General features: G+C 47.3%; 8 protein-coding genes, 1 long non-coding RNA gene and 1 other non-coding gene across 22 annotated transcripts; 4 read left to right on the top strand and 6 right to left on the bottom strand.

Annotated features, from left to right (window-relative positions):
- Positions 1–953: 953 nt before the first annotated feature.
- On the top strand, positions 954–8,558 carry LOC148118977 (cytochrome P450 2D4). Its single transcript, XM_087899117.1, has 10 exons — positions 954–1,213; positions 3,327–3,565; positions 4,691–4,862; positions 5,099–5,251; positions 5,322–5,482; positions 5,838–6,014; positions 6,169–6,310; positions 6,509–6,696; positions 7,108–7,249; positions 7,345–8,558. The coding sequence occupies exons 2-10, from the start codon at positions 3,377–3,379 to the stop codon at positions 7,521–7,523; spliced, it is 1,503 nt and encodes a 500-aa protein (XP_087755243.1). The 5' UTR covers positions 954–1,213; positions 3,327–3,376; the 3' UTR covers positions 7,524–8,558.
- A 1,559-nt stretch (positions 8,559–10,117) lies between these two features.
- On the bottom strand, positions 10,118–10,223 carry LOC125407511 (U6 spliceosomal RNA). The gene has a single exon (XR_007234236.3). It is a non-coding gene; the product is annotated as a U6 spliceosomal RNA (small nuclear RNA).
- A 2,255-nt stretch (positions 10,224–12,478) lies between these two features.
- On the top strand, positions 12,479–16,723 carry Ndufa6 (NADH:ubiquinone oxidoreductase subunit A6). Its single transcript, XM_048445041.2, has 3 exons — positions 12,479–12,645; positions 15,335–15,450; positions 16,504–16,723. The coding sequence occupies exons 1-3, from the start codon at positions 12,507–12,509 to the stop codon at positions 16,633–16,635; spliced, it is 387 nt and encodes a 128-aa protein (XP_048300998.1). The 5' UTR covers positions 12,479–12,506; the 3' UTR covers positions 16,636–16,723.
- A 1,133-nt stretch (positions 16,724–17,856) lies between these two features.
- Smdt1 (single-pass membrane protein with aspartate rich tail 1) lies at positions 17,857–22,138 on the bottom strand. The gene is made up of 3 exons (XM_048445042.2): positions 21,866–22,138; positions 20,247–20,387; positions 17,857–18,087 (listed from the first exon to the last, which is right to left on the bottom strand). Exons 1-2 carry the CDS (start codon positions 22,049–22,051, stop codon positions 20,250–20,252), a joined length of 324 nt encoding a protein of 107 aa, XP_048300999.1. The 5' UTR covers positions 22,052–22,138; the 3' UTR covers positions 17,857–18,087; positions 20,247–20,249.
- A 216-nt stretch (positions 22,139–22,354) lies between these two features.
- Pheta2 (PH domain containing endocytic trafficking adaptor 2) lies at positions 22,355–28,411 on the bottom strand. 2 transcript variants are annotated; one of them, XM_048445039.3, is made up of 3 exons: positions 26,320–28,411; positions 25,051–25,200; positions 22,355–24,927 (listed from the first exon to the last, which is right to left on the bottom strand). In XM_048445039.3, exon 3 carries the CDS (start codon positions 24,718–24,720, stop codon positions 23,941–23,943), a length of 780 nt encoding a protein of 259 aa, XP_048300996.3. In that variant the 5' UTR covers positions 24,721–24,927; positions 25,051–25,200; positions 26,320–28,411; the 3' UTR covers positions 22,355–23,940. The 2 variants fall into 2 exon arrangements, with proteins under 2 accessions (XP_048300996.3, XP_048300994.3); XM_048445037.3 differs by lacking the exon at positions 25,051–25,200.
- A 118-nt stretch (positions 28,412–28,529) lies between these two features.
- Naga (alpha-N-acetylgalactosaminidase) lies at positions 28,530–38,462 on the top strand. The gene is given in 11 exon segments (XM_048445036.3): positions 28,530–28,748; positions 29,190–29,271; positions 30,056–30,191; positions 31,202–31,373; positions 32,727–32,904; positions 33,167–33,261; positions 33,874–34,035; positions 35,117–35,314; positions 37,207–37,350; positions 37,809–37,919; positions 37,921–38,462. Coding segments are annotated over 10 exon segments (1,248 nt in total). The 5' UTR covers positions 28,530–28,748; positions 29,190–29,255; the 3' UTR covers positions 37,957–38,462.
- A 13,331-nt stretch (positions 38,463–51,793) lies between these two features.
- LOC148118976 (uncharacterized) lies at positions 51,794–56,635 on the top strand. Of its 2 annotated transcripts, none has more exons than XR_015735657.1 (3): positions 51,794–53,166; positions 53,731–55,602; positions 55,887–56,635. It is a non-coding gene; the product is annotated as an uncharacterized LOC148118976 (long non-coding RNA). The 2 variants fall into 2 exon arrangements; XR_015735658.1 differs by having other exon boundaries at positions 51,807–53,166; positions 53,731–53,960.
- Positions 56,636–58,431: 1,796 nt separating this feature from the next.
- Wbp2nl (WBP2 N-terminal like) lies at positions 58,432–88,017 on the bottom strand. 3 transcript variants are annotated; one of them, XM_048445045.3, is made up of 6 exons: positions 87,935–88,017; positions 67,463–67,571; positions 67,064–67,205; positions 66,809–66,901; positions 64,953–65,057; positions 58,592–60,875 (listed from the first exon to the last, which is right to left on the bottom strand). In XM_048445045.3, exons 1-6 carry the CDS (start codon positions 87,994–87,996, stop codon positions 60,478–60,480), a joined length of 909 nt encoding a protein of 302 aa, XP_048301002.3. In that variant the 5' UTR covers positions 87,997–88,017; the 3' UTR covers positions 58,592–60,477. The 3 variants fall into 3 exon arrangements, with proteins under 3 accessions (XP_087755228.1, XP_048301002.3, XP_048301003.3); XM_048445046.3 differs by lacking the exon at positions 87,935–88,017 and adding an exon at positions 87,398–87,909; XM_087899102.1 differs by lacking the exons at positions 67,064–67,205; positions 87,935–88,017 and adding an exon at positions 87,398–87,916 and having other exon boundaries at positions 58,432–60,875.
- A 2,609-nt stretch (positions 88,018–90,626) lies between these two features.
- Septin3 (septin 3) lies at positions 90,627–116,664 on the bottom strand. Of its 8 annotated transcripts, XM_085678474.2 has the most exons (12): positions 112,465–113,903; positions 106,136–106,146; positions 104,868–105,059; positions 102,360–102,488; positions 101,822–101,903; positions 101,401–101,538; positions 99,691–99,808; positions 98,953–99,048; positions 96,302–96,401; positions 94,670–94,721; positions 94,289–94,382; positions 90,627–91,972 (listed from the first exon to the last, which is right to left on the bottom strand). In XM_085678474.2, exons 1-12 carry the CDS (start codon positions 113,886–113,888, stop codon positions 91,907–91,909), a joined length of 2,502 nt encoding a protein of 833 aa, XP_085534600.2. In that variant the 5' UTR covers positions 113,889–113,903; the 3' UTR covers positions 90,627–91,906. The 8 variants fall into 8 exon arrangements, with proteins under 8 accessions (XP_085534600.2, XP_085534599.2, XP_085534598.2 ...); XM_085678473.2 differs by lacking the exons at positions 106,136–106,146; positions 112,465–113,903 and adding an exon at positions 109,882–110,013 and having other exon boundaries at positions 90,627–93,291; XM_085678472.2 differs by lacking the exons at positions 106,136–106,146; positions 112,465–113,903 and adding an exon at positions 109,446–109,620 and having other exon boundaries at positions 90,627–93,291; positions 96,302–96,398.
- Positions 116,665–131,132: 14,468 nt separating this feature from the next.
- Positions 131,133–136,172, bottom strand: Smim45 (small integral membrane protein 45). 2 transcript variants are annotated; one of them, XM_048445056.3, is made up of 2 exons: positions 135,845–136,172; positions 131,133–132,203 (listed from the first exon to the last, which is right to left on the bottom strand). In XM_048445056.3, the coding sequence occupies exon 2, from the start codon at positions 132,187–132,189 to the stop codon at positions 131,983–131,985; it is 207 nt and encodes a 68-aa protein (XP_048301013.2). In that variant the 5' UTR covers positions 132,190–132,203; positions 135,845–136,172; the 3' UTR covers positions 131,133–131,982. The 2 variants fall into 2 exon arrangements, with proteins under 2 accessions (XP_048301013.2, XP_085534595.1); XM_085678469.2 differs by lacking the exon at positions 135,845–136,172 and adding an exon at positions 132,956–133,546.
- Positions 136,173–139,764: the final 3,592 nt, after the last annotated feature.

Below are 139,764 nucleotides of genomic sequence, written 5' to 3'. Positions count from 1 at the left end.
TGTTTCTGCCACAATACACACTCCAGGACAGCTGGTCAGTGAGCATCCAGACGGGAACCAACCCCTTAAACTTATAAAAGCCTTGTTTGAGTATCAATTACCTTTCTGTAGTATACAACGTCTTGGTCCCTCTAACAGTACACTATCATTGCCACAGATTGCACATTTATACTTTAAGCACAGATTTGTAATTATTGTTTTATGCATTGGTGTTTGCAGCCATACAGGAATAACATACAGGAAAAAAAAAAGGAATTACAGCTCCGAAGCACATTGATACTTTTGTTTCCAGGTTTATTACCCTGCCCTGTGTTCATTTCTTCTGGGACTTTGAGTTAACTGCTGGCATCATTTCATTACAGCTGGAGAACTCCCTCTACCGTGCCTTGTAATGCAAGCCCACTGATACCGATTCCCTTCAGCTTTTATCTGGAAATGTCTTGTTTCTACTTAATTCAGAAGGATAATTTTTCTTGACAAAACTGGATGACATTCTTCAGGGTTTGCATGTGTTTTCCTGTATCTCCTGGTCTCCATAGTCTCTGACGGGAAATTAACTGTTAATCTCATTATGGTGTCCCCAAAAACCATCTGTGGCCCACTGTAAACCCGGACCCCTCTGGGAGCACAAGCTGTTAGTCCTAAGTGATCTCTGGATGCTTGGAGAGACTGTAAGACTCTGACATTAGACCTGTCAGGGCTAAGGTCTCTTTCTCAGAGCTCCTCCTCATTTGGGATCCCCTACCCAAGAAGGCATCCTCGAACTCCTCCCCTCCTTCTAAGAGGTCCTCCCACACCTCCCTGGAGTGGCTCCTCCTCCTCAGAGCATGTCCCCCGCCTCCCCCCGAATGGCTCCTCCTCCTCTGAGCATCCCCCGCCCCCTCACCTCCCCGAGTGTCCCCTCCTCCTCAGAGAACCACCCCTTCCTCCCGGGAGTGGTTCCTCCTCCTCAGAGTAGTCCCACCTCCCTGGATTGGATTCTGGACCCTGGAAAGTCACCTCCTACTTAGAGCATCCTGCTTCCTACCCCTGTGCCTTTCTCTTCAGAGTTGCTGCTCCTCATAGCACCCCTCCTCCTCCTCAGAACTCTTGTTCCTCGGAGCTCCACCTCCAGTTCCTCCGGGACTCCAGAAACCACTTGCCTCTCTGCCAGATTTCAGAACTGCTACTGTCAAGGCTGGGCTTGTGATTCTGCCCCTACACTGCAGAAGAGGTGAGAGACAGACCCCCCACTAAGCTCCTGAACCGGGTGACCTTGGCCCTGGAGCATGGCAGGCCCTCCCCTTTGGGCATGGTGCTTTTCCCTGTTAGAGAGGGCTGAGGGGGGAACCCCAGGGCCTCTTGTTTCTTGAGGGTGGATGGAGTAAGCTGTTTTCAGTTGTCCCAGGCTAAGGCTAAGATGCCAGAACAACCCTGGGTTTGATGAAGAGCAGGTTCCTGAGGTTTACCCAAAAGACACAAGGCCCTGGAACAGGGAATAGCCAGGCTTCAGGGCTGAGGACCTTGCTCTGAAGTGAGCAGGGTGAAGACCCTACCCTGGCCCTTCGCATAACTTTCCCTTTGGAGTGTATTCTGGTTCTTGTGAACACAGGAAGTACCTAAGCAAACCAGACTTCTCTCCAAAGACCCTGCTTCTTGTCCTTTGGGGTTCACTGAAGGTCAGGAAGGGAAGAAGGAGCTGGTGAGTGGGCCCTTGCCAGCCCTGCTTGTACCATTTGCCCCTGCAATGTTGTTGTCAGTGACTGGCCATCTTAGAGGACCCATTAACATTTAATTAGGAAACACTAAAAGAAATCTACACTGAGCCAAAATCCCAGCAGTCAGGTGGCAGGAGCAGGAAAAACTCTGAGTTCCAGGACAGCCTGGTCTACATGTCAGACCAGAACTACATAGTGAGATCCTCTCTCAAAACAAACAAGAAAAAGGAAACAGAAGCAAGAAATTCTACACTAAGCATACAAGGAATTTACAGGAAACGACCATGGACCACCAACTAGAATGCACAATTAATATCCTGTTGTACTTTAACATTATTATCTCCTGGTCTGAGGATGAAAGGGATTGGAGATTTTGGGGTTTTTTTTGTGGGGCTGTTCCCACGGCATCTGGAAAGAGTTGCACTGGGGCTCCGAGGAGGATATAAAAGCAGCTGCCCACCATTTAGCTTGATCCTAAAGACAGACATGGAGTGTACAAATAATGCTTCAAAGAACAGAACGTTTTGGGATAATTCTTAGGGAACAAAATGTTTCACGAGGGACTGAATGGAATGTTTTCCAAAGCCTCAGCTGACCGTGATGGCAGTGACTGCAGTGGCCATTGGCCTGTGCTCTGTTAAGCCTTTATACTGTTCTCTCGCCCGGAGTGAACCTGCTGGTTACATGCGTGACTTCTAAGCTCTAGGGCGCAGCTGGCAAGTCCTTGCTGGTGATGAATTAGAGGTTATGGCTTTGAGAGCACTGGGTCCAATCCTTCTTTGCTCAGCTACAAACCCCTCACCCTATCCAGCTGTCTGAGAGGGAGAGAAGAGACGTACCCTGTGAAATTTGTCTCCACTGTCAGAAATGCTGTTCAAAGGACAGGCTGTCTTTTTACACATAGAGGATACAGTTTGGGGGATGTGACAGATACTGTCCTGACATTTATTCTGCTGCCTATGTCCTGAACGTAGATGGGCCTTTGAGAAGGCAGCACTCAGGGGTGCTCAATGGAAGACTGTAGTCCTACTGTGGGGAGAAGAGGACCTGTTCGGCGGTTTGCTGGAAAAGGCCTTGGACCCCCACAAGAATACTCAGAAACAGACTAGTGAAATGGAAGTGCTCCAGTTTCTAGGACACCACACAAGCTCTGTCTCTCTGTCTGCCCCGTCAGAGTTCTCCCTTAAGCAGTCTCTTTCCGGGGGGACTGTAATAAAGTGCTGCACCGTAGAAGGAGGCCCATACCCCTCTCCTCCAGCAGAGCTGCCTCTTCAGGAAAGATACTCACCCCACTCCTGAGCCTGTGCCCTGCTGGGTCTTGTCACTGCCTGTCCTGCTCCGTAACATCGGGCAACACTCTGGGGTTTTTAAAGGAGGATCCCAGGATCATACTGCCTAGAGTCAGGCTTGACAGATCACACAGGAGGTCCCAGTCTGTCATTTTGGAGCAGGTGCCTTCCCAGAGTCTCGCTGGTCACATTTGTGAAAGTTGAAAAACAACACTTTGGCCAGGAAAAGACCTGCATCTGCTGTGTGCTTTGCAAAGGGCAGGATTGGCTCCTTTCTAAAACACCAGCCCAGGCCAAGGGAGTGCCGAGGGTGTGAATACACTGTTTTTCCTGGTCCTAGGTGGCCAGAGTGAGGACGAAGAAGTGGTTCCAGAGACCATAGGGGCAGGCATGTGGTTGCTGACTGGGGCTGAGCTGTGGTCTGTGGCCATATTCTTGGCCATCTTCCTGCTTCTGGTGGACCTAATGCACCGGCGCCACCGCTGGACTGCCCGCTATCCACCAGGCCCTATGTCATTGCCTGTGCTTGGAAACCTGCTGCAGGTGGACTTCCAGAATATGCCAGCGGGCTTCCAAAAGGTAAGGGAATTGTTGGAGGTCAGGAGAGGTCATCAGAACACAGGGGTGGTAGTGGAACTACATGCTGCGCAGGAGCTGGTGCCCAGGACAAAGCAAGTGAAGAGGCTTCCTTCCCTTGTGGAGAATGAGGACACACGAACTTCCCAAAGTCAATGCCAGGAGGTGGGATGGGACCTGAGAGTCAGTCTGAGATCTAGTTAACATGACGGAATACAGTGGGTAGTGATGGTGCTGGGGCTGCATCCCAATTCCAACATGCCTGAAATTGGGAGACTAAGGCAGGTGGGTTATAAATTCCAGGCCACCTTAATGAAACTACCTAAGAAACCAAAACTTGAGAGCCAGGTGAGGCATGCCTCTAATCGCAGTACTTGGGAGGCAGGGGCAGACATATTTATTTGCATTCTAAGCAAGCCTGGTCTATCATATTGAGTTCCAGACTAGCCCATAATACAAAATGGGACTATTTCAAAACAAACTCTAAAATCTTTAAAAGAATAAAAACCCAATACATGGTACAAATCTTTAATCCCAGCACTCAGATAAGGGAAAGGCCTGCACATCTCTGTGAGTTCAACAACCAGCATGGTCTACATAGCCAGTTCCTACACAGCACTGGCTACATACTGAGACCTTGGCTCAAACATGCACATACATGCACACAAACACTCCCAAAACTATGAACACGCAATATAATAAAAAGGAAAATCAAGTTATATAGGTCTCACTTTCCTTTCATTCCACCAGAGGGAAATGTTTTGAGAATGTGGGAGAGGCCATGATCCTGACCAAGTGTTTCTGTCAGGAAATCAAAGTTGAGAGAGGTGCATCTACTGTTTCCATCATTTTGCTAGTTCAGATTCTCAGACTCCCTACTAACATCCCTGAGTCTTAGTTTCTGCATCTAGACATGGGGATGCTAGTGGATCAGTTGGCAAATACATGACACTAGCAAGATCCATGGTGAAGTGACTGATAAAGAGTTGTAGGTGACTCCTTAGACAAGTAATACCAGATTTCATCCTTCTATGAGAATCACTACTGGACCGCCCTGCCATATTCTATCAGTACAGCTAAGCACAGGGATCCAGGCTTGCCAGTAATGCACTAACTCCTTGCCTACAGCTGCGATGCCGCTTTGGGGACCTGTTCAGCCTACAGCTGGCCTTTGAGTCAGTGGTTGTCCTAAATGGACTGACAGCCCTGCGCGAGGCACTGGTGAGACACAGCGAGGACACTGCTGACCGGCCACTACTGCATACAAATGACCACGTGGGCTTTGGACCACGTTCTCAAGGCAAATGCAGAAAAAGACAAACGTGGTGGGAAAATGGAAACTAGAGAGGGTTCGGGGAGTAGAGACAGTTTGGGACCAACTGTCTGGGAGGGACAGGCAAGAGAAAAGACAGCAAAAGCAGACAGCTACAGGATGGACAGAGGATCTTACAGTAGTGATAAAGACTACAGCGGTGATTAAGTTGGACAGGACCAGAAAAGAGGATGAGGTTTTTAAGCCTAACTGTGGTCCTCCAGGTGTTGTCCTAGCACAGTATGGGTCTTCCTGGCGTCAGCAGAGGCGCTTCTCTGTGTCCACCTTTCGTCACTTTGGCCTGGGCAAGAAGTCACTGGAGCAGTGGGTGACCGAGGAGGCCAGATGCCTCTGTGCTGCCTTCACCAACTATAATGGTAGGTGATGGATTGGCGGGTACAGGTGGGAATAGACAGCAAACACCCTGACCGGCATTTCCACTCACAGGACGCCCTTTCAGCCCCAACACTCTATTGGACAAAGCAGTGTGCAATGTGATCGCATCCCTCCTCTACGCATGCCGATTTGAGTATGATGATCCACGCTTCATCAGGCTTCTGAGTTTATTGAGAGATACTATTGACGAGGAGTCGGGCTTCCTGCCCATGGTACCCAGATAACTACATACAGTGGGGCCTCTCAGGAAGATGATCAACATGCAGGAGTGACAGAGAGAGGGCATTTGGGAGGAGCTGTACAAACTTCAATGGGAGGGGAGAGGATAGACTGGGGCCGAGTGCTTAGAAATGGTGAAGTACCTGTGGAAGGCACACAAGTCTGCAATTTTTCACAGTATGATAGCCCTTCTGGAAGCTCAGGGCAAACAGGAAGTTTAGAGACTCACACTTGGAGGGACTATGTTACTAGTCTATCGTGGAGGAGGCTGGGAACCAAGACTCTTCTAGGAGACCACAGCACAGGGAGCACCCAGGTCCCTCTATCGGTCCTCTCTGTTGCTTACAGTTCCTGAATGTGTTCCCGGTGCTACTGAACATCCCAGGGCTGCCTGACAAGGTCTTCTCTGGAAAAAAGGCCTTCATGGCCCTGCAGGATGAGCTGCTAACTGAGCACAAGATGACCCGAGACCCTACCCAGCCACCCCGAGATCTGACTGATGCCTACCTGGCAGAGGTGGAGAAGGTGATTGGCAGCTGCAAGAGATGGGGCCGGGGCTATGGGCTGATGTCCTGTGTATCACCAAGTGACTCAGCACCTGGGTTGCCTGGGGACGACAATGGGAGGCCACTGAGAGTCTTCCTCTCCCCACTGAGTCTACCATTTCTGCCTGGCTCAGGCCAAAGGAAAACCTGAGAGCAGCTTCAATGATGAGAACCTGCGTATGGTGGTGGCTGATCTGTTCATGGCAGGGATGGTGACCACTTCGATCACACTGTCCTGGGCCCTGCTGCTCATGATCCTGCACCCGGATGTACAGAGTGAGTCTGGCTGGGGCTGGGAAGAAAGAAGAAAGAGGGGTGAGCTACACCCCGTAAGCTTACCTGGGATACTTGACCCAGACTCCAGCAAGGGTGACAGCCATCTTTTTCCTATGGACCCAGCCCTTAACACATAGGTAGTAGAGGGACAAGGGGCATGCCTGGGGATCCTTAACTAGGGGGATGCTGTTTCTCCAGGCCATGTCCAAAAGGAAATTGATGAAGTCATAGGGCAGGCGCGGTGTCCAGAGATGGCAGACCAGGCCCACATGCCCTACACCAATGCTGTCATTCATGAGGTGCAGCGATTTGGTGACATCCTCCCACTTGGTGTGCCCCACAAGACATCTCGTGACATTGAACTGCAGGGCTTCCTTATCCCTAAGGTAGGCCTGGGGCCCTCCAATGTCCAGTTATTGTTACCAGTCAGCTAGCGGCCTGAGTTGCCCAGTTGAGAAGGACTGGAATCAAGGCAATCTATTCTCAACTGCACAGTACCAACCTCCTCTGGTGAGTATGAGAAGTGGAACAGTAACAAGAAGTGTAGAGCAGAACCCCAGCTAGAAAATAGAGCAAGCAAAAATTAGCTAGGGTGGTTGTAGCAGTCACTACCTACAAGTACAGGTGACAGTGTGTATACCTATGTCACTTGTCACTTATCCCTGTCTTAGTATCAAAGCTAAGACGCTTCTAGAACTGAGGTTACATGAAAGAATTAAGTATGTGAGGTAGAGACTGTACATGTGGTCGTAGTGTCCCCATCCCGGTCCATGTTCACACCATGTGCCTCCTGCCAGGGCACGACCCTCATCACCAACCTGTCTTCAGTGCTGAAGGATGAGACTGTCTGGGAGAAGCCCCTCCACTTCCATCCTGAGCATTTCTTGGATGCCCAGGGCCACTTTGTGAAACATGAGGCCTTCATGCCATTCTCAGCAGGTCCTGTGGGTTAACTGGCTTCCCTCCCCCTTCCTAGAATGTCCTAAATTGTGAGTCTAGGCCCCTGTCTGACTGAATCCCTCTCCCACCTACAGGCCGCAGAGCTTGCCTTGGGGAGCCCCTGGCCCGCATGGAGCTCTTCCTCTTCTTCACCTGCCTCCTGCAGCGCTTTAACTTCTCCGTGCCTGCTGGACAGCCCCGACCCAGCAACCGTGGGGTCTTTGGTGCTCTGACAACCCCATCCCCATACCAGCTCTGTGCTTTTCCCCGCTAAGAGGAAGGACGAACTCTCACTGCCCTGTTGGGGTCCTAACATGCAATAAATCGTCTTACTCTGAACTAAACTGTCCCCATGAGATCTCCAGGCTGGAATAGGATCTCGGTAGGCTCCCCTGGATATTCACAACTCCCTACTTATTCTTACATGACCATTTGACCCCAAGGAAAGGACTGGTCTTTTGTACTCAGAAAATGATACCTACCCCTGCCTCTTCCCCCAGCCCTCACTTTTCTCACCCACATTGATAATGTTTGTACATAGATGCCAACACCTGGAAGGAGAGCCAGAAAGGACTGCTGATAGGTGACAGTGTCAGTTACACAGAAGGGAAGGGCAGGATTCGTCCTAGAAGCCCCCATTCAGTCCCACTTCCACCCGCCACACAGCTGAGGCTAACTATCACCACTACTGCCTGACTTCCATGACATTCCAGAGCTGCAGAGAAGTCAGGGGCTGGAAATGATATGCCAGGTTAAGTGCCCAAGGTTACTCATAGGGTACCAGCTGCTTCCTTCAAACACTTTATGGGTGTCCAGAATGGGTTACCTCCCTAGCTTCTTAGTCACCACTATGACCCATCAGGGTTACTGGTGCCCAGGCCCCTGCACAGTGAGAAGGTGAGACAAAGCTTGGCAGAACCAGCAAGCTCGGTGTTGGTACATGCTCCCAGACCTTAGTAGATCCCCAGACCTTAGCACAACCTTCTCCATGATGGAATTACCATTCATGCCATAAAACTCAGCACACTGACAGCACCTCTTGCCATAATGAAAGCAAACACCCAATCCATCACAGTTCATAGTTCTGGGAAAGTCTCTAAATGCACTAACCTTGCTTTTTGGCTTCTGTAGTTTTGCTTCTGGCTAACTCTTCTTGTTAACTGATATGTGTCAATCCAGGATATTCTTTTTTAAAAAAAGAAAAGAAAAGAAAAACGAAGAAAAAAGACAGAAAGCTCACTCTTAGAAAGACTCAGGACTGCACTGGAATCAGTGTCTAGACAGTTAATAAAGACTTTCTATTGTTTTAGACCTTTGTCTGAGCAGTCTTCTCTGGTGGGTACCCCACAACATTTCTAGAGGTTCTTCCAAGATCCCCAGAGACTAAAGCTTGAGACACTTTGGGCGGGGAGGGGGGGCCAGGGGGGTCTCAGATCCTCAGAGTAGAGAAGTGTGCAGAGATCAAGGAACTCCTAGGGTGTACAGAACCTGAAGACTTTTCAGGACCCTATGACTCCCTTAGATCAACTGCTGCCTAAAGTTTGAGGAGTTTGATACCTTCACCCCAAAAGGGAAAGAAATTCTGATGTCAGCTGGTCTCTTACCTGCAGTGGTAAGTCTGGGTAAGAAGCCTTCTGTTTAAAGTACAAAGGGGCGCTGCTGATCCAGCGTCTGGGATCCATGTGAGATATCACCAGACTCCCCTGGTCTGCTCAGGTGTATGAATGTGTGATGACCACCACCCTTGGTTGTCTTTACTGTGGGTCTCTCTGTCCATCTCTATTTCTATCACTTCTGTTGACTGGAGAAACATCTAAATGGCAGGATCCTGCCCCAGTCCTCTCTCCGTGGTCCACAACTTCCTGTACGCTCACAGGCACCTTCTGCTGCTGTTGCTATGGCAATGCTGGCAGCAATGGTGGCTGCCCATGAGGCCCACCTCAATTTAGGTTCCTGGCCTCGCCAAGCACAACAAGCTGCCCCCATTCCCGTATTGGTGGGAGTGAGAATCATGCACTCCACTGTGGTTGAAACTTCAGCCCTAGTTATGGGGAATAAAAACTTCTTAAAAACTCATTACTCATGGAGGCATAGACTTGGGCCATCTAAAAATTCTGCTTCCAGTCTGGAAGTCCAGTTAGATTCTTTAACCGAGGTTGTTCTTCAGAATAAAGAGGGACTGAACCTCCTCTTTATGAGACAAGGAGGTCTCTATATAACACTAAAAAAGCCAACAGAAAAAAAAAACTTGTCACTTCTATGCCAGTCAATCAGAGACAATTAGAAAGATTTAGCCATGATCAAAAATAACCTTTAAAAAAAAACAAGAGAAAGACATCAAATTCTAATAACTGATACACCAGTCTGTTCTGGACCTCTAGCTAATTATTATATTTAAGTTAGACCAGTCATTGGTTGGTCACTCAAACAAATTCTGCACCATGTTACCCCATCACATCTTGCAGGCAGGACAAATCATAGGTTGAAGGTTTTGTGGCTGTGGTTGGTGTCACAATCCCTCCACTAGAAGCCTTGCCTGGGTATAGAAAATGGCCAGTTCAGGCTCCCTATCTCCCATTACTAGGAGTCTTTCCTAGAATAACCCTCATGGAATCCTGGGAGTTACAACTACATAGTTTTCTATGTTACCATTGAAATGCCCCCCAATATCAGTACTCTCTCCCTCCACCCCGCAACCTGTTCCCTCCTGTTCATATCCTCACCTACCCTGAGTTTACCCTTGTAATCTCTTCTATGCCCCCATCCCAGTGAGAACCATGTGTCCCCTTGAGCCTTCATTTTTATTTAGTTTCTCTGGGTCTGTGTATTATAGTATGATTATCTTTATAATTTCTGGGGTCACTTATATAAAATATTAAATACTTAAGAAATTTGTATGTCATCCTTGCACAGCAACCAAGTCAATCTTCTCTGTTCATTCCCATTTTACTTTGTGTGCTGCAGAAGCAAGAACAAGTCTTGATAAATTTTAAAGATTTCTCTATCTATCTATCTATCTATCTCTCGTGTGTGTGCGCGCATGTATGTGTGTGTCACATGTGTTCAGATGCTCAATGGGGACCAGAAAAGGGTACTGGATTCCCTGCTGCTAGAGTTGAGTTATGGTAGATCGTGAACCCATGTACATGGGATTATATAGAGAGTTTCAGGTTGCCAGGTTAAAATATAAAGGAAGGGAGAGAAAAAAGAAGGAAAGAAAAAATATGAAAAAGAATATTAAATGGAAAAATATTCACTATCCCTTGACAGGACAAAGACTGAGTGATATAGGGTCAAAGCTACACCAGCTGAGTCACACAGCAAGATCATCCCCTCATCTATTCAATTCTGTGCCTTGCCGCCCACCCCCTTCCCCAATACTTTCAAAGTCCCTATCAACTGAGCTTTCAGAAAAAGGCAGTGGCCACCCCCTTGTTGGGCCAGCCTGCAGTGGAGATAACCACCTTTACGATAATGATGAGACAGACCAGAGGACTGCTGTCGTTACTGTAGGAGCTTCTCCTTTCTATGTCATTAGCTTAGGCTGCACGGGCTACTTCATTCATGGTGGGAAAGTTCATTGTTATCATTGGGGAAATACTGCAAATTCTATCTTTTGTTTCCAGGCATTTATTTCTTTGCCCAGATCAATAAAGCAGAAAAAGAGAGGATTGAGTAGCATTTCCAAAATTGTTAGGTCCTTTGCTATTTGACTTGCTCTTTAATATAGTATACTTTGCATAACTCACATGTTGTCATATTTCACATGTACTATAAGATGTATTAATGTGAATACTTAAGGGATAAAAAATTTAAGTTAAATAAATGAGGGTATTTTATGCTTTAAAAAAAAAAAGAAAAAGGCAGTGGCTTCTCATCAGGAATCAGGCAGGGAGGTGATCTAATGTGACAAGTGACTGAGATTCTGTACTGCTTTCCTCACCTGAAAAGTAAGAATGCTAACAATACTATGCTATGAGATTAAGCTACATTAAACACTTAGGGAACCATTTGTTACAGTAGCGGTTTCTGTTTTCTTTACACTTGATGTCCAGTGATAACCTTATGAGACATGCCAGCAAAGCCAGAGATACTCAGAACTGATGATTTAAGGATCCTTCCAGCGTTCACGGTTTGGAATGGAAAATTCCTTGTATAAAAGGAGTTCATTAGGCTAAGGTGTATTAGCACCCAAGGAGGTTGAGGCAGGGGAATCAGGAGTGTAAGCCAACCAGGGCTACATAGTGAGCTCCTGCTTCAAGAAACGCAGCCACAGGAGCTCAAGTGATGGCTCAGCAGTTAGGCACACTGGCTGTTCTTCCAGAGGATCTGGGTTCAATTCCCAGCTCCACAAAGTATCTCACAATGGTAAATTCCAGGGGTAAACATCGCCTTCTTCTGGTCTCCGCAGGCACCAAAAACATACGTGCTGCACAGACAGACATACAAGCATGTAAAACCCTCGTACAATAAAATTTTTTAAAAAAAGGCAACCACAGCCAGGTGCAGTGGGCACACACCTGCAGAGGCAAAGAAGTCACTACAAGTTCTGAGGCCAACTGGTCTACACAGAGAGTTCCTATCAGACAAAAATGAAAAGCAATGACAAGTGAGTTAAATATATATAAATGGAGATTATTACTATAATCTGCCTCCCGAAGCAAAGACAAGTTAAAATAAAGAGGTAAACAGATAGATAGATAGATAGATAGATAGATAGATAGATAGATAGATAGATAGATAGATAGATAGGAAGAAAGAAAGAAAGAAAGAAAGAAAGGAAGAAATGGAGTTATTACTATTATCTGCCTCCCAGAAAAACGTCAAAAAAATTCAAGCCAGATGGCGCTCTGTCATCTACACCATGTCTGGAAGAAACGGTTTTTCGGACACACACAATACGTTCAGCAGTATATACCGTCACTGCGGAAAGACCGCCACGGTGGCACCATCATCTACCTCAGAGGCCGTCTCCTCAGAACCTGCTACCCGCAGGGCTGATGGAACAAACTTGTGGGCGAGCCTGGGCGTCGCGCTTCAGACCGCTGACGGAAACCTGGACGCTGCGCCCCCTGCTGGCTCCGGGAGACCCTCGGCGCCACATCGACCGCCCCAAGCGCCGCTCCCCGTTCCAAAAGCCCGGCTTCCGGGGAGGCTTCCAGCCAATCCACCTCCCTCTCGCACCGCAGAAGGGGCGGCGACGCCTCACCTAGCACAGCGCGTGCGCGAGCCCAGGGGGCGGGGCTTCCTCGGCAAGATGGCGGCCAGCGGTTTGCGGCAGGCTGGTGCTGCGGCCAGCACCTCGGTGAAGCCAATTTTCAGTCGCGACCTGAACGAGGCCAAGCGGAGAGTGCGCGAGCTCTACCGCGCTTGGTATCGGGAGGTGCCGAACACTGGTGAGAGGCAGGGGTGCGTCCAGGGCCCTGAGACATCTGCCCAAGGTCTCACGGCCGAGCTGAGGTCACCGACTAGGGCAGAAACGACTCCTGGATTTCGGGGGAAGAGGGTCATGCGAGGCAGACGTGCCCCACACCGGGACAGAGCTTCCGAGCGACCTAGCCGCTTTGGTGGCTTTTGTCCCTGTATTTCTTACCAAGCCCCTGGGAGGGGAGAGCAGGGACTGTGGGTGACTCTTGATTGTAGCTGAGGACACCGAGAGACAAATTGACGGGGCCGTGGTCCAGAGCTAGCCCCGGGAATTTCTGGATCCCAGGGTCAGCTTACAGTTCCAGACATGTTCCAGATGCCCATTGGATTTTGTAACCAAACTGGCGAAGGACTTGCAGTTAGCCATTCCCCATTCTGGAAAACAAACTGGACCATAGGAGGGAAACGTCTTGGCCAAGGCCATTCAGTAGCTTCCTGGAGTCTTGAAAGCCTCCAGGTTTAATGGCTTCTCAGGTCTCCCTAGCTTTGCTAACTCAGCTTGCTCTGGTATTTTGAAATCTCATCCCTACTGCTACAGAACACCTCTTTTTCCTGAGATAACGGCGAATCGAATCTGCTCACCCGCTGTTGGTCCTGAATGCGGAGTGTTATCTTGGTGTCGCCCTCAGTGCTGTCAGTGTGCTGAATTTTAAAAGGGGCGAGAGTTCAGATGTCAGGGACATCTTTTGTTGAGTAGACGTGTATTTAACATGGACCACCACAGCTGATCTGAGGGGGAAGGCATTTTCTAGTGAGTGACGGACAGCACCATGGCACACCTCAGAGCTACTGAGAGGCAGCAACACTTTCCTCGGGTTCTGCCCTTTATTAGCAGTGTATGACCTTGGGTAAGATTTTCCATTTGTACTGTTCACTCATCTGTGAAATAGGCATAATACTGTCTTCTTCAGGGAATTACTATATTAAATAGGTTACTATAGTCACTGACATAAACCTCGGAGAAGGCACAAATGGGGGCGGAATTCCCCACAGTTCTTAGAACAGACTGGAGTGAAAGAGCCAAACCTACCTGAGACTCATGTTTATTTGAGAGCACTTTGGTCTCTCTAGGTCTGGTGCTTCACAAAAGTGAGATTCTAAATTCCAGGGTCTGTGCCAGTGTGCATTTGTTTAGTGTCCTGGTCATCTTACAGCCCCATTTTTTTGTTTTTTTCCAAAATCCCTCAGCTACTCTCTGAGAGCCTAAATTTGTTTACCATTTCCAAGATCACTGAATGTGAGTGTAATGAAAGACTCAAACTTGATTTAAACACCGCTGTCCCTAATTAATGGTTTTCAGAGATTATTATGACATCTTTTGGGGGGTACCTTTTTGTGGTGTTTTTGTTTTTTGTGACTTTTTGTTGTTTTGTTTTTCTGGGACAGGGTCTCACTTTGTGCCCTTGATTGGCCTGGAACTTGCTGGACTAGACAGGCCCTAAACTCAGAGAGACCCATCTGCCTCTGTGTGCCACCACACTGGGCTTGTTTTTGTTTTTATTTTTGTTAGGATTTCCCTCAGACCTTTGATCCACCAGCCTAAGTTCCCAATGCTGGGATTGCAGGCATGTGCCACTCTTGCTAGCTAGTTGCAGAATGGCCAAAGCACAAGGTATCCTCACTAACCGAATATACCGATCTCCTTAACTGTAATGTCTGTAAACCCTTGATATTTTGTCTCTTAGCCTTGTATGCCTCATCAGCCTGCCCTTCCATCTAACAATTTACAGTCCTTTTGTATGCTTGATGACATCAGCGGAGCTGCTAAAGGCCGCATGTCAGGGGATGAAAGTGGCTAAAACCTGATTTTCTTTCTTTTGAAACAATATCTTTCTGTCTATCTGTGGTACCATACAGGCCTAGGCTAACCTCCAACTTACAGGCTGGGTTTACAGGCATGTTACCACTCAGTAAGTCCAGTTTACAACCTGTTTTCCACAGGACACCCTTGGAGCGCATTAAGTTCAGTCACTGAGTTTGTGCCGCTGTTTTAGGCACTGATGTAGTGGATTGCTGAATATTGTGACTTTTAAAATATATTTTATTATTTTTAAATTTATATGTATTATTTATATATATATAGTTATATTTGTATACACATACATACATATATACACTGAACCACCTCTTCAGGCCACCACCACCCCTTTTAAGGGAAGAAAGGTTTATTTTGCCATTTCAGTCCATCATATTGGAGGGGAATGGTAAAGTGGCTCATGACTCCATGATGGCAGCAACGTATAACAGCTGAATATCAATCTCAATTAAGACCTAGAGATGTAAAGCTCAAGCCTTTCCTTCCAAAGAGAAAAGCCTTCCATCCCTACACAAACCCTTAGCAGTACTTTCAACTCTCAAATTCATGTAGTTACACTACATTATCTTATAGAAATGTCAACTCTTGACATGTGAAAGGACCTAGATTCTATCCTCACTCACTCCCACATGCACAGAAATCACATGGGCACACCTGTACTCCCAGCTTCTCTGGAGGTCAAGTCAAGAGCATTGAGCTCCAGGCAATTTAGCATGACCTGTGTCCAGGCTGAGGGATGGGCTATGTGGGAGCCTCTTCTTCACTGGATATCCACTGATACAGGCATCTTAAAAACATGTTTAAATGGTCTAATTTGTACAGCCATCATGTTTTCTCTTTAGTGCAGTTATTCCAGTTGGACATCACTGTGAAACAGGGACGGGATAAAGTCCGAGAAATGTTCATGAAGAATGCTCACGTCACAGACCCCAGAGTAGTTGATCTCCTGGTCATTAAGGTAACTAACCCTCTCTGATGAACTTAAAAGATCCGCCAGCTTGTCTTGTGCTTCTGAGTCTTCAAATGAATACTACCTCCATTAAAAACCAGCTGCTGCTGGGTGGGGGTGCACGCCTTTAATCCCTGCACTCAGGAGGCAGAGGTAGGCAGATCTCTGTGAGTTTGAGGCCAGCCAGGGCTACACAGAGAAATCCTGTTTCAAATTCCCCTCCCCACCCAAAAGAAAGGGGGGGCCAGGGAGACAGCTCTTGACTTAGCAGCTATTGCTGTTTCCTAGTTCAACCATTTATTTTTAAAGCCAGGGTCTTACTGTGTAGACCTGGCTTGGCCCTGAGATCTGTCTGCCTCTCCCTCCCAAGTGCCAGAATTAAAGGCATGGAGGCCTCCACTTTTGAAACACTATGTAGCCTGGGTTGGAATCAGATAGCCTCTTTCCGCAGCCCCTAAATAAGCTTGTGAGAAGTCCACCGGGGCCTTGCGTTTTGTGACTTTTTAACAATGAGAAGCAGGGCAGAGGCAGGTGGATCTCTGTGAGTTCGAGGCCAGCCTAGTCTACAAGAGCTAGTTCCAGGACAGGCTCAAAAGCTACAGAGAAACCCTGTCTCGAAAAACTAAAATAAAAAAAAAGAGGGGGGGAGAAGATGCCACCCCTGGAAGTCGCTGTCTCACCTGTATGCCAACCACCAGAAGAGAAAAGCAGGATGGCTTCGGGGATGGTACAAATGAGGTCAAACTGTGGACCTTGTGTTTCCCAGGCCAGTCATGGTCCATCAGCAGTAGCTTATGGCAAACCAGGAAATACCACAGAACTGTTACATAGAAACATGACGTTAAACCAATCGTGTTGTTCAGTCCTGGGAACCTACCTGTTAGTTACTTCTCTTTGAAAAGCTGCGGGTCATTGAGTCCCACCACCCTCCAAATGCAGAAACTTGCCTTAGAAGATTTACTTACCCAGGGTCATTAGTCCATACCAAACAGAGTACTAAACTTGAGTGTTGTTCTCTTCATTTGATGGCTTGAACTGACTACCTTCCATTCACGTGCACAGGGGAAAATGGAGCTCCAGGAAACCATCAAAGTGTGGAAACAGCGGACACACATTATGCGGTTTTTCCATGAAACAGAAACACCAAGGCCAAAGGACTTCCTGTCCAAGTTCTATATTGGCCATGACCCATAAGGTGCATGTTAATATTTAACTATTTTAGAGTATAAATAAACTCATTATTTGATGGTTGTTTTGTGATAAACTTGCACTAGTAAACCCATTTCCTGTGGTCTCTCACTTCTTGCCTAAGCATGTGTGTCTTTGGTGTACACGCCATGTTTATTCCCTTTCCCTGGAGTATGGTGCTTGCTGTCAGCTGTATAGGATTCTTGCATGAGGAAGCAGGGAAGGATAAGGCTTCTCATCTGTCCAGACTCTGTCCCAGTAGCTGTGAAGCTGAGTGAGTCTGTCACTGTAGTTGTGCTTACTATGCATGCACTTAGTTATTGTAGTTGTACTTCTAAGATTGGGATCTTAGTGTTAAGGCTCTTCCTATAAGAGGAACAGAGCCCACACTGGGGGCAGAAGTAGGACTGACAAGATGATCTATTTTCCCCTGGAAAATGGCTGCTCAAGGCCTAGACCTTCTACTTAGAAGCACTGATCTTTAAAATGAAATTAGCTTCCTATTCATTGTGCAGGCGCACAACAGTTCAATGCAAACAAAGAACAGACTCGTCCTGCACTTTATTCAAACAGGATCTCACGTAGCCAAGGATAGCCCCATACTCACTCTATAGCCACAGATGACCTTGAACTACCAATGTTTTTCTGCCTCCTTCCCTGAACAGTCCTGAATGCTGGCAAAAGGTACTCAGTCTTTAGACGTACTTACTGAATGACCCCATAGCACCAGGGATTCTCCCACACACACCCCCACGAGCCCAAGTTTTACAAAACATTCTAACTATTAAGAAGTATCAAAACTCCGTTTGGCAAGTGGCAACCCCTCTAGGCTTAAGGCTATAGTTAGCTTAAGTGGCTTTGAGGGAAGATTTATAAAGTAAAAAAAAAATTTTAAGTCTCAGGATGGGGGTTAGTGGGGTGGAAAGATGGCTCATTGGTTAAGAGCACTTGCTGGTTTTGCAGAAGACCAGAGTTGGTTCCCAGCACCCACTTGAGACAACTCATAATCATTTTTAACTCCAGTTCCAGGAGGATCATATGCCTTTGGCCTCCAGGGGCACCCATAAACAGATAAGCAGTTAAAAATAACTAAAGGAAAAAAGTTCTCGGTCCCCTCAATGATGTCTGTGGTTGTGTAACAGCCTGGATGTCCTGGCTTTTAATAAGATGCTTCTTGAACACAGAAGAGACGACAAAGCCTGCTGGGAGTGAGAAATGGGAGCAGCCTTTCGGTCACACATGGCTCGTATTTATTATGTCACTCATAGTTTCCAGTGCTCTGTGGACAACACATTTGAGGGAACCTCCCCAAAACATAGGATTCTGGGCTGTTGTCACAAACCATGAGGAGGTGAGGCTGAGGGCTGGCTTTCTCTGACCCTTCTGCCAATAGGGAAGGAGCTGAGCGTGTGACCACTTGTCTATTAGTACTTTCTCCTTTCTGCACTTCTCCATGTCCTGTAAGAAAGGCAAGCATCAGTCACTTAAAATAAATAAACCACACACAGTCTCATGTAACCCAGAGTAGTCTCAAACTCGCTGTAGCCAAGGATAATCTTGAACTTGTTCCTGCCTCTACCTCTCCAGTGCTGGGATTACTGGTGTGTGCCACTAGAAATACCCGAAGCATTTCTCTTCTGCTTTCTGAGATAAGGGCTCCTATTGCCCAGGCTTTCCTTGAGCTCTGCCTCTACTTCCTGGGTACTAGGATCACAAAAGCTTGTGATGCCACACCAGGCTTTAATAATAGTCACTTTCAAATAGGAGGTAAAGGGAGATGTAGCAAAGACAAGGAAGAATGGGTAGAGTTATGACAGAGTGGTAAAACAGTGGGCTAATACTTGGAGACTAGCTAATACTTGGAGACAGATAAGAATGCAGGTAACTTAAGAAGTGACTCAGCCGATCAGAGCCCATACTGATCTGGCAGAAGACCAGAGTTCAGTTCCATAAAAAATGGCTCTAAGCTACCTGTAACTCCAGCTCCAAGAGATCTAACAGTCTCTGGCCTCCATGAGTACCGTATTCATACACATAGAGGCAAATAAGTAAATGTTAGAAGAAGAATAAAATGATGACTCCTCAGAGAGCCCACCCTGGGATGACCACAGAAGACATGGCCCTCTCAAGGTTACTTCTTCCTGTAGCTGGGAATACAGAAGATAAAAATGGCGTAGGAGGTATGACCAGATCACGATAAGAAAGGCAGGCAGAGAGGCAGGAGTGTCTTTGCCTGTGACAGTCTATAGCCATGCAGCATACATTATAGCACAGGAAATCAACACAGGAAAGCTGAATGGGAAGAGCACCGGGAGCCCTGCAACAAGGGTTTGTAAGCAGGATACTGGCTAGGCTGGTGCAATAACAGGGTACACATCTTTAATCCTAGCATTCAGAAGGCAGAGGCAGGCCGATCTCTGAATTTGAAGCTATCCTGCTCTATATAGTGAGTGCTAGGACAGCCAGAACTACATAGTGAGCTAACTCAAAAACCTGACAGCAGTGAGGATTTGCTAGTTGCCTTTTAAAACTGCTTATATTTATATGTGTATTTAGCATGTGTGGGTGTTGGATCCCGTGGAGCTGGAGTTACAGGTGATTGTGAGCTGCCCAAGTGGGTACTGGGAATAGAACCCAGTTCCTCTGCCAGGCTATCAGCTGAGGTATATCCCCACCCCTTTGTCAGTGTCTAAATTTCAGTCAGAAGCTGTTGGCCTCACTAGGTTGGTTAAGAATCCTAGATACCAGGACCTAACTTTGCCATTAGCCTCAGACACCAATTTCACAGCTGTCCTGATTCATCTGTAAAAATTCAAGATTCCGGGGCTGGAGAGACGGCTCAGTGGTTAAGAACACGGGCAGCTCTTCCAGAGGACCCAGGTTCAATTCCCAGCACCCACATGGCAGCTCACAGTTGTCTATAACTATATTTCCAGGAGATCTGACACCCTCACACAGACATATACACAGGCAAAACACCAATGCACATAAAATAAAGACATTATTTTAAAAGGGCCAGGTGGTGGTAGCACACGCCTTTAATTCCAGCACTCAGGAGGCAGAGGCAGGCGGATCTCTGTGAGTTCAAGGCCAGCCTGGTCTACAAGAGCTAGTTCCAGGACAGGCACCAAAAGCTACAGAGAAACCCTGTCTCGAAAAATTAAAAAAAAAAACATTCAAAATTCCCTGGACACTTCTCAGGACTGAGCGCCCCTCCCCTTCCCCATATTCCCTTTTTACTTGTCTCTTACTTCTACTTTCCCTTTACCCTCCTCAGGATTCGCTGGTTTACCCCTCTACTTCTGAGGCAGAGGCTACATGACTTGTATAAAGTGTAAAGCATATTAAATCATCAAGAAAATGTCAGTTGACTGAATGAAGGTACATCAAGGGCAACTGAAAGGCTAGGATCTTAACCTATTGACAGAGATTAACAGTGACTCTCTCAGTCAAATTACCCCATCCAACGTAAGAGAAAGACAGACGTCTCAAGTGGGTGAACTCATTGAGCCTTCTGTCTTGAGCGTAGCTATGCTGCTACAGGCCAAACTGCATCATGACCAGAAGCTCCACCCTACTTCTTGTTCCTGTCCAATTAGGAAAAAGGCAAGTCTTACCTGTTAATCGTCATCGTCATCATCCTCTGGAACAAAAATGTCATGCTCCTCAAGTAGAGCAGCAAAGTTCTTGCTAATGAGTGTCCCAACATAGAGAAAGGGGATCACAATGGAGAACACACGGAGAAGACCAAAGGACATCTGCGGAGAGAGAAGTGCTGTGAGCCCTGGAGACCAATGGCCGCACCTCATGCCCTGGTCCTCAGGGGCATTTCCTCCAGTGACCCCAGATCCGGACACCAACTGAGTTTTAAAGTCTTTGGAAAAATTCAGAGCAACAAAGAGACAGTGAGTTTGGTGGCCATCAAAATGGATGCCAGAAAGAAAAGCATAAAGCTAAACTAAATTTAGGAAAATAAGCAACTAAAAATTAGACACCACCTGCTAATTCCTTGCATAAACCACAAACAACTGGGTGAGAGATTAGCATGGCTAGTCTGTGGTCAGCTCGACACACATCAAAGTGAGTTTCAGGGGCTCGAAGGATGGCTCAGCACTTAAGAACTGGCTCCTCTTCCAGAGGACCTGGGTTTGGTTCTCAGCACCCATATCAATTCTCATAAGGAAGTAACTTCAGTTCCGTGAAACATCACACCCACTTCTGGCCTCTGTGGGCATCTGGCATTAAGTGCTGCACAGACATACATGCAGGCAAAATACCCATACACATAAAAAAATGAATTTAAGAAGATGTGCAGTGAAAGGCTCTTCCATGCAGTTCTCTCTTCAGTAACTGGTGCCTGCTGCCTGAGAAACTGCAGCACATTAAACTTTAAAACCATGAAAAAACAGCACGGACTGGAGGGAAGCAGGTGACACTTCACTAGTGTTTGCTTTCTGGTTCCCCTAGCTGTGCCTTTTTATAGAACAGCTGAACCTTCCTGCTTCTTGTTGTGAATCCCGACTGCGGTCAACTGTTCATACGGGTCAGGCTATCTCTAAAAGATTTCGTTAACCCTTCACCTCTACACAGTCCCGCAGTCAAGGCACACCTTTGGTGTAAGAGACTTTCCATTTTCTTTAAGAGCACTAAGGGCAAGTGACAGAGTTCAGTGGTGGAAAAAAAAAACAGGACGTGGTCCTCGTTGTCAAGACCTAACTCTGCTACCAGCTTCGGACGCCGGCTCTGCCCTGATTCATCTGTAAAAACCTTTCTGCAAGATTCTCGGCACACTTCTCAGGATAGAAGGGCCTGCTTCTTCACGTCCTTTTTCCTTCATTTCATTTTTTCTGCTAAGTATATTACTTCCGTATTCCCTTCTCATTTCTTCAGGCTTGTTTTATCGCATCACCTCTGAGACAGAGATTGCATGATTTGTATAAATCGACACAAAGCTCTTCTAGAGAATGGGTCATTGCGTCCCTCAAGACAAGACAGTGCACATTCCGCTGCTTGCCTTCCAGCTTGTGTTCAGGAATCCAGCTTAACACTGGTTTTATGCATTTTTTCCTCCACCTGTCAAAGTCAGCAACCCAACAGCGCAAATTGGGTCCTTGGTTCAAAGCCCAGTCCGTGCCAATACTACGATTGGCCTCCAAGCCTGTCAATCAACACAGGCCAGACGCACTCCCCCAATGACTGGCCTCGATCCCTTCGCCCCGCCTCTTCACTCACTCACTTTCACCGGCTTGGGTAAGATGGCGCCGCTGCGAGTGACGATGACTGACCTCGACGGTACCAGGCTGCGACCTGAGCTACCCAGTACGACGGAGACATCGCCACCTCTCCTCCCGCTCGGCCCGCTCCAGAGAGCCCCTGGTCGGACTGCTATCCGGGCCAGCCGGCAAGCCGCCGAGGACGCCATCTCCTGCTCCGCCCCTCGCAGGGATCCACACCCCGCACACCCAGTGCGGCCTTCTCGCAGAAAACCCGCCTCAAGCCTCGCGAGACTCTCGAATACACGACCGCACAGCCCTTACGCCTGCGCAGTGCCCGCGTTACTGTCGCCGTGGGAAAGCCCCGGGCACCCGCCCTACGTAGTGACGTCAGAAATACAACGACGCCCCTCCCGGACTCCGGAGGGCGGGGCCGTCCGTTTGGAGCTCCGTTTGTAAAGGTGTTAGTGACCTCGGCCTCTGAAAAACTTGTATTAATTAAGGAACGGAAATGTGTAATGAAAAACTTTACTTGGTATTTGAATTTATAAAAAGAAACTTTAACAATAAAAAGTTAACATGAGCCCATAGTGTCTGTGAGCAGCAGGCTTCCCATAGGGCGAGCGAACAAGCAAGAGCAGAACTGTACTGGTGGAGGTTGCACCAGCGGGACAGGTTCCCGGACTCACTCAGTCGCTAGGCTCGGACACCGGCTTCATAGCTCCAACTCCTGACACTTCATTTGTAAACACGGGTTATAATAACCAAAATGAACAGATTTCTCGCGTGTAGCCCAGTCTAGTCAAAAACCTTGGATGACCTTGAACTCCTGACCCTCCTCTACCTCCTTTGCGACCACACCCTGCAAACTTTACTGTTCTGATTATAAGAAAACAAAACAAAAACCTAAAGCCAGATGTGCTAGAATGAGGGGCTGGATGGGCAGGCCTTCCCAAGAACCAAGACCTGCTACAAAACAAACAAAACCAAATAGGATGTGGTGGTTCCTAACTATAATCCCAGTGCTTGCAAAGCTAAGAATGAGTTCCACGCCTGTATGGGCTACAAAGTGAGACCTGGTCTCCAAAAATCAAACTAAAGAATGAACACTAACAAGAAAGTTAGCAAAGGTATAGCACTTGTGTGTACAATCAAGGGCAGATGGCTATGATGCTATGTGCAGGCTGAGAACCATGCCTGACATCACAGGATCTGACCCTGGCCAAGGAAACCATGAAACTCAAGTCTCCTGGAGGTCAAAGACTGGCCTTTGGGCCTGGGTGATTTGAGTCAGATTGCCCCAAGTCCCCAGACGGGGAAAGCAGGGCGGTCAGGAAGAGGCAGGTTTTGTTTGGGAAAGAGGTGTAGCTCTATCAAGCCCCACATTTTCCCACAGTTACCGTCACCACACATACATAAAGGGACAGATGGGCCTGGCTTATGGCTCTGAAGACCCAGCCATTTGTCCTCTTAGAAGAAAACAATACTTGGCATGATACAGGAGAAAGTAGCCACGAGGGTTCTTGGCAGACAAGTCTTGGGAAACAAGGCTTGGAGACAGGGTCCCTAGGAGTGTCCGTGGACAGCAGATCAGGAAGGGCTGCTCCTAGATCAAGGCTGCCTGTCTGTCCCAGGGCCATGTCCAGCAGTGGACATTGACAAGGTGGCGGGGGGAGAAAAGAAATCCCCCTTTAGCACCAGAACAGCCTCTCCTAGAGAGCCCTGCACAAACCATGTCGATATTAGTCCTCAGGCCACTTCTGCTGGCACCGCTGGCATTCAGATGCCCAAGGCTTCTCATGTTGAAAATTACAGCTAAAGTGTCCTGCAGGGGGCACAGCCCCTTCCTACATTACATTATGTTCCCATCAGTCACCTGGACTTTCTAGGTCTCAGGAAAAAGGTTGGAAATCATGATTCCTCAGTTCACTCCAGGCAGAGGGGAGGATTGAAAGTTGGAGATAGTCTACAGAGCAGGAGGGGGACACACACACACACAGAGAGAGAAATCTGGGAAATGAGTAAACATTTAACTCCTGAAGTACTGACCCTGGCATCCTGACCAGCAGGTCAGGGTCGCAGTGCAAAGGACTGGGGCTCAGGGCCTATCCTGTTGCTTGCTCTCCGGCTGGCTCCCCTTGGCCCTCTGCTGCCATCCTCGCCTTAGCTCCATGATCTCCTTCCCATACCAGTCATGCAAGGTAGAGAAACAAGAGGTCTCAGGGGACACGGGGCTCTGTCCCCTGCTTAGGAGGAGGCTGGCAGGGCCCTGTAACTCCCACTCAGTCAAATCCCGACCCATTGGCCTGCTCCCCCTTTCTTCCACAGAACCATTGGAATTTCGGTCCCTAGGGAGAAAGTAGCCATTCTCAGGGCCTGGAGCTGAGCGGTCAGGAGTCCAAGGCTTATTGCAGCAGGCAACAGACTTCTGGGACACACAGCGATGCAAGGCCAGGCTCTGACGGGCATCCTGCAACTGGCTCTCCAGTTCTCTGACTACAAGTCTCATGTAGCCAAAGCTGGCTCGGGATAGTGCCTTTACCCAGGCCTCCTGGGCAACCTGCCCATCTGCTGCCAGCAGGTGCGGGTGCACTCCAGGGGCATCAAAGCGAATGGCGAAGGCAAATTCCTCGGGCACAGGAGCCTCAGCCAGCTCCACCGTGCAGCCCTCCAATACCACCAGGCTCAGAGGGGCCCGGCTTTCTCTGTTCTCAAAAGAGAATAGCAGGTTGCCCTTGAGCACAAACCAATATCTTCGGCCAGCACCACTGGAAGTGGGTGCTGTCCCTGGTCCTCCCCAAGTACGAAGGAAGCCAGTGTGATCTGCTGGAGAATCACTCAGAGCATAGTGGGTCATGCTCCTCTTGTTCAGCTTCATGGCTCCCACAAGAACGCTGAGGTGGAGATGGTAGCACCTGGAGGAAGGGACCCAAGCTCAGACCTCCAGCCCAGTCCTGTGGCTGCCACTGTGTCCCTGCAGCTCTCAGACTTCATCTGTGAAGGACACTGACTAGTCTTCCTTGCTGTTCTTTTCAAAGGTCATGAAAGGGTCACACACACACACACAAAAACTGGATATCAAAAACTGTAACAGAAAAGACAATTATATCAGAAAAACAAGAATGGAAGGACATTGATATGGTGGTTTTCTGTTTGCTTGTTTTTTAAAGACAGGGTCTCGTGTAGCCCAGGTTGCTCTCCAACTCACTATGCATCCAAGAATGTTCTTGAGCTGATCCAACTGTTTCCATCTCCCCAGTTCTGGGACTACAGGCCTGCTGCCATGTTCAGGATCCAGTGACCTTCCTGGGCCCCGACCAGCCTCTATCAGTGGTGTCCAGCCCACCTTAATAAGAACCTGTGATTTCAGAGCCAGATGGAGTCAGGGGAAGGGGCAGCCAGCAACGGGTCAAAGGGGACCTGCTCTGTTAAACTCCAGTGGCACGGGAGGTACTGAAGACACCCACCAAATTCTGGCGCTCCAAGGTTCCTATTGCAGCTCAACCCGCAAGAGTCATAATGAAGGAGAGGCCGTATATGGTCTCACACCTTGGTGGGGTCTTGTTGGTGACACACTTATCAGAAGAGCCTAAAGAGGGGACAGGGTGGCCTCTTATCTAACCACACAGCTCAGCCACATGATTCCCACAGAGCCTGTAAAACAGTTCTCAAAAAATGTGACAATTGCTGCTCTAACTTTAGGGCCCAGTGAAAGGGTAGCCTCTTGCAGGAAGCCCTGCCTCCTAGTTTCAATGCCCCACTCATCCCCCAGGGCAACAGAACTTCCCTCTGGGTCTTAGCCCACTGTCTCTTGACTGTAATTATGGACCCCCTGAGGCTAGGTAGGTCAATGAAGTGCCTGCCAAGGCTTTCCCTTCTAGCACTTGTGGGAACAGTACCACAGAAATCTCTCCTGCTCGCTGCTGCACCCAAAGTGGCTTGTTCTAAGGTCAACTGGCCAGCAATCCTCCATTTTCTGGCTTTGTCCATTTTGCCTCCCTCTGTCAATGTTTTCACTTTTCACTGTCCCCATTTGCAGGATGTCTATAAGCTTGATTGTCCAGTAACCTCCAATAATTAGCCCTGTGCAGACTTGCTGAATTCGTAGGAATACTATCAGAGGACAAAACTATGCCCCTGTCCTCCCGAAATCTACTTTGCAGTAGGAGAGACACGTAGTAAGTAAGCAAATACAACTAAATAATGAATTAATCAAGTAGTGAGTGATGAAATTGCAGCCAGGATGTGGGAGGGGAAGAAGGGCTCAAAAGAGAAGCAAGCAGGCCCGGAATAGAGGAAGGCCCTTCTAGCCGCAGCCCTTCGTGGGCCCCACGGAGGGGCCGAGCCCACGAGAGCCTGAAGATGAGGCCTCTCCCCGGGCGGCCCTATGGGTGCCTGGATCCCTGGATCCCGCCCGGGATCTTCAGCCACGCCCTCCAGGTCACCTCCTCCCGGAGCCCGCCCGACCCGCACTCACCTCCAGAGCCTGAGCCTGGGTCGTCGGGTGCTTTGCGACAGCTCTCTGCTCCGGACCCCGCGCCTCCGCCCGGGCCGCAGACGTGGCCGCGGGAGCCAGGAGACCCCGCCCGGGAGGCTCGTGTTACCGCCCCGGTCTCTCCCCGCCCAGTACCCACCAGGCCTCGGGATCTGCAAAGTCGCCTCGGCACGCACACCAGAGGGAAACTGAGGACCTGGGCAGTGAGGACCCGCCTGAACCGCAGGACTTGTCGGTGATGGATGACCTCGAACCCCAAGCCCAACGTCAGGCTACCCACAGGCCTCCAGCCCACCACCGAAGGAGAACTCGACTGTTTTTTTTCCCCCAAAAGTCCCCTCTTACCGCCCAGCCAGTCCCACCCCACGCTGGCAGAGCCAAGCCCGGCAGTTCATCAGATAGGGCGCTTCAAAAAGCGAGCTCCTACAGAGCCTGCAACCAAGTCCTTGGGTCAGCCCCATCTCTGCCTCTAGAAATTAGCCATTACGGCTTCTCTCACCCGCCAGTGAGGGTCTGCAGTTCACCTGTAGGTCCCAAAGCTCTACCTGGAGCTTGCCTATCCAAACGCTTAAGGGAAGACTGCGGGATAGCACTAAGGCAGGCAGGACTCCTAGAAGCCGAGGGCAAATGCGTTCAAACGCCTGCCCAGGAGCTTGTGGGTTTCCACCTCAACCTCTTCTCTGCAGTTCCTGAAGCCCAGAGAGCCCTTCCTTCTCACCCAGCCCCCGTCACTAGCCTCAGAACTCCTTGACATTTAGGTCAGCTCTGAGTCCCCTCCCTGACCTCACAATGTAGAGAAAGAGAAGAGTACCTACACCCTGCTTTGAGCTGTGCTGGATGGTTTTTGTGAGGTGCTGTGGGTGTTTGGTATTGTTGTTTACCAACTTTTCTTCAATTTTAAGTATCACCCGGAGTAAATATGTTACAAGGTGAAAATCATCCGGGGAAATGGAGCGTGGACTTCTCACAGTGGAGAGCTTGAGGTTTAAATGGTCGGAGTAGACCTCACTTTGACAAATAATTAAGGGAAATGAGGGCATCAGCATTGTAGGCAGAGAGCACTGCTAGTTCCAAAGGCCCCTGAGCTACTGTTTGAAGAGCCACGAGGAGGGCAATGAGGAAGATAAATGTAGGAAACAGGATCAGAAGGTAGAGGGTGGGACTTAGGAAAGCCATTTCTCCAAACTGAGAGAGGAGTGAACAGGGCTGGTTTGAGTTCTATTTAGGTTATTTTATGTGTCTGAGAGTTTTGCCTGCATGTATGTATGTGTGCACCATGTGCATGCCTGGGAGTTCAGAAGACGGTGTCAGATCCCCTAGAACTGGGATAGGGATAGTTGTTGAGTCACCACGTGAATCTAGACACGGAACCCCTGTCCTCTGCAAGAGCAACGAGTTAAGCACTGAGTCATCTCTCCAGCCCGGGGAGCTGGGTTTTCAAGGTTTGCCTTGTCTGCTGTGGAGAAAGTCCCCTTAGATGGACGCAGAAAGTCATTGAGGGACTTCTGTAAACCAGGCAGACAATGTGATGAGCAGTGTGATGAGGGGTGAGGAGCACAGGATTAGTGAATTACGTATGAAGGCTGAGGAAAAAAGAAGGAAGAGCGTACTGAGCATTGGATCGTGGCACAGAGAAGTACGTTTGCCACTACCTGGGATGTGGAAGACGATACTATTCCGTTAGGGGCCGGTTATGACTACCATCAGGGCCAAGGCATTCAGAAATAGCATTTGGCACCAGCATATGTTCAATAAATAATTGAATGAATGAATGAATGAATGAATGAATTTGAGAAGTGGATGGGCGAACAACCCCTTGGGTGTCAGATGGAGGGAACAGCCTCCTAACCTTTCAAGGGCTGAATTTCTATCCATCCTCTTCACTACTGTTTTTTAGCGGTTAAGGACCAGGTTTCTGGGTTGTTTCCTTTGGCTATCAGTAGAAATTCACTGCACCTCCACTTACTGAGCGCGAGCAGTGCGAACCATCGCCCGCGCCCCTGGGGCGGTGCACGAAGGAGACCAGGTAGACTCGCTGCGTGCCCGAACGCGCACAGGGTCCTGGTGCCGATTCCACGAGGGCGCGCCTCAGGAGCGCGCAGAACGCTAGCTTAAATGGGCGGTGCTTATGGAGGCTGGGCGCTGAGGCATAGAGGGAGGGCACGGCGTTGCTAGGGGATTCTGATTGGTTGCTCCGGAAGGGTTGCCCCGCGATGCCCCGCCTCCTGGGTCGCTATAGGTACGTGGAGGCAGCAGCTGGGGGCTCCTGAGGCCAAGCACACAGCGGACTGAGCGACCGAAAAGGTGGACCTAGGAGGACCAAGGAGACCAAGGAGACCAAGGAGTACTCTGGACCTGGGATCTTTGAGGACCGAGGCCGAGAACCCGGACTCACGGGGATCCGGAGCCTGGTAGGGCCCAACGTCTCTCTTCTTCCTGGGCTTCCTGGAACCAGGTTCTGCCTCTTTTGAGCACTGGTCTGGCAAAAGGACGATGTCCTAGACTCCGTGTAGTTCTAAAGGAAGAGCTCAGACTCAGGGTAGTGCTGGCAGGGGAAGGAGCGTCGGTAGTGAAAGCGACTTGGTACCACAACTGTCCTAGAACTCACATGTAGACAAGGTTATCCTCAAACTCGCAGAGTGCTGGGATTAAGGGGTGTGCGCCTCAACACCCGGCAATCACATCTCCTTTTTGAATCAGGGTCTCCCTGTGTAACTCTGCCTGGCCTGAAACTCGCTGTGTAGTTTCTGGAACTCACAGAGATCCTCCTGCCTCTACCTCCCAGTGCTGGGATTAAATAAAGGCATGCAACGCTATGGCCACTGAGATATTTAACATGTTATCTTCCACAGTTCAACGTATAAAGCTGATTGGAGCAGAGAAGATTCAGTTGGGTCCTGATAACTGACTCCAAGGCAATGCTGCAAAAGACAGGTACCCACAACCTACTGGGGTGGCTTTCCGGGAGGGACTGTGGAGGGGGAACCAGGACTCTGCCTGCTACTTATTTCTCTTTCTTGATGTGAGTATGTGGGGAGAACACTTCCTCTCCTCTTCTTAGAGCTGGGCCAGGAAAAGCAAGGAGATGCTCCCCAACCAGGAATCATTTCCCCTCCAAAGAGGGACACTTCCTTTCTCAGTCCTGCTCCGGTGTAGAGGCCCTACCTATCTTACCGGGCCTGCCATAGCAACCCGGTAAAGTGGGCACAGTCACTTCCATGTAAGGAAATTGAAATCCAAGAGGAAAGGGCTCATGCAGGTGAGCAGCTGGGTATGAGTTCATCCTGACCAACCTCTTTAGGCCCTTCTGCGTCTCTCTGAGGTGGAGAGCAAAGAGCCCCAAGGCCTCAGCAACCTAGAGTCTGTCCACAGTGTACTGCCACTTCTGTGTAGAGAGGGAGAGAGGGATCTCATCTCACATATATCAAGGACATGACTTCAGGGGATCAGTTCTGTTGATTCCCAGGCTGTGCCAACAGTGAGTGGGTTGCCCAGCTATTTTTTTTTTTTAACATATTACCGTGCCCCGTGCACCTTCTCCACAACCGCAGGTACAGACTGAGTCAACTCTAAACTGAACTGGGTAGTCTCAGTTCCCACTGGGCTACATAGAGGAAATTAATGACTAAGAGGGACATGGGGGGCTGAGGTGATGACGAGGGTGAGAGGCTGTGGGAGCCACTTACATACTTACATACACCGTCCACCTTTCCCTCAGTGCTCTTACTGGCCCTGGTGACCCAGGTACTGATGCTGGAGAACGGGCTCCTGCGAACACCACCCATGGGCTGGCTGGCCTGGGAACGTTTCCGCTGTAACATCGATTGTGACCAGGACCCAAAGAACTGCATCAGGTGAGTAAGATCTGGACACCCAAGGCAGCAAAATGGGGGTGGGAGACACTCACCAGCACAAAGTGCAAGGTTGGAATTGCCAAGCCGAGAGAGACTACAGACTGATAGCTAGCCCCGTGACCTATGCGGGGCCTCAGTGGAGCCTCAGTGGATAGGGTCCAGAGGTGGACGTGGCCTCTGAGGTAACTGAAAAGAGATAAAAGGCCAAGCAGGCCCCTTGTACTTCCCTTGGCCTAGGGGCCAGACCACCCCTTTGGCCCCACCCTGACACAATCCTGGGAGGTCATTTACTCTTGTTATCTGATCTAGTCCTCAGAGGATAGCAAAGGCATGATTTTTTTTTTCCTTTTGGCTTTGTGTGACAGGGTTTCTCTTTGTAGCCCTGATTGTCCTGGAACTCACTTTGTAGACCAGGCTGGCCTTGAACTCACAGAGCCTGCCTCTGCCTCCCAAGTGCTGGGATTTAAAGGTATATGCCACCACTGCCCGACTAGAGGTATGACTGTTTTTTCAAGACAGGTTTTCTCTGTGTAACAGTCCTGGTTGTCCTGGAACTAGCTCTTGTAGACCAGGCTAGCCTTGAGCTCACAGAGATCCCGCCTCTGCCTCCCGACTGCTCGGATTAAAGGCGTGTGCCACCACTGCCCAGCTAGAGGTATGATTTTGTTTGTTTGTTTTTGTTTTTTGAGACAGTGTTTCTCTGTGTAACAGTCCTGGCTGTCCTGGAACTCAGAGTTCCGCTTGCCTCTGCCTCTCGAGTGCTGGGATTAAAGGCTAGAGGTATGATTTTGTTTGTTTGTTTTTGTTTTTTGAGACAGTGTTTCTCTGTGTAACAGTCCTGGCTGTCCTGGAACTCAGAGTTCCGCTTGCCTCTGCCTCTCGAGTGCTGGGATTAAAGGCTAGAGGTATGATTTTTTTATAGCCAGAATTCACACTCAGAGCAGAAGAAAGAGCAGGACTGCAGGACAGCCTGAACTACAGAGCAACACCATTCTCCTATCCCTTGCTAGTGAACGGCTCTTCATGGAGATGGCTGACCGGCTGGCCCAGGATGGATGGCGGGACCTTGGTTATGTATACCTCAACATCGACGACTGCTGGATTGGCGGGCGCGATGCCAAAGGCCGCCTGCTGCCTGATCCCAAGCGCTTCCCTCACGGGATTGCCTTCCTGGCTGACTATGTAAGTCCCAGTCCAGCCCTGCCCCTTAGTATGAAGGCCACACCTCTCTTCCTCCCTTGTGCCTGGGACTCATTAGCAACTCTCTGTTGACAACTCAGTATACCGGTGGAAGCTGAAAAATGAACACCTACTTCTGACCTAATGCAGTCAGAGCCCGAAAGGGACCTTAGCAAAAAGATCCCTGGAGGAGGCATGGGTTGAATTGATCCCAGAGGTGAGGCATCTGAGGCAGTGAAAGGCCTCAAGGCAAGAGATAGCTGGAGGAAAATGGCCTAAACTGGCTGGCAGAAGCCAGCCAGCTGGGACTTGTCTTTCGGTCAGCAGGAGCCACTGAGGATTCTCACTTTATTTCGTTGAGAGGGGGACTCGCATAGCCCAGGATGACCTCCAACACTGTAGCTGAGGATAACCTTAAACTTCTGGTGCCAGCTGGGTGTGGTGGTACACGTCTCTAATCCTGTGCTCTAGAAGCAGACAGATCTATGAGTTCAAGGTCAGCCTGGTCTCTGCAGAGAGTTCCAGGACAGTCAGAGCTATGTAGAGGGGCCCTGTCTCAAACAAACAAAATGTTTGATGCTCTGGGATTTTAGGTGCTTGCCACTATGCACGGTTTATATGCAGTGCTTGGGACTAGAACCCGATAGGCAAGCTCTCTGCCAGCCGAGCAGCTACGTCCCCAGCCCTGGGAGCCATTGGGGGGTTTTGTTTGGTTGGTTGGTTAGTTGATTGGTTTTGTTTTTTAATTTAACTTATTTATTGGTTGTTTGAGAGTTTTACATCATGCACCCCAATTCTGCTCACCTCCCGGTCCCATATATCCTCCCTTCACCCCTGAAGTACTCCCTTACCAAAGAAAACAATACAGTAAGCAAGCAAACAAAAAATAAGAACAAAATAAACCAAGTAAAACAAAACAGAAGCCAACAACACCAAAAACCTCTTTGCTTCTCCTTTCCTGCTTCTCCAACACCTCTTCATCCGTCCTGGTGGCATTGGAGGCCTGGCTGTGTCATATAGTATGTCCTTTTGTCTATAGGCTTCACTAGCAAATGTTCATTGCAGTGAATAACTGGTCTGGTTCAAGGCCTCTGGTTTCTGGTACACCATCATCTCAATGCCATGATGATGTCCAGGCCAAAGCTGCATGAAGGCTATGTCTAGGTCGGTGGCCCCACTGCAGCCAGGATCTGTGCTGATATCCAGGGCTCCTGTTACTATCGAAGACCGTGCAGATACCCAAGATCAGGGGCCATTTGGTATCTGAGGGGCTGTTGAAGGTTCTAATGACCTCTGTCAAGATATGACTATGAAGAGGGTCTCACTTGATCTACCATTGTCTCTTCTACCCCGCAGGCCCATTCCCTGGGTCTGAAGCTAGGCATCTATGAGGACATGGGCAAAATGACCTGCATGGGTTACCCTGGTACCACTCTGGACAAAGTGGAGCTGGATGCCGAAACCTTCGCTGAATGGAAGATTGACATGCTGAAGCTGGATGGCTGCTTCTCTACTGCCAAAGAGCGTGCACAGGGTGAGTTCATGCCTGGCTCGACCATCATCTGGAGAGAGGGCAGCAGCTGTGGGTCTCAGTCTGCTTGTACCCGGCGGCAGCAGTTTTCCCAAATTCCTTACCCCTGCTTGCCGCTCCCTGACCCTCTAAAGATGCAATGGCACTGTAGCTACATAGCTTCATCCTAAGGCTTGGCACCCAGGAAGTAAATCTTTAAGTACAAGGAGGCACTTCCTAGACTGTCCCCTATGCCTGCTCAGTCACCAAATCGGGGTTTCTGCAGGGTACCCCAAGATGTCTGCTGCCCTGAATGCCACAGGACGCCCCATCGCCTTTTCTTGCAGCTGGCCAGCCTATGAAGGGGGCCTACCCCCCAAGGTAAGCCATTCCGTGCACCTGCCTGCCGCAGCTTCTCTCTCCCAGGCCCTATCACCTCCTATGTGGCCAGGCCAAAGGCAGGCTGCCCTCATAGTCAGAGCTGCTCTCGTCATAGTTAGCCAGCACACCTATTTCTAGGTGTCTAGAGACCACCAGGTCCCAGAACCATAGAGGAAGCCTCAGTCAGCTCATCAGGTAGGTTGTTGGTGTTGGCATCCAAGGCAGGCAAGCAAGGCACAGGCACAATGTTCAACAAGTGATCAGAATCCTGGGTGGGTCCCCATGGGCCGGAAGACCCAGGAGGCTACTGAGGCCAGGCAGAGCCTCAGAAGGGCTCAGACCTTCAAAGCTGAGGGAGGCAAGTGGTGGCACTGTCACTGAAGAAATGCACATTGCGTACATGGCACATGGCGGGGAGGGTGATGGGCATACCCCCTATATGGAGGAAAGACCGGGGCAGCCCCTAAATGGGGTCTCCTTCCCAGACCACACACCCCTGAGAACTAATCCTCTGCCTTGTTCCAAGCCTCCATCTGCCAGCTTCTCCAGCTGTCAGACGGCCCCTGGGCAGCAGGGTGATGTGTGTTAGCGCCTACCTTTCCCACCATCCAGGTGAACTACACTCTGATTGCCAACATCTGCAATCTCTGGCGTAACTATGACGATATCCAGGACTCCTGGAAGAGCGTGCTTTCCATTCTGGACTGGTTTGTGAAACACCAAGACGTACTGCAACCAGTGGCGGGTCCTGGACACTGGAATGACCCAGACATGGTACCAGCATGGAAGGGGAGGTCCCAAGCCCCGCCCTTCTTGTCATCCCTCCAGTCCCTGCAGCCTAGCACCCTTTGCACTGCTATAGGGCAGTGGCTCCCAACCCTCCTAATGTTTCACCCCTTTAATAAGGTTCCCCATGTTGTGGGGACCCCAACCATTAAAATTTATTTCACTGCTAGTTCATAACTGTAGTTTTGCTACTGTTATGAGCCATAAATACCTGATAGGTGAACCCCACCAGGAGTCACAGCCCACAGATTGAGAACCACTGTTCTAGGCAGGGCCTAGAGTAATACTAAACTATGTCCCTGGATTGAGTGTGTCAGGGTCTTCTAAAGCCCTCCTTGTCCCCCTCTTTCACATCAGAATGTTCAAGAGCACGATCTGGGAATGCCCATTGTTAAGCACCTCCCGGGACATTCTGATGTCTCAAAGAGCACTGAGAGCCCATCTGTAGCATCCATCCAGCTTCCTGTGCTCTTCTGTCACTTTCCCTCTCTGCCTCTGGTTCCTTTGATGCTGGACCCTCTCACCCTGCAAAGTCTCCAGTCGTCCCCTGCCCCCCAACACACAGCCTGCATCCTGCGTCCAGTCGTTCGGATCTCAATCATAGCCCTGGTGACTTACACAGATGCTTTCAGGATTATCAGTTCGACTAGTCAAGAAGCATCACCAATCAATGACAATGATGAAGCAGGAAGAAGGCCAGCCTGGAGAGCTGAGCTCACCTGCCTTGGAGCTCCTGCTCCAGCTCTCAGCTTCACCTAGACAGTTCCAGTTCCTTGGTTTCTTTCTCTCTTTTCTTTTTGACAGGGTCTTACTATGTCACTATAATATAATGCAGAGACCCATTGTATCATCTGAGCTCAGAAAGACCATCACCTCCTCTGCATGAAAGAAGCTGACACTAGATGGGATGGGACGCGGCTGTGTGTGCGAAGCCATGCGGCCTTCTCCCCAACCCCTGTCTGCTCTTGCCTTGGCCACATGTTTGACAAAGGCCCTGGTGCCCACCTCCCTGAGGGAGCCCACCTCCCTGAGGAGGCCCACATTGATTACTCCTTTCCTCTGTCCCCAGCTGCTCATCGGGAACTTCGGCCTGAGCTATGAGGAATCCCGGGCCCAGATGGCCCTGTGGGCAGTGCTGGCAGCCCCCCTCTTCATGTCCACAGACTTGCGTACCATTTCCCCCCAGAACATAGACATTCTTCAGAATCCACTCGTGATCAAAATCAATCAGGACCCCTTAGGCATCCAGGGACGTAGGATCTTCAAGGTACTGGAATGGGGGTGAGAAGAGGAGGCTTAAGGAGCTGGGTTCCCCTGAGAGCAGGGGAGTTGGCCCTGGGTCTCCCTCCTGGCAGCATGAATTTAGGGATGCTGCTTGGAGCTGCTAGCTTCTTGTCTGGGTCAGAGCAGGAGAGGAGAGTTCCTAAGTCGAGGTGGGGATCACCTCATGATAGGATCATGGGGATCAGTGAGTCACAGCAGCTGCACACAGGTGATGTCCTGGAGAAAATGAGGACTTTTCTCCAGTTTGAAGAATGGTTTAACCAGGTGCACTGCTGCTACTGCCAGTGTCTACTGTACACTGCTGCTACTGCCAGTGTCTACTGTATACTATTGTTACTGCCAGTGTCTACTGTATACTGCTGCTACTGCCAGTGTCTACTGTATACTGCTGCTACTGCCAGTGTCTACTGTATACTGTTGCTACTGCCAGTGTCTACTGTATACTTCTGCTACTGCCAGTGTCTACTGTATACTGCTGCTACTACCAGTGTCTGCTGTATACACTGTTGTTACTGCCAGTGTCTGCTGTATACACTGTTGCTACTGCCAGTGTCTGCTGTATACACTGCTGCTACTGCCAGTGTCTACTGTACACTGCTGCTACTGCCAGTGTCTGCTGTATATTGTTGCTACCACCAATGTCTTCTGTTTATTGAGCACCACTGAGGGCTGAGCGTCCTGCACACATTTCCTCTGTAACTCTGTTTTATTCAAATTGGAACTTCCAGAATTTAAGCAACTTTCTCCCAAGGCCACACATTTGTACTTAAATTCAATACAAATTCCCCAAAGCCTTTGTTCTGTGCATAAATACCTGCCTCTAATGAAAAGAAATATATCAAATTATAGAAGGGACTTGTAGAAAACCAGCCAGGTGGCTCAACTGTTAAAGCTTCAGACTCTGATGGGTTCAGTCCTGAGATCCACAAAATAGAAGGAGAGAACCAAATGCCACAAGTTCTGTGATTTCCATGTGTTCTCTGATACACACACACACACACACACACACACACGTTAATAGCTAATAAAAGTTGGCAGTGGAAAGATGGCTCTGTAGTTAAGAATACTTACCTCTCTGCCAGAGGACTCAAGGTTCAATTCCCAGAATGAGTATCATGTGTGTAACTCCAATTCCAGGAATCTGGCACCCTTTTCTGGCCCCAGGCATCGCATGCATGCAGTAAATTTACATACATGCAGGCAAAAACATTCATACATATAATAATAAATCTTAAAAGGTAGTAATGCCCACCTTTAATCCCAGCTCTCGGAAGGCAAAGGCATGTGGATCTCTGAGTTCGAGGTCAGCCTGGTCTACAGAGTGAGTTTCGGGACAGCCAGGACTGTTATATAGAGAAACCTTGTCTCAGAAAACAAAACATAACAAAACAAAAAAACATAATAAACAAACAAAAACAGAAGGCACTTGTCAAATTAGTGATGTCCCAAGGAGATAACTGGTCCCTGCCAGAGGTGCCAATGGTGAAGCATTGTTCTGGATAATGAAGTGCTCTCTGCATGAGGCCAGCTGCATACCTTTCCCCATCAGTGTTGATTGTCCCCTCCTAGCAGTGTCCCCAACTGCAGCCCTGGAATGGTCTTGGCAGTGCTCATACTGTGTGCCCTCAGTTCTTTGTGTCTGCACCTCTTGTGATTCTGTGCAGGGCCCGGTAGGGAATTAGTTAGCATCTGCTGAGTCAGGGAGGAGGGGAGAGAAAAGTGTAAGTGCTAGATGGCTGTGATGTTAACATTGTCCTCAAGTCTGTGACAGAGCTGTGGGCTGGGGCTACAGAGAGAGCTTGTTGGGAAGGGCATGGGAGGCAGGGACCAAACTAAACATGAGACTCCAGCCCAGTGGTTCTCTTTTATGCCTAGAGTAAATCCCAAATTGAGGTGTTCAAGCGGCCTCTGTCTAATGGGGCGAGTGCCCTGGTCTTCTTCAGCCGCAGGACAGACATGCCTTACCGCTTCCATTCCTCCCTCTTGGAACTGAACTTCCCCAAATTCAAAGTGTATGAGGTGAGTGCCCTGTCACCTGCTGTCCCCGACCCAGCCTTCTGGGATCCAGGCGGTCCTGATTCATACATGGTGTCCCCCACGCCTTAGCGCCCTAGAAAGAGCCTGGGGTGGGGGCGGGGCAGCGGGAGGCATCAAGGGCTGTGACTGGTGCTGTCCTCTGCACTGTTGTTCCAACCACATAGGTGGAGCTGCTGGGTACGGATGGGCACCCTTGACATCCCAAGCTGGTCCTTATTCCCTGGTCAGCTTTCGCATCGTTGTACTTAGAGTTTTCCACAGGGTGGGGCTTTTCTGTAGCCCACTTGAACATCTGTCAGCCTTGCTAATAAATGAGTGGGAAATTCTCACTCCTATAGGGTGTACTGAAAGCCTAGCACGTACGGGCTTCTAGGTCTTGTGGGGAGCAGGTCTCTGTTCTCATGTTAGCCTCGATAATGATGCATACCTCCCCAATACAGGGCCAGAATGTCTTCACCGGGGATATCATCAGCGGCCTCAAGAGTGAAACCAACTTCACTGTGATCATCAATCCTTCGGGGGTTGTGATGTGGTATCTATATCCCGTCAAGAGCCTTGGGGATCTCCACGCTGATGTCCCATTTGTGAGGACCCAAGAATGACAGGCTATGGCAGCCCCACTGAGCCTGGACCGTGGAGCTTTGGCATGCCAAAGACATGGCAGGGTTCTGTCCTCCCGAGGCTGCTTGGCGATGTGACCCCATCATACCCAAGGTGCATTTGCAGGGTCAGTTTCCATGCCCTGCCAGAACTGGGGCCCTCTCGGAAACTAACCTTGGGACAGTTTCCTGTGGTCTTCGGACCTCTGCCACCATAGCTCTGCAGATAATTGCTGAACAACTTGGCCGGCCTCCTGAGCCCCACAGGAGCTCACCAGACTCTAGCCTCTGACTTTGCTGACTCAGAAATCAGGATTTGGAATTTTTTTTTGAATTAGGAGCAGAGATCTGACTCTGTGCCAGGAGCTCTCACAGATCATGTGATTGGCCTTCCTACTGGAGAAGGCTTTGCAGTTGACACCTTGGGGAGTGAGGGATGGATCCGAGACCTCAGCTCCCTTAGGTCACCAATAAAGCTGTTTAACTGTTCTCTAATTAAGTAGTGGTATTATGAACTTGGGGCCAAGGGGTTGGGGCTCAGTGAGAGAATTTGGTGGCACTACCCAGATACCGGCTTCAAATCCCACCCCACTTGGAAGATGTATAGCACCTTCCGGTCCTTTGTTTTCCAGAGTGACATTTGGACCTGATTCCCTTTTCTGCATTTTCTACTTCTGGAGATGCCAGGCTTGCTTCCCAACAGGGGGCTGGCCCTGGTGTGCCTAAGGCTGGTGAGGTGGTGACAACATAGTCAGGTAGAGAGGCAATATGCCAAGGCCTAAAGCATAAGCTCTGCCCAGTGGTGTTTCTTGGTACCCCCAGCTCCTCAACCTGGTGGCTTCTTTATCTCTCAGTCTATCTATCTAGCAGCAGAAGAGATTCAAATTTCTCTGCTGTGTTCACAAATCTGGAGGTTCTTTTCTGTCCTTGGGCCTAATGCCTCCTTCTTTGACTAAGGAAAGCAGCAGGAGTCAAAAAGTGAGCTCTCGACCACCTGTTATTAGTTCTGACTTCTAAGTCCTCTCTCTCTCTCTCTCTCTCTCTCTCTCTCTCTCTCTCTCTCTCTGTATCTTTGGAGCCTGTTCTGGAACTAGCTCTTGTAGACCAGGGTGGCCTGCCTCCCAAGTGCTGGGATTAAAGGCGTGCGCCACCACTGCCGGGCCCCATCTCTTTCTTTAGCTCAGGATATGAGACACCTCTTTTACTGGGAGGCTCTGATTCTTTACCATTCACAGTGCTGGGGGCAGAGCAGGCTAGCTAGGTCCTTCTCGGGTCTTAAATGCAGGGGTGCCCTGTGCTTAAACCTTGTCTTGGTCCTGCCAGTGAGATTTCTTCTGGATAGTTCTATCCTCCACCTTCAGGGTTTTGAGGTCCTTGAGTCTACAGTAAGGTGTGAAAATACCTAGAACATGTTTGACGATGTCATGTGTGGGCTCATTAGCGGAACTGGTGTTTGTGTGTGAATGTGTGTTAAAGGATCAATTAAACTGGTTTAGGAAATATGGTCAAAATGGTCCCAACAGTAGCAGACTCACACCTGGAATGTCAAGAGCCCACAGTTGCTAGGTTCTTGAGGCTGAATGGCTCCGCAAACATAGGCCAACAATGCTATTGTTATAATAAGATTTCAAAAGCTCGGGGTTTTAACATTGATCACTAGAACTATGACAAACTGGTAAAGCACTGATTACCATTATCAGTCACGAGTTCAAAATTTCAAATTCCCGTCGGTTGTGTACTGGTTGGTTTTTGTCAGCTTGACACAAGCCAGAGTCTTCAGAGAGGAAAGAACCTCAGTTGAGAAAATGCCTCGATGAGATCCAGCTGTAAGGCATTTTCGCAATTAGTGATCAATGTGGGAGGGCCCAACCGATTATGGGTGGTGCCATCCCTGGGCTGCTGGTCCTGGGTTCCGTAAGAGAGCAGGCTGAGCAAGCCAGGGGAAGCAAGCCAGTAAGCAGCACTCTTCCATGGCCTCTACATCAGCTCCTACCCTGCTTGGGTTCCTGACTTCCTTTAATAATGAACCTCAATGTGGAAGTGTAAGCCAAAGTGTAAACCCTTTTCTCCCCAGCTTGCTTTTTAGTCACGGTGTTTCACTGAAACAACAGGAACCCTAACTAAGACAGTTGTCTTCTAGCATAGACTTAAAGATTCTTCTTGTTGGGCTAAAAGCATTCCTGCCCAGTCTATACATCTAGCCCTCGGGAGAGAGAAAGCAATGTTTATGCGGAGGACCAATGGAACTGAATAGAAGACCCAGATATCAATCCACATGAAAGACCCCCAGTGGGGGAGACTCTCGCTCAAGTCTCGGGATAACACAACCCCCCAACTCCAGGAGCTCTCGAGAGACTGTCCTTGCTGCAATCACAGGAGGTTTATTGACAGGGACCAGCGCTGGAGTCGAGACTCATATCCCACGCAGGGGAGGAATTCGACCTCGATTAACTGGAAGAAGGGGTATTTAAGGGAAGAAACCACAACCCAGTAATCCGAAGGGGGTAGGGAGGGCATCATTGAAAAACTCCGAAAATACCAGTGATCATTGAAAATTCCAAAAATATCACTGATAATCACGAGGGGGTAACTCCCTGTTTCTCAAGATTATAATCTAACTTTAACTTCAGCTAGTTCCTGAAACAGAATCACTGAACTGGTTAATCTAGATTTCTGATTCTTCTCTCCCTGCTTATATTTTTGGCTCTATTTTTTCTGCTGGGGGGGGGGGGTTGGATTTATCCAGGTCTTTCACACACATCTTCAAACACCTGATCTTTGATAAAGAAGTAAAAGATATCAAATGAAAAAAAGAAAGCATATTTAATAAGTGCTGGCATAGCTGGATATCAACATGTAGAAAAATGAAAATAGACCCATATCTATCTCCATGCACAAAACTCAAGTCCAAATGGATCAAAGACCTCAACATAAAGCCAGCCACACTGAACCTCATAGAAGAGAAAGTGGGAAGTACACTTGAACACATTGGCACAAGGAACCACTTCCTAAATAGAACCCCAGCAGCACAGACACTGAGAAAAACAATTAGTAAATGGAACTCCTGAAACTGAAAAGCTTCTGTAAAGCAAAGGACATGGTCAACAAGACAAAACGACAGCCTACAGAATGGGAAAAGATCTTCACTAACCCCACATCAGACAGAAGTCTGATCTCCAAAACATACAAAGAACTCAAGAAATTGGACACCAAACGATCACAAAATCCACTTTAAAAAAAAAAAATGGAGTACAGACCTAAACAAAGAACTCTCAACAGAGGAATCTAAAATGTCTGAAAGACACTTAAGGAAATATTCAACATCTTTAGTCATCAGAGAAATGCAAATCAAAACAACTCTGAGATTTCATCTAACACCTGTAAGAATGGCCAAGATCAAAAACACTGATGACAACTTATGCTGGAGAGGTTGTAGGGAAAAGGGAACACTTCTGCATTGCTGGTGGGAATGCAAGCTGGCACAACCCCTTTGGATGTCAGTGTGGCAATTTCTCAGAAAATTAGGAAACAACCTTCCTCAAGACCCAGTAATACCACTTTTGGGTATATATCCAAAGGATGCTCAATCGTGACACAAGGACATGTGCTCAACTATGTTCATAGCAACTTTATTTGTCATAGCCAGAACCTGGAAACAACCTAAATGCCCCTTTATCGAAGAATGGATAAGGAAAATGTGGTACATTTACACAACAGAGTACAACACAGCAGAAAAAAATAACATCTTGAATTTTGCAGAAAAATGGATGGAACTAGAAAACATTATTTTGAGTGAGGTAACCCAGACCCAGAAAGACAATTATCACATATACTCACTCATAGGTGGTTTTTAAACATGAAGCAAAGAAAGCCAGCCTACAAACCACAATCCCAGAGAATTTAGACAACAAAGTGGACCTTAAGAGAGACTTACATAGATCTAATAATCTACATGGGAAGTAGAAAGTATAAAAAGACAAGATCTCTTGAGTAAATTAGGAGCATGGGGACCTTGGAGGAGGATTGAAGGGGGAGGAGAAAGACAGGGAGGGGAGCAGAGAAAAATGTAGAGCTCAATAAATATCAATAAAAAATGTATAAAAAATAAAAATATATATTCACCTAAGCTTTAGGGGTTGGGGGAGTCATAAGACTTGAATCCCCTTCTCCAGATGAGAAACCTAAGTGTTGTGAGATGTTTGTACACTGTGTCAAAGTGTATAGCCATGAACATTGTAATAAAGGGCTGAACAACAGGCAGTGGTGGCTCACGCCTTTAATCCCAGCACTCAGGAGGCAGAGGCAGGCGGATCTCTGTAAGTTCAAAAGAGCTAGTTCCAGGACAGGCTTCAAAACTACAGAGAAACCCTCTTTCAAAAAAAATCAATAAGTAAATAAGTAGGACTGAATGGCCAGTAGCTAGGCAGGAGATATAGGTGGCCGTACTTCAGTGCAGAGAGAGGAAGTAGAAAGAGATAATTTAGATGCAGAGGAGAGGTCAATGAAACATGAAGGGAGTTGGACATACAGAACGAAAGAAAGGTAAAAAGTCACATGGTAAAACAGATTAATAAAAACAGGTTAATTTAAGTTGTAAGAGTTAATGGGACAGGCCTAAGCTAAGTCCGAGCTTTCATAATTAACAATAAGTCTTTGCGTTGTTATTTGTGAACTGGTGTCCCAAAGAAAAGTCTGACTACATCTAAATTTTCCCCTCCTGCCTTTTCCTTAGGGTGGGATCTCTCTATTTCTCTCTCACACTCAGAGCAGACCTAATTCACTTTATTTTTCTTGTTTAAAAATCCTGTGTGGCTGGGTGGTGGTGGCACATACCTTTAATCCCAGCACTCGGGGAACAGAGGCAGGCAGAGATCTCTGTGAGTTCAAAGCCAGCCTGGTCTATAGAACAAATTCCAGGACAACCAGGGCCACACAGAGAAACCCTGTCTTGTTTGTTTGTTTTGGGTTTTTTGTTGTTATTGTTGTTGTTTGTTTGTTTGTTTTCCGAGACAGAGTTTCTCTGTGTTACAGTTCTGGCTGTCCTGGATCTCTCTTTGTAGACCAGGCTGGCCTTGAATTCACAGTGATACACCTGCCTCTGCCTCCTGAGTGCTGGGATTAAAGGCATACACCACCACCGCCGGGCAAGAAATCCTGTCTTGGAAAACAAAAGTAAAACAAACAAGCAAAAACCCTATATGATAGCCGTAGCTGGAGCCACAATCCTCCACACAGAGACTTTAGTGTGGGTTTTCCAAGATAGCTGAATTCCTGCTAGGAAAACTTGGCAACCACAGTCTCTTCCCAGCATCAGGTAATTCTCACTCAAATAGTCATAGCTGGCCTGGTGTGCACTGTGTAGACCATGCTGACCTTGAACTCACAGAGATCCACCTGCCTCTAGATTTAAAGGTCTGCACCATGGCACCTGGCCACCTCCACCTCTGAATGGTTGTAGACTCTGGTTTTCTAAGGTCCTCAAACCTCATTGTGCATAGCTGTAAGATGAAGCTACAAGCAGCACCTACTATGGGATGAAGTTGGCATGTTGCCTAGCAACCAACTGCGGTAGAAAGCATTTTCAAAAACCTTTTGAACACAGAGTCTGTGGGACCGTAGAACTTGCCAGCTGGAACCCAGTAAACCGTGGGGGGCGGGGACGGATCCCTGCCTCCGACACCAAACATATCAAGCAGCCAGAGAAACCGTATTTCTCCCCCAAGTCTGAAATTTTGTTTCTAATCTCTTTTAACGGTCTGCCAAACAAAAAGGATCCCACAAATCATAACCTTTATCTGGTGGCCATAAGTCAGCTGTGGGGAGGGGGGGTAGTAAATCCGGAAACACGACGTGTCTTTAACAAACCCTTGGTATCCACCCACTCTATGCGAAGCCCCGGCAATGGAATGGAGCCTGTGTTCCGGAACCTTGTAGGAGAGAGAAGTCCACACCCAGTCCCTACAGGACTGACAGAGCCCTCTGCAGGCACACACAAAAGGCGCACCACAAGCTCAGCAGAAGGCAATTATCCCAGAAGCACAGCTCAGAGCGTGCTCTTAGGAGAAAGGACTTTTGGGCTGTTTTGAAAGATGAGTAGATAATGTGGGGAGGAAGGCACAGAGGCAAAGCCAGCTCACGATGATGTCTGCCAGAATTCAGCACAGCTGGATCACACAGCTGGAGAGGTCAGGGTAAGGCAGATAGAGCCCGAATAGTAACAAGGTCCTTGGATACACCAGGACCAGAAGTCTAACCTTTACCCCGGAGACTGTGGGGAGCCACTGCACAATTTGGAAGCAATGTAGAACTAGGCAAGGTATTCGCTCATCTTTTAAATTAGTCATTCGAAAATACGTTTTACGTGAACAGAACAAAAGATACAAACGGAGTTTACTGTGGAGTTTGCAGCTCCCAGAAGCAACCTATTGACACTATTCTCCCCAAGACCTACTCAACTACCACATATGTAAGAGTAGCAGTGACGTAATGGGATGAAACGTGACTCGCTTTTTCATGTATTCTATTTTGGAGGTTAGACTATGGTTGCTTTGCTTTATTTTGTAACAGGGTCTCACTGTACAGCTCAGACTAGCCTTCAACTCACTGTCTTAACACAGCCTCCCAGCTGCTGGCAACATGGCCCAGAGATTAGTGGCACCTGCCACTGAGTCTGAGGACCTGACTTTGATCCTGAGCATCCACGTGAAAGGAGGAACAAGTGACTCCCCAAGCGCTGTGTGTTGCTATGCCTGCCCGTTTTATTTGGGAAATTTTCTAACAGTTGCCAGTATCCCCACAAGAAACGCTTAGATTGTTCTAGTTTATCAGAAGGGGCCTGCCTTTCAGCTGGAGCCTGGAGAACAGACTGAGACTAGGGTACCAGTGACAGCAAACATGGAAGCGAGAGAGAGGTTACAATTGAAGAGACAAGGTGGGTGGCATGGGAACGGCAGCGGGCTCCAGGGTCAGGAAGAAGCTGGGTGGTCAGTTGTAGCATCCCTACTACTACATGTACTACGGTACTACGCCAGTAGCATAGGCCCTGCACTACTGGACGGTTCCACAAGCCAGGCAAGGGCCTGGAGATTGAAACACACACAGACACACACAGGGACACGGGTCATCCTTGAAACATGAACGCCAAGAATACCAAGTTTATTGTGTTTCAGGACAGCTTATATAGTGTCTTCCCTGACCAATGGCCACATCCTAGCTCTCGGGATCCTTCAGCTGCAAGCCACCAGAAATTACTCCCCTGCAATCCCCTGAGCTCGTGCTCAGAGCAGCTGCAAACATAGGTTGCTCAGAGCAGCTGCAAGCACAGGAAAATAAACTGTTTACTATGGCAAAGGGTCATAGAAAATTCAGGGTCCGGGGGTCCACAGTCCCCAACAGTCAGTACTAACCATAGGAGGCAGGAACTCTTGGTCCTGAGTGCAGGCTAGAATCCCTCTGTGCCATTCATTATGCTCTCTTTGAAAGAGTGTTCTCCAGCAGTGTAAAATGAGTGTGTCCTATTCGCTCCTCTCCCCGAATTCACCCAAGGGAAAGCCAGGACAGATGCTACACATCCCGCTTGCTACCCAGTTTCTAGGTAACCTCTACAGCAGACTGATATTTTGCAGTATTAATCTGGATTTTGTCTCTGTTTTGAAGATATCCACACAAACATACAAGATTTTCAAACTGGCCAAGTGCCAAACAAAGAAGGGCCAATGAGTACTCAAACGCCCATTTTTATCTTATGTAGAATAGGAGTTCTAAGGTTATACCCCGGGTATGCTCAGGAGTTGGGAACAATACAGAATCCTAGAAGCTGAGAGAGGGGAATCTGAGAGACTGGAGAGAGAACTGTGGGTCTTTCAAGCAATGAGCATTAAGGCTCTGTTACACCGTCCATCATGAGCAGTGTTGGCATAAGGCTGGATCCCTGACACACAAAGCTCTAAAGCCTCCTCCAAGGTGCCCATGTCACAGCCCTTAGATTGGATAAACTGCAGGACCAAGAAGTAGCAGTCTGACCTTTAGATACTTTTGCAAAATCCTGGGAAAACATATCAACTAAAGAGATGATGAAGGGTGCCTTAGCAACAAAGTTAAAGGAACAAAGACATACCCTGTGTCTTTCGAAGGTTAATTTATGAACCGAAAGCACACCAGCTATACAACTTGCACATTTCTTCCTGGATTTCTCAAGACGGTTGACAAAGGAAGGCTCCATTTGGCAGGCTGTTGGGCATGTACCCACCTGCAAAGAGGAGCAGTTAGGGGTTCATTTTGTGAATGCGGGCTATCAGGCCTAAGGGCATTCATTTTTTCCAACCCTTCTTATTCCTATTAGAGATTATATGCACCTGGGTGGCCTGCACTATCACTGGGGACCACAGTGTTATCTGAGCCAGGTCAGTTGCTGAGGGCCACATCTTGGTCCATGACCCTGCCTTAGCCAGGGTCTGTGTTGATGTCCTTGGCTTCTAATACCATCCAAGCACACGCTGATGCCAGAGGTCTGGGCCACTACATGGGGTCATGTTGGTGTCCAAGGGCCACACTGCCACAGGGGCCATACTGGTCTGGGTGGCCTACACTGCCACCTGGGCCATGGTGACATCTGGGCCCTGGCTGCTGATGAGGACCATGTCTGGGTCCGTGGTTGTAATGGTCTGTTCTGTCTCTTTAAGAGACAAGCCACGCTCACCCCCTCCCATCTGCTGAGACAGGCTGATCTTCAGCTTCCAGCCTGAGTTCTCTCTCTTTCCCATCTCCCTATTAAAGAGGCAACATCTGCCTCTCCCCACTTCTCCCCTTCCCCATTCTGTCTCTCCCTTCTCTCTCTCTCTCTCTCTCTCTCTCTCTCTCTCTCTCTCTCTCTCCTCTTCTCCCCTTCTCCTTTCCCCCTCCACAATCCACTGAATAAATATCTAGCCTCACTCTGCATGGTGTGCCAATCCATGTCTCTGTCTCTTGCCCACTGCTGCGTGTCTCCCTGCCAGGGGCCGGCCACTGCTCAGGGACCTGCAGGCATCCCTGCCTGGGACTGGCTGCTCTCGGGATAACCTGCCCACTGCCTACTGCCACATGGCCCACTGACACCACTTGGGGATCTGCAGCATTTCTGCTGCCTGCCACCGCCACCAGGGATCCTGCAGCATTTTTAATTTTTCCATTACAGTGTACTATCAGCCAGGGTCTGTGTTGATGTCCATGGCCCATGGTGATACCAAAGACCACACAGATGCCCTCGGTCTGTGTGCAACCCCTGGCCATGTTGGTGCCTAAAGGTTGCACGGTGACCAGGGCCCTGCTGATCTGGGTAGCCTGCGCTGCCACACAGGGCCATGGTGTCGTATAGGTCTGGGCTGCTGCCTAGGGCCGTATCTGGGTCTGTGGCCCAGCAACAGCCAGGGTCCTAGTTGGTATCCATGGCTCCTGTTGCCACCAAGTGCTGTGCAGAGTCTGGACAGCCACCTGAGACCACGTTGGTGTCCAAGGGCCTTTCTACCTCCAGGGCCGTACTGATCTGGGTGACTTATGCTGCCACTGGGGTCATGGTGACATCTGGACCCAAAATGCTACTGAAGACTTGTAATCTGCTGGCCTGGTCTGTTACCCGGGACCCTGTCCCTTTAAGAGACAAGCTCCTCCCACTCCGAACCGCTCATCCCTCCCCCCACTACTAAGGCAAGGGGGATCTCCAACCTCTTCTCTAATCCTCTTCCTCTCTTTCTCTCCCTCTCTCTCTGTCTATCTGCCTTCTGGAGAGGAAGCTGCCTCTCTCTTTCCTTCCCCCACTTCTCCCTTTCTCCACTTCCCCTGCTGTGGAGGTCCCAAAAAGCCTATTTCCACTTCGACCAAAGGCCAGAGAGTTGGGACTTGTTTCTAGTTCCTTCAAGGTTATTGTGCTTCTACCTCCCACCCCAGACAAAGGTCCCAGCTGGGTGTAAATCAGAGAGTTCTGCTCTCTCAAGGCTATTGTCAAAGGGTATGGCTAATAGTCAGACCTTGCCTTGTGGAATAGGGAAGTAGTTTCTCCTTACCTCAAACAAGTCTTAAGGATCCTATTTGTTCCAGTTCCCTTTATGGAAATGACTTGGAATTCCACCCAGGGAGTGGTTCGCCTACAGAGTGATTTGGTCTAGGGTGTGCACATGACTTGGTGACTTGTTTTTCTTCTAGCAACAGAATGTTTAACTATGATTGTAGCCCATGACTTCCAATTGGTATGTTCATGTCCTTGTATCCTGTTAATGCAGTCTTTTGTCTTACTCCTACCTTTTGGGGTCAGGGTATTTTAAGCAGTCGAAAATTAAACACAGGCAAATATTCAGTACTCTGAAATTCCCTCCCAATACTATCCTACCTATATGTTTCTCTGTTTTATTATTTTCACTTTTTTCTTCATATTCTGTACTATATTTCTAATATCCATGCCCATACCCTGGTGAGAGGTGTTTCTGTCAAGGGTGGTCCCTGACACCCTTCCCCTCCTTGCTCCATAACCCACTAATTAAACTCTATACCCAGACTCTCTCTGTATGACGTATCTATCTGTCTGTCTCCCGCTGAGGCCTCAGGTCACCCACCAGGGGACCCGCGGAGGCCTCAGATGACCTGCCACCACCCTTGTGGGACCAGTCCCCCACCACTTCTTTATAAATGAAAACAAAGTCCATGTCTGTCTGGGTCTGTGTTGCTGCTGCAGCTGGGGTCTGTGATAAAATCCCCCTCATGTTGTCATGGGGGTGATAGGAAAAATACATGCTGAAATCTGAGCGTCATGCTGAGCTGATTCTGCCCCTCACTGTCCCTGGAATGACTGGTTCCGACCCTCACTGGACAATGCAGCAGGAGAGCTGGCCCCTGCACTTGAGATGTTATTCTTTTGGTCTGGTCCCTTTAAGGGGCAAACCACGCCCACTCCCAGCTACTTCTGACCTCTCATTGCCATCTTTCTTTCCTTTCTCTGTTCCCTCTCTTGGCGTGTGCACACGTGTTTTTCCTCTCTCTCTCTCTCTCTCTCTCTCTCTCTCCTTTTGTATTCCTGTCTTTCTTTCTCTCCCTCTTCTTTAAGTAATAAAAGTTCATCTTTATGTTTAGCCTTATGTCTATTTACTATGTCTTATAAGCCTTTTGTCTGCCGACTCCACCCGCCCACTTGGATGACTCTCCTGGCCGCTTGGCAGTACCAGCTTGTCTGGGACACGCTCCCGCCAGCTCTGCCGCTCGCTCACCGCGGAGAATCTACACCGCTCTAGCTGTCTCTGCCTAGACTAGCGGCTGCGGTCACTCCAACATTATTTTTACAGAACAAAAGCCCCAACTCTCACCACAGGACCTGTCCCTCACTGGAGGGGGGCAATGTAATGGTCTGCTCTGCCCCTTTAAGAGACAAGCCATGCCCACTCTCTCCCTTGTCAGTAGAGGCAAGCTGAGTCCCTCTTTTTCCATCTCCCTCTCAAAGAGGCAGCTTCTGTCTCTTCCTTCTCCCCACTTCTCTCCTTTCCCCCTTCTGTTTCTCTCTCTCTTTCTCTCGCCCTCTTTCTCTGCCTCTCTCTCTGCTCTTCTCCCTTTTCCCCTCCATAACCCACTAAATAAATATCCAACCTCACTCTGTATGGCATGCCTAGCCATGTCTGTCTTTCACCCACTGTGTGGAACCAGCCACCTTCAGAGATCTGCAGCGTGGTCTCGTGGCATGTCTATCTGTCTATCTTTCCTTGTGGGACTGGCTGCCCCATTGAGGTCTCTCACCTACTACACGGCTCCCTGTCTGGGGCTGGTGGCCTGCTGCAGCCACTCGGGGAACTGTGCCATCCCTGTCTGGGATTGGCTGCTCTCGGGAGCCACTGCCCACTGCCTGCCTGCTGCCACTTCGGGGACCTGTGGCATGGTCTTGGGACCTGCTGCCCACTGCAGCCACTTGGGGACTTGCAACATTTTACTTTTACCATTACAGGCAATCCCAGTGGCCTAGAATGACCAGTTCAGGTACCACCCACCCATAGCCACATCTTGGGCCTTGGGTTGGCCTACCCTAACATCTACTCCACCTATGACCTGCTGGAATGTGTGAAAGGGGCTGGTCCTGCAGAATAGTAACCACAGGCTCCACGTGACACAGGGCAACAGCAGGATGTCCGAGAGGAGTGTCAGTGAGGGTCCCATGATGATGGTGTTCCAGAGGCCTTGAACCAGACCAACGCACATTGTGTGGGTGGGGCTGACTGGACAAAGGGTACACTGCATGGCACACTGCCGCACCCAATGCCACTAGGATGAATGAAAGACGGGGAAGCAAAATAGGGTTTTTGGGTTTTTCTTGTCTTTAATTGATTTTAAGGGATGTTGTAGTGTTATGTTTTACTCTTTTGGCTTTTGGGGGGCCCACCACTCAGCTCCCAAGTAAATCATACATCGAGGTTTATTCTTTAGTTATGAATGCCTGGCCTTGGTTGGCTTTTTTCCTGCCAGCTTTTCTTAACTTAAATTAGCCCTATTACCTTTTGCCTCTAGGCTTTCTCCTTTTCTTACTTCTAAACATCTTGCTTTTACTCTTACTCTGTGCCTGTCTGGTGCCTGGCCTCTGTAATCCTTCCTTCCCTTGTTCTCTTGTTGCTCCACCTTCATGTCTCCTATTTATCTCTCTGCCTACTAGCCCCACCTATTCTTGATCCTGCCTCGCTATTGGCCATTCAGCTCTTTATTAGAACCATCAGGTGTTTTAGACAGGCAAAGAATCACAGTTTCACAGAGTCAAACAGATGCAACATAAACAAAAATCACACATTTTGGGGGACACAGAGCTTTGCAGAGTGACCTGATCTTGGGTGGTTTTTTTTTTCCTTGTAGGGCAGAATTTGGCCACCTGTGTTTCAAGGGGCTGGAAGGCTGCTATGGCCATTAGAGTAGTCTGGGGCCAGGGCCTGGCCACTCACTGCTCCAGGGGCTTACACTTCCTCCAGCAAATTATTCCATTATCTTTAAATTAGTTATCTTAAATTTCAACTTCAAGATCAGTGCAGAGTGAAACTAGATTCTTGTCTGAAACATGACAGAAGTGGCCCCTGGTCCGGTTCATGATACAGTCCTTGTTCTCCTCTGAAACCTCATGAGCTCGGCCCCAGTTGTTCACGTTACTCTCAGCATTCCTGTCTTCCCTTCTCCCACCAGAGCAATCCAATATGATCCAAGAGATGGCTTTCAAATGCCTGTGATTCCAGCTCCAGGGGGATCTAAGGCTGCTGGTCTCCCCAGGAATCTGTATTCACAGGTATACTCCCACCCCCACACAGAGACACATAATTTTTAACAACAACAAAAGAAAAACACCTGCTGGGTAGTGGTGGTGGCAGCAGCAGCAGCAGCAGCAGCACACTTTAATCCCAGCACTTGGGAGGCAGAGGCAGGTGAATCTCTGTAAATTCTAGGCCAGCCTGGTCTACAGAAGAACCCTGTCTTTCCCTGTCTTCAAAAACCAAAACCAAAACAAAACAACAAAAACCTTTGCCATCTGGAGAGATATTTCAGCAGTTAAAAGCACTTTCTGCTCTTGCAGAAAACTCAGGTTTGATTGCCAGAACTCCCATATGGATTCAGACCCACCTATAATTCCAGTTTCAGGGTACCTGACTCTTGCTTCCATAAGCACCAGGCCTATATACACACACAAAAAAACCCCTCAAAGTTTGACTAATAGTTACTTAAATATCCTCCTATATGGCATTTATGGTTTCATAATTTTAGTTGAAATTGTGTAGAAAGTGTAACTATTGCAAATTTCGTTGACTGTATATGATGTTACAAAATATTTATTACATGTAAATATATTTTTGTTTTCTTGAGATAAAGTCACACTGTGTAGCCCAGGCAGGCCTTGGATCTTTTTCTTTTCTTTCTTTCTTTTTTTCTGAGACAGGCTTTCTCAGTAGCTATGGAGCCAGCCCTGGAACTCACTTTGTAGAGCAGGCTGGCCTCGAACTCACAGAGATCCACCTGCCTCTGCCTCCCAAGTGCTGGGATTAAGGGCATGTCCACCACCAACTGACAGGCCTTGAATCTGATCGTCCTACCTTAGTCACCAAATGTTAGGATTAAAGGTGTGTACCATTGTACACAGCTTAATGGTGGTGGTGCACAACTTTATCCCAACTATTGGAGGCAGAAGCAGAAGGATCTCTGTGAATTCAAGGCCACCTTGGTCTACAAAGTGAGTTCCAGGACAGCCAGGGTGGTTACATTGGGAAATCCTATCTCGAGAAACTAAATACATATATACATATATTCACTAAAAATGTCCTATTACAGAGTTTCATTCTGATGGAGCTGGAGACTAATATACCTCCCCCAACCTGCTTTTCTAATTTAACAGTCTTAGAAATGGTTAGTATATGCCATGAGTGCACTAGTTTCTAGACTTCATATTAATGGGCATGTGTTTTGTAAATTATTCTTCTCACTACTGTGACCAAATAATTGGCAGAAGGCAACATCAGGGAGAAATGGTGTTTGGTGCTCACAGTTCAAAGCAATATTTTCATAGGGAAGACATGTGGTAAAAGTGGCTGGTCCATAGTGCTGATCAGGAAGAAGAAGGGGGATGGCAGTGCCCACCTGCCCTTTCTCCTTTAAGCCCTTTCTAGTCTGTGGAGGATCCCAGCACTGTAAGACTTTAAGACAATTCTGAATGAAGCCATTTCTGACAATTCCAAACCCTGTCAGCCTCCATGCCTTAGTGCTTCCCCTCCTCCCCTGGGAACCAAGGACCTAACAGCTACACATGCACGTACTCAGTTCCCGAACAATTACCCATACACGTATGTTTTGACTCAGTCCCCTGGGAAACGGGGTCAAAATGACCTCTTACCTCATCTGACCTGACAATAGTTCTCCAGTCAATTATTGGTATTAGCCCTTTTCGAATAAGCCAATCATAATGGTCAAGGAACAACCCCTCTTGTTTCTATGGGGCCTTCTCCTTTAAAAGTAGACTGTACCAGCTAGTCGGGGTCTCTTGGCTTCCCGACTGCTGAGGGACCCTGTCATGACAGAATTAATAAAATCCTCATGCTTTTGCATCGGCTGTGGTATATGAGGTGGTTTCTGGGGGCGACTCCTTCTTGGTTTGGACACTAGAGTCTAACATTTGGTTCCCTGACTGGGAATCGAGTTGCTCCCAGACACACTCTAGACCCAGTTGGAGGTATAAAGAAACGAGCTCATTTTTATGTCTGTCTGTTTATGTATTGTGTTTCTGTTTCTGTGTAATTATGAATAAGTAATTTGAGAATTGTACTTGCGCAGGGTCTGTATTGAAACGGGGCTAAGGGAGGAGGCAGACGTGTCCTGAGATCCCTTGCCCTAGCCCTGAAAGACGTTTCATGGGCATTTACTGGAGGGAAGGGTGACCAGGTCGCCCTAATTTCCAGGGGAGGCGTGATCCTCCATCTGTATTTTTGGATCTGCTGCTGCGGCTTCTGATTTTGAGTCTATGTCTGTCTTTTTGTTCTTATGTATTTTCAGTTCTGCACCAGAGTGGTAGTGAGAGCACCAGCTTCTGGTTTTGAGTTTGTGTCTGTCTCTTTATATTTTTGTTTCTGTATGTCAGTTTGTCTTTGTTAAAATCCACCTGCAGGAATTCAGAACCTGGCAATGGCCCCCTGGCCATCATCAGTTTCCCTGATTCCGAAAGCAGCCCCGCAGCTGGAGGAGGCGATGTGGTGTCTGCTCCTCCCTGAGCCCTTTGTCTTCTCTCTTTCCTGTACAGGAGCGAAAGAAACCCAGAATCCAGGCACCTCCAGTTCTTCCTGTTATCCAGCCAAGCATGGCATACTTCTCCCTCCTCCTCCCCCGGAGAAAACACTTCGTTCCTGAGGAGCCCCGCTGGTCAGGTCCTAGCCCTGAAAACTTCAGCACTCAGCATCTACGCTGGGACGGGAGGGACTTCCAATAGGAAGAGAGTGACTTCCCATGCATTTCCCTTTCGCTCAGTAGCAGGTCAATTACAATATTACTTTTTTTCTGCCTCTAATCTTTACTTATAACCCTTCCTTTTCTGGGGACCCTCAGACTGACTGGGCTTATAGAATCTGTTCTGGTTATCCATCAGCCCACTCGGGATGATTGCCAGCAGCTCTTACAGGTGCTCCTAACCACAGAGGAAAAACAGTGAGTTCTCTTTTAAGTTTAAAAGAATGTCCCAGGAGCTGACAGCAGACCAACCCAATCACGGAACGATAGAGGACGGGACTCCTTCCCTCTGACTTGACCCAAATGGGACTTCAATACTTCAGCTGGTAGGGAGCAGCTTCGTCTTTAATGCCAGATTCTGATTGGCGGGTCTAAAAAAGGGGGGTTTGCAAAGCACCCCGCTAATTTGCTAACTTGGCTAAGGTAAGAGCAATAGTACAAAGGTATGATAGTACTCCTGCAGGCAGATCGCCAAGCCAATGTAATGATGTCTTTTATAGGCCAGTCAGCGTCAGACATTTGTAGCAAGTTGCAGAGAATGAAGGGACTGCAGAGAAGCTCACTCCAGGACTTAATAAAGGAAAAAAATTAGACAGATAGGGAGGCAACAGAAGATGACAGCTGCAGAGACTGTGCACCTCAGACAGAGCAGCCCCTGAGTGGCTGAATACGGACTCAAGCTGCCACCACCTGGGTCAAATGAAAAAAAAAAAACAATAAGAAAAAATGTACAGGGCTTTGGACTCAAGACATTTCCCAAAGCAGCTGCTGAGCAGAAGCAGTCAGAGAATGCAGCCAGCTACTGAAGCAGTGGGTGCTCTGCCCACCTGAGAGGTCTGTGCAGCGGCCACCATAACAGTACTGAAATTCCCCTGCTTGCTTACGCTGTTCACCCAGGTGTCTGATTCTGGGGTGTACGGGAAAAAGGGGAGGGATTTCCCTTTGCTATGTCTAAAACATTTGACTATGGACACAAGGACTGAGTACTCTATGTTATCAATGAACCACCTTATGAACTGTAGATCTGGAATCAAAAGCCTTTTGTTGTCACTCCCCCTGCTGTTTCCCTTGCAGGGAAAGCAGGCTGCTCTCAGCCTTTGCCACCTCACTGGGGAAGGCCCCTGCAGACAGCAATGAGCCAAGTGGGAGCAGCCCCAAGGGTAGCAGGCAGGCAGAGTGGGCGCTGAGGGCGCTGCAGGCAGGAGAGGCTCAGGCAGGCTGGCAGATGCCCCCCTCACTGGAATTTGGAACAGATCCAAGGCCAGCAGCACAAATTCAATGGCCAAGGAGGCAGAACCTCAAGGAGTGGAGCCCGAGAGCTAACCAGAGCGGCACAGCAAAGAGGGGCAAGGAATAGCAGCCAGAGTCCCCAGCCGGGAAAAGGCCGAGGAGCCAGCGCCTCTGCGGGCAACGACCCCTCTGTCACCGGACTGAGCAGGAGGAGTCCTGCACGGCCGAATAAACGCAAGCCTCCTAGTCAATGGAGGTGGGCTTCAGAGAGGCAACAACTTGTGCCACCCCGATGAGGAGGGGCGGGGGACACGGAACTAACAGTCTTCTTAAAGGTACATCGGCCTTTTGATACGAACTACGGATGGCAGAGAAACTTTTTCTCACCATGACTAAGAAGATCAAAGAAGAAATCTTCCCGAGGTTTGGCCTGCCCAAGGTAATCGGAATTAATGGTAAAACTACCTTGTTGCCCAGAAAAGTCAGGACATGGATAAGACTGGGGAAAATTACATTATTCATACAGACCCCAGAGTTCAGGACAGGTAAAAAATAAATAATAAAGACCCTAAAACAAATTAAGCCTTAGAACTGGCATTGGAGACTGAGCACAGCTCCTCCCCCTAGCCCTGCTCTATGTAGATCCAATATAGGGAACCTCCCCCACCCCTTGGCTTCCTAAGACCCCCTCATGACCCATCTGCTCACAATCCCATTCTGCAGGCGCGGTTGAAGGCTCTCCAGATCTCCAAGCCCCAGGCATAGAGACTCCTGACCACCCTGACACTCGGAAATCTCGCATTTGTTCCAGAATTGACGCCTGGGATATATCCGGAGGGACATGAGAAAAGCGCAGCACCTCACAGCCAGAACAGCAGCCGCCTGCTCATACCTGCAATCCATGTCTCCTCAAGCCCTTGCTTTGATACCCCTGCCCTCACCCCTGATTTCTGTCAACTAGTAGCAGGGCTAGCCTCCTGGGATATCCGAGATGCATATCCCCCACAGCTGCCCCTGGAGGCTGGCAGAAGATTTTCCCCTGGAGGAAATATTCGGGTGGGGGGGTCCAGAACACAGATGCCACTTGGGAAAGCTAGATTTTTATACTGTGATGCCTGAAAATATAAAATTACAATGCTCCATGTGGAGCTCAGGGACATATGACATCTCCCCCACTTGTCTCCCAGGGGCAATCAATGGAACTGTCTCCATGGGTGTCGGGAAGGACTTGGGACACGAGATGATATTTAAAACCAAGTACTATCTGACCAGGGCCTGCTGCTGCCAAGCAGATTAGACCCCCCCCCCAAAGAGGCCCTAATTAGTCCTGCTGCTGCCCGCTGGACTAAGCTACTCTCCCTGCTTCTCTGTCGGAACCTCCCAACGCCAGCCCGGGCATCCGGAAATCTCACACCCCTTCCAGGTTGGCGATTCTGTGTACGTTTGGAGACACCGGTCCCAGAACCTTGAACCTCGCTGGAAGGGACCCTACACCATGCTTCTTAAGACACCTACTGCCCTCAAAATGGACAGTATTGCAGCCTGGATCCACGCGTCTCATGTCAAGCCTGCACCTCCACAGGACGACCCAGGACCTTCCAAATGAAAGCTTCAGCGTACCCAAAATCCTCTCAAGGAGGCCTGATTCTGCCAAGCTTGCTGATCTTTGCCCTGATGTTTATACCTTAGGACTTAACCTGGACCCTGACTAACTTTGAGACTGGGCAAGCCTTAAGGCTAACCACTGGAGTTCATCCCCTGAATACTTGGTTCCCCCGGCTAACTTTTGACCTATGTGTTTTAGCAAACGACTCTTGAGAGAATATTGAGCAAACCCCTGGAAACTCTTATCCTGCATGCAAATATTCTAAATTATATATTTGTCCAGGGGGGGCAGGGCTTAAATATTTTGTTATGCTGTCTGGGGATGTAAAACCAATGTCAATGTCTCCTGGTTGGGGGTTAGCAAAAAGGACTTAGTCTCTTTCACTCGTACCACACCAGGAAAATCTGAAATCACAATCTCTTTCACTGAGGAGGAAAAAAAAAGCTAACTGATTAACAGGCAATACTTGGGGTTTACAGTTGTATGATCCAGAAAGAAAAGACATAGGGATTCTGTTCACCCTGCAAGTTGTTATAACACCTCCCATGACCACAGTACTAGAGCCCAACCCAGTATTGCCTGACCAGGGCCAGCTAGCCCCTGCCGAGGTAGCCCCCCTTGCCAGGGCCCTGGGCCCCACTCCTAATGCTAAGAACCCTTTTGCAACCCCTGCTTCACCGCTGGCAACCTTTAATACAGGCCAGCAACTGTAATGGGAGCCTTTTTCTTTGCTTAATAGTACTGACCCCAGCTTGATACAATCTTGCTAGCTATGCCTGTCAGCAGGACCTCCCTATTATGAGGAAAGAGCCTCATCTGGCAGTTTCAACCATGTCACCTCTCATACGTCCTGTAATTGGGGACAAACTTAACTCTCCCAAGTCCTAGGACGACAGGATCTGATGCCCTCTATTGATCTATGATGGGCCTACAACACTGGTTTGTTAATTTCTGTGTACAGATCCAATCAGGCTCCCAAATTTACTAATATCTCAAGATTGAGATATTTGACCAAATAAGAGGAGGGAATGTAAGACTTTAAGACAATTCTGAAGCCATTTCTGACAATTCCAAACCCTGTCAGCCTCCATGCCTTAGTGCTTCCCCTCCTCCCCTGGGAACCAAGGACCTAACAGCTACACATGCACGTACTCAGTTCCCGAACAATTACCCATACACGTATGTTTTGACTCAGTCCCCTGGGAAACGGGATCAAAATGACCTCTTACCTCATCTGACCTGACAATAGTTCTCCAGTCAATTATTGGTATTAGCCCTTTTTGAATAAGCCAATCATAATGGTCAAGGAACAACCCCTCTTGTTTCTATGGGGCCTTCTCCTTTAAAAGTAGACTGTACCAGCTAGTCGGGGTCTCTTGGCTTCCCGACTGCTGAGGGACCCTGTCATGACAGAATTAATAAAATCCTCATGCTTTTGCATCGGCTGTGGTATATGAGGTGGTCTCTGGGGGCGACTCCTTCTTGGTTTGGACACTAGAGTCCAACAGCACATGCGACAGTGTTGATCACATTCAGTCTTTTTCTCAGTTAAACCTTTGGAAACACCCTCACAGACACACCCACAGGTGTGTTCCAGTAATGCTCAGGTGTTTCTTAATGATCAAGTTGACCAGAGAAATTAACCATCATTGGCCGGGGACATTGGTGGCACACACCTTTAATCCCAACACTGGGTGGGGGAGGGGCAGAGGCAGGAGGATCTCTGTGAGTTCAAGGCCAGCCTGGTCTATAGAGTGAGTTTCAGGACAACCAGGGCAACGCAGAGAAACCCTGTCTCAAAAACAAAACAACAAAAAAGAAATTAAACATCATGTAAGTTATTTCTAATTTTGTGCTACTGGAAACAAAGAACACAACAGAACCTTTCCATATGCATCTTTGTGGGCATGTGCAAGTATCCTGTAGGGGTAGACACTAGAATAGGAGCTGCTGTAGCAAAGATTCTAGTAGGGGCAGAGAAGGTATCTAGTGGTAGAGCACTTGCCGGTGTGTGCACGGCCCTGGCTTCCATCCTCAGCAGTGCAGGAGCAAACCCATTCAATATCTGGAAAGGTTTTATTCCAGTCAAGCCTCCCAACTATTTGAGTCACACATCTTTTTAAGTATTTTGTCATAAATGTTACTGGCACAGTCATTATTGCTTCAGTTGTTAATTGGTAATTCACATATTTTATACATTTCCTTTTAAAGTTAAATTGTGTGTACAGATGTGCATGCCTATATGTGCATGGGTATGATGAGGTCAGAGGTCAGTGTTGGGCATATTCCTCAATTACTCTCTGCTTATTTAAAATACGGTCTCTGGCCCAGGGGCTCACTGATTCAGTCTGACTGCTGGTCAGCAAGCCCCAAGGATCTTGTCCCCGCACCCTCCACCCCAGGACTGGAGTTACATGTGTGTGCTTCTTGAGTGCTAGTGATCAATGGCAGGCCCTCATGCTGTGGCAAGCACATGAGCAACTGAGTCATCTCCCCTGATCCCTGTTTCTTTTTCTAGCTCTTTGCATATTCTGACTGTAGACTTTTTGGATGAACATACATACTCCCTCCCAGTAGGTTGCTTTGGTCCTTTTTCCCTTATTGCTTTATTTTGTTCCTAAAGGCTGCCTTCCCTATAACATCTATGTATTCTATTCTATTATATGAATATGGTGTAATTCATAAGATCCCTCTCACTGGAAATTAAGGTTGTTCCATTCTTTCTCTAATGTAAATAATACTGTAAGAAACAACTGTGTTCAATGTGATGAGGTTTTGATTTTGTTTTTGAGGTGAGTTCTTTTGGGGGGTTTTGTTTGTTTTGTTTGTTTTTTGTTTTTTCGAAACAAGGTTTCTCTGTAGCTTTGGAGCCTGTCCTGGAACTAGCTCTTGTAGACCAGGCTGGCCTCAAACTCACAGAGCTCCTCCTGCCTCTGCCTCTGAGTGCTGGGATTAAAGGTGTGCACCATCACCGCCCGGTCTTGAGGTGGGTTCTAAAGTAGCCTAGGCTGACATTTAACTCCCTACATAGTCAGAGATGATCCTGAACTTCTGAACCTCTTGACTCTTCCTCTCAAGTGCTGGGATTACAGGCATGTGCACCCATGCCTGACACCTGCATTTTCAATTAATCAATTAATTTTGGTACTGGGGATTAAACCTAGAACCGTCAGCATATTAGGCAAGCACACTACAGCTGAGCTCTATCCCCAGCCCTTTTTATCGTCTTTGAGACAGGCTCTCACTCGGCTGCCCAGGCTGGCCTTGACTCTGCAGGCCCGGCAAGCCTTGAACTTATCATCCTTCTGTTTCATCCTCTATAAACCCGCACCACCAGGCCCAGCTCTCAAAGGCGACATTTTAGCAGATCTTAGTATCTACCAAATAGAGTACTATAAAAGTTTTCTAATGCAGATGAGGAGAAATGTGGGAGGCTTTTTGCAAGCTCACATCAAGATATGTTTTAAAATGCATCCAATGTCAACCAAGTCATTAGGGAATTAGCCTACTACTCCCTTATCCAGCTAATCAAGAGTGACACTGCTTTTAAAATCAAGGCATGGAGATAAGCTTAGTTCTGCCCTATGACTGAACTTCCAAGGTGAGGGACCAACGACTAGGATGAGGCTGGGATCATATACCTAATGTTCTTTCTTGACTTCAATGCTAGTGTGCAGATTTGCTTGGTGAAACTTCAAGGTTTACATCTTAGACGGGGGGAGAATGAGCTTGTGAAGATGAGGTAGAGGGAAAAGATGTCTGGAATCCAGGAGCCTGGCCTGCCACAGAAATGGGATACCCTGCTTCCAACTGAGCAGGTGGCAAAGTCTCATAACCCACAGGTGGGGCTTCATATCTGGGAGGTGGAGAACCAGACACCACAGCTGTAGTTCCGTATCTGGGAGGTGGGACTCCATATCTGGGAGGTGGGACTCCGTACTCCATAGTGGGGGCTTCATATCCAGGAGACAGGACTCCATAGCCCACAGGGGTAGCTCCATATAGAGGAGGAGGGGATCCATACATCCTAGTTCCATATCCAGGAGGCAGGACATCATATCTGGGAGGTGGGGCTCCGTGTCCCGCAGGTGGGACCCCATAGGCAGCTGGGAATGGCAAAAAGAAGGGAAAAAATTGTTACCCTGTGAACAAAGACTAACTGAAGACCATAAAAGATAATACCACGGGAAACTCACACAGGAGAACTTAGTCAAGTTAAAACCTTTCTTTTAGTCATCACCAGACAAAAGCCTTATCGTTTTTTCTGGTAAGGTGATCTGAATTACCTGAAAATACCCTTCTAGTTAACTGGTCATTACTCAGAGTTGTGCTGATACATTTTATTTGATAATGTTTGTTGAGTTTATGAAAAGGAAACACCCTCAGTGAGGAGCATAATTTGAAAACCAGAAGAAAAAAATGTAATTTTAAAGGAAGGATGGCTCAGTAATTAAGAGCACTGCTGCTCTTTCAGAGGACCCCGGTTCAGTTACCAGCAGCCACATGGCACAACCATCTGTAACTCCAGTTCCCTCCTCCAATCCTCCTAGATCTTCCCACCTCCCTCCCTACTTCATGTTCTCTCTTCCTTTCTCCTCCTAAACTCATAAAACAAAAAACAAAGGTAGAAACAAACAAAAGCATTAAGACAAAACGAAAACCATTTTGTGTTAGCCTGCTACTCCTGAGCACAGGGTGTGCCCTGCAGTGTGGTTGATGTACCCAGACACTCCTTTGGGAAAGCTGATATTCCCTTTCCTAGAGGGTATTAGAAATAGCTACTTTGTGTCCACTTCCCCTTCTCCATGCTGGGATTTTGTCTGGTTTGAATTTGTGAAGATCTTGTATGTGCCCTCTGTCTTTTTGAGCTATGTGCATCTGTTGTGTCTAGAAGACACTGCTTCCTTGGAATCTATCATCTTTGGCTCTTAATCTTTCTGCCTCATCTTCTGCATGGATCCCTAAGCCTTGAGAGGAGGAGGTTTGTGGTCTTTTGAATGAGAATGGTCCCTAGAGGCTCATAAATCTGAATGTTTGGTCCCCAGTTCTGGACTGTTTAGGAAGGATTAGGAGGTGTGGCCTTGTTGAAAGCGTTGGGGGGTAGGTCTTGAGGTTTCAGAAGCCCATACCAAGCCCTGTCTTACTCTGTCTGCTTATGTATAAAAAAAAAAAAAACCTCGCTATTGTTCTAGCACCATGCCTGCCTGCCTGCCACCATGCTCCTTGCCATAATGATCATGGATGGATCCAGCCTCTGAAACTGCAAGCAAGCTCTCGATTAATGCTTTATTTCATAAATTGCCTTGATCATGGTGTCTTTTCACAGCAATAGAAAACTAAGACAGGACTGATGGAAACATCTCATTTAGGACTGAGTGCTCCAAAGTCTCTCACTCTCTGCATTTTATCCAGCTGTGGTCTCTGTGCTAATTGCCATCTACTTTAATGACCACATGATGCACTGATCTACAGGTATGTCAGTATATCACTAGGTCTCATTTTGTTGCTATGTTCCTCTAGCAGAATAACAGTATTAGCTTTTCCTCTGGGTTCAGGATCTATCTAGTCTTAGGTTCCTGGCCACTTTAGCAGTGTCAGGTATGGTTCCTTAATAGAGTGGATATTAAAACCAATAAAAAGTGGTTAGTTATTCCCATGACATCTGTGCCACTACTGTACTAGTTTATCTTGTAGGTAGACTGCACAGGGTACATAGCCGGATGATACAAATTACCTTTTTCCTTCCAGCACCATGAACACTCAGACTACCTGAAGCTTCATCCTCAGAACCTACATGGTGGAAGGAAAGCTGATCCCTGAAATTGTCTTCTGACTTCCACATTCCTGTCACAGCATGTGCACACATGCACATATGCACACAAAATAAATGTAAAAACAGAAGAAAAAGTTTTGTTTCATTTAAATTTCTGTGTGGTATACATATGTGTACAGTAATCATGTGTGTGTAGTTGTGTAGTTAAATATGTGCATTATATATGTACACCACAAATGTGGAGGCTGGAAAGCAACATCAAATATAGTTCGTTTTTATTTTTTTTATTTTTTTGGTTTTTCAAGGGTATCTTTATGTAGCCTTGGCTGTCCTGGAACTCACTCTGTAGACCTGCCTATCCTCGAACTCACAGAGATCTACCTGCCTCTGCTTCCTGAGTGCTGGGATTAAAGGTGTTCACAACCATATTAAAGCCAGAAAACTTTTTTATTTATTTTATTTGGGTTTTTTGTTGTTTTCTTGTTTGTTTGTTTGTTTTGAGACAGGATCTCTACATAGCCCTGGCTGTCCTAGAACTCACTATGTAGACCAGGATGGCATCAAATTCACAGAAATCCATCTGCCTCTGCCTCCAGTAAGCTCCAATACAAAAGCAGGTGTGGTGGTGCATGACTTTAATCCCAGGACTCAAAAGGTAGAGGCAGTAGGATCTCTGTGAGTTCGAGGTCAGGGCCACACACACACCCTGCCTTGAAAAATAAGAAAAACAAAAAAACACAAAAAACAAAAAAAACCCAACCAACTAAACACAAACAAAAAAGAGCTTAGAAATTGTCATTTCTATCCTCACTACAATTTAAAAAAGAAATGCGCTGAAGAGATGGGGGACACACAGGCCAGCAACTGGACTTCAGTAAAACAATGGTTACTAGTAAGGAAAATGAGAACCCATGCTTCATTTACTATGGAAAGGCAAAGACAACGGAGAAGGGGAAAGGAGACAAGAAGAAACTAAAGTCCCTGTTACCTATACCCAGAGCAAACTAAAGTCACTCCTCACACCAAAACCCTACAATCTGGCTCTATAATTTAATATTTCATGACTAGAATTCAATAAAAAGCCAAAGACATCCAGGTGCAGTTTTACATACACATAGTCTCAACACTGCGTGAGACTCAGTTCAGCATCAGGAGGTGCTGAAAAAGGACAGCTGGGAATTGCGGCACACATCTTTAATCCCGAGGCAAAGGCAGCAAGTCTTTGAATTTAAAGCCAGGTTTGTTTACATAGTAAGTAAGGCTATATAAGACCCTACCTCAAAAAAGAAAAGAAAAAAACAATAAAAATCACAAAAACCCATCCAACAACAAAAATAAAAACAAAAAGCCAAAGCTACTGAGCAAGATGGCTCAGTAGACAAAGGCATATACCACCAAGCCAAACAACCTATGCTCAATTCCTGGGACCCACATAGTGAAAGAGTGAACTGACTCCCACAATTGTCCTCTGACTTCCACATGAATGCCATAACACGCACACACGTGCACGCATGCATGCACACACACACATAAAAACCTACAAGTTGACGCCCATAACCCCAGCACCAGTTAAGGCAGAGGCAAGGAGGACTGTCACAGTTCAAAGCCAACCTGGTCTACATAATAAATTTCGGGCCAGTTTAAACCACAGTGTGAGACCTTGTCTTAAAACAAAAAAAAACTAGGTATGCTATTGGATAGCTATAATTCCCATACTTGGGAGTAAGAGGTAGGAGAATCAGAAGTTCAAGGGCATCCTCAACTACTGAGTGAGTTGGAGATCAGTCTGGACTACTTGAGGTCCTGTCTCAAAATAATAATAAAACCTTTTTTTTTTCAATAATTGTCTCAGATATTTCATTACAGTAGCAGAGAGATGGGAACTCTGGAAAAGAACCAACATTTCATTTTCTGCACCCTGAAGTTTGGAGTTTGGGTCTGATGTCAAAGGCTCCTTAATATATACATATACATATATACATACACACACACACACACACACACACACATATATATATATATATATATATATAGAGAGAGAGAGAGAGAGAGAGAGAGAGAGAGAGATGGGGTGTGTTTCTATATTGTAGTGACTCTCCTGGAACTCAGTATGTAGACCTAGAGTTGCAGATGTCCAACCAAGGTTACTACACAAAGCACCCTAAGAAGAGCCCTATGTCTCAAAGCATATCTCACTGGGCACTGTACCCACTGGCCTCTGGTCACAGTCTTAGTCCTGTAACCTTGGGCCCTTGTGTTGCCACGGTAGATGACTCAGCTCCTTGTCACTTGCTCTAGGAATGTGCTTTTGACCTCACCTTGGCATGCCTGTGGGACACACATGTCCCTCTCCCCACACCTCACCTTGGTATGCCTGTGGGGCACACATGTCCCTCTCCCCACACCTCACCTTGGTATGCCTGTGGGGCACACGTGCTCCTCTCCCCAGCTATGACAATGATTCCTAAAGGACTCATCCAGAAACTTGAAACTGTGAGTGGAGTTCCTTGGGCAGCTGAGAAGATAATTTGGCAAAATAAGAACTCTTTATTATTTTAAATTAGATATATAGCAGCTGTGAACTGAGTAGCTAACAGTATTAACTACCACCTTACATGAGAGTCAACAATACTCTGTGATACTAAGTAAAAATACATGTGGCCCTTTTCTTAAACCACATACTTCTTGAGAGCAGAAATTTTGTCTCATTATCTATGGCTATTTAGGACCTAATAATAGTACTTACTATACAACCATCACTTACTTGATTTCCCAGCTATCAAATGAGCATAATATTAGCATATGTATATAAAACTATATGGCATGTATATGATATATATATGTCACATATATATCATGTATATGTCACCACTGCCCAGTTATATCATAAGATTTTATGAGCATTAAACTGATGTTTGCAAAGGGCATAGGATACTGTCCAGTATAGAAAACACTTAAAAAGTGCTAACTAAATTACATGATTTTAAACTAAACTCATTTATTTTCAAACTTACACTGATTATAGGTCTTGACCATATATACAGCATCATAGTTCATTCACTGTACTAACCTAGACACTTTATACTCTTCCATTGTGTCTGGGGCACCATAGTCAATGTTTCTATTAAAGCAAATATATATGTATCTGCAAATGGCCATCTTTACTAGGCTGTGTTTTCAACATCTAGATTGTGGCTTGAGGTAGACAACAAAAAAGAAAGGGGCGGGCAGTTGTAGCACACACCTTTAATCCCAGCGTTCGGGAGCAGAAGCAGGTGGATCTCTGTGAGTTCGAGGCCAACATGGTCTACAAGAGCTAGTTCCAGTACAGACTCCAGAACTACAGGGGCACGCTGTCACGAGAAACAGAGAGAGAGAGAGAGAGAGAGAGAGAGAGAGAGAGAGAGAGAGAGAGGAAAAAAGCCTGACCAAACAAAATGACAACTCAGGAGAAGAGGGGGTAAGGTACAAAGTGCAGTTTGGCTGGATTGTAAGAGTGTGGGTGGCAGGAAGTGAAGTCAGGTTGGATAAAAGCAGTAGAAACGAATATTTCAATTGCAGAAAGCATTCTCCAGTACAGCCATTAGGTCAACATTGTAGGACAGCAGGGACCCTATTCCCCTCTCATGGACAATAAGAGCAAACAGAAGAGAAACAGGGCAAGGCCAAGGTGAGATCAAAATGCAGGTGACAAAGCCTTCCCCAGGTTGAGCTCAGGGAATTGGCAAGGATTTCCTCTGGCCCAAATACAAATACTGACAAGACTGTAGAGAAGCATTTACTGAAACTTCCTCGCCCCGTTGGTCACAGCCTAAGATGGCTCACATACAGAGACTTCCTACCAAGAAGACCTGACCTCTCCCTCCTGCTGTTCAGATAGACACTGAGTTTCTGAGCTGCATGCTGGTGCTGCTCCATCTGGGTGAGCACAGCCCACCTGGTCTCAGGCTTTTTGTACAAGAGTGTGAAGAGTGTGTCTGTTCCTGATTCCCAGGTCACTTCAGTCAGGTTTCTAGGACCAAGCCATGCAGAAGGTAGCACAAAAGACCACTGGTTTTAGGTTAGTCATACAGGTGTTTGACTACAGGCTCCCAGCTACCCCAGGACAGGGCAAGGTAAATAAACATACAGTGTAGATAACAGGTAAACTCTGGAAATGCTTGCTGAATTCATGTAGAAATGCCAAATGCCTGAGCAGAGGCTAGCCAGCTCTGCTAAGAAATAGTACTACTTCAATCCCTTAATGCCTACTATGTTATCACTCACCAGCAGAGGCGGCTTTGGCCAGCAGCTGGGCAAACTCGATGGCACCTCCTTTCCTGAAGGCCATTTTAAAAGTAGCTGATCCTTCCCAGCCACCTGGGGGGAGAAGTGGCAAACACTCACAGACCCTGAGGAATGCACCCTCATTCACACAGCTCGGCTTTGGCTTGAATCTTAACATGAAGCAAGTCAGAATCTTAAACTTGCTAGCATCTTTTTGGGGGCATATGGGAGGCACTTCTAAGAAGAAAAACTTACCGTCTGGAGCTGCCTGAATTGTCCCTTTAATGTAGTTTGCACCAAAGATTGGTTGTTCAACAGTGCAGTTAGTCATTAGATGAAATGGCATCATAAAAGACAACATGGGATCATTGTCTGAACGTGAAGTCACAAAAATCACCTAAGTGAGGAAGGAAACTTTGGAAAAGGAATACAGAATTTATCCATGGGTAGAGTCTTGCAGAAGCAACGCCAAGGTCACTTGGGTAGTGTGGCCTAATTGAGAAACATCATTTCTTTTCTCCCATCCTTTTTCAAAATGGAAGTCTCAAAGTAAAAATGTTTTAAAACACCTTAAAAGCCAATGTTTAACTTTTTTCAGCTTCATGAAAAACAAATGTAAGCTAATCAGCCAATGAAAAGAAAACTATACATTACCCGATATGAGGTGAGAAACAGTGCACCCCTCTTTGTACCACTGAAGAAGCTGGAGCCTGGCGGTGGCTGGGGGAAGGAGAGATCCACATCTAAAGACTTCATCAGGACACTGCAGAAAGGCAAGGGGGGCAGCAGATGTTAAGAAGTACACAAAAGACACACTTGGGGCTATGGATGCAGCGCTAAGCTAGAACACCTGCCTAGAACTGCTAGTCCAAATGTGATCCCCAGCACCACCTGAGAAAACACCAAAATGGTACAAACAATGATATCATTCAATATATATTAGATGATACTTCTATTTTAGGAAATGAAAAGGATTCAAGAAATACTGTTCTTGAAAAACTTGTTACAATTCTTCCTTCTTAAAAAGATTTTGTTTGTGCCCATCAAAATTCCAGCAAAATTCGTCAAAGATCTCGAAAGAATGGTACTCAACTTCATATGAAAAAGCAAAACACCCAGGATAGCCAAAACAATCCTGGGCAATAAAAGAACTTCTGGAGGCATCACAATCCCTGACTTCAAACATTACCACAGAGCTACAGTACTGAAAACAGCCTGGTACTGTCATAAGAACAGACAGGAGGACCAATGGAACTGAATAGAAGACCCAGATATCAATCCACACATCTTTGAACACCTGATCTAAAGAAGCAAAAAATATCAAATGGAAAAAAGAAAGCATATTTAACAAGTGGTGCTGGCATAACTGGATATCGACATGTAGAAAAATGAAAATAGACCCGTATCTATCACCATGCACAAAACTAAAGTCCAAATGGATCAAAGACCTCAACATAAAGCCAGCCACACGGAACCTCATAGAAGAGAAAGTGGGAAGTACACTTGAACACATTGGCACAAGGAAACACTTCCTAAATAGAACCCCAGCAGCACAGACATTGAGAGAAACAATTAATAAATGGGACCTCCTGAAACTGAAAAGCTTCTGTAAAGCAAAAGACACGGTCAATAAGATAAAACAACAGCCTATAGAATGGGAAAAGATCTTCACTAACCCCACATCAGACAGAGGGCTGATCTCCAAAATATACAAAGAACTCAAGAAATTGGATACCAAAAGATCACATAATTCAATTAAAAAAAATGGAGTACAGACCTAAACAAAGAACTCTCAACAGAGGAATCTAAAATGTCTGAAAGACACTTAAGGAAATGTTCAACATCCTGAGTCATCAGAGAAATGCAAATCAAAACAACTCTGAGATTTCATCTTACCCCTCTAAGAATGGCCAAGATCAAAAACACTGATGACAACTTATGCTGGAGAGGTTGTGGGGGAAAGGGAACACTCCTGCATTGCTGGTGGGAATGCAAGCTGGTACAACCCCTTTGGATGTCAGTGTGGCAATTTCTCAGAAAATTAGGAAACAACCTTCCTCAAGACCCAGTAATACCACTTTTGGGTATATATCCAAAGGATGCTCAATCGTGCACAAGGACATGTGCTCAACTATGTTTATAGCAGCATTGTTTGTCATAGCCAGAACCTGGAAACAACCTAAATGCCCCTTGATCGAAGAATGGATAGGAAAATATGGTACATTTATACAATGGAGTACTACACAGCAGAAAAAAAATATAACAACAGCTTGAGTTTTGCAGGAAAATGGATGGAACTAGAAAACATTATTTTGAGTGAGGTAACCCAGACCCAAAAAGACAATTATCACATGTACTCACTCATAGGTGGTTTTTAAACATAAAGCAAAGAAAGCCAGCCTACAAACCACAATCCCAGAGAATTTAGACAACAATGAGGACACTAAGAGAGACTTACATAGATCTAATGTACATGGGAAGTAGAAAGTATAAAAAGACAAGATCTCCTGAGTAAATTGGGAGTGTGTGACCTTGGGGGAGGGTGGAAGGGGAGAGGAGAGGCAGGGAAGGGAACAGAGAAAAATGTAGAGCTCAATAAATATTAATAAAAATGTATTAAAAAAAGATTTTGCTTGGATCAGAGCAATGGTTCACCAGTTAAGACCACTGGCTCCTCTTCCAGAGGACCCAGGTTTGATTCCCAGCACCCACAAGGCAGCTCACAATAGTCTGTAACTTCAGTTCCAGGAGATCTGATGCCCTCTTCTGACCTTCAAAGGGCCTTCATGCACATGGTACACAGGCAGACATGCAGGGAAAACATCCATACACACAAAATAATTTTTGAAATAAAATTTTACTTTTATTTATACATATAAGTTTATGCATGTGTATGTGTCTGTGTGAGTGTATGCCACACATGTGTGGATGTTCACAAAGGCCAGAAGAGGCCCTAGAGCTGGAGTTACAGATTTTTGTGAGCTGACTAACATGGGCACTGAGAACCAAATTTGAGCCATCTAGAAGAGCAAGAAGTGCTCTTAACCACTAAGTCATCTCTCCAGCCATTTTTCTCCCTTTTTATCACTGGATTTTCTTTGTCTTTTCAAATTTCTAGCCTCGATATTTGCCACTAATTCTTAGATTTCTTGCACAATAACTAGGAAGAACTGGGCTCTTGGAATGTTTAGCTAGAAAAGAAGAGGAAGCACAAACACTTTCACTCCCCCAACCCCGCACATTACTCCGACTTCACACCGAATAGGGACAATTTGGACTTATGCTCACCTCCCTCATAGAATCTAGGTGTTTTTTGGGTTTATTTGTCAGTGCCCCACCCCGTGATTATTAGAGAGAACTGCCTGCTTCAATACTATAGCTCTAGCAAATTGTAAGTTGCTAAATATTTATTTTTTGTTCTTCTTCTTATTATTATTATTACAAATTTTCACCTCCTCCCCTCCTCCTATTTCCCTTCCCCTCCTCTCACACCCCTCCCCCTCCCTCTTCAGTCCAAAGAGCAGTCAGAGTTCCCTGCCCTGTGAGAAGTCCAAGGTCCTCCCCCTCCATCCAAGTCTAGGAAGGTGAGGATCCAAACAGACTAGGTTCCCACAAAACCAGTACATGGAGTAGAATCAAAACCCAGTGCCATTTTCCTTGGCTTCTCAGTCAGCCCTCCAAGTCAGCCACGTTCAGATAGTCCGGTTTGATCACATGCTCCATCAGTCCCAGTCCAGCTGGCCTTGGTGAGTTCCCATTAGATCAGCACCACCGTCACAGTGGGTGGGTGCACCCCTCGCGGCCCTGACTTCCTTGCTCATGTTCTCTCTCCTTCTGTTCCTCATTTGGACCTTGGGAGCTCAGTCCAGTGCTCCAATGTGGGTCTCTGTCTCTATCTCCATCCATCGTCAGATGAAGGTTCTATGGTGATATGCAAGATATTCATCAGAGTGGCTATAGTATAGGGCCAGTTCAGGCACCCTCTCCTCTGCTGCCCAAGGAACAAGCTGGGGACATCTCCTTGGACACCTGGGAACCCCTCTAGAGTCCAGTCTCTTGCCAACCCTCAAATGGCTCCCTAAATTAAGATATATACTTTCCTGCTCCATATCCACTCCTCCTCCATCCCAACCGTCCTATTCCCCCAAGCTCTCCCCATCCTCCCCTTCTCACTTCTCTCTCCCCATCTTCCCTTACCCCCATCCCACTCCCACCCCCAAGCTCTCAATTTTTGCCTGGAAATCTTGTATACTTCCAATATCCAGGAGGATAACTACATGTTTTTTTTTGGGGGGGGGGGTTCACCTTCCTACTTAGCTTCTCTAGAATCATGAATTATAGGCTCAATGTCCTTTATTTACGCCTAAATATTTACTTTAAGATAATGAAAAAGGGAAAAAGAGAGAAAACATGAACAGAGAACATAATTTAAGTAATAGGAGATACATATCATGTAAATGACACAAAAATGTCCCATTAATTTAACAGGACAGATTGATTATGGTAGAAACAATTGTGAAAGATCTCTCAGAAAGGACCCCACTAGAGATGATTATTAAGAAATAGGTAATGTTTAAGGCAGAGGTAATGGTATAAGAAACGATTCCATCAATAGCATTGATGGAAATGGAGATGCAGATAATGGAAAGCAAATTGCCTCCTCGGGAGGAAAAGGCTATGTGGAAGTCACACAGCATGAGTAACAGAGAGAAGAGAGAGACGAAGTTGGGAAGTGGTTTAGGATGTGAACTTGGGAACTCATTGGACAAGCAAGAAGAACTGCAAGCTCTGGATTGTTCAGTGGGGGAAGTTACATGACTGAGGAGGGGGTGATATAGTGAAAGGATCAGTTTAAGATCATAAAATTATATGAATTTTATACATTATATGAGAATTATACATTGATAGTGGTAATACATAGAACTGTAATGTGTGACAGTAAAGTTTTGGAAGTGGGCTGAGCTACATAGGACAAAAGATTTTTTGTTGGTGTTATGGTTTAAATAAAACTGCTGCGATCCCCAAGGGACTGCAGCAGGCAGTGTGCTGCTGTGGATCCCCGGTAGTGGCGGGCAGGGAGCCTCATGGGGGATGAGAGACCAAGACTATGCTGCGGGTCTCCGAAGACAACTGGTCCCAGGCAGGGAGCCATGCAGCAGGCGAGAGACAGAGACATGGATAGGCACACCATGCAGAGTGAGGTTGGATATTTATTTAGTGGGTTTTGGAGGGGAAAGGGGAGAAGAGCAGAGAGAGAGACAGAGAGACATAAACACACACACACAGAGGGGGGAAGGGGAGAAGGGAGAGATAGAAGTTGCCTCTTAGAGAAAGACAGAAAGGGAGGGTCTCAGACTAGATCCTGAAGATCATCTTCCCTCAGCAAATGGGGAGGGAATGGGTGTAGCTTGTCTCTTAAAGGGACAGGACAGACCATTATATTCCCATCTATTTTTTATAAGAAAAAGGCGGGAGGTTAGGCACCACAGGTTAAAGGAATTGGGGCGGCAGATTCTCAACTCTGCTTCCTGCTTATTCGTGGGTGTCATCTCTGAGGAGGAACCTGAGAAAGCTGGGTGCTGGTCACACCCTGGGGTAGCTGGTCTCTTTGCTCCTGTTCGGTGTTTGTGATATGGAAATGTCTGGTGTCTCTTACACCTGTTTAAGGTGGATCCTTCAATTTGGCTCCCTGGAACTCACAAGAATTCTTTGGGTTTGTGAAAACAGAAGTTTTAGACATATAAGTTGTATAAACAAGAGCATATTTATGTCAGAATGACCCTGATAGATATTTTGCACAATAAAAAGTATTTTTAAGACTATGGAAGGCAGCATGAGAGAGAAACTTGATAACTTGTATTTGTCCTCACACCTTTATGATTTCCAGGTCTTATATTTGTATTTTGTTGAAAATTTTTTTGGGGGGTGGTTGTCCTTTTAAACTGACATAATCTCTCAGCTGTCAAACTGCATCAGAAATCTTTGAGAAGGATAAAATTTTACTTGAGTTATTGATTAAAAAACAGCAGAGAACTTACTTGGTTGGCACCTAGAGCTACTCCTCAGGGTCCTCCATGGTCATTGAAGGTCGTATTTTCCTTTTGCTCTTTAGTGCAGGGCCTGCCAGGCTCCAGAAGATCCTGTGGGCTAAGAAATCTATAGGAAGACAAGCCTACCTTGACCTGAGCAGTTAGGCTGTCGATTCCAGCAATTCTGTCCACATCTGGAGATCTTTAGTTTAGATGAAAGGCAGTTTTTCCCAGTGGTCAGCACTTGGCTATTGAAGCGAATTGCAGATGGACATTGTTCTGTGCCTATTTGTCTTCTGTCTTCTTTGGAGGAAGTAGGGTGCTGCTGCTAGGAGCCAACCTGTCTCTTTTTGTTATGAAAACGTCTTTTAATAATTAAATATTTAAATGTCATATTTCCCAGATCTCTGAGCAGTTGAGGGCTGTTTATCAGGTATAACTACAGTATAGAATCTGCCTGGAGAGCTGGGTTCAAGCTTAACTGTACTGGCTTTCACCTTAACAGGCAAGATTTATACCTGTAAAAAGACAGAAGGAAGAAAAAACTTCTTGCAACAGAAGGTTAATGGCAGAACTGACAATAGTAGAGAACATTTTAATATATTTTAAATGAGGGTTGGATTAAATATAAAGTATTTTTGTAAGAGACTTAAAAGTATATACCAGTTTAAAACATGAGACTTATTGAAATGAGATGCAATGAAGAGACAATTATTTAACAGTAAACATAGGTGCATTTAAGTTACATGTATGAACACACAAACAGAGTGAATAGGAATTGGGTGAAGTGGATGCTCTTGGTGGGCCCTACCAAAGGCATGTAACTGCACAAAACACATATGCAACAGAGTCAGCACCAGAGGACCAGACAGGGAATAAATACCTCAGTAAAGATGGCAGAACTTGGTTATCTGACCTGGCTCTCAGTTAAGATGGTGGTGAAGTCACCTGACCTCAGTTAAGATGATGGTAAGGTTACCTGACCTCAGTCAAAATGGCAGCAGCCACATGTTGTAAGAAAAGGTCACAATTTTTGAGCTGAAGGGATTTTAAGTTTAATAATAAGAGAGACCTAGAGACATGATCTGCCCTGTCACTGAGCCGCCACGCCGCAAGCAGCAGCAGGGGAGCAAAGGCTGGAATTGAACACAGCTGCCTCATGAATCTCACCAATCTTGCTGGCAGCAGTAGCAGTGGCAGGGACAGTTTGAGGAAAAGTGGAGCCAGTGGGAAACCGGTGGAGTGAGGGTAGGAGCTGAAGAATGGGGGTAGGAGCTAAAGAAAGGGGGGTACGTGCCCCCTGAGGTTGAAAAGGCAGGGGTTCATTAGCTGGGTCCAGAGCAGAAGTGTAGGGCTCTTCTGGCTCAGATGGCATAGCCAGGAACATGTGAGCAGGCAAACAACTTGCAAGGACAGAGGGCTTAGGCTTAGAGATTAGATAGTCTTTTACTTGGATGTAAGGAAACTCCTTCCATTTGCCTGTGCACTGACAGTAGTTAGAAAGGTCCCATAGAATACCAGGATCAAAGGTGCCATTAGGCGGTCACTTCAAAATGTTATTTAAATTGTAAGGAGGTCATTTTTTTTTAAACAAAGATGGACAAGTGTTGGAATCTGTAAGTAGGGCATTAAGGCCTGAGGTTTTCGGGCCTCTAAAAGGCATCCCAGGGGGAGGCTGGATTGATGGGCTTGGATGGCTTGCTACCCATAGCTGAAACCGTGAACCCATGAAAACAGTGACACCACAATGCCTATAAGGGGACATCTGCCCTCTATAGGCAGGGTGTGAATCAGCGGCGAACACCACAGGACCTGTAGGAGAGGGTCTCTGCCTACAGGCAGGCTGTTAAAGCCTGAGTGGCTCCAGTCAGGACAACTCAGAAGCCAGAGAGACCACAACAGGGACCACTAACAAGTGGTCAAAAAGAAAAGAAAAAAAGGAGAAAAAAATCTGAGGGACTCTGGGGCCCCCAGTTGCAGGAGGACTGACAATTTTAGCTAAGGGAAGCAATCCAGAGATGAATAGAGCGAAGGGCTCAACTGTAGTCATAAAGACCATGGTGGGGGGGCTGTCCCCCCGTTTCTAGGAACACCAGAAGATTTCCGGGAGCTCAACAGTCCATTCCTTGGGTTTGGAGAAAAGGTTAAGCTGACCAGAAAGGGGAAACTCATCAAATGAAGTGTGCGTAGGCAGATGGAATGGAGAGCTGTTATAAGGAAACCTAGTTCCCGAGCCCAGGGTTCCACATGTCCTCAGCCGGCCCGCCCGCAGGCGGGAGGAAACATGGAGAGCCTGGCCGAGTCACAGAGCACCACTGTTGATTTGAGTTATATTACTGTAAATTAAGATGTTAAGTATAATCAACAGGTCAAACACAAAGAAAATCACTAAAATATATCCAAAAAGAAATAAGAATGAAATTAAATGGCAAACTAGAAAAAAAAAATCTCAGAAACAATAGGCAGTAGTGAAGGAGTTAAGAAACACAGAAGATAGAATGGTATAGAAAACAAATAGCAAAATTGCAGATTTTTTTTTTTGGTTTTTTTTTTTTTTTTGAGACAGGGTTTCTCTGTAGCTTTGGAGCCTGTCCTGGAACTAGCTCTTGTAGACCAGGCTGGCCTCGAACTCACAGAGCTCAGCCTGCAAAATTGCAGATGTTAAGTCCTTTAACAATTACATTAAATATAAATGAATCAAACTCTCCTACTACCTGCTGGGCATAGTAGTACATACCTGATCCCAGAACTTGGGAAGCTTTGGAAATAGAGAATAAAGAGTTCAAGAGGGCTAAGGAGATGGCTCAATGGATATGAAGACTTTTTGTGAAAGCAACAAGACCCAAGTTCACATCTCCAGCACCCATGCAAAATAGGAATAACCACATGCACCTATAATCCCAGCATTGGCAAGACACAGGGAGATCACAGGAGTTCATTCATTGGTCTAGCTGAAATACTGAGCTTCAGGTTCAGTGAGAGATCCTGCCTCAGAGATCCTTTACCCAGGGGAGTGAAGAGGACACCCATGGTACTACTCACAAAAAAATGTATGCATGCACATCCACTACACTTACAGCCCAAACACTCACTTCTATGCATAGAATTCAAAGTTTACATCCTTGGCTTACAAATAACCCACTGGGTTCAATAGTGAAATCCTGACTCAAAAACAAACAAACAAATGAAAAAAACAGGGCTAGAGAGATGGCTCAGTTGTTAAGAGCACTAACTGCTCTTGGAGACAACCTAGTTTGGATTTTTCAGTACCCATACAGTGGCTCATAACCATTTATAACTACAGTCCCAAGGAATTCTACATTTTCTGGCCTCCACAGGCATTGCACACACACACACACACACACACACACACACACACACACAGTACACAGACATACATGCAGGCAAAACACCCACATAAAATAAAAATACATCTCAAAAAATAAGTACACACATACACACACACAGTACCACAGACATATATGTAGGCAAAACACCTACACAAAATAAAAATACATCTCAAAAAATAAGTACACACATACACACACACACAGTACCACAGACCTATATGCAGGCAAAACACCCACACAAAATAAAAATACATCTCAAAAAATAAATACAAATGTCTTAGAGTTTCATTGCTATGAAGCGATACCATACTATGACCACCACAACTCTTATAAAGGAAAGCATTTAGCTGGGACTGGCTTACAGTTCAGAGGTTTACCCCATTGTAATCATGGTGGGAAGCATGGAGACATGCAGGCAGACATGGTGCTAAAGAAGGAGCTGGGAGTTTTAGATCTGGATCAATGGACAGCAAAGAGAGTGACACAGAGCATGGATTGAGCTTCTGAAACTCCAAAGTCCACCCCTGTGACACACTTCCTCCAAAAAGGCCACGCTTCCTAACAGTGCTATTTTCTATGGCCTATAGGGGTCATTTTCTTTCACAAAAATTCTCACAGTCGGGCAGTGGTGGCGCACGCCTTTAATCCTAGCACTTGGGAGGCAGAGGCAGGTGGATCTCTGTGAGTTCGAGGCCAGCCTGGTCTTCAAGAGCTTGTTCCAGGACAGACTCCAAAGCTACAGAGAAACCCTGTCTCGAAAAACTAACTAACTAGCTAAATCAATCAATCAATAAATAAATATTCTCACACAAATAAATCAAACATTAATAAAGCTTTTATAACGAGATTATAATAGTATTAGTGTGATTGGTTTTTTTTTGGTTTGGTTTGGTTTTGGTTTTTCAAGTCAGGGTTTCTCGGAAGCTTTGGAGCCTGTCCTGGAACTAGCTCCTGTAGACCAGGCTGGCCTCAAATTCACAGAGATCTGTCCACCTCTGCCTCCCGAGTGCTGGGATTAAAGGCGTGCCCCACCACTACCTGGCATGTGTGACAGTTATTGTTTTCCTACTTTTATCAAAATTAATTCAAGATTAATTGCTGACAAGTCTTGATTTTTAGTATAACTTGAGTATCAATGAAATATTTAGGATCTGAACATCTTTGAGTTTTGGAATATTTGCATATACAAGAGATTTGGGGGGACTGAGACCCACGTCTAAATGTGACATTCATTTGTTTTATATATACCTTATACATATAACCTGAAGGTGACTTCATATAATATTTTAAGCAATGTTATGCATAAAATAAAGTATCATGGAGTGAAATTTTCCAGATGAGTTATTTGGTAGGACTCAAAGGTTTTAACTTTTGTTTTGTTTTGTTTTGTTTGTTTTGTTTTACAAGACAGGGTTTCTCTGTAGCTTTGGAGCCTGTCCTGGAACTAGCTCTTACAGTCCAGGCTGGCCTCGAACTCACAGAGATCCACCTGCCTCTGCCTCCCAAGTGCTGAGATTAAAGACATGTGCCACCACCGCCCGGCTTGTTTTGTTTTCTTAAGACAGTATTTCTCTGTGTAACAGCTCTGGCTGTCCTGGAACTTGCTCTGTAGACCAGGTTAAAAGGTTTTTTGTTGTTGTTTTGAGACACGGTTGTCCTGGAACTCACAATCCTCTTACATCAACCCAAGTGCTGTAATTTTCAAGGCAGGTTTGCCTTCAGGTATGTACCACCACAACCAGAATAATTTTTTCAAATTGTGTGTACACCCTTTGTAGAGGGGGGAGGGTATATGCATATCTGTAGGTACCCTTGGAGGCCGAAGGTCTGGAGCTGGTGTTACAAGCAGTTGTGCTCCATCTAGTGTAGGTTCTGGGAACTGAACTTGGGTCCTCTAGCAGAACAGGGATAAGCCCTTACGAGACGAACTATCTCTCTAACCCTACCACACCTGAATTTAGGGGGGCATTTTTTATTTTGGATTTTCAGATCAGGGATATTCAACCTGTACTGGGCGAAGACAAGATAGAAACACAACACTTTAAAGTTCTTAACATTTTTCCTGTGGACTATTGTATATTTAAAAAGGGGGGGGGGGGGGGGGGGCTGGAGAGATGGCTCAGAGGTTAAGAGAACTGACTGCTGTTCCAGAGGCCCTGAGTTCAATTCCCAGCAACCACATGATGGCTCACACACCCATCTATAATGACATTTGGTAACCAGAACACTATTTACATAATAAATAAATAAATAAGAATTATTATTAAAAAAAGAAAAGAAAAAAGAAAAAAAGCTATTTGTGTTCTTATGCTTAAGTAATCCCTAGTTTTTGACCAGCTGAAGTGTGTACTCCATAAGACCTTTATTTTAACGATACTAACATAAGTACAACACCAGACCCTAAGTTCTTCTTTTATCCTTGGGCATCTTGAATCTGATAAAGGGACCTGTGCCCTGGTTTTCCATTCATCTTCTCCTTTGGTTTTGGTTTGTTGGGATGCCTTGGCCTGACTGAGCAGGATCATCCCTTTATATCAACTTATCTGCTTTCTTTTTTTAAAATTATTTATTTATTATGTATACAATAGTTTGTCTGTCTGTATGCCTGCAGGCCAGGAAGACGCCACCAGACCTCACCACAGATGGTTGTGAGCCACTATGTGGTTGCTGGGAATTGAACTCAGGACCTTTGGAAGAGCAGGCGATGCTCTTAACAGCTGAGCCATCTCTCCAGTCCCTATCTGCTTTCTTTTCCTTCTTTTTGGAGGCTGACATGCTTCAAGCACTTTTCTAGGACAGAAAAGTCCTAGTCTGAAGGTCCCCTTCTTCCACAATCCCTACCTGATTTTCAAAGCAGTTTTGCCCTCAGATGAACTTAGCTACTCCTCTACTGCTAATAGTAATGCTCACCTTTATCACTCCATCTAACAAACATCTAATAAACAGAGCCTGTTTATTGCTCTGCTGTAACTTTTATCCAAAAGTCAGAGAAATGCAATTCCTTCACAGTTCTTAGTATCTTTGTCTTTCAATATGGTGACCTTCACAATTTACTACACTTGCAAAATAACCAGTAAGCTTTTGTCAGCAGAAAGGGGAAACTGAATATATACACTGTGCTAGTACTAGGGACCGAATCATTGCTGGTTTCCTCCATGGGGTGAGACTGGGACACCAGAAGGACAGCCTCAACCCGGGCTCTTCCTTGCCTCTCACAGCATCCTTGGCATCACAGGTAAAGCACTGAGACAGGTTACGGTACCAGCCTCAAAGGCACATTTTGATAGACTGGTAGAGATACATTCTCAAGCAGGTTCCCTGAGTAAAGGCCCTTGCCACTGAGCCTGATAGGCTAAATTTGATCTCTGGGACCTACATGGTAGAAGGTGAGAGGACCCCATAGGTTGTCCTATGACCTCTATGTGTGCTGTGGTAGCTGTGGTATATGCACATGCACACATATAACTTTAGTATTTTAAAAATTCCAAACCATAATGCATGCAAATGAGGAAAAGGACATCGGAATAGCTCATATTGACAATTAAGCAAAGATTTATGCACACTGCTGTATTAGCCATTGACAGTAACAATACAGATATGGGTACTGGAAATTGCCTCAATAGATTGACAAATGAGGAAAATTAGTTCCAAAGCTAGTGGAAAGGGGGAAACTTCTGAATGCTGGAATTTGGAGAATTAATTTTTTTTCTCTCATTTTCCTCCTACGGCATCAAGTATTATCTGCCCAATTTAAAAAAAAATGGATAAAGGAGGAAACAAGCTCCCCAAGGAGCAGAAGCCAGGAGCAAACCCAGCCCTAGGAGCCAACCAAGTTCTGGGACACTGGCAGACCAGGATTGAGCCAACGACCTGACTCAGAATCTGTGACCTCCACCGGAACCGGAGTGGGGCTGAACCAGTTACCTAAGACACAGAGAGAACATGCTCCAGCAGGAGCAGAAGCCAGGAGCAAACCCAGTCCCGGGAAATGGGCGGATCACGATTGAACCAGCGACCAGATCCAGAGTCAGTGATCGCCACCAGAACAGGTCTAACTCCAAGCCAGGGACTTCTGCAAGAGTAGATCCAGATCAAGATTTACAAAAACTGATCAAAGCCAGCAGCCTAGGCCAAAGTAGGCCTGAAAGAGCAAACTCCAAGAGAGCAGACCAAAGCACAGGAGCACTGAGCTACCTCCAGGAACAGGAATAACCAACGGGGTAACTAGAACTGTGACACTGACTGTACCACGAGGAAAACCATCTGAGCTTTGGATTCCCTGGCACCCATAAGATTATTCAACAGAATCTCAGACATCCCCAACCACTCCTATTAGAGGAAAAGATGAGTAGAAAAGGTAAGATCACATGCTACACCACAAAGAGCAACACAATACCAGTAAAATCTAAAGATCCTACAAAAGTAAGACCTGAACAATCAAATATGGATGAACCAGAAGAAAATGAACTAAAAAATAACCCCAAGAGAAGATTTGAAATTCTTAAAGATGAAATGAGAAATTACCTCAAAGAAATGGAGGAAAAAACAAATAAAAAGTTGGAAGATATCAGCAAATCATTTAAAGAAAACCACGAAAAAGAACTCAAACATATAAAACAAACTATTCAGGACTTGAAAACTGAGATAGAAAAAATAAAGTAAACACAAGTCGAAGGAATTATAGAAACAGAAATCATGAGAAAAAGATCAGGAACCACAAACGCAAGCATGAACAACAGAATACAAGAAATAGAAGAGAGAATCTCAAGCACTGAAGATAAAAAAAGAGGAAATAGACTCATCAGTTAAAGAAAACATTAACTCTAACAAAAGCTTAACCCAAAATATCCATAAAATATGGGACAGCATAAAAAGGCCAAATCTTAGAATAATAGGTATAGAAGAAGGAGAAGAAGTTCAACTCAAAGGCACAGAAAATTTATTTAACAAAACCATAGAAGAAAACTTTCTCTACCTAAAGAAAGATATGCCTATGAAGATGCAAGAAGCTTACAGAAAACCAAATAGACTGGATCCAAAAAAAAAAAAGTCCTCTCACCACATAATAATCAAAACACTAAACATACAGAGTAAAGAAAGAATATTAAGAGCTGTGAAGGAAAAAGGCCAAGTAACATATAAAGGTAGACCTATCAGAATCACACCTGACTTCTCAGTGGAGACAATGAAAGCCAGAAGGTCATGGTCAAGCATTATGCAGATATTAAGAGACCATGGATGCCAGGCCAGACTACTATACCCAGCAAAACTGTTGATCACCATAGAAGGACAAAATAAGATATTCCATGACAAATCTAGATTTCACCAATACCTAGACACACACCCAGTCCTATACAAAATATTAGAAGGAAAATTCCAACCCAAGGAAGATGACTACACCAGCAAAAACACACACAATTGATGATCTCATTATAGCAAATCTCGAAGAAAAAATACACAAATTAACATCACCAACGATGAAAACTAAATTAACAGGAGATAGCAACTATTGGTCATTAATATCCCTTAATGTAAATGGACTCAACTCACCTATAAAAAGGCACAGGCTAAAAGACTGGATACAAAAACAGAATCCATCCCTATTCTGCATAGAAGAAACACATCTCAACCTCAAAGACAGACATCGTCTCAGAGTAAAAGGTTGGGAAAAAATATACCAATCAAATGGACCTAAGAAACAAGTGGGTGTAGCTATCCTAATATCTAACAAAATAAACTTTCCGCTAAAATCAGTCAAAAGAGACAAAGAAGGACATTTCATATTAGTCACAGGAAAAATCCATCAAGAGGAAATCTCAATACCAAACATCTATGCCCCAAATACAAGGGCACCCTCATTTGTCAAAGAAACACTTCTAAAGCTTAAATAATATATTAAACCCCACACACTAATAGTGGAAGACTTCAACACTCCCCTTTCACCACTGGACAGGTCAATCAGACAAAAAAAAAAATGAACAGAGAAATAAGAGAACTAACAGATGTTACAACTCAAATGGATTTAACAGACATCTATAGAATATTCCATTCAAACAGAAAAGAATATACCTTCTTCTCAGCACCTCATGGAACCTTCTCAAAAATTGACCACATACTCAGTAACAAAACAAACCTCAACAAATACAAAAAAATGGAATAACCCAATGTACCTTATCAGATCACCATGCTTTAAAGCTAGAAGTCAACAGCAATACTAATTCCAGAAAACCCACAAACACATGGAAATTAAACAATGCTCATCTGAATCATCAATGGGTCAAAGAAGAAATAAAAGGGGAAATTAAAGACTTCCTAAAATTCAAAGAAAACAGCCACACAACATACCCAAATTTATGGACACAATGAAAGCAGTGTTAAGAAGCAAGTTCATAGCACTAAATGCCTACATAAATAAGCTGGAAAAATCCCACACTAGTGAATTAACAGAACATTTGAAAACTTTAGAACAAAAAGAAGCAAACTCACCTAAGAGAACTAGACAGCAGGAAATAATCAAATTGAGAGCCGAAATCAAACAAAATAGAAACAAAGAAAACAATACAAAGAATCAATAAGACAAGGAGTTGGTTCTTCGAGAAAATAGACAAACCTTAATCCAATCTAACCAAAAGGCAGAGAGAGAATATCCAAATTAACAAAATCAGAAATGAAAAGGGGGACATAACAACAGACACAGAGGAAATACAGAGGATCATCAGGTCATATTTTGAAACCTGTACTCCACAAAATTGGAAAACTTAAAGGAAATGGACAACTTTTTGGATAAATATCACTTACCAAAATTAAATGAAGACCAGATAAGCAATGTAAACAGACCTATAACTGCTGAAGAAATAGAAACAGTCATCAAAAGGTTCCCAACCAAAAAAAGCCCAAGACCAGATGGTTTCAGCTCAGAATTCTGAAAAACTTTCAAAGAGGAACTAATACTAATACTCTTCAAATTATTCCACACAATAGAAACAGAGGGAACATGCCAAACTCTTTTTATGAGGCTACAATTACCCTGATACCCAAACCACAGAAAGACAATACTAAGAAAGAGAACTACAGATCAATCTCACTCATGAACATTGATGCAAAAATACTAAATAAAATACTAGCAAATTGAATCCAAGAACACATCAGAACTATTATCCACCAGGAATAAGTCGGCTTCATCCCAGAGATGCAGGGATGGTTCAACATACAAAAATCTGTCAACGCAATCCACCATATAAACAAGCTGAAAAATAAAAACCACATGATCACCTCATTAGATGTCGAAAAAGTATTTGACAAAATACAACATCCCTTCATGATAAAGGTCTTGGAGAGAGCACGGATACAAGGAACATACCTAAACATAATGAAGGCAATATACAGCAAGTCAATAGCCAACATCAAACTAACTGGAGAGAAACTCCCAGCGATTCCACTGAAATCAGGAACAAGACAAGGTTGTCCACTCTCTCCATACATATTCAATAAAGTTCTTGAGGTCCTAGCTAGAGCAATAAGACACCAAAGGGAGACCAAGGAGATGCAAATTGGAAAAGAAGAAGTCAAACTCTCACTGTTTGCTGATGATATGATAGTTTACATAAGTGATCCCAAAAATTCTACCAAGGAACTGCTACAGCTCATAAACACTTTCAGCAATGTAGCAGGATACAAGATTAAGTCAAAAAAAAATCAGTAACCCTCCTGTACACAGATGATAAAAGGGCTGAGGAAGAAATCAGATAATCAATACCCTTCACAATAGCCACAAATAGCATAAAATATCTTGGAGTAACTCTAACCAAACAAGTGGAAGACTTGTAAAACAAGAACTTTAAATCTTTGAAGAAAGATATTAAAGAAGATATCAGAAAGTGGAAAGACCTCACATGCTCTTGGGTAAGCAGAATTAATATAGTAAAAATGTCAATCTTACCGAAAGCAATCTACAGATTCAACACAATCCCCATCAAAATCCCAGCAAAATTTTTCAAAGACCTCAAATGAACGGTACTCAACTCAACGGTATGGAAAAGCAAAAAATCCTAGATAGCCAAAACAATCCCGGGCAATAAAAGAACTTCTGGAGGGGGCTGGAGAGATGACTCAGAGGTTTAGAGCACTGCCTGCTCTTCCAAAGGTCCTGAGTTCAATTCCCAGCAACCACATGGTGGCTCACAACCATCTGTAATGAGGTCTGGTGCCCTCTTCTGGGCTGCAGACATACATGCAGACAGAATACTGTATACATAATAAATAAATAAATAAATTTTTTTTTAAAAAAAAAAGAACTTCTGGAGGAATCACAATCCCTGACTTCAAACTCTACTACAGAGCTCCAGTACTGAAAACAGCCTGGTACTGTCATAAGAACAGACAGGAGGACCAATGGAACTGAATAGAAGACCCAGATATCAATCCACACATCTTTGAACACCTGATCTTTGACAAAGAAGGAAAAAACATCAAATGGAAAAAAGAAAGCATATTTAACAAGTGGTGCTGGTATAACTGGATATCAACATGTAGAAAAATGAAAATAAACCCATATCTATCACCATGCACAAAACTAAAGTCCAAATGGATCAAAGACTGTAACATAAAGCCAGCCACACTGAACCTCATAGAAGAGAAAGTGGGAAGTACACTTGAACTCACTGGCACAGGGAACCACTTCCTAAATAGAACCCCAGCAGCACAGACACTGAGAAAAACAATTAATAAATGGAACTCCTGAAACTGAAAAGCTTCTGTAAAGCAAAGGACACGGTCAATAAGATAAAACAACAGCCTATAGAATGGGAAAAGATCTTCACTAACCCCACATTAGACAGAGGGCTGATCTCCAAAATATACAAAGAGCTCAAGAAATTGGACACCAAAAGATCACATAATTCAATAAAAAAAAAAAGGGAGTACAGACCTAAACAGAGAACTCTCAACAGAGGAATCTAAAATGTCTGAAAGACACTTAAGGAAATGTTCAACATCCTTAGTCATCAGAGAAATGCAAATCAAAACAACTCTGAGATTCCATCTAACACTTGTAAGAATGGCCAAAATCAAAAACACTGATGACAGCTTATGCTGGAGAGGTTGTGGGGAAAAGGGAACACTTCTGCATTGCTGGTGGGAATGCAAGCTGGTACAACCCCTTTGGATGTCAGTGTGGCAATTTCTCAGAAAATTAGGAAACAGCCTTCCTCAAGACCCAGTAATACTACTTTTGGGTATATATCCAAAGGATGCTCAATCGTGACACAAGGACATGTGCTCAACCATGTTCATAGCAGCTTTGTTTGTCATAGTCAGAACCTGGAAACAACCTAAATGCCCCTCGATCGAAAAATGGATAAGGAAAATGTGGTACATTTACACAATGGAGTACTACACAGCAGAAAAAAATAATGACAACTTGAATTATGCAGGGAAATGGATAGAACTAGAAAACATTATTTGAGTGAGGTAACTCAGACCCAGAAAGACAATTATCACATGTACTCATTCATAGGAGGTTTTTAAACATAAAGCAAAGAAAGCCAGCCTACAAACCACAATCCCAGAGAATTTAGACAACAATGAGGACACTAAGAGAGACTTACATAGATCTAATCTACATGGGAAGTAGAAAGTAGAAAAAGACAAGATCTCCTGAGTAAATTGGGAGCATGGGGACCTTGGGAGAGGATTGAAGGGGGGAGGGGAGCAGAGAAAAATGTAGAGTTCAATAAATATCATGAAAAATTAAATAAATAAATAAATAAATCTTAAAAATGGATAAAATAAAACAATTTAATCTTTTTCATTTTTACAACACAGCCTGGCCTGTACATTTATGACCTCTCAGTCATGATGACAAATGCTCTCCAAGTCAGGTATGGCAGCATAGAACTGCAATCCCAGCAGACCTGCACCATCCCCTGTAATCCCAGAAGACCTTCATCATCCCCTGTAATCCCAGCAGACCTTCACCATCCCCTGTAATCCCAGAAGACCTTCACCATCCCCTGTAATCCCAGAAGACCTGCACCATCTTCTGTAATCCCAGCAGGCCTGCATGATCACATCTGGCTTCAATGGAGCATTTTAAGTTTTTAGATTAGGTCTGTTTAACATATACTGCACCAAGGCAAAGACACTTTTTAACTCCACTTTTTAAACAAGACACTTTTTAACTCCAACTTAGTCACTAAATTTTTCCTCGATATACATGTGCTCCCCTGACCTCTTTGTAATTTATTTTCCTCATTTACCAATACATTGGGGATGCTTTTTCACGTCAATATCTATATTATTGCTGTCAATGGTTGATATTCCAGTGTAAATAAACCCTTGCTCAATTCCAAATCTGAGATATTCTGGGATGTTTTGTTGTAGTTGTTTAATTACTACAAAATTCATTGGGAGGCTGAGGCAGAAGATTCACAAGTTCAGGGCCAGCCCTAGCTAAATAAATAGCAATACTTCAGTCTCAACACATTCAACACACCACGAATTGTACCTAAACTCTCAAATGTGTATCATAACTACAAGGAAAATTAAAATAGAGCCAATTCCTGCCCCCCTCAACTATTTTCTTACTACAGTTTGTATCTGGGAAAGTCATAGCCAACAGGGTCTTCACAAAGAGAAAGCAGAAAACAAAACTTTTCTGAAGGGCAGCAAGAGAAATTGGTGCATGTCAATCCAAATCCAAACCTGGGCTTTCTCATACACACTGAAAATGACTCTGAGCAAACCGTGTCTTGTATTCCTACCCGCGAAATGAGAGGAACAGCTCTGCTCCCATTGCAGACACAGCAGAGAGAAGCACGAAGGACAATACTTGCCATTATTAGCTGTTCAGTGCAAACTATCGGCACATATTCAAGAGCACATACTCTAAAACTTCAAAGGAACAAAAAAAAAAAATCAGGGCTTTTTTCTCTTTTCTTTTTTGAGACACGGTCTCTCTACTAAATAGCTCTGGCTATGCTAGAACTCACTATGGAGACCAGGATGGCCTCAAACTGGCCTTCATGCTCATTTGAGCACACCATTGAATTTGCGTCTCACTGCCAGGTGAGAAATAAAGGAAAATCAGCAAGAGATTATCGAGAAGTGGAGACACAGTGTAGGGAAAGTGGGTGAGGGGTGGACTAAAGAAGGGATTGGGGTCAAGGTCTTAAGTCTGCCTGGAGATGCGCCTGCGCTGACAGAGAAGTCACCTTACAATCCCAAGCACGGAAGAGGTTGAGGGCGCCATTCTTCCTGAACACCCTTAATTTTTTGTTCCCAGTCTTTTCAATAAAGGTCATCTCCCAGGTTGAAGAAACAAGAAAGTGACCTTTAGGGAATTTCTGAGGAAGGCTCTCGCCAGTTCGGGGATTTTTCCCCTACGCTCCACATCCTAGCCCCTCTTCTGATTCGCCTAACACGGGTAGTGTGAGGCGCACCCAGGGCTCTCAGGGTGACTGTCACCCCGTAAAGTTGCACACAGTCGATGGCGGCCACGCTGCACGATGCAAGGGCTGACCAACTCTTCACACATCTCTCTCTCAGACCTTTCTGAAGACGCGGGTCCTGGCGCCCGGAACACGTGCCAAAGGCTCCCTGACGGCCCACGAAGGAGCATGCCCTCAAACGTCAGGGGCGGAGCTCAAAGGACCGCGCCCGGAAAGGGCAGGAAAGTCGTTGATTCGCGCAAGGCTACCCCTGAGCATCTCCTCCCTCCTCGACGGCAGCTTGGAAGTCCCCTCAGGCACCTTTCGCCACGAGGGATGGTGGCCCCACGGCGGTCCTCTGTGTGGTTCTGATTCACCGCCATCTTGGTCCCCTCCCGCCTCCGTCTGCCCTTCAAATGGGAAAGGGCGGAGCCTACAAAGCATGGGGCGGGGCCCTGAGGAAAGGGCGGAGATTATGGCGCAGAAATCTGGAGTTGAGTGGGGCAGCTGTCACAAGAGGAACTGGCAGAGCCAGGGGACAGAGCCCTGAGGGGCGTGTTCGCAGAGCTGGCCCCACCCCTAGAGCGGGGAGGGTCTGGAGGATGGGTGTGTAGATCTATCCTACAACTTCTGTGTAGTCCTACAGCCAGGCCCCCTTGCTCCTGCTAGGAGTTGGGGGTTTTATTTAAAAAGCAGCCATTAGCCCAAAATCTCAGCCCAGGTTACCCTAAACCAATCCAGATCAAGGGTCTACATCCCTCCACTCTTTTAAGACCAGAGCTTTTTTCCAGCAAAGAAGGCCTAGAATCCTAACCGATGGCAACCAGAAAAGGTGAGCTAGATGAGGAAGTGGACTTCAGCCTTCAGTGGGTCCGACTCCGGGATCCGCTGTGCCTTTGTAGGTGTCAATCACACTCACTGTGTTAGTCAAGACGCTCTAGAGCATTGATGTGCCAGTGAAGAAACAATTGCCACATAATCAGACTGTCACCGTAAGACATGTCCTGATTTCCGATTTTTTTTTTCTTTCGTTGTCTTTTGAGACAGTTTCTCTATGTAGCTCTGACTGTCCTGAAACTATGTAGACCAGGCTGGCCTCAAACTCACAGAGGTCCTCCTGTCTCTGCCTCCCAAGTACTGGGTTTAAAGGCATGTGCCACCATGCCTAGTACAGATTCTTTTGACAGGGGTGCGCTTCTTGTAGCTTTGAAATCTGAGCTGGAACTCACTCTGAGAACCAGGCTGGCCTCGACCTCATAGAAATCCGCCTACCTCTGCCTCCTGAGTGCTGGGATTAAAGGTGTGTGCCACCACCACCCAGCTCTTTTTTTTTTTAAGTGCAAAACTTACTAGAATTAAAAATTAAATTCAATAAGAATAGTATACAGCAGTGGAGCACACATCAAGATCTAGTCTCTCCTGCCATGGCCAATGCAACCCTAAGCAAGAAGATTGTGTTCTCTGGACTTCACCTGCTGCATTTGTATGGTGGTGGTATCAGAAGAATGCTTAGGTTTCTTGCGGCTGTGACAGCTGATGTCCACCAAATGGCTGTCTTTCAAATTTCACTTCTCTTCATCTGTGTTGCGTTGCCACTAGTTGCCATCTTCATTATTTTCCCTGCATGGTTTCAAGAGCCTCTTGACTCATCCTTTTCCATTCTGGCCCCTCCAAACTGCTTCTCCTCATTCATTTACACCTTATGTTCACCTCACACAAAGTCAAGGTCCCAAATGATTGCTTAAAGTTCACATTAAACTTTAGGGAAATAAACAAAGGAGAGTTGCGTTGTTTAGTAAGTTACAAGTGAGGGAATGATATAAGTGGGTCTTCTATCTGTTGTTTCATTGGTTGATTAATAAAGAAAACTGCTTGGCCTGATAGGTCAAAACATAGGTAGGCGGGGAAGACAGAACAGAATGCTGAGAAGAAGGGAAGTGAGTTAGATGCTATAGCTCTCCTCTCCAAGATGGACACAGGTTAAGATCCTTCCCGGTAAGCCACCACCTTGTGCTACACAGATTATTAGAAATGGGTTAATCAAGATGTGAGAGTTAGCCAATAAGAGGCTAAAACTAATGGGCCAAGCAGTGTTTAAAATAAATACAGTTTCCGTGTAACTATTTCAGGTAAAGCTAGCCGGGTGGCACCCACCATTCATTTTACAAGGGAAAAGTTCGTCCTACCTTCAAGAAAAAGGCTAGTGTTTAACTTCCTTTGAGCGTACAAGTGGTATAGGTGCACATGTGTGTCTGGCTGTGCATGCCTGTGTGCACTCGAAGAGGCCAGAAGAGTGTGTCCTCTCACTCTCAAGAAAGAATATCTCACTGAACCCGGACACAGGCTGGTGAACAGCACGCCCCCAGTAAACATAGGATCATACCTGGTTCTTATATGTGGGTGTTAGGAAGCTGAATTCAGGTCTTCACGCTTGTACAGCCACCACACTTACCAACTGGTCCTTCTGCCATGTTCCCTTTGAATTGTGTGTGTGTGTGTGTGTGTGTACATGCACACATGCACAAGAACACATGGAGGTCAGAGGACAACTTCTGGAAGTTCTCTCCTTCCACCATGTAGAATCCAGGGATCAAACTCAGGTTGGCAGCCTTGGCAGTAAGTGTTCTTCCCAGCTGAGCCATCTCACTGGCCCCTTTATATTTTGGATATGTTCATGGTAAAATTGTTTTCTAGGCAAGACTAGGCTTTCATCAGTCCTTATGCCTTCAGGGGGTAAAAAGAGGGGACATTAAGAAGTCAAGTAAATGGGACTAATTTGTTTTGGGAAAACACGGGAGCTGTAAGATCAAGTATCAGCTCTCCCACTCATGACTGGGGTTACGAAGTTCCAGGAAGTGGCTGGGATATGACCTCATGTCACCTGAAAATGAATAGATTGCACATGTTCAATTTCTTAATATCTGTGACTACGTCTTGCCAAGAGGGTCCCTAGCTCACACATGGGCGGCTGATTTGATTGAGGAGGAAGGAACACAACACAAAGACCAGGGCGTTATTGTTCAAACAGCAATGTTTAGTTGTACAACAGAGGCTAGCAACATTTACATGACCAGTCTAAGGGTCTGTTGGCTTGTTTTCAATTGGGAAATTCAAGTGGAATATCACCAAAACATTGGCTGGGACTAGTAACATTTTAAAAATGGGTCGTTCCTGCATCCCCTAGGCTTGGGCCTCTTGTTCCATCAGGACTTGTAGATGAATGGCCCACAAGTCACCAGCCTTTGAGCAAGTTGTATCCAGGTGGAGATGGCAGGTGAGGTGGCCAAGGGAGGGTTCTATAAAGACACAGTGTATGGGGGCAGTGGCAGCCGACATTCGCAAACATTCATGCATCTGTTGGGGGCTTTGCCCGCCGTCGAGTATTTTCCATTAGCCCATAGCGACCACCTGTGGTCAGGCTAATGCACTGCTCACATTAACAGGGTGGGAGATGGGCGTTGGAATGCTCAGGGTAGGTGGGAAGAGATCCCTCTTATTGCTAAATGTACAAAAGGGTGCTATTTTTCTGCCTAGAGTGTATAGTTTGTGGGTTTGGGGTGGCTCAAGGTGTGTTTAATTCACTTTTTTTCCCTTGTTGTTGTTTGGGGATAAGGAAATCAAACTCAGCAACTTCTTTTCAGGAAAACCACTTCCCAAATGGTCACATTTTGGGGGTAAAGGGGTTGTCTACACACACACACGCACACACACACACATATACACACACTGGGCCAGACACCAGTGGTGATTTAAGTGACGCTAGCCCTCTTGCTCCCCAATCTCTGTAATGAATCACCCTTATACCTTTAAGCAATGAAGGAGACACCCTTGTCCCACATGGGGGCTCACACAGCTGACCTCAATGACTGACAAGCAGAAAAATTGCTTTCTTGACCATTTAAGGGAGCCAAGAAGAGTACTCATGCAGATGAATGGCTAGGGAGCAATGCCGGGTCCCTTGGAGATGGTTACAATTCGCTGGAATGGGCTTGCAAGGGCAGGAGAAGCTCTCAGTGAGTTCCTTCTCTCTACAAATGGGCTGGGGCTGCTGACAGACGATGGTGCAGGGCAATGCTGGCTGGCAGGAACTTCGTTCCAGTAGGAGGAGAGGAGCCGTTTGGCTAAATGGAGGAAGCTACTGGTCCTAAAGAGGCAGCCGGCCCCGCCCACCTGCTGAGGGCTGAGAGGGGTTGTGGTGGCGGGCTGGACAAGCACAGCATTAAAGGGGGCTTGGCCCTGCAGCAAGAGCAGCAGCTGGAAGGAATGAGGGAGAAGCAGCGCTTGAAATGGCCTTCATTCAGCCGTGGGACAGGGGGTAGCTGGCACAGGTGGAAGGGCAGTGCCCAGGAGGCCTTCTCCCTGCAAGGGGAGTTGAGAACGGTTGAGGGCGTGGAGACCAGCAGTTTGCAGCAAGCACATCAAAACAGCTTCTCCAGGGAGAGTGAAACCATCCATAGCTTAACGAGGGGTCAGGCACCATTCTATTACTTAGCCTATCCAACTATCCAATGCCCACCCTCCTGATCCCTGCTGGCCCGAGGTGACCTCGCTGGAGTAGCCAGGGAGCTCTAGAACACTGCTCCCACTCTAGCCTGACAGGTGCCTACTTCGGAGTAACTTGCAGGGAAATGAGATGAGGAATGAGGGCTAGACAGGTAGGACTGGGGTCACATGATCTGATCATTCCCTCCTCCTTCACGTGGTCCACTGAATCATGGGATCCATCTCTTTTGTTTCTCCTAGCGCCTGCGTGATAAAGGACTGTGACTATAAATGGTGGCATTCAGTGAGGACCAGTTAAATACCCAGGCTGGACCAGGAGATGGGATAGTGCAGAAGAGCAATGGTAAACAGAATCCCTCGTCTCTTCCTTTCCTAAGGCTAAACTGTTTTCCTTAAAACAGCCTTAGAAGCCACGGGAAGAAGAATCACTTGAGTGTGCAAGGAGCAGTGGACATGCGCATAACTACAGGGCTCCAGGAAAAGGCAAGAGAAGGCTAAATGTATGGTTGTGGATGTTCCTGGGAGTATCTATAGGATCGGAAGACGGGGAAATTGGGTCGGGGAAGAGGGGAGAAGCAAAGGAAGACAGACAAATGAGAACAGAAATAGCGAGTGAGGTTTACACGAGGGGAAGCCACAGAAAAGCCAGCTTAACAGAGAAGTTCGTTCTAGGGAAAGGAAACTGTGTCCTAGAATTTGTCTCCGAAGCCCTGGGTCCCTAGGAAATTCTGTATATTGTTTCTGATGCTTCAGAATTAGTTTGGAAATGACATGTCCTCCACCCAAAAGTTGCCTCACTTGACCAGTATGTGTGCTTCCTGGAACAGAACACGGAGCAGGCAGCCCAAGTTCCCAAGTTCCCCCTTTTCCCTAGGCTACTCCAGAGTTCAGGGCAAATTTCAGTGCTCAGCAGCAGAAACTGGAGCCTCTCTTCCCTATAGCTCTGATTTTTCTTGCCATCTCAGTGTGCATTGTCCCATGCTTTTACTTGTGACTTTGTTTTTTTTTTAATATTTATTGATTTTTATCTTATGCATAGAAGAGTTCGTCTCCATGTATGTATCTATATGCCATGCTTGTGGAGGTTAAAGGAGGGCGTCTGAACCTCTGCAGCTGGAGTCACTCAGGGCGGTCGTGAGCTGCCAGGTAGGTACTGGGAACCGAACCTGGGTCCTCTGCAAGAGCGGAAGTTGCTCTTAAGCACAGAGGCATCTCTTCAGCCCCTAGTTGTAACTTTATTTTAGGGCGACAGAAAGTCAATTTAGGAAGTAGGCTGGGCATGATTTCTAAATATAGAAATGAAGCTAACAGATTATTCTAAAAGGAAGCAAAAGGTTAGGAGAGAGGGAGGATGTAGGGATAGACGAAGAAAGGATGGAAAGGAGGTGGAGCCGGGGATCGGGAAGAGGAGACAACCAGCCAGGCTGCAAACACGAGCAAGGCGAGCATAGAAAGCAGTGGTCTGCAGCATGGTGGTGGTGTTGATGGTGGCCTCGACACAGACCAAGGGTGGAGCTCCATTTCCGGGCACCAATTCTGCAGGAACACCCCACACACACACACACCTCAGCATTCTTCTCTGCTCCCCGTGACCTTTCTTTTCCTCTGTCAAGAAGTCCAGGCCACCTCAACTTACAGCGAAGTTTGTTCCGAAACCCCGCCCCCCCCCACCATGGGCTAGCTCAGCCACCTGTCTGTGAAGAACACTTGCAGCCTCAGTTTATGGGTGGGTCAGAAGAAAGAAAGGTTTTCCCTGTGGCTCACCTGCTCCCAGCATTTTAAACTAAAACCTTCCCCAGACCTCTGGAGTGAGGCGCACAGCTTTTGTTCTGGAGCCACAAGAGAAAAGGAGACAGAATGAACAGTCATGGAGAAAGCAGACTAACAAAAGACTTTCCAGAGAGGGCAATGAAATTATCGCACCCCTGAGCACACACACCCAGGCACGCTCACACACACACACACACACACACACACACACACACACACACACGACAAAATGCTCCATAAATACCAGACAGGCCTTTGGGACAGAGCTGACAGGAAAAGGTGGCTGGAGGTGGTGCCTGGGATGTGTGTGTGTTCGGAGAAGTGAGATATGTATGGCAGCTAAGACAGAAAAGGGGCTCATCATGGATTACTGTTGTGGCTTTCCTCTGTGTCCACGCTCACCGGAGGGAGGCCTCCATTGTCATTGAGCCTCTTGGCCCTGTAAGTCTCATAGTGGATGTTGTGGGTGACTTCTTTGAGGTCCTGGAGGTGAGTCCTGAAGGGCACAGTGAAAAAGAGAAGGGGGTGCAATTAAGGGTCGGAAGATGAGGAAGTGATCCACCTCTGAGGCTAACACAGCTCTTTGGTAGATCGGACTCAATGACTTGGCCCTACTCCTGAGGGCCAATGACATCTCTTCAACCCCTCCTTCTTTGAGACAGGGGCTAGAACTGGGCCAGAAAACTGTCAGAGAGACATGGAAACTCAGGAAGTGAATTTGGATGGATGACCCTCAATCCCAAATAATTAAAACTGCCACAAGGGGAGGGGGAGAACTCTTACCTGATGACGAAGTCTCGAAGCAGAGCAAACTCACAGTGGTTGAGGTTTTCCACTATGGATAAAACAGAAGAAAACGGGTGGTCGTTTCACTAGTGCACGGCCCAGAAGGTGGGCAACTTTAAAGAGAGCACAAGATGCCAAGCTGTGGTGGTGTACACTGTTAGTCCCAGTACTCAGGAGGCAAAGGCAGGCTGTGAGTTCGAGGCCAGCCTGATCTACAATAGTTAGTTCCAGGACAGCTAGGGTTGTTACACAGAGAAACCCTGTCTCAAAAAACAAAGACAAACAAACAAACAATGAACTTGTGAAGGCCTAAGATGATTGAAAGAAAGGAAAACACACAGGAACTTATAACTGAACCAGCTCTCCAAGGTCAGAAAACCCAGCTAACAGACGTGGAATGGCTGCTGTCTGCAAACCACACACCAAGAATGGTGGGAAGAGAGGAGGATACTGCATGACTCTGATCTCACAATGTGTGTATAACATTTTCATCCACATTTTGTATTTTTTTAATTTTTATATGCATTAGTGTCTGAGGGAGTTGGATCCACTGGAATTTGAGTTGCCATGTGGGTGCTGGGAATTGAGCCTGGGTCCTCTGGAAGAACAGTTAGTATGCTTAACCGCTGAGCCGTCTCTTCAGTCCCCCTCTCATCAATATTTCTAATTCAAGGTAAATAATGAGATAATGCTACTTTCAAAATCCTGCGGTACTGGGTGTGGTGAACATGGTGGCCCACCACTGCAATGCCAGCATTTGGGACAAGGGGAAGAAGATCATGCATTCAGGGCCAGCCATGGATATAACAGTAAAAACCTATCTCAAAACCCACAAGTTGAGGATTTAGCTCCGTGGTAAAGCACTTGTTTTTAACACAGCGAGGTCCTGAGTTCTACTACCAGGACCACAAACATTATTGACAATGAACAATCCAAGACAGTGAAGTAAATCTCAGTTTGGGAAACAAAATATCCAAATTTGAGGTTCAAGTTTCACTAGCATGTGAAAAGCGCGCTGGATTAAGTCTCCAGCGCAGCTGACGGTGGTGGGTGGGGACTGTGTGACCTTTGCAAAACAAAACACTTGTCCAAGATTCATGTTCTGAAGACCGGAGCACCTGCACTCCTCACAGGGTTACCATGTTGAATAAAGGGTTGTTCGCCTTCTTGGTTTGGTTTTGTGTGGACTGTGTGGGGGATTGAACACAGGGTCTTGCAGATGTGAAGCAAGCGCTCTATCACTGAGCTACTCCCCAGCCCGGATGAGACCCTTGAAGCAACTTTTTGGAAACGTTCAGAATCATCATATCCCACTCAAAGTCACATCTATCCATAATAAATGGTAGGACAAAGACAATAGCTAAACCACCCTTGGGCACTTTGCCAGGTCACATACGAAACCCTTTCTCTGGTTTTTTTTTTCCACCCTTGATAGTTTCCCCAGGTTCTAAATTCATTTGACAGGCCAAGTCATTGCCACCTGGCCACAAGTTAAATAGTGTCACCGCGGGCCAATAAGCTCCTTATCGGCAGCAACTGGCTGGCCTCAATATCCCAGAGCAGCACTTTGACCTCCGGATGATTGATAGCTGCTCTGGATAGCTACTTCTCGGAGATGGACTGAATTACCTTCAATGATCCCCCATGGAGTTTTTCTGCCGAGGACCCTCTTGCCATTCACTTGGTACTCCTTGTCACTCCCCACCACAGCGAAGGGCATGCTCTCCTGCTGGATGCACAAAGCAACACACATGCTCAGTCCTCTTCTGCAAACCGAATGGCCAAGGGCAGGATAGCCTTTCACAACTTACTCTGTTGCTCATTCAATGATGCTCCTGGGGGTAAGGGCAAGACTCTGCCCCTTGAAAAGGCTGAGCTGGGACTTGGGTCCTGAGCCCAACCCTGACTACACTGTCGTCTGGCTGGTTAGCCTCAGCAAGTTGGCTTTCCTTCAACTAGAGAGCACTTTGTCCGGTTCATTGTGCTTGAGCACATATTTTCGTTTGATTTGGAGCAACTCTGTGAGCTAGCTAGGACAGACTCTTACAAACGGCACCTCCCCCCGCCCCGCAGGCGCCAGCCAGACTCCAAGATGTGTTCTGTAGCTCCCATGGAACCTACTGGCAGATGCCCAGGTACCGAACTCTCAGGGCTCTAGGCTGCTCTGCTCTATCGGGGCAAGCACCCAAATGTATCTGCCTAGTGTGTGTTTGTTATTGTCGGGGAAAAAAAAAAGAGTCATGTGTTGCTTAATGGCTGGAATACGTTCTGAGAAAAGTTCATGGGCGATTGTACCACAGGCAAACTCACAGCCTAGACGTACACAAACCAGTAAAACAGTTCCCACGTCACCAGATGATATGATTGTAGGGAAGCCCTGTCTCATGCAGCCCAGCCCTTCACTGACCAAAAGCCCTTCATGCAGCCCATGAATACCATATGTAAACTGAAGACAGAGGTGTGGAGCTGTTTTTAGAAAATTATGCCAAGTGTGCAGAAAGATAACATCAGTGAACTGCCTTGGCATCAAGAATGGGCTTTGGGCTGAGAGTGCAGGTCAGCATACATAGGACCTGGCATACCCAAGGTCCTAGGTTTGATCTGCAGCCCTGCACAGAGTGTGTGGTGTGTGTGCACGTGTGTGTGTGTGTGTGTGTGTGTGTGTGTGTGTGTGTGATAAAGCCGTGTGATGATACAATCCCCAGCAACACAAGGATATAAAGGCTGACGGATGTGACACATATTTTAACATTTTAGTTTCCTAGACTGTTTCTTTGAAGACATTTAAGATGTATAGACGTCATTTTTAAGGTGATTATCTAAGGCTGGTGAGGTGGCTCAATGGATAAAGACACTTGCCACCAAATCTAACCTGAGTTAGAGCCACAGGAGAAGGAGAAAATTGGCTGCTGAAAGTTATCCTCTGACCTCCACACATGCCGCAGGGACTCCCACTCCCTCACCACCCCAGTGAGTAAATTAATGTCACTAAAAAGATTTTTGGGTTTTTAAATGCCAGGTAATGGTGGCACATGCCTTTAATCCCAGCACTCGGGAGGCAGAGGCAGGAGGATCTTGGAAGTCAACCTGGTCTACAAAGAGAGTTCCAGGGCAGCCAGGGCTGTTACACAGAGAAACACTGTCTCAAAAAAAGGGGGGGGGAGATCCTTTTTAGTAATGACCTTAATTCAGTTGCCTTTTTCAACTGAGTATCTGTCCAACTATGAGGGATAAAGGGCTTCTGCTAGATTGTTCAACTTTCTAGAAGAGTCTAGAAGGGTCTCAAAACCTAAGCCGGGAATGGAGATTTGTCACAGATTAGGTTGGGTTGGTGGTGGGCTAGGTTTGTGATGCAGAATCACAGAATTATAAGGCAAGACCTAAGAAGTCATATAGCCGATGGTCTCCAAACCTAGTTTCCTGGTGAGACCAGAGACACAGAAGGTATCTTAGCACCCGCTGGGGCAGCAGAGCTCTGTGCCCACAACACTCAGCCAAAGCAGTTTTGTTCTAGTGGTTTGTATGTTAGAGTTCTAAAGTTTTTTGTTTAAAATGTTTTTTCTACTTTAGTTATAAACTGATTGGCCCATTAGCTCAGGCTTCTTATTAACTCTTAAAACTTACATTAACCCATTATTCTTCTTTAAAATTTTTAATTACATAGTGTGTGTGTGTGTGTGTGTGTGTGTGTGTGTGTGTACATTTGCACATGTGTGCATGCGAGTGTCTACTGAGATCAGGGAGCAACTTTTGGGGGTCAGTTATTTCCTTCCGCCACATGGATCCTGGGGATCCAACTCAGCAGGCAGTCAGCTTGGCAGTAAGCACCTTTACGTGCTGAACAATCTCATGGACCTTCAGTTGATTTTTATGCAGTTCTTCTGGGGAGAGAGAAAGCTTATGAGCCACTCACCTAGTCTACCCTCTGTATTTCACAGAGTGAGAAATGAGGTAAGCTTAGCCTAGAGCATAGATTCCCCTTGATACTAGCCTAATGCTTTCCCCGCCTGGTGCCCCATCACCTGACACAGAGGTTTTGCCAGGTCCTGGGAAGGAAAGGGACACTTTCGGATCATCTGGTGGTGGACAAGACTGTACAGGAAGCCCTGCTTGTGGGTTCACTGTCCTAGTGAGGGTCACCGTCTTCCCCACTTCCTGAGGTCTGGGTTAGATGACATGACATGGAGATACGGTAGGGAAGCCAGGAGAAGGGCCTGAAGGCACATCCCAGAGGCACTGGGCCGGGAATCCGTGTGACGCAGAGGGCCCCACACACCTACCCTGATTTTGTCATTCTCTGTCTTGTCCTCCAAGTCCTCATCAAACTCTTTCTGAGGGTAGAACTCAATGCCGTTTACTTCAAGTTCTTTGCGAACCTAGAGGAGCAAGGCAGTACAGCATTGATGATTCCCCAGGCCCTAGGCCACAGGACGATCCCAAGAAAAAACACAACCCAGTCTGAGAGGAAAGAGGAGGAGGGCATGCAGGTTCAAGCCCCTGGGGTTTCAGACAGACAGCACAGCTGTGTCCAGATGCCACAGGCCATGCTCATGACCTTGTCCTTCATGCTCTGCTCTCCTTTGCAAGGGAGGCAAAGTCCACCTCCCAGGCTCTCTGTTAGCCCTCTTTCAAGACCAGTGTAAGTCTCTTCCTCCAGGACTTCTTCAGTGATTTTGTTGGTTTCTTGTTCTTTTCATCCCATGAGTACTAGCATACTACTGTTGGTTACTGGTTAGTGTATTCTTTCAAGGAACCTAACACCGGAGCAGTGAGATCTCGGGTTCTCCGTGATGAGTGTATCTAGGAGCCTTTGTGAGGACGAGGAAGCCTGGAACTGCATGGACGTGCCTTTGGTTCAGGAACTTCTAGCCCCTGCCTCCGGGCTAGTTAAGTGGGAGGGAGTTAGGGCGGGAAACTGGAATAGAGTAGCAGTGGGAGCCATGGCAGGAAGGAAACGGCTCAGACCCAGAGGAGGGGAAGGAACCCCTAGACAGGAAAAGGGCAAAGCGGCTGCTCACCCTCTGCTTGAATTCAGACTTCTCCTCCAGGGTCATGGTGTCAGCCTTGGCAATGACCGGGATGATGTTCACCACTTTGCTGAGGTGTTTCATGAACTCAAGATCAAGCGGTCGTAAGCTGGGGCCCAGAGAAGACAGGAATGTCAGCGCCACCAACCCTTCCCGACTCAGCCCCTGCTCTCTCCACACCATCCTTGGGAGAGGGCTGGTCTGGGAACCTAGCTGAGGCCATGCAATTGCAGCCTCTCCTCTTGCACATGTCCACCGCTTCGGCGCCTGCGCATGTCTACAACTCCATCCTCAGCCCATCACAATCAGCTCCCCCTCTCAGTTTCTATGTAAAGCATGTCTCTCCTTAACCCCCCTCCCAGTCATTCTATGACACCTTTTCCGACCTAAGAATTTCTTTCTTTGGGGGACATATATGGATGGCCCTTACCAACTGAAATCTTGTTAATGGGCTCATTTCAGCCCCCATCTTCCATCCCACAGAGCCACACTCTGGAGCCCCAAGTCTGACCCTAGTCTGCAGTCTGGGGAATCCATTAAGTCAGATTGTCTTATAGGTCCTACTAACTGTGGATCAAGGTCTAGGAAAAGCTAAAGCTACCGTTTTAGCTGAGGCAGGAAAAATCTCAAATTCAAGGCCAGCCTGGGCTACAGAGTAAGTTTAAGGCAAATTTGGACAACTAAGTGAGACTCTGTCTTAAAAAATAAAAAGAGGGCTGGGCATGGTGATACATGCCAGCACTTGGGAGGCAGAGGCAGTCAGATGTCTGAGTTCAAGGCCAGCTTGGTCTGCAAAGCTAGTTCTAAGATAGCCAGGGCTACACAGAGAAACCCTGCCTCAATAAATAAGTAGAGTAAATAAATAAATAAATATTTTTTAAAAAGTTATATAAAAAAAGAGGGCTGGAGTATAGTTCAATGGTAGTGTGTTTACCTAGCATGTTTAATTCCCTGCACTCATTCTTAAAAACAAAACAAAACCACCAACAACAAAAAAGCCCTCATTTTATTGAGATCAAGGTCTGACCCAGGGTTATTATTTCACAACTCAACATCGGCTCGGTACCCCTGGCTCCTTCAAAATTCAGGATCTACCCAGCTGTGTCATCCTCTCAAAGACTTTCGTTCTGATCCTGCAGAGGGGCTTAGGGAGACACACTGTCCTGTAGGAAGGCGGCTAGAAACACCACCGAGATGCCTGACTTCTGCCTGCTCCCACGTCGCTTATCGTGGGGCCCGTCCACCACTTACAAACTAAGTTCCCGGCACAGCCTTCATCTCTGGATGCCTGGCTCATCCTGCAGAAATGGCCACTGTCTAGATACCTACAGCTAAGTTCCACATTTTGCCTAAATACCAGACCCAGTCCAGTAGCCCTGATTTTCCCTACTTTACCTTTCTTGCCACCCCCATGCCCCAAGTCTTGGCCAAAGCAAGTATCTGTTAAACAAATGAGGTGCCCTCTGCTCAAGTTCTCTCTGCTGGTAAAGCTGGGTTGTGCTGCGATACCAGTGACCAGTATTGGGGTGGGGGGACAGTGATGCTCAGCTTTAATCTCTTTCTTGTGGAAAGTCTGGGGAACCCTAAGGTCACAGGGCCATGACCTTCCAGCCATCTAGCCAAGTATGGGTTCTCCAGTCCTTGGGCACAAACGACACACACTGGACCCAGGCCAGCAGTAGGGGTGGGTCTGGTACATACGAGTGTCCTGTGGGGGAGATGAAGTAAAGGCAGCAGTGGACACGAGTGTCGGGGATGCGTTTCTTCCTGGCGATGTTCACCTCTTCCTTCAGGAACTTCTCATACTGTTCATTGATGTATTTCTCAATGGGCTCCCAGCTGAGGGGTGGGGGAAACACAGACGGCATCCACCCAGAGGTCCCAATCCCCTCACAACCATCTCACATTCTATCCTCCCTCCTCCACTCAACGGCCAGTTCCGCCAGTTCTCCCTCAGCCTCCCCATGGGTGGCTTTCCATGGATGGTTAGCAAGGGTAGCATTCTCCCGGGAGACCCAGCCTCTTTCCCAGGAGGATGCAGGTAGGCCTCAATGGGAATGGATCTGCATTGTGTTCTCCTGGAAGAGTATTTAGGGAAGAAATCGCAGAGGCAGACACATACCAGTTTTCATTGTTGATCTGGTCCCCGAAGCCGGGCGTGTCAATGACTGTCAGCTTCATTTTGACACCACCTTCCTCTATCACTGGAGAGAATAAAAAGAGCATCCAATATGTCAAACCTATAGTGGACCCCAGGAGCCCTACAGTCTGCTGACCAGGAACACCCATACTTCTGAGCAGCAGCTAATATATTAGCCAAGTCAAGGTTACAGACTTCACCTACTCTGTACTTCTACGCATGCTTCTCCCTATACCTAGAAGACCGTTCTCTGCTTCTTCTGTGTCTACATCTAAATCCTCCCCGAGCTATCACCTAGTTCAAGACCCACCTCTTCCAGTTCTACACGCACACACTCCCCCCATTCCCACCTCACTGTCTAGCCCCAGCAGCCTAAGGAGTCTGCACCAACAAATTTGGAGTTTAATTCCACTCTGTGGTTACCTTTTATATCTTCTTCCCCAATAAGCCCTCTTTCTCTTGCTTGGCACTGGCCCCCTCAGAATCATGCCCACAGAGGGTATCCTGGACCAGTTCTCACCATGCCCAATCGCTTTGATCTCTACTGTCTTAGGGATCTTCTCCTCCCGGTTCCAGCTGGAGGCCTTTCGGCTCACTTGGGACTTGAAGAGCGTGTTGACCAGCGTTGACTTGCCCAGTCCACTCTGGCCTGCAGCAAGGGAGAAGGAGACGGAGAAAGGGAGACAGGCCGCACATCTACCTCCTGAGCTGCAGAACCCTCCTGTGAGCTTACAGGGCTCCAGAGCTGTGGTCCAAGCCAAGCCCTATTTGAATGTCCCTTGGGGATGAGCATTAGGTAGGAATGGCTGTCCGTTCAATGGAGAGGGGCCTGGAGAAATGGCAGCTGGATTCCAAGTTCCTTCATGGGCCCCAGGACCACTGGGAGAAGGTACAGCTTGTGCATCTGTGTGGTATGTGTGTGATACAGTTTTCTGGTTTGGTTTGGTTTGTGGTTTTGTTCAACTTAGCTTTCCCATCTTTAATGACACTAAAAGTGAGAACAGAATTACTTTGCATTCAGATCCGCCTCACAGAGCTTGAGCATGTCCATGTCTGTTAATAATATTGGTCTTTGTAACCCCTGGTGCCGGGGACTGAAAACCAAGGCACTGTGCTCCACCGTCAGATGCTTTAGCACAGAACTAAATCCTCGCCCTCTCTAATCACTCTTTAACTCATCCCTGTGCATCTCGTAGCAGAGCTGTCTTCCTCCCTAGCTGAGATGTAACGTGTGAGGCAACATAGCTACTAAATGGTCTGATCTTTCAGGGCTCACACCCCAAGAACCCTGCTTTTTTTTATAAAGTTTTTTTTTTTAATTTATGTTTATTGGTGGTTTTTCCTGTATGTGTATCAGTGTGTGTCAGAAGCCCTGGAACTGGATTTACAGACAGTTCTTAGCTGCCATGTGGGTGCTGGGAATTGAACCCAGGTTCTCTGGAAGAGCAGCCAATGTTCTTAACCACTGAGCCATCTCTCCAGCCTGCTTTCTTTACATTTATTTATTCTATATGTGTATGTATAAGTGTTAAATGCCCATGTTGTATGTGTGTGTGTGTGGTGCATGTTATGTGTGTATCTGTGTATATGTGATGTACTATGTTGCGTGTATGTATATGTGGTGTTTTCACTGCTTTGGGCTTGCCGTGTTATCCTGTCTCTTCACAGATGGGTAAGGAAGGAGGGAACTGGCAGAGGCCAGGAACGGTGACTAGAAGCATTTCTCATCCTACCTGAGGAGCTGGCAGGAGCCGCTTAGATCGTTATGTTAAAAAGGCTCTACAGGAAAGAGCACGCAAGTCAAGAGCCTCCCTGTGTGCAGGAGTAGAATGTAGATGGGAATTGGTAAAAGCTGAGCTGGAGCAGTTCCCAGCCAGGATAGAAGTCTAAATTTATCCCGAGGTTAAAAGAGTTAGGGAATTAGGATGGATGGTTCAGTGAGTTCTGCATGTTGGGGAAAGCCGCTGGGTAGCTAGTGGACAATGAATTGGAGAGGAGAGGAGATGGAGAACCAGGAGAGCCCATGTCACCCCAACTGGGACAGCTGTAACGGGCCACGAATCATCTACCATCTACTGCTTTGTGTTTTGTGTTACTTTGATTTTGTTGTTGTTGTTGTTGTTTTGGTTTGGTTTTTGGTTTTTCGAGACAGGGTTTCTCTGTGCAACAGTCCTGGCTGTCCTAGAACTCACTCTAAGCAGGCTAGCTTCAAACTCACTGAGATCCGCCTGCCTCTGCCTCCCAAGTTCTGGGATTAAAGGTACGCACCGCCGCATGGCTTGGCTACTTGTGGTTCTTAAGCTAAGTCTTTGGTGCCAGACAGCCAACGTCCATGTCAGCAAAGCTGGTGGATTTGTAGCAAAATACCTGAATGATCTACCCTGGCCAAGGTTCTTCTTCTGGAGATCTGTAGAGTCAGGTAGCTGCAACCACCCAGGTGAGCTGGCCTAGGGTATCGGTGGCGGATGGGCAGAAGCTGACAGGCCCCGGAGATCTTTACATGGTTAAAGGGACAGGGCTTGTTGACTGTATAGGAGAAGAGGGAGGGAGGGAGGAGGCTGCCTCACTCCATTTCTACATCCAGTGAATGACTCGGATAAAGCAAATGTCCCTTCCCGCCACATACTGTGACTCACTGACACTATTCAGTGACTAAGACCCTGGAAAACTTTGAAGCTTTAAGGTGTGAACAATGAGACCATCTTTCACCCATTTCTCTCACAGCTCTCGGAGATGGGAAAGGGCTGACGACGCCCATTCCACAAACCTAAAAGCCAGCCCAGGGCGATGAAGAGGCTGCCCGTCTCTGTCCAGCTAGTGGGAAAGCCGGGCTGGCCATCCACCCCAATCTCCCATCCTCCAATCAGCCGGTTAGGAGGAAGAGACCAGACCTTTGTAATCGGCATGATAAAATCCTCCCTCCTAGAAAGAGCTCACCCTAGAGAAGCCAGGCCATTCTGGGGAAAGAAATGGGATCCTTTGGCGCTGCCCACCACTAGGCCTCCAGTGACCCCATGGCTTTCCATACCAACGACCATGATGTTGAAGTCAAAACCAGTCTTCATGGTTTTCTTGCGCATCTGTTCGATGATGGTGTCGATGCCGATGTAGCCTAGTAGGTTGGAGTTGATGCTGACCGGCTTCATGGGCACCGCCGGCTTAGGCCTGGGCTCAGGTACCAGCTCTGACATAGCTGTGTCCGTCCTGGCCTCTGGGAGCCCTGAAAAGCCGAGGTGGGAAGAATAGGCAGGGTGAGCGGCAAGAGAACAAGGGTTTCATGGAAGGCACAAGAGTATCTTGATACGGGGTCACAGAGTTGGGACTGGAAGAGACCATAATTTCATCCAGGCCGGGCCCCATACTGTGTATATGAAGAAAACACTGATTCCCAGGAGGAAGGGGTGGCAGGGGGACAGGGACTTGCCCAAGAACACCATTTAGGTCAGTTGCAAAATCGGTACCAGTACCAGGTTCTCCAGTTTGTTTATCATGTAAAGATTTATACATTTTTCATCTTATGTGTATAAGTGCTTGCCTGAATGTAGTATGTGCGCCACGTGTATTCAGTGCCCACAGAAGCCAGGAGAGGACACTGGGTCAACCTGGAACTGGATCTACAAACTGTTGTGAGCTGCCACGCAGGTGCTGGGAATCAAACCCAGGTCTCTACAAAAGCAGTAAGCCGTAACCACTGAGGTATCTTTCTAGCCCCAGTCAGGTTCTCCGGTTGCTGGACACGTTCAAACACATCACTGCCTCAAAGTACTGCACTTTTGTGTATGCAATCCAAGGGCTCCTTCACCTTCGCTCTACTGATACCTGGGTAGTTACTGTAGCAGGGCTTTCTTGCATCTGCAGGATGATTAATAGCATCCATAGTCTCTGCTAGTTTCCAGAAGGGGTCTCACAGATGTGACCACCAAAAGCATCTCGACAGAATATCAAATGTTTCCTAGGGGGCAACGCCGCCACCCTGAAAAGAGCTCTGATCTACGAAATGTCTCAGTTATTCGGACCTGCATCTTGCCTTGCCAAGCAAGGAACAAAGAACCTTTAGGATCCCAGGTCTACTGTATGTCAACTGTCAATGGCTTCAGTTTCTTGGTCTTTTAGAAGCAATCAGAGCTACCCTTCTTTGCACCCTCAGCCTCAGCCTCAGTCTCCCCTCTGAGCCATGAGTCTCAAAAGCTCATGGGTCTCCCAACAGCAGAGGGTCTCCCAACACCTCCCATGCAAAGTTTTGAGCCTGCAGAGCCAGCAAAGAAGGAATGAAACCCAAACAAGGACAGTACTTGCCTAAGATGATACTTTCATACTGGTAAGCAGCAAAAGGGGAGGCTGAGGAAATAGCTCTCCCCAGAGAAGGACAAAAGGTCCCCTTGGCATGCTCACACACAGGTGAGATGTGGTGGGTCACTGTCCAACAGGGTAAGTCCTAGAAGAGATCAACTCCATTTCCCTCTCTGGAAAATGGGTGTGGGGTAAAGTGGGAAAGATCGTGGCTCTGCTATTTGTCAGCTTGTAGACTTATGTGGGCCACTTCCCTTCTATGAGTCTGCTTCTTCCTCTGCAGAATAGCGGGGTCATGACTAAGGCTGCGGTGAGCATCACATGAGACATGATGCTTACAAGCCCAGAGTCCAGCCTCACAGACCCATGCCCTCTTGCCCTTGCCTTTTTGTTTTGTTTTGTTTTGTTTTGTCCTGTCCTGAGATGGGTTTCATTGTGTAGCCCCAGCTCTAGACCAGACTGCCCCTAAACTCACAGATATCCGCCTGCCTCTGCCTCCCAAATGCTGGGATTAAAGGCATGTGCCACCACTGCCCAGCTACCCCCTGCCCTTTTCAAGTTCAGCTTTCGGGAGCGGGATTGAAACTGAGCGCATGAAAGCATTTGTGAAGCGGAGGTGCCCTGGTTGCTGATTTCACAAGCATATCTTTGCCGCCATGCTCTGGAGAAGCTGTGCCATTTTAGAACCCCACTGTTCATAACTCTCAGCCTTGTGAGGAGGGTTGACGGGGCAGCAGATGGGCAGGAGGAAGCGGGAACACAGTCTCCCTCCCCATTCCCAAGCTCAGCCAGGAATCTGCACTTGTACCCCCGCCACCTGGTCCTTCCCCTGATACTGGCAAGATGGGAACCTTCTTTCCCGTGTCCCCCCTTAGACACAGCTAAATCTGACAAAGCCTCAACACCTCCTCAGAGCCTGGCTCTGCTCCCTTTGCTTCCCAGGAAGCTGTTGCCAGCCAGGTGGCTCCAGAGGGCAGCAGGATTGGCTTGGCCCTATGACCGCTGACTCTGCACAGCCTGGGTCCGCTCCTCCACTCCACACCCTGCTTGTGTCCCCCTTTAGCACATCTGCCCTGGGAGCCAGTGCCAGGTTTCTCCTTCCTGCTGTTTTCACAGCCTGGCCCTTTTGGTTTCCCACATGCCTGCTAGGCACATTTGGTACCTCCAGTCTGTGTTGTGACATAAGCCACCTGGGAGGCAGGCCAGGGTACTTGTATATGTGGAGGTTGTAAATATGTAGAAAGCATGTGTCCTCACCATGGCCTACTCAGCTCTGTCTCTCAGACCCTGGTTGAAGGAGGGGGCTGACCAGATGCCCAAACAACTCCTAGACTCTACGGCTGGCCTGAGGGAAGTCCGGGACATAAGTGGACTTTCCATCTTCCAAGGAACAGTGTTAGCATCCATGGTGAGCAAGGTGCAGAGAACCTACCAGCAAGTCAGTCTCCTCCCAACCATATTCTAATTACATGCCAGTCATTCCAGTCACAGGCTAACAGCAGCCTCTGATCAAGTACCACAAGTACCACAGATGTGATGTTGGTCACTGTGTCACAAGCTTTGCTGGAACCCCAGTCTGGTAACTTCCCCTTACTGAAAGTCTTCCCATCTGATATGGATGTTCCCCTTGCTGTGCTGCCTCATCCCCTGTAGGTTCTAGAGTACTTAGCGTATCAGTTCATTCCAGGTCATTCCACATGCTGTCAAATGAAAGCCGGCCTAAAACCAAGTGCTACATTAAATTCCAAGGATACATTTGTATCCAAGGCAAGGTCATTGCCCCCGGGGGATCCATCATCTGTGAAAGCGCCTAACAAGTCCACCAGGACTTCCAGGGTACAAAGCAAATGCTGCTCTGGAGTTGGCCTCTGTGGCTCCATTCTGGGCTCCTCCCACTCCCCAGGCCCCACCAGGCCGTCTTTGGATGGGCAGCTGATAGAGGCATGAACCCTATAAGTCTAGGTTTTCTTCTCAAAAGAGAGGGGAATGTACCTGCCTTCCTGGGTTATTGTGAAAGCCATACAAAATCATGAATTAAATGATCTGTTACCAAATGCACACTGGTTTCCAGCCCTCTTTGAGGTAGGAGCCATGCCTTATTGTTCCCTGTGCCCAGTGCACCCTAGCATATCACAGACACTCAACAATGAATGAACGGATGGTGGTGTGAGCCCCACAAGGCAGGAGTACCTGCAGACACCTTTCTCCTTCCTTGGATGCTGCTTCCCATCCAGAGCACCAGGACCCCACCCCCAACCAAAAAATAGCTGCTGTGTGAGCCATGGTCAAAGTAGGTATTCCTATAGAGACCTCCTCCATCGTCTGCATCTGAGATTGGAGGGGGGCTTTCCAAGAGTAGGGAAAGAGTTCATAACAGCGTTCATGGCAGAATGTAGCTAGATGGCCCTGGAGGGCTCCTCCTAAGCTCCCAGCTCTTCCAGAGAGGGGTGCATCTGTCTGCAGCACCCCCTGCTAGGTACCACCTGCCACATTAGTGCTCTAGGAAGAGAGTCCACCTGACTCAGCTCTGGCCCCACAGGACAGCACACTCCATCCCTAAGGCAAGCAAGGATGTAGGGCTTTCTCCTACAGGAAAATTAATGGCTTTGTCTTTGTCTGGTCCAGAGACCCCACCCCTCTGTCGAAAAGGTGGCAATAGGAGAAGGGAACCTTTCTAGAATGCCTACCTCCTTAGCTTAATGCTAGACTATCTTTTCCCTCCCAAGCTGAGGGGGGTCTTCTCCAGCTCCTTGGTAACCTGTAGTTTTTATAACCCCACCCCCACGGCAGAGCCAATTCCAGGCCATCCCAGCTCCAGCCCTGGGCAGCTCAAAGAGGAGAGAGAGAAGAAAAAAAGAAACAAGTTCTTCCCCATTAAAAAAGGGACATTCCCCCCCCCCACCCCCGCCTCGTTCTGGTCAGGAAGCCAATGAGTTCCCTTGGCGACCACCAGCTGGTGCCTGTCTCTGCACTTGGTCTCTATGTGGGGGAAGGGGACTGACGGATGTGTCAGCGCACAGGTCTCTTACTGGTTGTAGGTGGTCTGGTACCCATGGTTTGAGAACATGCTATGCATGTGTGTGAGTGTCCTGGGGTGCTCCAGCAGGGGCTTTCCCTAAGCTTCTGGGTCTCCATATCTCCCCAAGCTTCTGTGTGTGCCTTTTCCAGAGACCGTGCCTCCAAATGGGTGCCACCTGGTATGCGTGTGTCCATGCATATGCACGTGGGGTCCTCAGCACAGCAACCCTCCCTTTGGTAGCGCTTGGGGCCGTAGCCTCCTCCCGGCCGGTGCCAGGCACCCAAACGACAGCCCTACCTTTGGACATGAATCCTCCTTTGTCTCGGGTCCTCCGGGAGATGCTCAGGGCGCGGGGCTGCAGGGCTGAGCCGGGCGCGGGTTCCCTCTGGGCCAAGCGGCCCCTGCAGCCGGGCCTCGCCCCTCGGCGCCGTCCGCCTACCCGCCGGACCAGCCACCCGGCCGCGCCGCCCCTGCGCCCCGCGCCCACCCAGGACCTCGCCTCCGCTTGCTCGGCGCCGAGCCGCCCCTGCCCGCGCGCACCGTTGCTGCCGCTGCCACCGGCACCACGTGACCCGCGCGCTTGCCGGCCCCGCCGAGGGCCCCTCCCCTTCCCGCGGCTCCCCCGCCAGCACGCAGCAGCAGGTACCGAAGCTCGGGTTGCCCAGCCCGGGAAGGTGCGTGCATTGCACGCAGTCTCTGTCTCTCTCCCTAGATCCTGTCCCTGGCCCCTTACCGGGTCCGGAACGCAGGAGATCGGTGGCAGCTGCCGATGACGGTGCGCGTGCGTGAGTCACGCGTTGATTGGGATATTGCGCTGGTTCACCGCGGTTCTGCCCAGGCGCGGTTGCTGACAGAGCTCCGAATCAGAGAACTGGGTTCCAGGCACAGCTTCCAGCCTGGATGCTGAACCCTATAACCTTGAACTTCCCTGACCATCCTTTACAGACCGGCAAAAAAAATCTTTGATGCGTTGACGATGGCTTGTTGGTCAACCCTAGCAGCACAGAGAGCTAAGGATGACCAAACCTTCTTCACCTTTAAGGTTTTGAGTCTAACAGAAATCAGACAGCTGGTTCACACAGGTGCTGTGTAGTGCAAGCGAACAGGCGCCATGGAGATAACGGAAGATGAGGGATAATGGAAGGTGAGGGCCGACATGGATAGGCAAATGATGAAGAGAAGAAAAAAAAAAATGAAAGGGCAACGGGGCCAGCCAAGCCTGGAGGCGGCGCAGCAGTGTGCAGGTGATACCTCAGGACGCTGACTTGGGCTAAGGCAGGAAAGGCCACAGGCAAGGACTGCCCCAGCTAAAGAGGATGGAGAGGTAGCCTGAGCAGTGGGCTTGAGGGGTGGTAATAATGAGACTCTAAAATTATGCCACCAAATAGCTAAGTCCCTGTGGCAGCTTTGTGGAGGACGGAAGAAGGATACAAAGTGATGACAGCTGTGGGGTGTGGTGGCGCATGTCTTTAACCCCAGCACTTGGGAGGCAGAGGCGGGTGGATATCTGTGTTTGAGGTCAGACTGGTCTCCATAGTTAGTTCCAGGACAGCCAGGGATACATAGATATATTGTCTCAAAAAAAAAAGAAAAGAAAAGAAAAAAAAAGAAAAGAAAAGAAAATGAAGGAAGGAAGAAGTGACAGCCGGTCAAGTACAGAGAAGATGCATAAATCAGATTGATAACGAACAGAATGGGATGGAAAAGAAAGAAAATGAGGCCGGCAGATTACCTGAGGATCTAATCACTGTATCAAAGATGGGTGGTGCCAGCAGCAGAGAGATGGGAGCGGGGAGGGCAGCAACCGTTTCTAGAGCAGTGGTTCTCAGCCTGCCTAGGGCTGCAACCCCTTAGTACAGTTCCTCGTGTCATGATGACCCTCAACCATAAAGTTGTTTCGTCGCTACTTCATACCTGTAATTTTACCACTGTTATGAATCATAAGGTAAATATCTGATATGCAGGATGTGTGATCTGTGACCCCTATGGGGGTCGAGAACCACTGTTGTAGAAGAACAGGGCTCCCTGACTCTAGACATGGCCTGGAGATACCCAGGTGGAGGAGCCCAGCAGATGGAGCCTTCTGCATTTCCGAAGAGCGGAGCTGAAGATGGAGAGCCGGCTCACACAGCAAGAGTGAGGACTAGGCTGTGAGCTGAGAGGGATGAGAAAGGCTTTGACAAGCCCAGCTTGGTCAAGCGCTGTACTGGGTACTCTCCAAGCCCTCTTCCTGTCCCAGAACTTGAGCTTTGGAAATTTGGCCAGGTCTAGTTTCCAATCCACGTACTGCCACCATTTAACTCTGATGTGGCTTCCGGTATGCCACAAACCTCTCCGAGACAGCCACAGGATTTCTAGCCTTTGTACTGACCTCTTTATAGATCTGTGTAGGATTCTTTCTCTCTTTCTCTCTCTCTCTTTCTCCTTCAACTTTAAAGAACTACAGCCAAGAAAGATTTCCAGGTAACACTAGCCTTGAAATTCTTATCCTCCTGCCTTTACCTGGCTGTACTTTTTTTTTTTTTTTTTTTTTTTTTGGTTTTTCAAGATAGGATTTCTCTGTGTAGCTTTGGACCCTGTCCTGGAACTCACTTTGTAGACCAGGCTGGCCTCAAACTCACAAAAAGCCACCTGCCTCTGCTTCCCAAGTGCTGGGATTAAAGGTGTGTGCTACCACCACCCAGCTGATGTACCTTTTAAATAGCAAATCTCCTACTAAGTTATTTGTGATTTGATTTGGGTCTCCCTGAGACCTGAGGTGGGTCATTATCTCCCACCCACAGAAGCACTGAGATGCTACCAGGCTACTGGTAGGTAAGTCACAGCTGACTGAAGGGTTTGCCTGTGTTTTTGTGCCTTAGGCTTTTTGTTGTTGTTGTTGTTGTTTGGTTTTGGCTGTGGTTTTTTTTTGTTTTGTTTTGTTTTGTTTTGTTTTGTTTTGCTTGAGATGGATTTCTCTGTGTCGCCCTGGCTGTCCTGAAACTTGCTCTGTAGACCAGACTGGCCTCAAACGTAGACTTTCCTTTAAGCTGGACTCACCTAATTATCCTGACTTTTCAGAGAACTAAAAAAGAAGCATAGGTCATGGTCAAGAGAGGACTCAGTCTGCTTCTCCACAGCTTAAGCTGTGAGCCTTCCTCCTGGTGGCTTTCCTCGGCCTGACTTCCGGTAGCTTGGTTGGGGGGGGGCATACCGCTTCTCTTCAGTCCCTCAACCCTTGTCCCCATTTCTGTCACCCTTTCGATTTCGACCCTAGAGTCTCCATTCTCTTTCCCAACCTATAGAGACTGTTGCAGTCTTGCTCCCCCAGCAACACTACCTCCCAACCAAGTTCTTGCGCTTACCTTTGGGTTCTCTGGCCAGGACCTGCAAGGTAGATTCGGTGGCACTGTCTGTGGCAGCATCCGCAGCGGCATAGTCCTGGCCTGGGTCCGTGCTTCTGCTTGGCATTTGAGAATAGGTTGCAGCGTCCGCGATGGTCAGGTGATTGACAATGTCTAGCTTGGTCTCACCAGTGACTGGGCAGACCAGCACAACCGAATCCATGGCTGTTTCCAGTCTGCTTGTGTCCAACACAGAAGAATTTGTAGTTGTGTCCGGCTTGGCTATATTGACTCCAGCCAAAGCCATGGCTGTGTCCAACCTGGTTATGCCCAGATCAATTTGATCCGGTATTTCCAAAGCTATGGCTGAATCCTCCATGGTCATAACCATGACATTTTCCAGCTTGTCTGAGTCTGCAGTTACCAAATTCAGAACCTGGCCTGGCTTGGTTGTCCCTGCTACAGCTAAATTCATGGCTGTGCCTAGTTTGGGTGGGTCTGCTATCACCGAATCTGTGGCTTTTCCTGCCTTGGATGCTATAGGTAAGTCATCGGCCATGCCCATCTTGGCACCCAGAATAGGAAGTTCAGTGTCTCTGACCATTCTGGATGGGTTTGGTGTGGACATATTGATAGCCAGCTCAGGTCTGTTGATGGCCATTGTGCCTAAATTTCTGGCTATATCTAATTTTGTGCCCACAGCAGACAAATTTGTAGGAGGGGGAGTAGCCCTTTGGAGGTATGCTCGGGATCTGGGAATACCCCTGGGCTTGGACTTACCTCTTCCTGGAGAGGTTCTGGTTTGGACTTGAGTCACAGGGCCTGAACTCTGAGTGTACTGAGATTGGAATGGCAAAGCCAGATGTGAAGACACCAGGGGCTTAACCCCTGAGGGTGTCCTGTTGGGTTTGGTTAGATCTGGGTTCCCATGGCCTTCAGAGGAGGTCCTGACCTTTGGCACTGGGGCCATGGGTGGTGATCTTGAAGTGGACGACCTCCCTTCTCCATGGGTGAGTACATCCTTGCCCAAATTGGGCAATTCTTCCCAATGAGAAAGTGAGGCATCCAGGGGCTGCGTTTGGACGTTCTGGCGAATCGTTAAGGAAATAGAGCTGAGTTTCCTAGGTGTAAAGCTATTGGGAGGCAGAGAGCTCAGGGGCCCTAGGCTACCCTGTTGGGACATACTCCAGGCCCTGGATCTAAGGCTTGGCTGACTGGAAGTCTGTAGGACATTGCCTTGGGGGAAGGCATTCAAGTGGACAGTCTTCTTGATGACGGGGATAAGGGGGGACACATCTCTGGTGAGCTTTTGGTGGGTGTGGCGCCCCAGCATGTGGCTGCGGGAGAAAGAAGATCTGGGACCTGGAGCCCTGTGTGGCTGCATCTCTGGAGGAGGAGGTGCAAAGTCGTGGTCCATCCGGGCTCTTCAGCTTTCCCTGAGGCAATCACAAGAGAGGAGGGCAGACAAGGATGAGGTCTCAACTATCCTCCTCCCAACCAGCAGATGGCGCTAGCAACCTGAAGGAAACTTATTTGGAGGCTTGTTGAGTCCTTAGTAGAGTGTGTGTTCTCCTATATAGCCAACAGCTTCCACCTACTACAGACTGACCTGCACCTCACACACCTGCCCCTTCAGCAGCCCACTGTAGACTCGACTGATGAGCAACTTGCCCCTGGCATGAGAGAACCCAGGATGGGGTTCAGCTTTCTCTTTTCTTGGGTCTGAGTGTTGACTGTTGTCTCTGGACAGCTCTGCGGAGGTTGCATACATAGGCAGGGACCCTCCTGGAAGAGGATTCTGCAGCAAACTAGGAAAGAACTCCTGGGCTGGACTAGTGGTGGGAGAGACATCTGGGAAAAGCCTGAGTCAATTTGGAGGTCAGTTGTACCTGGCATTGGGCAGCTCCTAAGCCCAAACGTGAGAAAGTGAAATCTTCTGAGAACCCAGCACGGGGGCTCCCGCTGTGCCTGGCAGGGTGGAGATAAGGCTGAAGGTAAACTGGGGCGGGGGGTGTCCTGCAAGTCAACCTGGTCCTGTCTGTTGTTAGGAACAGCCATTCAAAGGCAGGTTGAAAGGGAGATTGTTGGAAATTGGATTGACAGGAGGCAATCTGCAGGGTGTGACTGAAAAGGGGCTCTGTAGACTGTGAGGTAGCTCAGGGACAGGGTGGGAGAAAGCTGCCTGGGGACAGGGAGTTGAGAGAGAAGGGAATACCCAGGCCGATACTCCCACGCTGCCAGGTAGTCTGGTTAGATGAACCACACTCCCTGAGGTGGTCTCCAGGGTTCCCCGGGTGGCTAACTGGTGACCTCTCTGAACTGCCCAGAACTCAGCCTCAGGAACAAAGTTATTTCCGTTATTTTCAACACCACAAGCCTGCTTGGGGAACCAGGCCAATGCTGGTGGGAAGAATTACCTGAGTGTAAGGGACTGGTGGAGGAGAGTGATGTCATAGCCATCTCTCTGAAGTTTGGAACAGGAGACAGCAAAAGCTGGAAGCCCGGGCATCCTCATTGTGCACAGCCTGGCAGCTCTGACCTCTTTCCCATTGCTCACACCACAGGCCCCTGGGCACACCATGGTCACACTGCCCTTGGCCACACGCCCTAAGATCACTTTGTTCTTATGTCACCATATCCCTAGCTCCTCACTGAGCCCCATGTGCCACGAACACCTTGGTCCTATCCTTCCCAATGTGCAGGTGCACACACACACACACACACACGCGCGCGCGCGCGCGCGCGCGCGCGCGCGCACGCACACACACCTACCTTGATCAGAAGACAGAAAAGGGGCCGGTAGTTTTCAGTCAGGGAAACTGGACCAATTGTAGACCCCACCCCCTCCACTGCACCCAGAGGCCAGCCATGTGGCCTGGCTCAGAGACCTCTTTTCCTGGGTCTTCTTGGGGGACTTTCACTCAACATCCCAGTCACAGTCCACAAACTGAGGGACCCAGCTCTCTCCTGCCTTGGCCCTCTAGCTACAAGCGCAGCAGCTGGGCTGGACGCTGGGCAGGGAAGATCTGACTGGAGTGTGGGTGGCAGTGAATGGTTGCTCTGAGTCTCTGGAATCCCACAGAGCTATGGGAGGCAGCCAGCTGAGCTGCCCTGAACACAGGGCCACGAGGGAGGGGGTGCCCTGGCGTTCCACCTACCCGTGTGTTCTTGTCTCCAAGACTGGCCCCTTGAGCAGTTTTCTCACCAGTAAGAGAGAACAGGGTTACTCCAACGATGATGTCACTCTTTTCGCCCCATGTCAACTTCCCTCCTGCCTTCCCTCTGCAACCCCCTATGAGTTCGGTGACCCTGGGGCCATCTGTGACCATGCGCCTGAGATCTTGCCTCAAGCCGGAATTTTTGAGTGTGCGTCTGTACTCTTCACCACCATTCTCTGAGATCCAGTTTGCTTCAGACTCATCCTAGACTAAAATTCAGGGTATGAAGGTAACTGGCCCCAGACCTGACCTCAAAGAAATCCACAAACCCACCCAAGCTGGCCCTGATGAGGCAGATTCTCAGCAGCTCCCGGCCCCTGGACTGGGGTTGGTACCTTTCATGTGTCCCCCAGCACTGGGCTGCCTCTGTCACATGGTGGTGTCATAAGGATGGTGGAGGGAAGAGCCACCATAGGCCAGGACCTTACTCTGTGCCAGGCACTGAGTCAGGTGGGGGGAGCTTAAAGTCTGCTCAGAGGTATAAACAGATCCTCACACCGTCAGGCACAGTGCACACAACACGGACAACCCCCAGACACTCCCTCTGAACCAGGAGCTAAGCGAAACTCCCCCGGCACCGCCTCTAATCATCACCTTGCCGCTTGCTTCTTGCCAGTGAGGACGCTGTACCCCACAACGCTGTGAGGTCTGGCCTGCCTTCCTATGTGCTGCTCTCCTTGGCGAGTGAGCTTCTGACCTGGCCCATAGAACTTTCTGTGATAATGGAAATGTTCTATATCTCAACTGCCCAATAAAATAGCCACTAGCCACGGGGTGGCTCCTGAGCCCTCACCATTATTCTCTGATGACCAAGGACCTGAATATTTTGACTTGATGTCATCCGAATGTGTGTCTACTAGATTGGACAGCCCAGTTCTGAAAGACCTGGCCCTTCGTCTTCTCTGGGCCCAAGGGCCTGGCAAGAGTCACTCAGTGTTGTGGTTTTGTATCACGACTGAATGGCGGCTATGCGGGCCTAGGGTCCTCCCCTCTTATTCTGTTCTCTCTTCTTTCAAGCTTTAGGTTTCCAAAGCTGGTTATGCTCCGGTTACCAGGGCAACCTGCGAGAAATCACAGTGGAGGGGGGAGGGGCACTGTCTGAGTTCTCCCCTACACGCACATGTTTTGAGGCCCCGAGGAAAGAAAGACATGACTAGGGGAGGGACACAAAATCTGCCTGGACAGTCAGGAGGAGGGGCAAGCTCTGTGGGGTCCACCATGCTCCACGGCGTCACCTCCTGGTGACCAAGCAGCCCTGAAGTCAAGAGTGCTGGGTTCTCCGTGCCTGACCACTCACCCTAAGACTCCTGGCTGATAGGCTGGACAACACTCCAGAAGGAGAGGCAGGCAGATCTCTGAGTTCGAGGTCAGCTTGGTCTACAGAGTGAGTTCCAGAACGGCCAGGGTTACACAGAGAAACCCTGTCTGGGGCGAGGGGGTGGACGGATTCTTAGGTCTCAGCTGTCTTTCTAGTTAGAGATTTCTCATGTGCTTTTTTTCCCCGCATGGAGGTCTAGACTCCCCACTCCTCCCTCCATTCAGAACAGTGCCTAAGTCTCATCTGTCTCTGTCTTCCACTTGCTGGGCTGCCTCTTTTCTCCCCCTCCACTGTTGGCTGGCTGCGAGCAAACCGTTTATAATTTTTCCACCTTACGCCCCTGTAGGCAAGAAACTTATGATCAACCTCATGGATACAGGTATATAATGTAAGTATGTGAACCCAGGACTTACTAATAATAATTCAGAGAAATTCATCTTGCCTGAGGTGGAGTGTAGTAGAGCCCTCGACTAGCATGCTTTAAGACCCTGAGTTCAATCCCTACACAAAAAAAGAATATCATTAATTTGAAAAAGAAATTCTTTTTAAAACAATTCTTTGGTACACGTAAAATCTTACCATTTGTTAAAGACAAAAGGTAAATTTGCATATTAATGAGATGGATATGCTTGGGTTTTTTTTACAAAAGAACTAAATCTTAGCTGTTTACTTAGTACCATAGAATGTAAAGCATCTTCAGGGTTTTTTAGAATTGATGGCTATTTTGTTTTGTTGTTGTTGTTTTGGTTTGGTTTTTGTTTTTGTCTGAGACAGTGTTTCTCTCTGTGTAACCCTGGCTACCCTGGAATTCATTCTGTAGACCACACTGGTCTCAAGGTCACAGAAATCTGCCTGCCTCTGCCTTCCAAGTTTGGGGATTAAAGGAGTGCACCCCCATGCCTGGAGGATATTTAAATTTTATAATTAACAATACTGAGAATGCCACTTTGCATAAATCAAAAGTATAATAATGACAGGAATGTGTTCAAAAATTCTTAGAAATTCGTCCCTACTCCCAAGTCAAATTATTTCCCTTAATGACTCTTTTTTTTTTTTTTTTTTGGTTTTTGGTTTTCTGGTTTTTCGAGACAGGGTTTCTCTGTAGCTTTTGAGCCTGTCTTGGAACTAGCTCTTGTAGACCAGGCTGGCCTCAAACCCACAGAGATCTGCCTGTCTCTGCCTCCTGAGTGCTGGGATTAAAGGCATGCGCCACCACCACCCGGCCCCCTTAATGACTCTTATGAAACTCCAGACACAACAGAAAACAGGAGTGTGTCTTTCACGGGGTCTCACTACACCAAGTTGGCCTTAAACTTCCAAGAATGGCCTTGAACTTCTGCTCCTCAGGCCTCGCTAATGGAGGACAACCACACCCAGTTTGTGCACCCTATGGCCTGAACTCGTTTCCTACTTAGATAGTGAAGATGGACAGTGGGAAAATACCGCCTTCACTTTCCGCTGTGAAGCCATTATGTTTCTACAATAGCAGTAAAAGCACTGCAGTTTATAATATTCCATAGTCTCTGTGATATTTTAGATGGCATTCATTGGTGGTATGTGGAGTGCTGGTATGTGCAGGCCAAAGCTGGTTATGAACTTTGAATGTTCACTACCAAGACACAGCCATCACACAGGAGTTGGCAGAAACACCACAGATTCATGTCGAGTTTGAATTAATTTTTGGTGGTTGTGCACTCAGACACCTTTTACTGTTGCCCAGTTTTCACTGCCCCCACATTCAGTTCCTGGTGGCCACCCACAGTTTTTAGAGTCTGGGGCTTAGAGGTCACCACTTGTCCAACAATTGCAAACTTGGGTCTAGCTGCCCTCTAGTGGCCAAAAGTGGCAATGCCCTCCTTTCCATCTACGTCTTCCCATCAAAGACAGACCTAGACAAGGACAGAGACCTCCACTCCAAGCGTTATAGTGGCCTCCCTGACAAGAGGCACATGCTATGAGATCTCTCAAACATGGGATTCTTCAGCCATGTGATTTTGGAACTTCGTCTAAGTTCCAATTTGTGCTGTAATAGGGGCTGGGTTAGACAGTGTAGGTAACACACCATTCCAAAATCCACGAGGCTTATAACACCAAGAGCTGGCTTCTCACTTACGCCTCTTGTCCACAACACTGTGGACCAACTAAGTCATCTTCACCCTAGGACCCGATAGAGCCTTCCAGAGCATTGCCAGTATTGCCACAAACTGAAGATTAGTGACCCCCTTGCCAGCTGCTAAAGGCTTTGGTCTAATTACAACTCTGGCCAAAACTAGCTGGTTGACCCACCCATTACACGAACATTGTAAAGTCCTACCACATCCTGAGACCTGGAGAGCCAGGGATATTTGGTAAGCAGTGGTGTAGCCCCATTTTCAGGTTGCTGTAAGAAGGACCTCAGGGAACCTCGAAGATGCTCACAGCAGTGTTAGTGTACGCTGTAGTCACTCCGCGTGAGTCGTGAAAAGTGAGGCCTCTGGAGCTAGGTTAGCTTGGTTGTAGATTGTGTACCAAGCATGTATAAAACCCTGAATTTAGCCACACACACACACATTCACACACACACACACACAAAGAGTTGTGGTCTTGGAATTCATATTTTCTTACCTATTCACCCCTACAATTTCTTTTTTTTAAAGATTATTTATTATTATTTTAAGTTTATTATTTTTAAGATATTTATTTATTACATATACAGTATTCTGCCTGCATGTGTACCTGTACCCCAAAAGAGGGCACCAAATCTCATTATGGATGGTTGTGAGCTACCATGTGGTTGCTGGGAATTGAACTCAGGACCTCTGGAAGAAGAGTCAGTGCTCTTAACCGCTGAACCATTTCTCCAGTCCCACCCCTGTAATTTCTTTAGCCTTTCATGAAGCCCATGGAAAGCTGTTCAAAGCCGCAGAACCGGGCTGGAGAGATGGCTCAGAGGTGAAGAGCACTGATTGCTCTTCTGGAGGTCCTGAGTTCAATTCCCAGCAACCACATGGTGGCTCACAACCATCTGTAATGAGATCTGGTGTCCTCTTCTGGCCTGCAGGCATACATGGAGGCTGAGCACTACGCATATAATAAATAAATAAATCTTAAAAAAAAAAAGGCTCAGAACCCAAAGGGGAAATGGACTTGCCGCAGTCACACAGTGAGGCGTTGGCGAGACACTCAGATCTCCATACTTCATTTTTATGTTCCCACTTTACAGGGCAAGAGGGAGAAGGTCTGCCTACCTGGGTCCTCTGAAAAGATTGTTAATTGCCACTGTGGCCACCGTATGTGTGACCCTGTTCACATGTGTGTACATATGAATAGGTTGTGCTTGCACAGATGTGTGCCTGCGTGTAGAAGTCAGAGGTCAATGTCGAACGTCTTCCTCAACCACCCTCCATCCTATTTTTTGAGACAGAGTCTGTCAATGAACGTGGAGCTTGCTGATTTAGCTGGGGTGCCTGCCCCATGAACTCCCAAGAACCTCCTTTTTCTACTTTCCTAGTGCAGGAATTATAGATACACCTTAATTTGATGTGGGTGTTGGGAAGCCAACTCATCTTATGCAGCAAACATTTCCCCCTATGGCTGTCTTCTTGTTGCTGTTATTGTTGTTGTTGTTTGACCTGTTGTTCTCTCTTTCTTTTTTGTTTGTTTGTTTTTGGAGACAGGGTTTCTTTGTATAGCTTTGGAGCCTGTCCTGAAACTTGCTCTGCAATCCATGCTGGCCACCCTCAAACTCACAGAAATCCACCTGCCTCTGCCTCTGCCTCCCGAGTGCTAGGATTAAAGGGGAGTGCCACCACCGCCTAGCTGTTTTTGTTTTTCAAGACAGGATTTCTCTGTGTAGCCCTGTCTGTTGTTCTGGGATTTGTTCTGTAGACCAGGCTGGCCCTAAACTCAGAAATCCACCTGCCTCTGCCTCCTGAGTGCTGGGCTTAAAGACGTGCGCCACCGTGTCCGACTCCCGTGGTCACCTTTTGGGGATGCTAACAGCCTCCGCTTTTCTCTCTAAACTGCTCTTTTGGCCTCTTGCAGTCCTTGAGCTCAGGCACAGTGGAGAACAGTGGGGGAGGAACAAAGAGAAGCCTGTCCTGCCCTCTCAGCTGGAATCTGAACATTGCATCCATTCCCACTCGGGACTCTGCACAGCCTCATGCCCTGTCCTCTCGCTCTGGGCTGAGCCCAGACACACCCACCCTGACGCGCCCTGCCAGCTCTGGGAACTCTGCAAAACCTCCTAAAGCAGCTGAAAAATCTCCTGTAATCTTGGTCTCTGAGCAGATGGCAGCCCCTGGCAAGCCTCCGGGGTCCCTGCTTGAACACCAGGCCTACTTACTGGCCACCATGACAAGACACTTCTCTATGACATCAATAAATCACATACAAATAGGGCAAGAGTAAGTTGATGGTGGGTCACAAGGAGGTGGCAACTGGAAGTTTATCAGATTTCCTCCTGGATCTAAGCTGTATTTGAAAAGCTACCCTCTGACCGGGTGGTGGTGGCACATACCTTTAATCCCAGCATTTGGAAGACGGAGGCATATGGATCTCTGTGAGTTCGAGGCCAGCCTGGTCTACAGAGCATGTTCCAGGATATCCAGGGCTACAAAGAGAAAACCTGTCTCAAAAAATAAAATAAAATAAAATGGAAGAGAGAAAGAAAGGAAGGAAGAAAATAAACAGTGTCCACAGAGAGCGTGGCATGAGCGAGTCAAGGGTCACGTGCTGGTAAGGGACATGCAGCTGGCCTGACTCATCTGCCTGGCACACAGAAATGCTCTGTGGATTCTGAAAACTTGTCTAAGGCTATGTATGACACTTCAGTCCCCAGTTTTGTTGGTTTTCCTGTTGTCATGCCCAGGCGAATGGAAAAACTGCCTCTACCAGTCCTGGCCTGTGGCTGGAGGTCAGCACACCTCCTCACCCCGTAAGAAATGCTGAGGGTACAGCTGGCTCTGCTGCTTGCTATCTCAGCAAGAACAGATCTTTGCACCGTTTAGAGGCAGAAAACACACCTTTCGTGAAGAGTCACTCCCTCCGTTGTATAAAGAAGAAGAAGACTTCTGTGTTTCTCTTTTCCCTCTGGCCGTCAGGAAACTCAAGGACAATAATAACTATTATAGCAGAGAAAGGTTTTTCAAGACAAATGCTTCATGACATATGAACAGGTGACATCATATTGAGTCTCTCATGAGATACAAGTGATGTCACATAGCTTGTGATAACAAAGAAAGATGGATTTATTAAGAGTGGTGACTCTCCAGAATGAACTTCATTAGGAGAGAGCCTCATCACCGTAGAGGCCGAATGACCAGACCTTGAAGTAAGAGAGCATTACCAGGGTGGGAGACGCAGCATGGCAGGCCTTAAAGGGAGAGAGACTTCCACTTAAAACCTGGGGAGATGTAATCCACCCTATAAACAAATGGAAAGAAAAAAAACCACATGATCATTTCATTAGATGCTGAAAAAGCCTTTGACAAAATCCAACATCCCTTCATGACAAAGGTCTTGAAGAGAGTAGGGATACTAAACATAATGAAGGCAATATACAGCAAGCCAACAGCCAACATGAAACTAAATGGAGAGAAACTCAAAGAAAATGATTCCACTAAAATCAGGAACAAGAAAAGGCTGTCCATTCTCTCTGTATCTATTCAACATAGTACTCAAAGTTCTAGCTATAGCGATAAGACAACAAAAAGAGATCAAGGGGATACAATTGGAAAAGAAGTCAGCCTTTCACTATTTGTTGATGATATGATAGTTTACATATGTGACCCCAAAAATTCTTCCAGAGAACTCTTACAACTGATTAAAACCTTCAGTAATATGATAGGATTTACTATTAACTCAAAAAAAAATCAGTAGCCCTCCTCTATACAGATGATAAATGGGCTGAGAAAGAAATCAGAGAAATATCACGCTTCACAAACAACATAAAGTATCTTGGGGTAACTTTAGCCAAACAAGTGAAAGACCTATACACAAGAACTTTAAGTCTTTGAATAACAAAATTAAAGAAGATATCAGAAAATGGAAATATCTCCATTGCTCTTGGATAGATAGGATTAACATAGTAAAAATGTCAATCTTTCTCAAAGCAATCAATCTACAGATTCAGTACAATTTCCATCAAAATTCTAGCAAAATTCTTCACAGACCTCAAAAGAACAATGTTCAACTTCATGTAGAAAAAAAAGGCAAAACAACCCAGAATATTCAAAACAATTCTGTACAACAAAGGAACTTTGGGAGCATCAGCATCCCTGACTTCAAGCTCTATTATAGAGCTACAGTAATGATAATAGTTTGATATTGGCATAAAAATAGACAGGTAGACCAATGGAATCAAATTGAAGACCCTGATATTAATCCACACACCTATGAACACTTGATTTTTGACCAAAAAAAAAAGAAACTAAAAATAGACAGTGGAAAAAAAAGAAAGCATCTACAGCAAATGGTGCTGGCATAGCTAGATATCAACATGTAGAAGAATGCAAATAGATCCATACCTATCACCATGCACAAAACTCAAGTCCAAATGAATCAAAGACCTCAATATAAATCCAACCACACTGAACCTCATAGAAGAGAAAGGGGGAAGTAGCCTTTAACATATCAGCACAGGAGACCACTTCCTAAATATATCAACAGTAGCACAGACACTGAAAGTAATAATTAATAAATGGGACCTCCTAAAACTGAAAAGTTTCTGTGAAGCAAAGGACATGGTCAACAAGACAAAATGACAGCCTACAGAATAGGAAAAGATCTTCACCAACCCCATACTTGACAGAGGTCTGGTCTCCAAAATATAGAAAGAACTCAAGAAACTTAATACCAAAATATCAAATAATCCAATTTTAAAATGGGGTCCGGATCTAAACAGAGAATTCTCAACAGAAGAAATTCAAATGGCCAAAAGACATTTAAGGAATTTGTCAAAATCATCAGGGAAATGCAAATCAAAGCAACTCTTAGATACCATCTTACACCTATCAGAATGACTAAGATCAAAAACATTGATGACAGCCTATGCTGGAGAGGATGTGGAGTAAGGGGAACACTCCTTCACTGCTGGTGGGAGAGCAGGCTTGTACAGCCATTTTGGAAATCAGTATGGTAATTGTTCAGAAAATTGGGAATCAATCTACCAAGACCCAGCAATACCTCTACTAGTGGGCTTATACCTAAAGGATCCACACTCATACCATAAGAACATTTGTTCAACTATGTTCATAGCAGCACTATTTGTAATAGCCAGAACCTAGAAACAACCTAGATGCTCCTCAACCGAAGAATGGATAAAGAAAATGTGGTACATTTACACAATGGAGTACTACTCAGCAAAAAAAAAAAAAAAAAAAAAAAAAAAAAAAAAAAAAAATTGCAGACAGATGGACAGAACTAAGAAAAAGCATCCTGAGTGAGGTAACCCAGACCCAGAAAGATGAACATGGTGTGTTCTCACTCATTAGTGGATATTAGACATAAAGCAAAGGATAACCAGACTACTGTCCACAATCCCAGAGAAGCCAGGTAACCAAGAGAACCCTAAGAGAAACATACATAGATCTGCCTAGGAAGGGGAAGCAGAAAGATCTTCTGAATAAATTGGGAGCATGGGAGGGAGGGGGAAGGGGAAGGGGAGAAGGGAGGAGGGAAGGGAAGCAGGGAGAAGAACAGAAAGGATCAGGAAGGTCAAGTTGGGAGGACAGAAAGGGAGAGCAAGGAAAGACATATCTTGATAGAAGGAACCATTATGGGATTAGCAAGAGACTCGGCGCTAGGGAAATTTCCAAGAATACACAAGGATGACCCCAGCTAAAACTCCAAGCAATGGGGGGAGGGGAGCTGAACTGGCCTTCCCCTGTAATCGGATTGAGGACTACCGTAACTGTCAAGCCTTCATCCAGTAACTGATGGAAACAGATGCAGAGATCCACAGCTAACCCCTAGGCCAAGCTCCCGGAGTTCAGTCCAAGACAGAGGAGTGATAATATGAGCAAAGTGGTCAAGACCATAACAAGGAAACCCACAGAAACAACTAACCCGAGTTAGTGGGAATTCACTGACTCAGGATTGACGGGCAGAATCTGCACAGGACCGAACTAGACCCCCTGAATGAAGGTGACAGTGGGTGGATTGGGCAGTTTATGAGGCCACTAGCGGTGGGTCCAGGATCTATCCCTAATACCTGGACTGGCTGTTTGGAGCCCATTTCCTATAGAGAGATACCTTGCTTAGCCTAGACACAGCAGGGAGGGCCTTAGTCAGGCGGCAACGCAGTGATGAAACAGACTTTGTTGACTCCCCATGGGAGGCCATATGCTTCCTGAGGACCAGATGGAGGGATGGGGTGAGGAGAAGGTGGGAGGAGCGGGGTGAGGGGAAGAAAGGAGAACTGGGATTGATACGTAAAATTTAAAAATAATAATAAAATATAAATATTCAAAGTTTTAAAAAAGAACCTGGAAAGGGCCAGGCTGTGGTGTCACACACCTTTAATCCCAGCACTCAAAAGGCAGAGGCAGGCAGATCCCAGAGAGTTTGAGGCCAGCCTAGTCTATAAAGCGAGTTCCAGGACAGCCAGGACTATTATACAGAGAAACCCCATCTCCAAAAACCACACACACAAAAAAAAATCAATCAACCAATCAATAAAACCTGAAAAGGATCTCCAGATCCTCTAAGAGAAAGAGTTTACCTGGGTGATGGTGGCGGCACGCCTTTAAGCCCAGCACTCAGGAAGCAGAGGCAGGTGGGTCTCTGTGAGTCAGAGTGCATCTTGACCTACAAAGTGAGTTCCAGGCCAGCCAAGTCTACAAGATGAGACCTTGTCTCTAAAAACCAAAGCAACAACAATAGCAAGAAAAATTGAAAGTATGTTCTCTACTAACTATACACTGGGGTTTTGTTTGTTTGTTTTGTTGTTGTTGAAACAGGGTCTCTTTCATATAGCCCAATTCGGCCTTGAACTCTTGACCCTCTTCCTCTACCTCTTCAAGTGCTGGGGTTTCAGGAGTAAACCATTATGCCCAGTTTATAGTGATTGAATGCAAAGCTCCGTGCACACGAGGCAAGTACTCTAGCAACAGAGCTACCCACGCCCCAGCCCATGTGCCATGTTCTTTGAACGGTCATAACACTGGAGATTTGTCCAACCATCGTGAGTTGAGGATCACTCGCATCTTCTTCTTGGGTACATGAGCAGATCAGTTGAAACCTTCATGGGCTCTTTCTGGAAAGAGCAGACGTGAGGAAACATTTATGTAACCAGGCCCACAATGAGAGTGGAAAGAGATCATGGTCTGAGACCAGAAGGCTTGATGAAGCCCCAGCCCACCGGCTGCAGAACACTTGGCGGTGGACATTGGACATAGGCAGCTGTTCTGGGGCTTGGCCACTTCAGAGCCTCTGACTGGAGCCCAGTCAGCATGCTCCTTGCCGCAAAGTCATGCTCATAGCCACGAATTTCACACTTCAGGCCCAAAGTGGCTCAAATTCTATTTCTAAGAGAGTCAGAAATGAGATTTTTAACAGGAAATCTCCTGACTTGCAAATGCTAGCAACCAATTGCATCTTTTCAAAACACTGGGAGTAAACCAGACTTGGCTACAGGCCACATGGGAGCCCAAGGCCCTCCACAGCTCAACTGGTCAAGCCCAGGCTACTCCCAAAGGGCCAGTTTGGTATGACTAGGTGGACAGATGAAGAGTTATAATATTCTTTCTGGTACCTGCCTTCAAAAAGGTACATGAAAGCAAGAATGGAAGGTGGTCAGAAGGACAGAGGTGTGGTCCAGGGGTAGAGACCTTTCCTAGTATGCACCAGACCCTAGGTTCCATCTCTAAAGCAGGAAAAAGAATCCTACAGGATCTGCCTGGTTCTAGAGATCCCGAGCCCTTATTCACTTTCTTGTAAAGGTGAGGAGCTCACGTTACCCTCTGTTACCTTCCCTTTCCTACCCAAGCTGGGGAGGCAGCTTTCTGCCCCAGAAGCCATCCCGCGGTTCCTGCTTGGAGATTTCCGATAACAGCTCTGCACTGAGCTTCTGGCCTTGGCTTCACACCTCTTGCCATTTAGATTAGCACCAAAAGAAAAATGTCACAAGTGACTTGTGAAACCTGACGCCTCAGGTGTCAGAAATTTGACCTGCAGGGAAGGAGTCTCCGAATACACAAGGGCCTGGCATTGCAGAAAAAACTGAGGCCACACGGGGCTGTGTTCTCAGTGACGGAACTGCCCCCATGATTTTGTGGGGTGATATGAAAAAAACACAGGAAGAACCCTACCCTCTGGGAGGTCCACATAGAACCCAGTCCCCTGCTGACCTCTCCACCATACCCTGCCTGCCAACAGGACATACTCAGACCCCTAACTCGCAGGTTCACCAAACTCTACAGATTGCCATCCACATACCCCACCCTCAGACTTCCAGACCCTAACCCAAGTGGCAATAAGTATGGGTGACCCTAAATGATCCTTCCATTCTGCAAGTTCGTTTCCTCTCTGTAAAATAATAACCTCATCCCTCTCCTTCCTTCATCCAGCATCCTTCCCCTTCCTCAGTCACCATCAGCATCCAACTACAGGATCAGTTCAGAGATGTCTGGCCAATCAGAGAACCCCAACCAGAGCTCACAGGCTTTAGGGGTCAATAAGAGCCTATCTTCTGAACCTTCTCACCTTTCAGTGACCTCCTCATGTTCCTCCTCTTTTTTTCTTGTCTTTGTTTCTAGAAGGGTCGTTATTGGGTACACGGGAAGGAAGTGATGGGTTAGGGACTCACTAAGAGCACTGCTTACTGAGATTTGCTCTTTGAAATCAAGGTGCTGGGACTGGAGAGATGACTCCGTCCTTAAGAGCACTTGCTGCTCTTGCAGAGTACCCAGATTTGGTTCCCAGCACCCACCTGGTGGTTCACAGCCTTTGAAACTCCAGTTTCAGGGGATAAGACAGCCTCTCCTGGCCTCTGCACACCCTACACACATGAGGTGTACATACATTACATGCATGCAAGCAAAACATGCCCACACATATAATTAAAGTAAATAATTTGTTTGTTCATTTGCTTTTCAAGACAGGGTTTCTCTGCACAGCCCTGGCTTCTTTGGAACTTGCTCCTCAGACTAGGCTGGCCTTGAACTCAAAATGATCTACCTGCCTCTGCTTCCCGAGTGCTGAGATTAAAGGTGAACAACACTACTGCCAAGCTTGGTAAATTTTTTTAAGACATCAAGGTGCTGAAAGTTGTATTAGCCTGGAATTGGGAACTGGAAAGAACACCTGGCAGCCATAGAGACCTGAAACCTATGCAAAAAGGAAGAGGAAGAAAGAAAGAAAGAAAAAAAAGAAAGAAAGAAAGAAAGAAAGAAAGAAAGAGAGAAAGAAAGAAAGAAAGAAAGAAAGAAAGATTGACTCAGGGATGGAGAGAGAGAGTCCTAGTGACACCGTGAAGTTCTAACGGCAGGAAAGCTGAGTCCCTCTCTTTCAGCCGTCCTGTTTGATCTCCACCTACTCCTGGAAGAGTCGTCAGTAGTGAGGAGACAGTTCTGGCCACTCCTTTGATGTGCAAAGGATGGTGGGAAATCTCTCAGAGCTGCTGAGTGAGACATAAGGTAGTGAAGGCCATCCTTAGAGACAGGGGAAGACGCAAGCTTTGCCAGAATGTGGCTTTGAGGTGTCTATCAAGTCTCACTCTAGAACCAGCTCTGCCAAACAGCTCATGCTGTCCCTGGGTCGGGTCTATGGATAAATAACAGCCCAGTGTCTCAAGTTGAAAGTGGCTTCTTTTCCACTCTGCCTCCCAAGACAGGGCACAAGGCCTAATCTGGGGTCAAGAGGTTGGGGCAGGGATGAGGTACAGATGGGCCCAAGGACAACCAGCAGGAGCCAGTTTTCCACCATGAAGATCAAACTCAATTTGTTGAGCTTGGAAGTAGGTACCTTTTACCCTCTGAGCCATTTCACCTGTTCAAGGTGAGCTTTTACTTTTTCAAGAGTTATTTATTTTACTTTTATGCATGTTTTGCCTAGATGGATGTATATGTATCATATGTAAGTCTGGTACCCTCAGAGTTCGGAAGAAAGTGTCAGAGTGCCTGAAACTGGTGTTACAGTTATGAGCCATACTGTGTAGGTGCTGGGAGCTGAACCCAGGTACTCTGCCAGTGGAACAAGTGCTCTTAATGAGCTATCTCTCCAGTCCCATTTCCTTAAAGTTTGTTTTGGTTTGGTTTGATATGGTTTGTTTTTTTTTGTTTTGTTTTGTTTTGTTTTGTTTTTTATGACAGGTTCTCCCTGTGTAGCCCCAGCTGCCCTGAAGCTTACAGATACCCACCTGCCTCTGCCTCCTGAGTGCTGGGATTAAAGGTGTGTGCCACCACTCCCAGCCCTAGATGGACTTTTTAATTAGAACACAGTCATCCAACTCAAGGCTGCATCCCCAGCCTCCCTTGCAGCTAAGATAGCCACGTGATTAAATATCAATCAGAGGAGATGAATGGATACCATTCATTGGAGCAAGCATCCCTTCAGGGAGCATCATCCAGCCCCTCATCTCCCTGCTGCTCAGGATGCATGGGAACCAGTTCACGCTGAGCAGATAACATCCCAGATGTGGTAAAGCAACCAAAGGAACCTCCAGTTCCTGAAAAGAAATGGCCACCAAATCAGCTCTGGACAGCCTCCTGCTTTAGGACCCTGTTGTTTGGCATTTTGGTAACTAATTTTATTTATTTATTTATTTATTTTGAGACAAGGTTTCCCTGTAGCTTTGGTGCCTGTTCTGAAACTAGCTCTTGTAGATCAGACTGGCCTTGAACTCCCAGAGATCCGCCTGCCTCTGCCTCCTGAGTGCTGGGATTAAAGGTGTGCGCCACCACCATCTGGCTAATTTTATCTGCTAGTCTGTCCTCTACTCCAGGGATTCCAGTTAACATGTTTGCTTAACTGCAGCTGGAGAGATGGCTCAAGCTCTCCCAGAGGACTCAAGTGTGACTCCCAACATCCATACTAGGTGGCCCACAACCACCTGTAACTCCAGCTCTAAGGAACCCGATGTACTCTTCTGGCCTTTGAGGGTACCTGCACACATGTGGCATACACATACAAAACACACATATAAATAAAAATAAATCTTTAAGAGTGTTTGATCATCCAGATATTTACTTTGTGTTTGTATGCACAGTATTATGTAGGGGTGTGTGTGTGTGTGTGTGTGTGTGTGTGTGTACATGTGTGCATATGGACCTGGTGGTCACCCTCATGGGCCATTCCTCAGAAGCTATCCACCTTGTTTGCTTTGTATATCTTTAAGAGTGTTTGCTCATCCAAGTATTTACTTTGTGTTTGTATGCACAGTTTTATGTAGGGGTGTATGTGTGTGTGTGTGTGTGTGTGTGTGTGTACATGTGTGCACATGGACCTGGTGGTCACCCTCATGGGCCATTCCTCAGAAGCTATCCACCTTGTTTGCTTTGTATGTGTGCATGGTGTGTGTGTGTGTGTGTGCAGCAGATGTGCACACCCATGCAAGCACATGTAGGGGCCTGAGATCAGCATCAGGTAGGTCAACAACCCTCTCTACCTTATTGTTTTTGAGAGAGGGCCTTTCACTGTATCTAGAGATAACTATTTCAGTGATGTTGGCTGGCCAGAAAGCCCCCAGGATTCACTTGCTCCCCCAACCTCCCCCACCCAGTGCTAGGGAGACAGATGCATGCCACTGTACCCAGATTTTACGTGGGTGCTGAGGACCCAAACTGAGGTCCTTATGCTTGCACAGCTTGAGGCCAACCTGGGCTCCATGAGACCCTGTTTAAAACTAAACAAAGCAAGGCAAGTTTGAGGATGTAAAATAAAACATTGTTATTATCCTGGTAGGAGAAACAGTTGATGCTGCTGGCTTCTCCTGGGTAGAAATTCCAGATGTTGGACATCTTCCTGCACTCACAGGACACTCCCCTGCCTCCAACCAACAGTGGTCCATGCTGTCGGCTGAGAATCTCTGCTCACCTTTCCTGAGGTTTGGTGTTCCCATCACCAGCGTGGGGACCACCAAGCTGTTGTGTTTTTCCCAAGTACCCAGATGGGCACGATCCTGCTTTTGAGAAAGAACAATCCTGCAGAGGGAGCCATGAAACCTTTATTAGATTTGAATAAATGAAGATGGAAGCCACAGCAGAAGAGAGAGATGAAGTCTGCCCATTTGTGCCACAAAGTCAAGTAATGAAGTCTCCATACAGGAGGAGCTTCCAGGGTGGACAGGCGAGGCTAGGCTCAGTCCCGGGAGTGCAGCATGGGACAGAGAGGGAGCATGGGCAGGGGCTCCTGTCGGCCACCTCAGCCTAGGGGAAGGGTGGAAGACTCCAGCAGAGGGAAGGCGCTGGAACCTGCTGTGGACAGTCCTCGCATTGCTGCATAGAGCTCACACCACGCCCACCACTACCAGGGCCCCCATTCTGTCTCTCTGACACACATAACTTCCCACCTACTAGTGCCTGCCCGCTGTCACACACACAGACACAGACACACACACACCCTTTCCAAAGTCCTGCCCTTCTGCACACCCCCACCATACGCTATCACTCATTCTGAGCCCACTGAGGTGGGCGGGGCTGGTCTGAACCAAGCTGGCATCATTCTGATGAAAGGCTTCTCCTGGGGCAGCTTTGAGGCCAGCCCGGCGGCACAGCTGCGAGGCAGAGGTGGGAGCTGAAAGCAACTGGGAATTCAGTGGGACAGTCATACCTGACTCCAGATGGAGGGGAAGAGGGCTGGACAGCACTTAAAGGCACTGAGGGCCAGTGGAGGTTGTCCCCAGAGCTAGGAAGGGAAGGCATGATTTTGAGCCCGGAGCAGCAAATAAAATAGATATTCGAGTGCCTGGTTTCTACACAAGGATCCTCCCTGAACAGCAAGGACCTCTACTGGGCTACAGATGCATGGATGGAAAGATCAAGGCGTTGTCCTCTGGCTCAGGCTTCTGGACCTCCAAAAGCCAGGTTGTCCCGCACCATCAGCGTCTTACGGAGATCACGGTCCACCAGGGGGCGCTTCATGCGCCACTTGTGCGCCTCCTGCAGGCCAGGCTCGAAATAGTAGATGCAAGCTCCAAAGCCCACCAGGATGAGGACGGAGATGACCAGGTAGACAGGCACGAACCAGTCCAGGAAGTGCGGCATCGCGGCGGCTTTGGCTGCCAAGACACAATCATGAGGACACGAGAAGGCTCCTTGGTAGTACCCACCCTGAGAGAGACCCGAGAACCTTCCAGCATCTTATTACAGATGGGGAGACGACTGCCTAGGGTAGTGGGAGACTGCACCTGACCAAGACGTCAGGGTGACTCAGGAGCCTTCCCACGGGCACCGTGCTGTGTCCCCTTCACATGAGAACACTCAGCTCCTACTCATTCGTCAAGAAAGATTTATAGCTGCGCTGGCTCCAGAGTCTGGGCCGTTGTACAAGTTGCCTAAGTCTGGGCCGCCGCTTCCTGGGATGGAAGGGGAAACTAGTCCAACCCCAGCACAGGTCATGGTGAGCATTCACTAATCCTTGTGGGTGCGCAAAGCACTCTCTGCAAGAGGACAGGTGGGGAGGAACCTTCTGGTCTCCCCACACCCTGAGGCCTGGCTGAACCCTGTCTTCTGTGGCTTGCTGACACCCCGCCCACCCACTCACACATGCAATGATGACTGGGCCCACAGCTATATCAGGCAAAGTGTGGCCTGGTGAAAATACGGTGTTCAAACACCCATCCCCAGGGCACCCGGCCTGGTATCAATAGCGCCTGCACAGCCCAGTTTTGTAATTATCAGGCCACGGTCGCTAGCACCATATAACTTGGGTAAGATCAGAGCGTATTTGGCTGTAAATGGGAATGACAGCTCCTGAGTGGTAGGGTTCTGGGGCTGCTAAGTGGGTCAGTGTATGTAAGATTTCCCATACCCATGCCTGCCGTGTATAGGTGCTACAATGTTGTTTTTATACTCTGACCTTCAGCTGCCTTATCTGAAAAAAGAAATAAAAATAGGCCTCAGTTTCTAAGAACATTGTAAATTAAACATTTTATTTATCATGTATGTGTGTGTGCGAGTGCATGTTCATGTATGTATTCAAACATGTGCACATGCATGTGCACACATGTGAAGGTAGGAGGTAATTCTCAGTTGTTGAATCAATCCATATGGGTCCCAGAGATTAAACTCAGGTTGTCAGGCAAAACAGAAAGTGACTCCAACTGCTGAGCCATCTCACCAGTCCCATTTAAAAAAGAAAAGAGAAGAAAGGAAAAAAGAAAGGTTTTAGCGTGGTATGGTGGTGCACACCTATAATCCCAGCACTCCAGAGGCAGAGGTAGGCAAATCTCTGAGTTTGAGGACAGCCTGGTCTACAGAGGGAGTTTCAGGACAGCCAGGACTACATAGAGAAACCCTGTCTCAAAAAAAGGGGGGAGGGGATGGCTAGGTGGTCGTGGTACCAGTCCTCGGGAGGCAGAGACAGGAGGATCTCTGTGAGTTCAAGGCCAGCCTGGTCAACAGAGTGAGTTCCAGGACAGACTCCAAAGCAACACAGAGAAACCCTGTCTCGAAAACCAAAAATAAATAAATAAATAAAATAAAATTTTGAGGGGCTGGAGAGATAGCTCAGTGGTTAAGAGCATTGCCTGCTCTTCCAGAGGTCCTGAGTTCAATTCCCGGCAACCACATGGTGGCTCACAACCATCTGTAATGAGGTCTGGTGCCCTCTTCTGGCCTGCAGACATACACACAGACAGAATATTGTATACATAATAAATAAATGAATATTTAAAAAAATTTTGAAACAGGATCTCATATAGTCCAGCCTCAAATTCACTATGTAGTTGACAATAACCCTGAACTTCTGATCCTCCTGCCTTCACTCCCCCCCCAGTGCTGGGATTACAAGAGTTTGACACTATGCCTGGTTGACGCAGTGCTGGGGATCAAATCCAGGGCTTCACATAGCCATCTCAGCCAGACAACTGTTGCTTTGAATGAGCCACAGAAGGAGAAAGCAGGAACATGGACGGGAACATGTAAAGTATTGCACAAAAGTCATGTGAACCCAGACTGCTTAGACTCTGTCCTGGTGGTGCCTTGGATAAGAATGGTCCCCACAGGCGCCTATGTTACGACACTTGGTCCCCAGTTGGTGGAACTGTCTGGGAAGGATTAGGAGGTGTGGCCTTGTTGGAGAGGGTGTGGCCTTGTTGGAGGGGGTGTGTCATTAGAGATGAACTTTGAGTTTTCAAAAGCTAATCCCAATTATCTCACTCGTGGTCTCTCTGTCTCTGCTTCTCTCTCTCTCTCTCTGCCTCCTGCTTGTGGATAAAAATGGGAGCCTTCGGCTGTTCCCGCCATCACACCTTTATTCCACCATCATGAGCTCTGGCCCTCTGAAACCATAAACCCAGCTTACTCTCCGAGTTTCCTTGCTGGTGGTATTTGTCACAGCAATAGAAAAGAAACAAATGCAACCACCATCTGTGCTCCGCCCAGCCTCCCTACCTCAAGTCCCATGCTGTGCACTGTCATGGAACCCAGTGCCAGTCACCTGCTGCTGTGCAGTCCCCACCTTCACGGCTGCTTTAGTCTTCCTTAGTTCTCTGCATTCTTAATTATTGGGCAAACTTCCATTTATATTTCAAAAGTCCCTTTCCATCGCTTTCTTCAGGGACGGAAAGATGCAGGGTCCATTTACCTCACCCCTAAACCTTCCTTAGGTCTAGGAAAGCATGGTCTGAGGACCCCCCTTCTGCATACCCGGCAGAGTCCAGCATTTTCACAGGCTTAGCCAGGGCGTATTGGCTGGGTGTCACTGTCTGTAGACAGAGGACCAAACAGACACCTAGACAAGGCACTTTGCAAAGGATTGCTCAACTGAGAAGTGGCAGAACTCATTCCCAGTGATGACCTGAGAGGCTCGAGTCCTCTGCGACAGGAAGAAACTTCCCAAGCGTGAGGACGTGAGCCACCTTGGCTTCTGGTGGTGAGCGGGACAGGGAGGTGGACAGAATCACCTCCAGAGCAAGGTGAAGAGAAACACCATTATTCTGACCTCTAAACTCCAGTTCCTCCTGTGTCCCCTAGTCCCAGGTGACCTGTCACCTTCAGAGAGAGAGAGAGATGCTGCTTCCTGGTCATGTGTCTACCTGTCTCTCCCCTTCCCCAGGTTTTCCATTGGCTGTTCTGAAATACAGCCAACAACTAAAGGTGCCCTATTTCTGGAGGGACTTATTTAAGGGCAGTCATTGTCTTGAGTCAGGACTTAGAGCAGCAGAGGTGGAGACGGTGCAGGGCTGAGCCCCCTCCTACACCGTCCTTTCTGGAGAGCCAAATAAAGCATTCAGAATTGCTGGGTGGGGAGGCTGTGGTGGGAGGGAGAGAGAGGGGCCCCAGGACAGAACAAAACTTTGGTCTGAAAATGACAGTCTGGGGCAAAGCGGTATCTATCTATTTCACTTGCAGACGTTGGGGGTCCCCTGCCTTTCCAATACTCTAGACAAAAATCCATGCATTCTAGGGCAGCAGAGGACTCCTAGCCCTTTTCCTGATTTCTCAGGGGACTGATACAAATGAAAGGGAAAACACCCACAATCTCTCTCTATGACCTTGGACCACCCCTCACCCTCTACAGGCTGCAGGGTTCCCACTCGCAATGGCAGGATGGGGATGAGGGTTGCCAGACAATCGCTAAGAATATAGCCAAGACTGTTTCAGCCCCGGTTCTGCCTGGGACGGTGTGACAGAGCCCCGCTCCCTGTCCCCAAGCCACTAGCTACACTCAGTGTCCCCAGCATGCCTGCAGACTCACCTCATACCCGTAGACGCCTGGTCTGTCTGCAGTCTCTGCACAGAGCGTGCTGCCTCAGCCTGAGCCGCTCAGGGTTGGCCTGTAGACTCAGTCGCAGCTGCTGTCCCCAGAGACACTGCCATCTGTGGCCGCTGTGCTAGCTAGAGGCAGGGAGGGACAGGTCAATACTCCCAAGGGAGAAGGAGCTTCTCTGGTCTGGAGTCTCTGAGTCGGCCAAAAGGCAACAGTCCTGAGCCGGCTTGGCACCCTGGTACCTCTCCTTACCGTCAAAGACCCTTCCCTCTGCACCCCGACATTCAGGATGGCAGGAGGTGGGACCTGTCTCAGCCAATCAGCAGCCAGACAGTGCAAGGGCTTTATCCTCTGTTTCCCTGGCAACCAGCTTTTCTGGATCCCTCTGCTGTACACGTGGTTCAGCAGATGACAGGGAGGGCAGAATTCAGGGAGGGATGAGAGTCACCTAGCAGGGACTAGGTCCCAAGGATGGCAGGCAGAGAGGAGGGAACCCAGAACAGACTAGGGTTTCTGTCAGGTGGACAAAAACACACCAATAGTACCAGGCAGAGCTAATGAGGGTTCCATGTTATAAAGGGATGACCCAGAACTGAGACTGAGGGCCAGGGTGGGCTGTTTGAGTGATCTCTTGCTCCTGGCTAAACACTGTTTTCTGTCCTTCATTTCTATGAACCCATTTGATATTCATCTAAGGTCACAAGGTTGAACAAGAGCAGTTTTCTAGGTAAGCACACTAGCCTGCTTTCCGGGCCCTTCTGACAGCTACACACACACACACACACACACACACACACACACGCACGCACGCGCCTTATCTCACCAGGCACTAGCAACCCCACTCAATCCTCCTGCTGGCCAGGTGGTGTCCTGCTTGACCACGAAACAGCCCAGGATCAGAGAAGTGTGAAGCTGATGGATTTGAAGTTACGGGCGAGGGTTGGGGGTTTGAGAGCCAAGCTTTAAGCCTGGATTCTTCCCCGGGGCTCTAGATAGAACCTGTGGTCTGCGAGATGTCTCATCCAGTGCACATTCTATGAACAGCAACGGCCGTTGTCTCAAAAGGATAGACCAGCCCCAAGGTTCCAGAAGGTATAGAAGATGCATGGAGGACCCAGTTCCCCAGAATGTGTTCCCAGAAACCTGAGGACACGCAGAGGTGGAAGGCGGCTCTGGGTGAGGTGGCTTTGGGGCCCTCAGTCCGCTAACATGCCACTATGCTACCTGGGAGCTCTGAAGTGAAGTGGGTCTTTCCCAACATATGTGGGTTAGCGGGGAGTGAGTTGAGGTTCCAGGGGATTTTTAAACTTCAAGTACACTAGGGAAAGTGTATTTCTGGGTAAAATACACCTGTTATACCCATAGATTCTTTTTTTAATTATTGCGTTGTGTGCCTGGGGTGGAGCTCAGAAATCAGCTTGCATGGATCAGTTCTCTTCTACCAGATGGACTCCAGGAATCGAACTCAGGTCATGGGGTTTGAGGCAGCACGTACCCTGACCTGCTGGGCCACCTCACAGGCCGTTTCTCTTTCTTTAATGCCAGATATGGAACCTATAACCTCTCATGTGTTATGTGTGAGCTCTGCATCACCAAACCTGGTTTGCATAATAACTTCTTCTTTTCTTCTGAGAACTTTGCTATGTAGCTCTGCCTATCCTGGAACTCACTATGTAGACCATCCGGCCTTGATCTACCTGACTCTTCCTCTCAAGTGCTGGGACTAAAGGTTTGAATCACCCGTTCTCAGCATGTATAGTAGCTTCATATACATCAATTATGTCTCTACAAATATGTAAAGTGTGATAAGTGATCTGTAGGTATTGTTTTAGCCACTGCCTTAGTTAGGGTTTCTATTGCTGTGAAGAGACACCATGACCACAGCAAATCTTTTTTTTTTAATGTATACAGTGTTCCGCTTGCATGTACCCTTGCAGGCCAGAAGAGGGCACCCGATCTCATTACAGGTGCTTGGCGTCACCATGTGATTGCAGGGAATTGAACTCAGGACCTCTGGAAGAGCAATCAACGCTCTTAACCACTGAGCCATCTCTCCAGTCCCTGCAGCTACTCTTATAAAGGAAAACATCTAATTGGGGCTGCCTTACGGTTTCAGAAGTTGGTCCATTATCATGGCAGCACACAGGCAGACATGGTACTGGAGAAGGAGCTGAGAGTGCTACACCTGGATCCACAGGTAGCAGGAGAGACTGTGTACCACACTGGGCATAGCTTGAGCAAATGAGACCTCAAAGCCCGCCTCCATGGTGACACACTTCCTCCAACAAGGCCATACCTACCCAACAAAACTATACTTCCTAATAGTGCCACTCCCTATGGGCCAAGCATTCAGACATGAGTCTTGGGGGTGGGGGCATACCTATTTAAACTAACACAGTCACTGATTCTTTTAGTCATAGAAAAGCTTCATGGGAACCTCATGTGTAACAGAGGTAAAGCCGAGTGATTTCTATTAAAGGGTAAGATCTCTGGACCTCAACACTCAGATTCCCCCATCTTTCATAGGTATCCCACCAGGGCCTCACAGAAGTCAGTCTTCAGGAAAAATGTCAGCTGGACAATGGTGGTGCACACTTTTAATCCCAGCAGAGGCAGGAGGATCTCTGTGAGTTTGAGGTCAGCATGGTCTACAGAGTGAGTTCCAGGACAGCCAGGGCTACACAGAGAAATCTTGCCTCAAGAAAGGAAGAAAGGAAGGAAGGAAGGAAGGAAGGAAGGAAGGAAGGAAGGAAGGAAGGAAGAAGAAAGAGAAAGGAAAAAGAAAAGTTGACTCAGACGTTGGCTCTCTCTGTAAGTATTCATGAGATAAAACCCTTGAGGCCTGGGCCTAGCCTTCCTGTTAGTCCTGACCCTTCAGCATAGTATAGAGCATACACACAACTATCTTCTACCCCAACGCCCACACTGACAGGTTCCAGCTCTCCTTTGGCCCCTCAGCCAGCAATTATCTCTCTAATGGAGTGTGGTGTGCTTGGGCTCCCCTGGGACATTTAATGCACGTTTATCTTGTACCTTTGCTCGGGCTCCCAGCTGCTCCCTGGTGACTCTCCACATTAGCCCTGCTGCTGTTTTTGCTGATGACCCCCTGAGACTGAGTGCCCTGTGCGTGCCCTATGCCCAGCACTGGGCTTGCCAAGGCAGGCACCTGTTGATTAGCTGGGTCTCATCCTGGAACCCGCTGAAAAGCCCAGACCAAGATCCAAAGTCTTTGCATGGCTATTGGTTTCTCCCTCTAGGAGATGGGAATCGGCTCCAGTATCTTCCTAGTGAGGCCGCCCTTGGTCCACAGTAACTTCCTCTCACCCATCACTCCTTTGCCTGCTTTACTTTTTTCTTCATAGTTCCTGTTAATGTCTGATTTTCGGGGGGCCCCTGGAGACTCTAGGCTGTAGAATCAATGCGCTGCCTGTGTGGGGAACAGCAGGCTCCAGAAAGTCTTTGAGTTCCTTCTCTTTCTAAGTGGGACAAGTTCAGTGTACAGTGAGGATTTAGGTTGGTCAGGGAGTAAGACTTAGGCTCTCTCAGAAGTCATAATAAGCACAGGGTCTCTAATCTACACGGGAAGTAGAGGAAGACAAGCTCTCCTGGGAGCATGGGGATCATGAAGAGGCTAGAAAGGGAGGGAGGAGGAAGAGAGGGGACCAGAGAAAAATATATAACTCAATTAAAAAAAAATTAGAAAAAAATTTAAAAAAAAAAAAAAGGAGGAAAGGAAATTAGAATTGGGATGTGGGGTCAGGTCTGGGTAAAAGAGGAGGTGGAATCAGTGTGGGGGATATTATCTAAATACATTGTACTTATGTATGAAATTACCAAAGAATAATTTTTTTAATTTAAAAATTAAAATTAAACATGGTGTCACCCTTGTCTCCTCCCATCGCAGGCCT

This window comes from Myodes glareolus, chromosome 19 (assembly GCF_982192425.1).
Source record: "Myodes glareolus chromosome 19, mMyoGla1.1, whole genome shotgun sequence".
NCBI lineage: Eukaryota > Metazoa > Chordata > Mammalia > Rodentia > Cricetidae > Myodes > Myodes glareolus.
This window is presented reverse-complemented; position numbering and strand designations above follow the sequence as displayed.

What these genes read in the sequence shown, in the direction of transcription:
- LOC148118977 (XM_087899117.1), top strand. Translation starts at nt 3,377, where the DNA reads ATGTGGTTGCTGACTGGGGCTGAGCTGTGGTCTGTGGCCATATTCTTG. An exon ending in CTTTGGACCACGTTCTCAAG is followed by an intron (nt 4,863 to 5,098) that starts GCAAATGCAGAA and finishes GTGGTCCTCCAG; the next exon opens with GTGTTGTCCTAGCACAGTAT. An exon ending in CCTGCACCCGGATGTACAGA is followed by an intron (nt 6,311 to 6,508) that starts GTGAGTCTGGCT and finishes CTGTTTCTCCAG; the next exon opens with GCCATGTCCAAAAGGAAATT.
- Pheta2 (XM_048445039.3), bottom strand. Translation starts at nt 24,720, where the DNA reads ATGAAGCTGAACAAGAGGAGCATGACCCACTATGCTCTGAGTGATTCT.
- Smdt1 (XM_048445042.2), bottom strand. Translation starts at nt 22,051, where the DNA reads ATGGCGTCCTCGGCGGCTTGCCGGCTGGCCCGGATAGCAGTCCGACCA. An exon ending in TCTTACCCAAGCCGGTGAAA is followed by an intron (nt 20,388 to 21,865) that starts GTGAGTGAGTGA and finishes CTCTCTCCGCAG; the next exon opens with ATGTCCTTTGGTCTTCTCCG.
- Wbp2nl (XM_048445045.3), bottom strand. Translation starts at nt 87,996, where the DNA reads ATGGCGGTGAATCAGAACCACACAGAGGACCGCCGTGGGGCCACCATC. An exon ending in ACCATCCCTCGTGGCGAAAG is followed by an intron (nt 67,572 to 87,934) that starts GTGCCTGAGGGG and finishes GCCTTTCTGCAG; the next exon opens with TGTCCTGATGAAGTCTTTAG. An exon ending in AATTCAGGCAGCTCCAGACG is followed by an intron (nt 66,902 to 67,063) that starts GTAAGTTTTTCT and finishes TTCTCCCCCCAG; the next exon opens with GTGGCTGGGAAGGATCAGCT.
- Ndufa6 (XM_048445041.2), top strand. Translation starts at nt 12,507, where the DNA reads ATGGCGGCCAGCGGTTTGCGGCAGGCTGGTGCTGCGGCCAGCACCTCG. An exon ending in TCGGGAGGTGCCGAACACTG is followed by an intron (nt 12,646 to 15,334) that starts GTGAGAGGCAGG and finishes TTTTCTCTTTAG; the next exon opens with TGCAGTTATTCCAGTTGGAC. An exon ending in TTGATCTCCTGGTCATTAAG is followed by an intron (nt 15,451 to 16,503) that starts GTAACTAACCCT and finishes TCACGTGCACAG; the next exon opens with GGGAAAATGGAGCTCCAGGA.
- Septin3 (XM_085678474.2), bottom strand. Translation starts at nt 113,888, where the DNA reads ATGGACCACGACTTTGCACCTCCTCCTCCAGAGATGCAGCCACACAGG. An exon ending in ATCTCCCCCACAGGACACTC is followed by an intron (nt 99,809 to 101,400) that starts GTATGTACCAGA and finishes TCTGGGCCCCAG; the next exon opens with CTTACGACCGCTTGATCTTG. An exon ending in AGTCTGAATTCAAGCAGAGG is followed by an intron (nt 99,049 to 99,690) that starts GTGAGCAGCCGC and finishes TTGCTCCTCTAG; the next exon opens with GTTCGCAAAGAACTTGAAGT.